This window comes from Prionailurus viverrinus, chromosome E1, assembly GCF_022837055.1.
Source record: "Prionailurus viverrinus isolate Anna chromosome E1, UM_Priviv_1.0, whole genome shotgun sequence".
Classification (NCBI taxonomy): domain Eukaryota; kingdom Metazoa; phylum Chordata; class Mammalia; order Carnivora; family Felidae; genus Prionailurus; species Prionailurus viverrinus.
Window position 1 is genome coordinate 48,418,497 of NC_062574.1, and position 140,465 is coordinate 48,558,961.

At 55.1% G+C, this 140,465-nt stretch overlaps 1 protein-coding gene and 1 long non-coding RNA gene across 3 annotated transcripts; one reads left to right on the forward strand and one right to left on the reverse strand.

The window, feature by feature from the left end:
* Positions 1-41,472: 41,472 nt before the first annotated feature.
* MGAT5B (alpha-1,6-mannosylglycoprotein 6-beta-N-acetylglucosaminyltransferase B) lies at positions 41,473-112,528 on the forward strand. 2 transcript variants are annotated; one of them, XM_047833675.1, is made up of 18 exons: positions 41,473-41,540; positions 45,491-45,603; positions 53,431-53,578; positions 67,422-67,537; positions 68,063-68,136; positions 68,993-69,163; positions 69,884-70,048; positions 71,299-71,468; positions 87,175-87,306; positions 88,729-88,862; positions 93,205-93,335; positions 93,774-93,779; positions 103,044-103,199; positions 103,996-104,142; positions 104,307-104,423; positions 109,158-109,232; positions 110,378-110,634; positions 111,017-112,528. In XM_047833675.1, exons 1-18 carry the CDS (start codon positions 41,473-41,475, stop codon positions 111,213-111,215), a joined length of 2,379 nt encoding a protein of 792 aa, XP_047689631.1. In that variant the 3' UTR covers positions 111,216-112,528. The 2 variants fall into 2 exon arrangements, with proteins under 2 accessions (XP_047689631.1, XP_047689633.1); XM_047833677.1 differs by lacking the exon at positions 93,774-93,779.
* LOC125152042 (uncharacterized) lies at positions 105,503-108,013 on the reverse strand. The gene is made up of 3 exons (XR_007147035.1): positions 106,454-108,013; positions 105,726-106,052; positions 105,503-105,541 (listed from the first exon to the last, which is right to left on the reverse strand). It is a non-coding gene; the product is annotated as an uncharacterized LOC125152042 (long non-coding RNA).
* Positions 112,529-140,465: the final 27,937 nt, after the last annotated feature.

Consider the following 140,465-nt stretch of genomic DNA (forward strand, 5'->3'; position numbering starts at 1 on the left):
ACTGTCTTCCAAAGTGGCTGCACCATTTTGCATTCCCCCCCAGCAATGAAGGAAAGTTCCTGTTGCTCTAACATCCTCACCAGCATTGGATGTTGTCGGTGTTGTGGGTTTTGGCCGTTTTATTAGGCGTGTACCAATATCTCATTGCTTTAACTTACATTTCCCCGATGACATGGTATGTGGAGCACCCATCTGTCCCCTTCTTTGGTGAAGTGTCTGTTAAGGTCTTTGTTTTTTGTATATTTCGAATACCGTCCTTTATCAGATGTATCTTTTGCAAATATTTTCTCCCAATGTCTGTGGCTTATCTTATGATTCTCTTGAGTGTGATTTCTTGTTGATTCATGATATATTAAAAAAAAAATTTTATTACATTTATTTTTGAGAGAGAGAGAGAGAGAGAGAGAGAGAGAGCACAAGTGGGGGAGGGGCAGAGAGAGAAGGAGACACAGAATCCGAACCAGGCTCCAGGCTCCGAGCTGTCAGCACAGAGGCCAATGCAGGGCTCGAACTCACAAACTGGGAGATCATGACCTGAGGCAAAATCAGACGTTCAACCGACTGAGCCACCCAGGCGCCTCTGATATATTACCTTTTAATACCAGGAAGTATGTTTCTGTTAATTTGGTAGGCCAAGAAACTATGATGTTTCACAGTCCTTTCAAACTTTGATTTTCAATTTTGTATACAAATAGTCTGAATCATCTGTGAGCATTGGTGCTCATCTGGTTGGGGCTGCTGATTTCTGAGCTGCTGTTAAATCTGGAAGGTTTGATGTTTTTATCAGGAGTAGTTCTGCCCTAATCCTGTGTGAACTGAGATGGATAATTTAAAGAAAAAAACTGATTGCCGTTTTAGAGACATCAAATCCAAAAGAGACTCATTTGGGATTTTTTTTTTTTAACTGTATTTCAATTCATAGGTCCTTTTATTTTCTTCCTTAAAATGTTGTCAGATATTCTCAATTCTTCTATCTTCTTTGTTTATATTCTAAGCTTGTTTGACTTTTTTTTTTCTTTCTATTTTACATTTTAAAAGGGATCTTTTGGGATAATTGTCACATGAACTGAAAGCAAAGTCTTTTGATGACTCATCTTGTAGACGCTGTGAGAGCATATTGAGAAAAAAGCAGATGATTTTTTCTCTACTTCTTTTATGTTGTTACAACCATTCAAATAACAGAAGACTACAGCAAATGTTGTCAGCTGGCATGTTGGGTAAGTAGTCTGTCGAACTGATGTGACTCTCGGAGGGAGCCATCCGAGGGCATCTGGGCTCACTCTCCTCCTGAAGGTGGCTGGACCCAAAGCTACACTCTGTGTGTTCTTTTTTTTTTTTTTTTTTTTTTTTTTTAAGTATTTAATGTTTGTTTATTTTTGAGAGAGAGACAAAGTGCAAGCGGGGGAGGGGCACAGAGAGAGAGGGAGACACAGAATCCGAAGCAGGCCCCAGGCTCTGAGCTGTCAGCACAGAACCCGACACAGGGCTCAAACCCACCAACCGTGAGATCATGACCTGAGCTGAGTCGGACCTCCAACCGACTGAGCCACCCAGGCGCCCCTACACGGTGTGTGTTCTGTTCTGTGGGTAATGATTTGCTTTGCATCCAGAACTTGCTTTAGACTTAAGGTCATCGTGGGGCATCCCAGTTGGCATTTGCCAGTGGCGAAAGAATTCCCCCAAGGCAGAACAAAAGAGATAGAAGTTTATTGAATACACTGCAAGGGAGTGGCAGGGCAGGACAGCAGAGACTGTCTGCTATGAGGTGGTGGTGAGGGGCTATAGTTGCAGGGCAGAGTGAGGGAGTAAGGTAGGGGGCAGGGTGGGGGGAAATGTATGGAATTTCCCCTTTTTTGGTGATCTTAGGCACTGTGCCTGCTTGTAAATAGCCCAGTGGTCAGTTACAGCCTATGGCTTGATAGCCCATTGGTCAGTTACAGCCTATGGCTTAATGAGCCTTTTTGCATCAGCTCCGTTGTGACTGTGGGGCCTTTTGCCTCACTCAGGTTTTCAGTGCTCAAGCGTGTTGCCTAAAAGTGGCCTCTACAGTCATCACCTTAGCACCAACAAACCCTCTGACATAGGCCCCATTTTGGCCTGTCTTGTTACTTTGCAGGATAGGGTGCACTGTGTTTGGTATGCAGTCTGTTTCCTTTCCAGAGAGCTCAGCCTTGTCATTTAATCTCTTTCTGGATCAGCGTAATCATTAAAAGTGGAAGTGTGAATAGTGACAGGTAAATAGGCCAACGCAGGGCATGATTATTTGCGTCTATTCATGTCAAATCCTGATATGCATACAAGGCTGGATTTCCCAAGACTAATTTTGTTTACAGACTTCGCTATTATATACTGAGCCCTTAACAATACCGGGCACAGGTGTCAGAACTTGGCCCCATCCTGAGGCTATCTAGGGGTCCCATCTCACTGATCCTCACCACCATAAACTCAGGGGTGCTCACAGGGGCTCCTATGAATAACAAAAGACACTCCTACCACTCAGGAAATCCCAGGATGGTTTTTAGGAGCTCTGTGCCACAACCAGGGACAAAGGCCAAATATATTTCTTATTATATTGCAACTAGTATAGATCTGAGCTATAAGGTGACTCTTGGTAAGTAATTAGCAATCGAATAGCTATTTCTCTAGTATGATTTTTTTTTTTTTAATTTATTTTTCAATGGTAATTTATTTTTGGGACAGAGAGAGACAGAGCATGAACGGGGGAGGGGCAGAGAGAGAGGGAGACACAGAATCGGAAACAGGCTCCAGGCTCTGAGCCATCAGCCCAGAGCCCGACGCGGGGCTCAAACTCACGGACCGCGAGATCGTGACCCGGGCTGAAGTCGGACGCTTAACCGACTGCGCCACCCAGGCGCCCCTCCCTAGTATGATTTTGAAAATCCGGAAATGTAATGCATTCAGGGGGCAGCCCTGGAATCATAAGGTGCAGACATGGAAGGAACCTCAGAGAACATTTAAAACTTAGGACACAGCTATGGGAAAGTCTTCATAATTCCCAGTGATAGCACAGAACCACACCTCTGTGTCCTAAATCTTGGTGCAAACTGATCCCCATCACAACCCTGCCCACAGCTTAAAAGTCACCTAAATCTGTTGGGGTGCAGGACTCCAGTCCATTTTCTTGTTCTGATCAGATGCATCCTTTCACATTGCCTGGCCCGTGATTTCTCTTGCCTGCCTTCCTGCTCCGGCCACTCCTCAGCCTTAAGTTTTATTGTTCTCTCTTTTTTGCCAAATTTCTGGCTAAAAGGGTTTTCTTGGAGTTAAAGGACTGAAGCCGGGTCCTTAAAGGAGGCAAAAAGTCCAAAAGCTTGCTTAGGTGTCCAAGGAGAAACTGCTAATCCTGCAACAGAGAAGGAAGAATTAATTACCTTGATAATGGTCACCTATGAAATCCTCTCTAAACAGCCTCCTCCTCCATATTGCGGTCTCTGGGTGGCTGGGCCATTCATCTGCGCGTAGTGGCTGGCTCACAAAGGATTGTTGCTGCTATCGTTAACCTTGAAAATAAATAAAATCGGTCATTTTACCAGCAAAAGAGGGATTTATTTGGGAAGAGCAAAGAACTGCCCTCTAAGACACCCAAGCTATGGCAGAACCACAGGCAAGTGCACAGAACAAAGCAGAGGAGACTCTTTTATAGAGGAAAGGGGCATGCTGGGAGGGCTGTTGTAAACAGAAAGTCCATTGGAGTAAACTGGGAGTTGGAAGTATGGTGGCTTCTCATTGGCTGGACTGTGTCTATCTCTCATTGGCTGGGTTGTTGCTGGGACGCGAGGAAAGCTTCCTTCCAAGTAGTAGCTAACATTAGTGCAGACTTGCACGGTCCTTCTCTTCCCCTTCGTCTGCCATGGACAACCCAACTCTGTTTTAGTGAGGTTTTCCTTTGTAAATTTTCACACTATTAGTGTGTGTGTGTGTGTGTCTGTGTGTGTGTGAGCTCTATATCCAACGTGGGGCTTGAACTCACAACCCCAAGAGCAAGAGTGGCATGCTTTACTGACTGAGCCATCAGGCACCCAATCTTTTTTTTTTTTTTTTTAAGAAAGAAAATTACACACATAGTAACCTGTTTGAAAAAGCCCCTTAGTTGTACATCATTATTTGTTTCCTGGCTGCAGAACAAGTGCAGCGTATAGCCGTCTATAAAGTTTTCTTGTTGCCACAGAGCTGATCAGCTGCAGTGAAGTAACCTGAAATATGTTCTATGTTCCAGTGGAGCAGGTATGCATGCTTGGAATTTTCTGTATTTGTACCTTTATAGATACCATACCCGTCCCAGGTGTATGATAGGGTGATGGATGGAGTGGCCAAGGGCAAGACTCCCCAAGATGGGCACTTTGGCACGAAGATTATTTTGAGTTAAAAGCAATCAAAACCCAGCAGATTCAGGAAAAGCTCTCTACCTCCCCCTCAGCTGCCTAAATTCACATTGGGAAGGAGAGGCTGTATCAGAAAGAGAGCTATTAATAGAGATTCCTCTTTACCTAAGAAATTTGTCTGTATAACAGGGCAATCTTTGTTTTCCAAATACCTCTATAGTATAACCCCCCTTTGTATCCCCAGGCCTTATCCCTCTCCTTAGCTCGTAGAAGCCTCATGTTGCCTGACTGCCTTTGGAATCTCCTGTCTGTGTGGATTCCCCACGTGTACCAAACTAGATTTGATTTTCTCCGGTTAATCTGTCTTGTGTCAATTTGATTTTCAGTCTAGCCAGAAGGACCTTGAAGGGCAGACAAATTTCCTCCTCCCCAACATGGGCATGGTCAGGTTCTGCAGAGATAATTGTGGGTTTACATTTAGTAGTAAGCAAGAGTAAATGAGTAAATATGGCACCTTCCAACATGAAATGCATTGCATATTAATGAAAGTTAACCTTAGAAGGAGAAGGAGAATTTGACCCCTCAGGTGAAATGGACAGACTCCTAGAAAGACACCGTAACTGACTGAAGAAGAACTAGGAAATCTGAAAAGACCTATAACAAATAAAGAAACTTAATTAATAATTAAAAATCTTCCCACAAAGAAATCCCCAGGCCCAGGTGGCCTCATTTGTGAATTTTATCAGATATTTAAAGAATAAATAATGCCTCTCCTTCACTGATTATTTCAGAAAATAGGGGGGGGGGGGGGGAGCGGAATCCTACTGGTTCCATGAGGCCAGTATGTCCCTGACACCAAAGCCAAAGACATCACAAGAAAAACTACCGTCAAATATTCCTCATGAACATAGAGGCCAAAATATTAACGAACTGAATCCAGATAAAACAAATCTATAAGAAAGATAAATCCCACTGGGATTTATCCCAGGAATGCCAACACTAGTTTAACATCCAAAAATCAAAATAATGGTGTCATTTTCCAGCACCGATGATTTTCCAACATCAGCTGGGTGTCGCGGACGAGTCATTTCCGTTCTGACATGAGCTACCCAGAGTGAGTACAGACCCCATAACTTGGATGGCTCAGCCCCAGGCAGCCCCCACTTCAGATCCCAGCCGCCAGTCTTGGCTGTCCCCAAGGCTCCCACCCTTCTGCCTGGCTGAGCACAAATTCAGGGATTCCTACGACCCTTCCCTCAGAGTTGAGAATTCATAAAATCAGGGAAGCATATACTTAATATCACAGTTTTATTTTATAGGCTCCAACTCGGCAACAAATGGAAGAAATGAACAAGGGTGAGGTGGGGTGGGAGGCATGGGGCTTCACGTGTTCGCCGACCTGGAAGCTCCCTGAACTTTGTTCAAGAGTTTTTGGCAAGATGTTATTAGGTAGGCACGACTGATTAAGTCTGGGGCGTTCGGGATTAATGCGGCCTCCAGCTCCTCTCCCCACGCCTTGTAGGTGGAGGAGGCAGAACTGAAGTTTCAATCGTCTAATCGTGTAGTTGGTTCTTCTGGCAAGGAGCCCCCTGTCCTGAGGCTGGGAGGACCCCCCGCTCCAGTCACCTCATTAGCATAAACTCAGGCTTGATCCCAAGAGGACCATTACGATAAAGAAAGACATTCCTAGCACTCAGGAAATCCCAAGGGTTTTAGGAGCTCTGTGTCAGGAATGAGGGACAAAAACCAAATATAGATATATTTGTATAAATATGCATATTAAATATAAATATGTATTTGTATAAATATATACTTGTATAAATATATATTCATATAAATATATTTGCATGAATCTATATTTGTATTAATATATGTTTATATATTTGTATTAATATATATTAATGTATATATTAAAGATGTCATTTTTTTTTAAAGATGTCATTTTTAAAGTAATCCCTAAACCCAATGTGGGGCTCGAACTCACAACCCCAAGATCAAAAGTCATAAGCTTCATTGAGCCAGCGAGGCACCTCCCCCAAGTATATATTTTTTATTCCACCACAGTAATACACCATATAAATAAAATAAAGGACAGAAACCGCATGATCATTCACATTGCAGAAAAAGCACTTGACAAATTCCAACGCCATGATCAAAAACAAAAACTAAGCAGCTTTCATTAAAGTAGGAATAGAGAGTTTCTTCAGCCTAATAGAGGCATCTGTGCAAAAACCCACAGCTAACATCATGCTTAACGTTCTTTTTCTAAGATCAGGATCAGGGTAAAATGTACATTTTTGCCATTTGTGCAATAAGGCCAAAAAAAAAAAAAAGACATCCAGATTATCAGAGAAAACTGTCAATCACAGGTAACATAATCTTAAATTTTTTTTTAATGTTTCATTTATTCTTAGAGCACGAGTGGGGGAGGGGCAGAGCGAGAGAGGGACACAATCCGAAGCAGGCTCCAGGCTCTGAGCTGTCAGCACAGAGCCCGACGTGGGGCTCGAACTCACAAGCCTTGAGATCGTGACCTGAGCCGAAGTCGGACGCTTTACCGACTGAGCCACCCAGGCACCCCAGGTAACATAATCTTATATGTAAATAATCCCAAGAACACACGCAGACACACATAAACCTACTAGCTACTAGAACTAATGAATTTAGCAAGGTCAGGATACAAGATCACTACAGAAACCAATTGTACTTCTGCATACTAATACTGGGCAATCTACAAGTGAAGCTAATACAATTTCATTCACCATAGCATCGGAAGGAATAAAATTCTTAGTAATGAATGTGACAAAAAGTAGAATTCTTATTTGCTAAAAACTACAAAGCATTGTTGAGAGAAATTAAAAATATAGGGGCGCCTGGGTGGCTCAGTCGGTTAAGCGTCCGACTTCGGCTCAGGTCATGATCTCACGGTCCGTGGGTTCGAGCCCCGAGTCGGGCTCTGTGCTGACAGCTCAGAGCCTGGAGCCTGTTTCAGATTCTGTGTCTCCTTCTCTCTGTGACCCTCCCCCATTCATGCTCTGTCTCTCTCTGTCTCAAAAACAAATAAATGTTTAAAAAAAAATAAAAAATATATATATAAATAAACGGAGCAAATTTCCATATTCATGGGTTGGAAAACAGTATTGTCAAGAAGGCAGTTGTTGCCACATCGATCTGTAAATTCAATGCAATCACTCTTAAAATCCCAGCTGGGTATTTTTTTTTTTTTTGAGGAAATCAACAAGTTGACTTTAAGATTTGTAGGGGAATACAAAGAGCCATTGGCAAAACAATTTTAAAAAAGAAGAACAAATTTGAAAGTGCTTTTGCTTTTTTATTTCAGACTTACTGTGAAGAAACTATTATCTAGACAATACAGTGCTGGATTAAGGATAGATCAATGGGAGATAATCGAGAGTCCAGAAATCCTTAACGTTTACGGTCAATTGACAAAGGTACCAAGACAATTCAAGTGGGAAAAGATAGCCTTTCGCACAAGGGGTGATGAGACGGTTGGATAGCCGCATGCAAAGGAGATGAACTTAGGGGGCACCTGCGTGGCTCAGTCAGTTGAGGGTCTGACACTTGATTTCAGCTCAGGTCCTGATGCCAGAGTCATGGGATTGAGCCCTGGTTGGGCTCCGTGCTGAGCATGGACCCTGCTCAAGACTCTCTCTCTCTCCTTCTGCCTCCTCTCCCCTGTTTGTGCTTTCTCTCTCTCTCAAAAATAAAAAATGAAAAAAAAAAAAAAAGAGATGAACTTAGATATTTGAGATACTTTCATGATGGCCTCTGGTAGATCATTTTACACAAATACTCATGTGTCTTTTTTGTTAGCATATGTATGGAAAATGGAATTCGGGACACCAAGGAAAGATCTATTCCCTAGAGCACGGTGAGGGGTGGATGAACACCGCATTTATTGATGCGTGCTGGGCCATTAAGTATTTATCTATGAACACACAGGTGACTTGCTTTCAAGATATTGGGCCTCTCCAGCCTTTGTTCATATCTTCGGGTTAGTTTTCTTTTCTTTGTAAATGTTTATAGATATTTTTTCGGGGGGTGTAGGGGCAGAGAGAGAGGGAGAGACAGAATCCCAAGCAGGCTACATGCTCACTGCGGAGCCCAGCATGGGGCTGGATCCCATGAACCGTGAGATCGTGACCTGAGCCGAAATCAAGAGTCAGACGCTTAACTGACTGAGCCCCTCAGGAGCCCCCGTTTTCTTTCCTTTGGCCCGTCTAAACCCAGATCTGTCAACATGCATCGATTCCTGACCCAAACCAAAAGTAGCCTGGGGAAAATTCGGACATCGGCTCTGCCTCGTGCAGATATTGGTGATGAAGGGACAGTGAGGCATCGTTCCCTTTATAGCGTGGGCACCTTTATAGCTAACAAAAAAGACAGATGAGTATTTGTGTAGAATGATCTACCAGAGGCCATCATGAAGGCCTACACCCGCAGGGTAGGGTAGCAGGACTTTGGTTCTGACTCGGCTGTGAGGGACATTCCTGCTTGCGTCAGCATCGTGCTTTATCCTGGCTAAAACCCACGTGCCTTCCAAGGAGCAAATCTTAACTCCTTTTATCCCCAAAGATGCAAACGGCCGGATGGAATTGTACACCGAGTCAAGAGCAAGTCACAGAATTGCAGTTAGGACTTGTCACGTTCAGGTTTGGACTGCATTTTCTCCTTAGAATTCGGGGGGGGGGGGGGGTGCAGGCCCCGAGGCCCTCTCCGGTGCCTTCTCTATGGAACGAGACGTCACATCTACACCTGACTTTGCAGAGCCCTTTCAGGTCCATTCCCACGTGAGCCTCCCCAGAACCCGGCACAGAAGTTCGGAGAGAGGGATCGGCATTCCCATCTTATGGCTCGGAACTGAGCGCCGAGCGGGTTTGCCTAGGAGGGCAGGGGGTTGGGTGTACCCCTAGCTCAGCACAGGCTTGTCTCCGCTAGGCCCGACCGGTTGCTTCTAGACGCAACCTTTGCCTGGGTGTCCACTCAGCTGTGGGACTACTAGACGTCGAGTCCGGAGCATATGACATTTCTCTTCTTTGATCCAGTCCAAGGGAATTTAGTTACTCAGCCCCTCGGAGAAGCTGGTGGAAACATTGCCTTACCAGGATGTGGGGAGTCTGGGCCTGGTTTTATGGAAGGTCCGGTAGAGCTGGGGATTGATACTAATCACCACACGAGGAGAGTGGGTCGGGAAGACTTCCGAAGCAATTTAGGAAGGAGTCAATTGGGTCACCTTCCCAGGTGCCTCTGAAATGAAGCTTGGGGCTGAGGCGCTGAGCAGGTGCAGGGGTTCTGCGGGCTCGCCGTTTGCTGACTCAGTCTCCGCTTCGTCTCCCAAATTATGCGCTTCTGTGCAGATTCCTTTTTTTTTTTTTTTTTTTTTTTTTACCACTTGTCTCTCTGTGTTATTGGAAACTGCAAGCTATCCACAGTAAAGCCAATTTAAACCCAGTCAAGCCTGCAAGTGTTAACACTCGGTCTCGAAAATAGGAAAAATGGCAAAGGCTGCTGAAGAAAGCTCTCATTGTGTTCTTTGCCAGTGTCGCCGGTGGGGGGTGGGGGTGGGTGGGTGAAGGATGACAAATGACCTGGGGGGTGGCGGGGGTGGGTGTGTGTGTGGTGGTGGTGGGGGGGGGGGGTGCTGCAGAGGAGATTTCATTTCCGGCAAAGAAAAAAAAAAAAACCCGAGATTAAAAAGATTTCAAGGTAACAAAGTACCTTCCCGTGTCCGCCCCGGGGAAGTAAAGCAGCAGTGACAGGTGTCGGGAGGAAAATGAGAGGGCGCAGCAGGGTCTGTGCAGCCTGGGGGGGCCTCAGGGCCCCGGGGCGTTTGTGAGGTGCCAGTCACAGAAATGGCAGTGTGCCTTCCGGGTCAGGGAGTGCTGCGAGCCGGCCCGGGCTGTCCTTGTCCCCGTGTCTTCAGCCTACTGGCGGATCTGAGTTCACACGTCTCCCATCCCACTCACCCAGAGCAGTGTGAAGCACCTTTCCCTCTTGTGGCCCAGAGACCTGCTCTCGAACGTGTCCTTTTCTGGATTTCTAGAACACGGTTCCTCAGCCCTGGCCCCTTTGACATCTGGGCTGGATCGTTCTGGGTTCTGGGGTCATTCGGTACAGGACGTGGGACATCCCTGGCCTCCACCCGCTGGGTGCCAGCAGCACCGCCACCCCCTCCCCAAAGTGTGACATCCCAGAATACGTCCAGACATTGCCAAATGTCCCCTGTGTGGCAAAGTGGTCCCTTCCCCTTTGCACTAACACCTCTGTTCTACGAGGTGGCAAAAATTGGCCGAGGCTGAATGCATTTTGGTGTTGAAAGGGGCTGCCTTGCTGAGAAGGGGCCAAGTTAATCTCGTTGAGTAAAATCCTCTCCATGTAATCTGTCACTTAAGGGTTTGGTGGCTGTGGCACACAGAATAACGGCCATCCAAAGACGTCCACGGGCTGAAGCCCCAGAATCTGTGAAGACGTCAGTCCACGCTGCAAAAGAGATCCCGCAGCTGGGGTGAAGTTAAGGATCTTGAGATCGGAAGATTGTCCTGGGGGATGCAGATGGGCCCCGTGTAATCCCAGGGTCCTTGTAAGAGGGAGGCAGGAGGCTCAGAGACAGGAAAGGAGAAGGGTGTCAGAAACAGAGGTGAGGGAGGGGGAGAGAAGGGGGGGAGAAGGGGAGAGGGGTAAGATTCTGCACTGCTCATCCTAAACATTCAAGAAGGGGGCCGTGAGCCACGAAACAGCTCTAGAAGCTGGAAAAGGCAAGGAAACAGACCCTCTCTGCAGAGCCTCCGGAAGGAACCACAGCCCGGCGCACACCTTGATGTTAGCCTAGTGAGACCCATTTCGGACCTCTGACCACCAGAGCTCTAAGAGAATAGATTCGTGTCCTTTGAAGCCACTGTGTTCGTGGCGATTTGATACAGCGGCCCTAGAAATGAATGCAGTGGGTGTCCCTCCCCTGTGGTCCTGCTGGGCCATAGCTTCTGAGGGCGGAAGCACACCCTGGCTTTCTGCACCGGTGTTTGATTGCTGGTGGGCTTACTTCCACCCTGACAGCAGCAGCTTTCCAGAAACTCTTTCCCGGCGGGGCCCGCCTAAAGCTGTGGCCTGGCTTTTGACGTAAATGCTTCCCCCTTGGCTGGCACGATTGCGGTGTGGAAGTCAGGCTGCCGAATTCTGCAAGCCTCGCCTGGGTCCTACGACTCCGCCCTGTGCCCTCGTCCCCTCCCCGGTGCCTTGGCCACAAGTATCCAGCAGCCAGAATCTCTCCTGGAGCCCCTTGGACTTTGCTTCCGAAGAATCAGCACTCCAGGATCTCAAACGCAGGTTGGGTGGGTGTAATTGTGGGGTCCTTCCCCTCTCTAGCGTGGGGGTCAGACTGTGCGAAGACTTACCGATGTCATAAATTCATTAAGTTTTACTTTGAAATTAAAAAAAAAAATAGTTTGATAGACTTAAACTTTTAGAGCAATTTTAGGTTGACAGCAAACTGGAGTGGAAATACTAGAGAGTTCTTTTATATCCCTTGCCCCCCTCCCCCACCTTCCTCACTATCGACATTCCCACCAGAGGGTGCATTTGTTACAGTCGATGAGCCTGCACTGACCCATCATCACTGCCCGAAGCCCACAGTTGACATCAGGGCTCGCTCGGCGCTGCAGAATCCGTGGGTCCGGACAAACGCCCAACGGCGCGTATCTATCACTGGGTATCACCCAGTTCCTTCTTGGGGCAGACCGTAGACCTGACCTGTTACACGTCAGGATCGGTTTGCTCAGTAGATATTTGGTGTCATGGAGCCTCCCCGGCACCTGCAACTTGGGGCGTTAGCTATTAAATGTATATTTTTTGTTATAAGGAGGAACAGGAGAGAGAGAGCAACCAGGTCAGTGGAAAATCCAACTTTACGAAAATATGTTTAAGGCATGTTCACTTATTGGGATGAATTCAGCAAATACCAAGCAGCTGCCATACATTTTTCTTCCTTCCTTCCTTCCCTCCTTCCTTCCTTCCCTCCTTCTTTTTTCTCTTTCTTTCTTTCTTTCTTTTTCTTTCTTTTTTCTTTCTTTCTTTCTTTCGTTTATTTATTTGGGGGGGGTGCAGAGAGAGAGGGAGAGAGAGAATCCCAAGCGGGCTCCACATTATCAGCGCAGAGCCTAACGAGGGACTTGATCTCATGAACTGTGACATCACGACCTGAGCCAAAAGCAAGAGTCAGTCGGCCACTCAACCAACTGAGCCACCCAGGTGCCCCGCAGCTGCCATAAGTTAGGGAGGAAAGGTCTCAGAGCTCTGCCGTCCCAGAGCTTTAGGGAGCTTGGCGAATGTCAGACACAAATGAGGTCTGCTCAACTGGAGTAAGGCGGCATGTGCCTGCATAGCCCGCCAGGGCTCAAGAGAGGATAGAGGTGGGGTGCAGGTCCTACCTAGCACAAGGCCAGGCGAAGCTCCAGATGCCGGAGCGTGGGCCAGGTGCTCCCTCCCCATGTCCCTTCTTTCCTCCTGGGATTGTTGCTTAGTCTTATGGGCCCATGAGAAACCTGGGCTCTGGTCCGGCCCGGGGACCTGGAAGCAGGTCACGGGGCTCTCTGAGACCAAATTGCCTCATCTGAAAACGTGGTGTGAACGCGAAGGCGTGGAGGGCTTCTGTGAGCCAGGACGGACTCTGGACACCAGTGGAGGGCCCTCTGGCCCAGGTCCGCCTCTGTTTCCATGGCCCTGGTTACCTAATACCACCGGCTCTTAGGAGGTAGCTTCAGATTAATTCCCAAGGTTGGGGCAAAGTTTCAGCCAAGGCCCCCTGCCCTCAAATCCCACACCACGTCCAAAACGAGCAAGTGTGGTTGGCCCTGCTCTCTTTCCAGCCAGGGGGTCCGTAGGGATGACTGTGCCGGTTTGCAGGCTTGCAGGAAAGAAATCTGCGGGTGCAGACATGGGGCGCCTGCCCTTTGCTGCCCCGGGCCGGACATCTCGCTCTTGGCGTGGGCTTCTGCGTGCCCGGAGGTCGGTGCCTCCTTCCGTGTGGCTAACGCTGGGGGCCGGGGTGGAAGGGGAGGGGAGCAGACACAGGAGGTGCCCATGCACTGGCAACTTCCGCTCGGCCCTCCCCTCCGTGAAGCCTCCCCTGTGTGGTTCTGTCTCCCTCTGCACCGTCTCCCCTGGGTCGGTGGCGGGGCATCCGTCGTTAGCCTGTGACTCGTGGCCGCTTTCTGACCTTCCTGTTTAAATCCCCGAGTTCCCAGATTGTGCCCAGCTTTCATCCCCTCCTCGAAAGGCACAGATAACTCAATTTGGGGGAATCGGAAAAGCTTAACAGGTGTCACTCTTTCGAAAGCGGTCTTGCCTGAGAACATAGTTAATGCGCCAGCGCCGGGCAGGGTGACTCATTTCACTCTTGTTGCCCTTGGCCTAAGAAGAAAACCCGAACAGAAAAGCTGGACAGTAACGTTTGAAGCCAATATACAAACTCATTTTAAACCAAGGGCCTGTTTTAGTCCCCCAGCTCTAGAGATCCTAGAAAGTACAGAACAAGAATGTGTATATTTTGCTTCGGAATGTTTACCATTGCTTCTCACTGCCACGGTGGGGGCTAGAGCGCTAAATGTGGGCTCAAGGAGAGGCCCTATCACACTGTCACTTTCTTTATGGCAGAGCACTCACACCCAAGGAGAAATTCAGTGTCTTTTTCTAGCCCCCTGTGCTCTCTGAGGTGCTCTGGGCTTTCTTATGTGAACACAGCATGGGGAGCCCTTAGGCTGGCCCCAGGGGTCGTTTGTCCCTCCCGACATCGTGGTGGCATCAACCCTCAACACTTGCCCCAAGAAAGACTCGGCTGCTGTCCACCTTGAGCTGCCCTTACTGGGAATTAGGTGATTTCCCGGGCCTTTTTTTCAGAATGAGCCAGTTATCCTTTTTTGTTTTAGCTAAAAAATATTTTTTGTTTGAGGTTTATTCATTTTTCAGAGACAGAGCGTGGGTGGGGGAGGGGCAGAGAGAGAGGGAGACCCAGAATCCGAAGCAGGCTCCAGGTTCCTAGCTGTCAGCACAAAGTCCCACGCGGGGGTCGAACCCACGGACCGTGAGATCGTGACCTGAGCCGAAGTCGGACGCCCAATGGATTGAGCCGCCGGGCGCCCCAAGCCAGTTACCCTTCTGTAGTGGGTTGAATAGTGTCCCCCACCCAAGATATTCTGTATCTTAGCCCCTGATAGCTGTGAATGTGACCTTACATGGACCGTCCTGGTAGATGTAACTGAGGGTCTCAGGATGAAGTCCCCTTGGATTTAGAGCCCAAAATCCAATGGCTGGTTCCTTCTAAGAGAAAGGAAGGGGAGTCTGAGACCCAGAGACCCAGAGGGGAAGGCATGTGAAGACAGAGGCAGGACCAGGAGTGATGTATCTACAAGCCACAGGACGCCAAGGATGGCCCACATTCCCCAGGATCCAGCAGAGAGGCCTGGAACAGGTTCTTCCTCGGAGCTTGCAAAGAGACCGGGCCTGGTGACACTTTGATCTCAGACTTCTGGCCTCCAGAACCATGTGAGAACACATTTCTGTTTTAAGCCCCCTGGTATAAGGCATTTTGTTACCATAAATGTAACATAAATGGCGAGATTATTACACCTCCCCCTCCCCAACCCCAAACCCTTATAGTGGGTTTGCTGCCCACGGGCTTTGCTCCGGTGTCTGCTCCGGGGCCCAGGGGGTGCCTTTCTCCCCTTCACTGGGGTGGGTCCATGTTGTTTCCTCCTACCTGGTCCTCGGTTCTCTGAGATTTGTTTATTTATTTGGAAAGAGAGAGAGAGAGAGAGAGAGCAAGCCAGAGGGGGAGGGGTAGAGAGAGAGGGAGAGAGAAAGAATCCCAAGCAGGCTCTGTGCTGTCAGCCCGATGTGGGGCTCAAACTCACAAACCATGAGCTCATGACCTGAGCCGAAACCAAGAGTCAGGACGCTTAACCCACTGAGCCGCCCAGGCGCCGGGAGACTTGACTCTATCTTTTGATAACTTCTCAGCTTTCGCTAATTGCTTGGTCCTGGACTGTTAGGGAGAGAGGCTGGGAGCTCCTAATCCCCCCGTGGGAGAAGATGGCCAGTGCAGTTTCATCGCAAGAGGGTGCTGCCCGGGGTCCTGTGGCAGCACCCCAGAGGGTGAGCCCCGCTCGGGAGGAGACACTTCCCTGCCTCTTCTGCTCTGACCTGGGGCTGATCTCTGAGCCAACCGGAATCCCGTCTTCTCTGAGATGCCTCCTCCGGGTGGAAAATGACAGGCCTCCATGGAGGGGATTGAAAAGGCCCAGGTGCGGGTCTTGGGAGGCTTACCACCCTCCCCCTGGTCTCCCAAGTTTCCCCGGGGAGCTCCCCGTGGGAAGGGTGAAGGGGTCTGGAAGTATCTTTCTTCCCCGTCACTCCCTGAACAAAATCAAGTGTCGGTGCTTGTGGGGGAGGGGCACAAGGGGCCCTGACCTGGCACTGACCTTTGTTACCCAAGATTCTAAGATTCACCCTCCCTGTGGATATGGTCTCTCTCTAACTTCTCGCTTTGTAGGACTGGGATTGGTTTTATTAAGGGGGAGGGCAGGTTGCGGACCTGCAGGCCACCGTGGGGCATCCGGAAGGAAGGAAGGTCAAATCGATCACTGTCTGGGAGTCAGTCCTCGGGAGGGTCTTGCTGGCTCAGGCTAGTCCTTATGCTTGGGGTGGGTAGTTGTTTTTGCTTTTTTTTTTAAGTTTATTTATTTTGAGAGCGGGAGAGAGAGAATCCCAAGCAGGCTCTGTGCCATCAGCACAGAGCCCGATGTAGAGGCTCGAACTCACGAACCTCGAGATCATGACCTGAGCTGAAACCAAGAGTCCTAACCGACGGAGCCACCCAGGCGCCCCTCGGGGTGGGTAGTTTCTGTTCCCACGTGGGATGCTTTGCCGGCAGGGTCTTTTGCCTGAGTAAGAAATTTTGCCTGAGCTAGAAAGGAGGACTTAATGAAAAAGTACAGACTGTGGTCAGAACGGAGGGTTTGAAGCCCCTGTTCACCACCACGCGGTTGAGGGGACTTGGACAGGCAAACCTGGCTTCAAACTCTTAAGGGAGCATAAGGCAGGCTGACACCCCACAAACTACCCCCTCCCCTGAGGTGGCATGTGTGTGACAGTCCTCAGGCACTCCTGGTGCCCAAGCACAAAGGAGAGGGAAAGACGACCAGTGGGTAGCTGGTAGAGGTCACAGTCCTGCGGGGCCAGGAGTCTCTGTCAGTTTACAAATAAGTTCCTAGTAAATTACAAGAAAAAAGATAATCGTATCAATAGCCTAATCTCCAGGAACTCCCTGTGGTTTTAATGACAATGCTTTGCCAGAGGGAAAAACTTGACCTTAGTTGGGCCTCTGGTACTCCGTGAACCTTCTTTAGCATATGGAAATCCCTTTAAGAAACTTCCTCTTGACTGTACCTCCCCCAACTCCGCAGCCTATAAGCAGTCACTCTGCCCAAGGCCTGTGCAGCTCTCCCTGCCCCCGGGGTGGCTGTCCCCGTGCTTTAATAAAATCAGCTTTTTTTTGCACCAAAGATATCTCAAGAATTCTTTCTTGGCCCTCAGCTCCGCACCCCCCCCCCCCCACCAAAGACCTCAACAAAATCATACTCTGCCACTTGCTAGATGTCATCCTGGGCAAGCGGGTTAACGTCTTGGGGCCTCAGTTTTATCTGCAACACTGGAGAATGGTCCCTCCACGATGGCATTGTGCCCCATTGCTCGGTGAGGCTGAAATGAGGCGTGAGGCCACCTTGCGTGAAATGTCACGTTCACCTTGCTCTCCCAGGTGAGGGAGCACGTTGACAAATACACACCGAGGCTGAAATGCGGCTGATCTTTCCTGACGGTGGGTTTTGCCACTGGATCCCGAGATGGGTCAGGATGGGAAAGGTGGGGGGGGGGGGGTCACCCTTGGCCGTGGCCCCCAAGCTCTGGATCCAGCAGATGAAGACAGGGGGTTTCTGTCCCTATTCTGCTTCATTTTCTGATGCTGGGGACAGCTGACCTCTCACCCAGCGTCCTTTAGAGGGATATTCAAACCCTGTGGCCTTCATGAGCTGTCAGCACAGAGCCCGACAGCCATGAACCTGGGGCTCGAACCCATGAACCTGCAAGATCATGACCTGAGCTGAAACCAAGGGTCAGACGCTTAACTGACTGAGCCACTCAGGTGCCCTCGGACATTTATATATTTCTTGTCTTTTCTTTATTTATTAAAAACATTGTTTCTGGGGCGCCTGGGTGGCGCAGTCGGTGAAGCGTCCGACTTCAGCCAGGTCACGATCTCGCGGTCCGTGAGTTCGAGCCCCTCGTCGGGCTCTGGGCTGACGGCTCAGAGCCTGGAGCCTGCTTCCGATTCTGTGTCTCCCTCTCTCTCTGCCCCTCCCCCATTCATGCTCTGTCTCTCTCTGTCCCAAAAATAAATAAAACGTTAAAAAATTTTAAAAAAAACCCCAAAACATTGTTTTAATGTTTATTTATTTTTGAGAGAGAGAGACAGAGCATGAGTGTGGGAGGGGACAGAGAGAGAAAGGGAGACACAGAATCTGAAACAGGCTCCGGGCTCTGAGCTGTCAGCACAGAGTGTGATGCGGGGCTGGAACCCACGAACTGCAGGATCATGACCTGAGCTGAAGTCAGATGCTCAACCGACTGAGCCACCCAGGCCCCCCAGGGACGTGTATATTTTAAGTGAGTTGTTTGATGAATTCTTCCACCGTATTTTCACCCAGTAGCATTCAGAGAAAGGGACAGGTTGGGGAGTTTTCTGGAGAGGAAGTTGGAAGGATCTAGGGTACAATGCTGTCTACGCTCTGGGGCTGGGCTTCTCTGGGGGGAAGGGAAGCCCCCCTGAAGGGGCTGCTGGTCTGAGTCGATTTCAGGGCAGATACTCTGCCCTTGATACTGTTTGAATATATTGTATCTTTATTTGAGCATTTGGTACTTTGAGGATAAAAAAAAAAACCCTCGATTAAAAAATTTTTATTTAAAAAATCAAATTATTGCACAACATTGAGAGCGTACTAAATGTCTCTGGATGGAACACTTTAAAACTGTTAATGCTGTGTGAACTTCATCTCAACGAAAACATTTTTTTTTTTTTTTTTAAACATGCGGGGATGTTATTATCGACTAAAGAAGATTAATGAGTAATCCAGTGAAACTCATAAGCCTACAATAGACACCGGTTTGAAACAAAGTAGTTATAACAGACGTTCTTGGGAAATTTTGAACATGCAGCTACGGACTAGGTATTAGCTGAGTAGGTAGGACGTTAGAATTACTGTTAACTTTCTAATGTAGGATTATGGTTTTTGTATTGTATACAAAATTCCTTATAATTGATTATATACATGAAATGAGTGTACGGTATATGAGATTGTCCTTACGCTTTGAAGAGTTGTGCTGACATAGTTAGGGGCGAACCGTCCTAACGTTCACCATAGACCCCGAAACTGCGCAGCAAAAACACATGAGAAAAATAAAGCACATGGGGCAAAGTGCCAGAAAAAAGTCAAATCATTCTTTTGGTGACTTCCCCCGACCATCCTTGATGTCCTGTAGCCTGCCCTCCCTGCGTGTGCGCACGTGACACGCGCGCGGACACACGCGAAGACGCATGGACGAGGGCACGTGCGCAAACGTACGCACGGGAACGCATGCACGTGAGCGCACGCACGCGCACACGCACGGGGCACACACTAGCGCGTGGATGCGGATACACGCACGCACGCACGCATACCCCTGCCAGTTTCTGCAGTTCCCTCGCTAGGGCCCCTGGATGGTCGAGCGTGGCTACAGCTCGTCCCGCAATAGAGCTGTTTGGCACACGCCCCATCTGAATCGTACGCAGCCTCTCCGGCCTTCCGCTGCCGTGTCTCCAGCTGGGTTCCCGTCGGTACCCCGCAGCATTGTCTCCGACCTCCTGGCATCCCCTCCAAGGGGGTCCCCCTCTCCTCTTGGTTCCCGAGCTCAGGGCCAGCCTGCCTTCCCTTCGTGGGCAACTTTGCCTCCGTGCTGGCCAGCCGAGGCGGGGCCCTTCTCCAGGCCTTGGGATGGCCATCTGTCCATCCGTTCCTGGCCTCTCACACGGCTGAGCCTGGGGGGCGGGGGGCGCATTAGTGTCCTGGGGCTACAGTAAACTGCGTGGCCTAAAGCAACGGGAGTTTATTCTCTCACAGTTCTGGAAGGCAGACATCAAAATAAGCATGCCAGACCCTCCACCCCAAGACTCCGGGGGAAGATCTTTCCTGTCTCTTCCAGCCTCTGGGGGCTCTAGGCGGTCCTTGGCTTCCCGCCGAGCCCCTCCAGGCTGTTTCCATCTTCACGGGGCCTCTCCTCCTTCCCAAATCTCCCTCTGCCTTTCTCTTACGAGGACACTTTTTGGATGCAAGCCCAATTGGATGGTTTAGGATTAGCTCTGGACCCTTGCTTAATGATATCTGCGAAGAATCTTTAGCCAAATAAGGACACACGCACGCACAGGTTCCGGGGGGGGGTGGACATATTTGGGGGAGGTGACCATTGGGAGAGTGGGCGTGCACTGGCGAACAGCCTCTGCCGTTTCTGAGCCGTCCTTCCCTCTGTTGATCTGAAACCCTGTCACAGAGCTTTCTGGGTGTCATCTGCAGCCGGCTGGATGTGGAGGGCAGCAAGAGGCCAAGGAAGGAGGCGGGCCACTCCAGGTTGGCAGGTGGCAGTGTTAATAAGCAAAGGGAACTTTGTAAGAGGTTGTCTTGGGCGGCAAGATGGATGGGTCCCTGTACCCACCTGCCACATGTTAAAAGTTTATAAAGAGGGAACGCCCCGGTGGCTCAGTCGGTTGAGCGTCTCACTTCGGCTCAGGTCATGATCTCACGGTTTATGAGTTCGAGCCCCGCATCTGGTTCCGTGCTGTCGGCTCAGGGCCTGCTCCAGATCCTCTGTCTCCCTCTCTCTGCCCCTCCTCTGCTCTCTTCTCTCTCTCTCTCTCACAAAAATCAACGTTAACACAATTTACCCCCCAAAAAAGTTTATAAGGAGGCCTTAACTGGGTTCAGTCATAGGTGGTCTGCAGGTGTTCCCAACACCACATCATGATGTCAAGACTGTCCTTGGAGCGGCCCCCGGGAGCCGGCAAGGCGAGCGGAACCCACATTTTGAGGACGGGAGTCGGGGTGAGGAGCCTCTGAGTGCCTGGGTTCAGCTCCAGGGTTAATCGGCAGTCACATTTCTTTGATGACCTTCCCCGGCTCCTTCCCGGGCCTCCCTAAAAGGTGGCCCATCCTTCCAACTGCCTGGCATCCTCTCTCGTATCTGCAGTGGCAAACAGACCTGCATGGGTCTCGGCTGTTACCCCTCACTGGCTGCCTAACGACACTGAGCGAGACATCTCTGGGCTTTGCAGGTTTAGCTGCCGCATGATCACGGACGGGGGGGTGGGGGGGGGAGTGGGCGGCGGCGAGGGATGAGGCCCAGTGTTCCCGAAGCCCCCGGATCCGCAGCTCAGGGCGGCCTCGGCCGTTCGGTGTGGCTGAGGGTTTCTTCCTGTGAAGTCTCTATTTGCAACCCCGGCATGGAGCGCTGGGTAATGAGCCTCGGCACCTGCTGTTTCCTGGCCGGGGAGAATGTGCATGTCTGCTGATGAAATTCTGTGTGGATTAATTAAAATGGGAGAAAGCGTTTCTCCTGAATTATTTACCCGCTTCCAGGGGAGCAAACCTTCACTGCGGCATCTTATTATTGACGTGCTGGAACCTCTCTTTTGGGGGTGCTGCTCCAAGCCTGGGGTTTGGGGTCGGGCAGTGGGGGGAGGGGGGGAAGGAGCTGGTCTCTTCCGCGGCTTTGAACGGCTTCGTCTCAGGAGGCCTCAGGATAGTCGTTTGTAGCATCAGAGGGGTGCTTAATCCTTAACGCTGGAAGGGAGATGCCCCCCATGAGGCGGGTGGCAGAGGAACTCTGTAGAAAGTCCCTCCCACAGAGCCTCGTCTCCCTTTCTCTCCTCCCCCCGCCCTCCAGCACCGCCCCTGAGAGGGCCCACCTTTTCCAGGGAGGCCCCGGGAGGGTCAGCTGTCACCCCAGCCCTGCCCCGGGACGGAAGCGACTCACCCGTGCCCAGCACAGGTCTGGGTGCAAGTGTGGGTCCCCAGGGGCTTCTGGGCAGCGAGTGCTGGGTGCTCTGGGGGGTGTGGTGTGCTTCTTAGCTGTCTGGCTATATGGAGGATCAGCACGAGGTTCCTGACTGTCATCTGTGTGCACGTTTGCAAAGCGCTTCTGTGCTGTGGATGTGGGAACAGTGGCACCAGGCCACACGAGCCCCTTGCCGGCGATGCCATCTATCTTCAGTCACCCTCGGCGCTGAGAAGGGCCAAGGACGCTGCTGTGGATCTTTAGGTTGGCCCTTCAGTCCCGAAACGGATTCTTTTTTTTTTTTTTTAATGTTCATTTATTTTGAGAGAGACAGACAGAGACAGAGACAGAGCGTGAGCAGGGGAGGGGCAGAGAGAGCGAGAGACCCAGAATCCGAAGCCGGCTCCAGGCTCCGAGCTGTCAGCACAGAGCCCTCCGACACGGGGCTCGAACCCACGAACGGCGAGCTCAGGACCTGAGCTGAAGGCAAGAGTCGCACGCTTTACCGCCTGAGCCACCCAGGTGCCCCTGGAAAGTTTTAACGTTGCGACCACAACAATACAACCATTAACCCTGAAGATTTGATGTAGACGTCTGTACTCATGTGTGGGGGTGTTTTTTTTGGGGGGGGAGGTGTATGTTTTCCTTGCGACTTGGTACTTATCCGTATATCACGTGCGTATGTCTGTGTATTAGTTAGCTGTTGCTGTGTCACAGCTTATTCCAAAACGTGGAGGTGTTAAACAACGAACACCAGCTCGCAGCTTCTTTGGGTCAGGAGCCTGGCTGGGCACAGCGTAGCTGCGTGCCTCTGTCTCAACGCTTCTCCTGAAGCCCGCGGTCAAGGGTGTTGGCCGGGGCTGGATTCCCACCAGACAGTAGACTGGGGGAGGATCCACTTCCAAGCTCACTCACAAGGTTGTCTGTAAGATTCAGCTCCTCCCCGGAACCGGTCGGAAGCTGCCCTCCGTTTTCTGACCCATGGGCCTTTGCATAGAGCAGCTCACCACATGGCAGCTGGCTTCCCTCAGAGAGCAAGAAAGGATCAGTCAAGACAGAAGCCGCAGATTTTTTTGTAGCCTGATCTTGGAAGGGATGTCCTACCACTTGTCTATTCCATTGGCCTACGCTGAAGCAAAGGAGATTCCACAGGGGTCCAGATGTGAGGGTCGTTTTGGGGGGGGGGGTGCATCCTGGAACCTTCCCACCAGTCTTCAGCGTCCATGGGAGTGTAACATGCGTTGGGGGGGAGTGTGATCTTGGTTTTGCAGGAGCTATTAACACGCACACACTTACAGATCAGGAAATTCTCTTTCTGGCTATTTGGCAGGGATAGGCCTCTGCAGTTCATTCATGTATCTGACTTTATCAAAGTTTCCGCTTTGCAAGCAACTTGCCTCTGATAGAGCATCCAGCTTAAATCCACAAATTACAGCTATACATAACAGCAGGTAACGGCAGATATATGAAAATGCCAGCTATAAAATATCGGCACGGAAAGATGCCTTGCCAGTGGCTGTGGTTTGCAGATGGGGGTTCTGCCGGAGAGGTAAGCTGAGTGAGACCAGCCTCCAGGGCAGGGGCCAGCCCTGCCTCAATGCAGCCTCACGAACACGCTTACCCCCGCGGAATCAAGGTCCTCAGACATAGCGTGCTGTCCACTTCCGCTGCGGGTGACAATGACGTGGCTGAGGGGGACATTCTCACTGAACGGGCCACGCCGGTTCCTTGGGCCACTGGGCAGAGTACTGAGGGAGAGTGAGCAGGAATCGGGCCACTCTCTTCCCTTTCCTGAACAAGTACATGTTTTAAAGCAACTCGGAATCCAGGGAATCCACAGGGCATGCTAAATTCAGCTTAACTAAAGGGGACCCCCAAGAACGACCACTGCTGGTCAGGACCATTGGCCAGACTCTACTTCTGGAATAATCTATTGCTCCTTGGGGGAGCCCCACTCAACCAGAGGAAGTCTCTGGTTCTTCTGGGAGGGTGATGTGGTGGAAAGTACCTGGCTTCGGGATAGGACAGACCCTTTAGGATCCCGGCTTCATGGCTTCCAAGCCGCGAGATCTCAGTTTTCCTGGCAGTTAAAATGGGAATAATACCACTTACTAGTCAGGTTGTGTCATGATTAAGCAATTCATGCAGAGAGAGGAATTACAGACATACCATGGTCACGTGAAATATCAGATCTCTCCTCTCTTTTCTCTGTCCCCCAGTCCCTCTGCTTAGCAATTTATTCCAGGAGCGTCTCTCTGCGAGGGGTGATGCTCCTGTGCAGGGGGCCTGCTACCTTGATGGAACCCCTTCCCAGCGACAGCCCCAGTCCATTCCTCTGCGGCGAGTTTTACAGTCAAGCAGCCTCCCTGGTCCCTTGTGGGGGGGAGAGTGGAGAAGGAGCCTTATGGTATTTAGAGATGGGGCTTTGGGAGGTAATTAGGTTAGATGAGGTCACGATGATGGAACCCCCATGATGGGATTAATGTCCTTGTGAAAGACATACCAGAGAGCTCGTTTTCTCTCCGTGAGAAGACATCCAGAGGCCAGGGAGACGACTCCCATCAGAACCCGACCACCCTGGTACCCTGATCTCAGACTTCCAGCCTCCATGACTGTGAGAAAATAAACTTCTGTTGTTTAAGCCACTCAGTCTATGGTATTTTGTTACGGCAGTGGAGCAGACAGCCTTCCAAACTGTTCCTCTGGACGCTTCTGCCTTGCACGGCGGGAGCTACCCTCCAGTGTAGTTACAGGACTTCCCTTCCTGCTGGAGGCTGGGGCCCAGAACCCTTGGATAGAGGAGAAGCACCCTTCTTAGGAAGAAGTTGCTTGTCATTCAGCAGAGGTTGGGGATGGTGGAGGGACGGGAACTGACTGGGTCACAGCCCTTGACAGGTGGTGGCCTCTTAGGATTGAGAGCAAGGCCCTAGGTCCCTTCTGAGCCAGGGCGAGTCTAAGTGTCTTTGGGCAGTGATTGGGTTTTGTTCTTCCAAGAGCCAGTTGCAAATTCTGTTCCTGCTGAGACCCTGAGGGCCTCTCAGAGGCTTAGGGAGGACAGCCACCTACCCTGACCCAACAGGGGTCTTCTCCAGCCCGGGGGGCTTCACTGATCCCTGCAGCTTTCACAAGGACCCCCAGAGAGTGGTTGGATTCCAGTTGGTTGCCTTCAGCTCCCCCCTCCCCCTCCCCCAGGCCCTGTCGTCCCCTGGCCTCTGTGGACTCAGGGCTGGGGGCTGGGGGTGTGGGCAGGCTGTACCCCGGCACACTGTGTCCTGGGGGAGGTTGTTCCCCACCCGGACGTGGCCGAATCAGCTCTGTCCCTCCCCGAAAAGATGCTCTCTTGGTTGTTAAACTTACTTTTGTCTTGTCTGAGCTGATTTATGCTTATTTGCTTCTCTGGCTGGCCTCTGAGCAGGGACAGGGAAGGGGAACAAAACAAGGGGAAAGGATTTGTTCCCATTGTGTCCACACAGTGCCCATTTTCTTTGTGTGTTCGAAATGTCTGGGAGTCTGAGCTTTGAAAGCTTGTCTTAAATGGTCTAATTGCGCGATCTCAATCCTGGCGTGGCGCCTCGAATTTGGCTTTTTGTGGATTTGACTTGGGAGGGGCAATTGGGGGGGGGGTGGGGACACTGTGGGCTGCCTCACTGGTGGCTATTTTCAGCAAATCAAAGTTTGTTTTTCTGGGGCGATTCTGTTCTCCCTCATCGACTTCCTGACCTGTTGTCTCTGATCTTGTCACTTTCCTTGGTCTCTAGGACCTAGCATAAGGCCACCGCTGTGCTGCTGAATTATCGACAGGGCCAGCACAGTCCTGCCAGGGTTCCCCGGGGACCCAAACCAGGAACACCTGCCCAGCCCTCTTCACAGCTCCTGTCTGTGCTGGACATTGGGTGCCATGTATCAGCAGTTCCCAACCCGGGGTCCCCATGACGCTCCAAAAGTTTTTCTTTACACGCTTCAGTCGAAATTGGCCAAATGCAGAAACAGACACCAGAATCCAGCTGGCTTCGATTAAGCCAGACACTAAAAAGATTTGTGCTAATGTAAAACAATACCTTTCTGGGGCGCCTGGGTGGCTCGGTAGGTTAAGCCTTCAACTTCAGGTCATGATCTCGCGGTTCATGGGTTCAAGCCCCGTGTTGGGCTCTGTGTTGACAGCTCAGAGCCTGGAGCCTGCTTCAGACTCTGTGTCTCCCTCTCTCTCTCTGCCCGTCTCCTGCTCACACTCTGTCTCTCTCTCTCTCAAAAATAAACATTAAAACAAATTTAAAACAATACCTTTATTTTCGCTAAAATTGTGTTGTTTTGGAAACTAGAGTTTTTTCCACTACAAAATGTTACTTAACGGTAATGTGCAATAGTTTATTGCATTGACTATTTTTAAAGAGTTAAACAAAAATTCACATTTCTCAGTTTTAGTTTCTCACAGAGTAACTATTGCTCAATATCATGCATGGAAACACAGTTCTCTGGGATCTTCAATAATTTTTAAGAAGGTAAAGGGATTCTGGGGCAAAACGTTTGAGAACCGCGGACATAATTAATATCATATAATTATCCAGCCACTTATCTGGGAAGCAGTATTATCCCCATTTCACAGATGGAAAAGTGAAGCCCCTGGCAAATGGCCGGCTCATGGTTTCCCAGTAAGTGGTTGAATTGGGATTTGAAAAAAATTCGGACTTAAAAACAACAGTTCATATATACGAACTGTAAACCAAAATTGGAAAATAAAAAAAGTGTAACCCACTTATAAGTCAGCCATTCAATATTTTGGAACATTCCCTTCGTCTCCAAACTTAATTTATATAGTTTGGATCATCACGGTCGGCAGAGGATTTGAACCCAGAGCTGGGTCAGGGTGACAGGCTGAGATTGTGTCTCCTGGCCGAGGCGGAGGGCAGCTCCCTGTGAGGCAGGGGGTCCTGCCCGTGCACCCTCCTGTCTCGAGAACGTCCAGGAACAGGACCCATAGATTATGTGTTACAGGCTGAGCTGTGTCCCTCCAAAGTTGGTGTGTGGGAGCCCTGAGCCCCAGTGCCTCGGACTGTGCGTCTGGAGACAGGGCCTAGAGGAGGTCAATGAGCTAAGACGAGGTTGGGTGGGGGGCCTCCTGCTCTCTGTCTGGTGTCCTTAAAGGAGGTGAGTCTGGGAAACACTAGAGGTGCGTGTGGTCCCGGGAGAGGCCCCGTGAGGACGTGGTGAGAAGGTGGCCCCTGCAAACCGGGGAGAGAGGCCTCGGGAGAGACCCACCCTGCCCCCGCCTGGATCTCAGACACGCAGCCTCCAGGATGTGAGAGTATAACTGTCAGGCTAGCGACCCCCTGCCCCTGCCCGGTCTGTCCTGCTTTGTGCGGCCGCCCCAGCAAACACACTGAGTCTGATCCCCTCCATGGGTGGGGCCTTCGGACGAGCCGGGCTCTTTCCCTGTGGGGGATCTGTGGGGTGATGGCCACGATGTCACCAGAAGCCGGAGGGGCCCGATCTTAGAACCCCTGCCCAGTGGGTTCCGCCTGCTTGGGGCCGGGGTCACCCCCTTTGCCCTGGGCTCAAGGTGCCAGGAAGCAGCTCAGAGCCTTCCAGGGGGCCTGGGAGCGGGTCCGCCCCCGTGAGAAAGTTCTGACCCAGTGGAAATGGCTCTTCTGGCCTAGACCCCTGTTACCCAGTTACCACCGAAGCGCTCAGCCCGGCTTTGCAAGTGGGCCTGTGGCACTAACACCTGGATCTGGAAAGCAGAGCGCCAGTCCAGGCCAGCCCCCTCCCCTTGCTGACTCCCAGCCTCTCAAGGACACGCGGAGACAGGCGCGGTCGGGCATCATCCCTGGCTCCCGGTCCTGCCTCCTAAATGGCCTCATTGACCTGAGCGTCCTTCCCGCCCGCTGGTTATCGCATTGAGCTAACGTTCACTGCTTCCCTCTTATGTCCACACTTCCACGCCCCCGTGCTCCTGACAACCCACTCCCATCGGCTTTGACCTTGGGTGGTTGGCCCTGTCAGTGCCGTCTCACACACGTGGGCTCTTGCTTCTTAAAGCCCCCAAGTTTCCTGGGTTTCCCTACTGGCCATGCCCTCCTCCCTCCCGCCCCCCAGCCTTGCTCTGTAGGACTTTCTGCGATGGGGGGGGGGGGGTTGCCCCCCGTGCGCAGGGCAGTGAGGGAGCCCGGAGCCCGCGCCCGCTTACTGGGGTTTCCTTTCTCTTTCATTTTAATTAATTTAACTGCAAATAGCCACAGCGGCTGTTGGCCACTCCGGTTATGGACAGCGCTGCCCAAGGGGTCTTCAGACATCTGCTGCCGTCTTCCAGATCTCCACTCCCTGCTCTGACACCTGCCCTGGCCTCCAGAACCACCTCAGGCTGCCTTCCAGACAGCCCGGCAGGGTCCCTGGCAGGTGGATGGGCTTTGCCAGGCCCAAACTCTGGCTCTCGCTGCCCCTTCTCAGCTACAGCACCCCACGCACCACCCGGCTCACCTGAACCTGAGCTCTGTCCGGCTCAGCTTTGGGCTCCCAGTCAATATACTTGACTGGCTCTGGGCTGGGTCAAGTTCATACTCTCTCTCCCTCTCTGCACCCCTGCTGGCTTGGCTCTGCTCTCACTGCCTCAGGACACTCCCCCTTCTCTCTCCTGTTCCCCTCTTTTGGGCAGAGGGCAGAAGGAAGGAGGGAGGAGCTCCTGAGTGAGAGAGGTGGACATCACATCATCCGTGTCCCAAGCTGACGTGGGGACTTGCTGCTCGTGCCGCGTCCTGCAAGGGGGTCCCTCTCTGCTCCGTCGCTTGGCCTGGCCCCACCCCGACCGGAAGCGTTCTTGGGAATATTTCCTGTTAGACCCAGTGGGGCCAGGGTGCTTAGATTAGTCCTCTGGTGTCTGTAGGTTTTGGACACCCCCTCCCGTAGCTCAGGGAGCAAATCCAGCTGTTCTCGGGGAACGTGGCTGATCTGCCCTTACCGGGTTGGAGCAGGTGGCCAGCTGTCCTCTCTTGGAGGGAGGAAGGGGTGTGCTTTGAGCGGGGGCCATCCAGAGGCTTCAGGACAGGATCACCTTGATCCAGATCTGTCCGGAGCCAAAAGTGAGGACTGGGCTGGAGTCCGCCGTCCCCTCCCTCCCCTTATGACAGAGCCCCATAGCGGCAAACCCAAACTTCTCTGTGAGCACAGTCCCACCCTAATTATAAGGCAGGAGAGCGCCTGCTCTCGTCAGCCCTGACATTAATTTCTCTAATTACAGCTGAGCTTCCGAGCAGTATTTCCCCCCTTAATCTGCTTAATGCAGACACACACTCCCCCTCCTCCCAATCCCCCCTTCCTTGGCTTCTAACTTTAACCCCTTTGCTGCTGGGGGGCAGTTTTCTGAGCGGGCACCTGTCGTGGGCTGAATTGTGCCCCCCTCCCTGGATTCACATGTTGCAGCCTTCACCCCCCGGCACCTCGGGATGTGACTGTATTGGGGGATGGGTCGTTGAAGAGGTGACTGAGTGAAAATGAGGTCGGTGGGGCTAACCCAGTATGACGGGTGTCCTTATACGAAGCGAAGTTGGGACAAAGACACGGAGGGAAGACTGCAAAGGTCCTAGGAACCAAGGAGAGAGGCCTCTGAAGGAATCCAACCCTGCCCACACCTTGACTTCAGACTTCCGGCCTCCGGAACGGAGTGAAACTAGATTTCTGTCATTTAAGCCGCCTCATCTGCAGCACTTTGTTATGACAGCCCTGGGAGACGGGTCCAGCCCCAGAGGCCACTGCCTGAGAAGGTTCCCTATGAGGCAGGTGACCCAGGAGGGGTCAGGCTTCAGGACCCACCTGTGGCCAGTGGTCCAGTTGGAGCTGCCTTTTCTCCTCTGGCCTGGTCTCGAAGTGTTGGAACATCTGGGAACATCTGGAAGAGAGGGCCGGTGATGCCTCCCCGCCGGTCCATGTTGCACAGCATGTCTGTTCCTTTGCATGTCTCATGTTGGCACGTATACGAACAGGAAAGACCCATCAGCCTTCCTGATTCCCCCTTCCACCCTATGGAAGACTCAGTGTGCCCTTGCTTGCTTTATTTAAAGAAAAAGAATCAGGGGCGCCTGGGTGGCTCCGTCGGTGAAGCGTCCGACTTCGGCCCAGGTCATGATCTCTCGGTCCGTGAGTTCGAGCCCCGCGTCGGGCTCGGTGCTGACGGCTCAGAGCCTGGAGCTGCTTCTGCTTCTGTGTCGCCCTCTCTCTCTGCCCCTCCCCTGCTCACGCTCTGTCTCTCTCTGTCAAAAATAAACATTAAAAAAAAGTTAAAAAATAAATAAGCTTTACTGAAGTATAGCTTTCAAAGTGACACATAAGTGCGTCAACCATTATACTCACCTCGTCACCAGCACCATAATCAAGATATACCGTATTTTTTCCAGCCTTATTGAGGTATAACTGACAAATAAAATTGCAATATTTTTAGAGCGTATAGTGTAGTGATTTGATACAGTGTACACACCGCGAAAGACTTCCCACCATCGAGTTAATTAACAAATCCATCACCCTTTTTATGTCAGAAGACTTAAGGGCTTCTCTCTTAGCAAATCTCAACCCTACAATACAGTATTACCAACTGTACTCACCATTTGATGCATTAGCTACGCAGACTTCACAACTTACTCGTGTTATAACTGGAAGTTTGTACGTTTTACCAACCTCTCCGTTTCCCCCACCCCCCAGGCCCAGAATCCGAAGCAGGCTCCAGGCTCCGAGCTGTCAGCACAGAGCCCGACGCGGGGCTCGAACTCACGAACTGCGAGATCATGACCTGAGCTGAAGTCGGATGCTTAACTGACTGAGCCACCCAGCCACCCCAAATTGTCTCTTTTAAAATTACATTTAAAAAATCTCTTCCTTGGGGCGCCTGGGTGGCGCAGTCGGTTAGGCGTCCGACTTCAGCCAGGTCATGATCTCGCGGTCCGTGAGTTCGAGCCCCGCGTCAGGCTCTGGGCTGATGGCTCAGAGCCTGGAGCCTGTTTCCGATTCTGTGTCTCCCTCTGCCTCTGCCCCTCCCCCGTTCATGCTCTGTCTCTCTCTGTCCCAAAAATAAATAAACATTGAAAAAAAATTTTTTAAAAATCTCTTCCTTGCTACTGAGTTGTATGAACTCCTTGTATATTTTGGATATTAACCCCTTACTGGGTAGGTGGCTTGCAAATATTTCCTCCGATTCCATAGGCTGTCGTTCCCCCCTTGTTGACAGTTTCCTTCGCTGTGCGGAAGCTGTTTAATTTTTTTTTTTAATGTTTATTTATTTTTGACAGAAAGCGACAGAGCATGAGCAGGAGAGGGGCAGAGAGAGAGAGGGGACACAGAACCCAAAGGAGCTGTCAACACAGAGCCCGACGTGGGGCTCGAACCCACAGACCGCGAGATCATGGCCCGAGTTGAGGCCGGACGCTCAACCGACTGAGCCACCCAGGCGCCCCTGTGCCGAAGCTGTTTAAATTGCCGGGTCACCCTTGCTTGTTTTTACTTTTGCTGCCTTTCCTTTCACAGCATGTCATTCTACGAGGATGTCAGAAAATCAATCGGTGTCTGGTCAGGGCAGGAGCGGCCAAGCTGGGCTTGCGTCCCCTTGAACGTGACTGTCCCAGACGATCTGTTCTGTGATGAGACAATGGGGGACAGAGATCGTATGGAGCTGATGGCTGAGCTCCAGCTCCCAGCAGGCCAGGTGCTTTCTGGGACTCTGAGTCATTCTGTTGCCGTCATCCCCCACGGTCACAGCCGTGCCTGCCCGGGACTCTCGTTGTTGGAGATCTTCTGAAGGTCACTGCCCAGTTGTGATGGGCCCAGTTGTGATGCACGCCTGACATGCACTGGGGGTCAAAAGGAGAGGAGGTGAGTCTCGCCCTTGACAGTGACCCTCAAGAGAAGTCACAGGCGATGAAAGGTATTACAGAGAGGAGGGAAGGGGGTCCCGTGGAGAGGGTGGGGACAGGAGCCGGGAAAGCCTAAAGAGAATGGGCGTGATCAGGTCCCAAGGCCTGGAGCTGCCCACAGTTACCCCGAGTGGGGAGCAAGATTTCTGCCCTGGGGCGCTCCTATCCTAACAGGGGAGAATGGCTGGGTGGCCCACAAAGAATAGACTGTCCACCCCATGCCTGACTCCTCACCGGGACGCTGAGCAGTTCTGTGAGGCCTGGATTCCCCGCAGCGTCCCTCTGAGATTCTATTCTACGTTCAGGTTCAGCCGCCGCGCCTCCCACCGGGGCAGCCCCTCCCCGTCTTCCATGACTGTTGTGCAGAAGGGGTTCTAAGTTTTCAGACCATTTATAGCCAAGGCAACCCATAAATACAGCACAAACGGATTTCTGTTTTGGATCCAGACAGTTTATATAAATATAAAAACATAAATACAAATATAAGTATAAATATATAAATGTTTATTTTTTATTTTTATTAAACAATTTTTTAACGTTTTTTTTCTTTTTGAGAGACAGAGAGAGACAGAGCATGAGCAGGGGAGGGGCAGAGAGAGAGAGGGAGACAGAGTCTGAAGCAGGCTCCAGGCTCTGAGCTGTCAGCACAGAGGCAAATGCAGGGCTTGAACTCATGAACTATGAGATCATGCCTGAGCTGAGGTCGGGCACTTAACCGACTGAGCCATCCAGGCATCCCACATACATATCTATTTAAGTTTATTTATGTTGAGAGAGAGAGAGCGTGCGCGCGCACGCGAGGAAGGGCGCAAGTGGGCGAGGGGCAGAGAGAGGGAGAGAGAGAGAATCCGAAGCAGGCTCCTTGCTCTCAGCACAGAGCCCGACTTGGGGTTTGAACCCACATACCCGTGAGATCATGACCTGAGCTGAAGTGGGATGCTCAACCGACTGAGCCCCCCAGGGCCCTCCCCAGACCGTTCTTACTGGCTTCCCATTTAGTCTCATTCTCTCTCCTTGGTTCCCCTGGGTTTTGGGGTCCCTCAGACCGCCCCCAGGTCTGGGGATTTGCTGGAAGCTCTCGCGGGTAGTTGTGCCCACGGCTAAGGTTTATTACAGCAAAAGGACGCACAACAGTATTGGCGAGGAGAAAGGTGTAGGCAGAGTCCGAAGACGTGTGCGTGCAGATGTCTGATGCTCTTTGCTCCCGTGAGGGGGCACCCAGAACAAACAAAGACGCAGTAATAGATGTGCCGTGCGTGTCCAGGGATACCCATCAGAGACTCAGCTCCCAAGGTTTCTCCTGGGGGCTGGTCACCTAGGCATCTATGCTGAGCACCTGCCAAATTCCAGACTCCCCCAAGCAAAGCCAGTGTTCATCACAAACCACACCGTTTGGACAAACAGTGTAGGCGCAGTGAACCTTCCTTATCGGTTAGGGAAGGGAGGGATCGTTCAAGTGCTAGGTGCCCAGATGCCAGCTCCGAACCAATTCGCCAGCAGGACCTTATTTTTTTTTTTAAATCTTTTTAATATCTATTTTTTTTTAATTTTTTTTTCAACGTTTATTTATTTTTGGGACAGAGAGAGACAGAGCATGAACGGGGGAGGGGCAGAGAGAGAGGGAGACACAGAATCGGAAACAGGCTCCAGGCTCCGAGCCATCAGCCCAGAGCCCGACGCGGGGCTCGAACTCACGGACCGCGAGATCGTGACCTGGCTGAAGTCGGACGCTTAACCGACTGCGCCACCCAGGTGCCCCAATATCTATTTATTTTTGAGGGCAAGAGAGAGACAAAGTGGGAGCAGGGGAGGGGCAGAGAGAGAGGGAGACGCAATCCACGGCAGGCTCCAGGCTCCGAGCTGTCAGCGCAGAGCCCGTCACGGGGCTCGAACCCACAGGCCCTGAGGTCATGACCTGAGCGGAAGTCGGACGCTTCGCCGATGGAGCCACCCAGGCGCCCTGCCGGCAGGACCTTCTAAAGATAGCAGTCGGGACCGAGTCAGGCCTCTCCGATGGCTAATCTCTCCTGCCCGCGTCTTCTTTCCCTAACAACTGGCCGAACCTCAGCTCCCTCTCTTCTTCCACCAGCTGTGACCCTGGCTTCCCTGCTCTTTGCCATGGAAACTTCTATTGTACCTCAGACACCGCTATTGCACGGGGACTGCAGAATCTGCCTCGAGAAGCTCCCTGTCTATCAGCCACTCTTCTCTTCCTTCCTGCCGTTAACCTGTAGCTGTATTCATAACATACCTAGCACACTGGATACATTTCCCCGACGAATACCCCTCCATAGGCTCTTGGCTTGAGAGGCTTGGAGTCTTTCTGGAGGGAGGTTCTAGCTTGTGGGAGAAGGACTCCTTTCTGGCTGCAGACCTCTTCCGGTGCCTTCCACGAACTTCAGCTGACAGAGCCGCGGGCTCCTGTGGTCGTTATCTATTGCTGCGTTGCAAACGGTGTGCAGAAGGGAAGGAGAGACAAGAAACTGGTACCGTAAGTTGTCTCCATGGAAGGCACTAGATGGCCGGGGGGGCGGGGAGCAGGGGTGGAAGGGACACAAGGCGCTGATCACCCTTTGAGAGCCTCTTAAGTGTTGTACTGTATGCACATTTTGCCTTTTCAAACAACATTTTAACTGCCACAAAGGAGAGGGAGACGAGGAGGGCACACGGAGGAGGAGGAGAAGGGAACGGGGAAGAAGAACCCACAGCAGCTGAAAGGTGGGAGCGACCCGTGTCCACGGGCGAATGGGTGGATAAGCGAAATGTCGTCTGTCCCCACAGTGCAACATTATTTGGCCATGAAGGAGAACAGAATTCGATACACGCTGCGATATGGATTGAACCTTGAAAACGTACTGCTAAGCGTAAGGAAACCAGTCACAAAAGACCACATATGGTGTGATGATCCTACCTGTATAAAATGTCCACATCAGGCAAATCCGCGGAGACAGAAAGCAAATTAGGAACTCCCAAAGGCTGGGGGGGAGGAGAGAACGGAAAGTGACTGCTTAGTGGGTGCGAGCTCTCCTTTCGGGGTGATGAAGTGTTTTGGGGACTAGAGGGAGATGGGGGTTGCGTAACCAGGTGAATGTCCTAAATGCCCCCGGACTGTATGTTTGATACAAGTATAAAAGGCTAACTTTATATGATGTGAATTTCACTCTGATTTCAAAAAGAAAAAAAAAAAAACAACAAAAAAACCCATAAGCCAGAAAGAGCCAGCTCAGCAGGAAGGGCTCTCTGTCCACATACCGTGGATTCTAGAGGGACAGGAGTCCTGGGCGTCCTGGCCACGCGCACCCTGCTGTCCCGTGTCTCGGCTCATTGCCCGTTCCGCGTCTGGCTTTCCGGGGTTCCAGAAGCAAAGCGGGGGTATGTCAAGGGTACACTTCTACAGTGCAAGTTAAATGGAGTGGTACAGGGGCGCCTGGGTGGCTCGGTCGGTTGAGCGGCCGACTTCGGCTCACGATCCGTGAGTTCGAGCCCCGCGTCGGGCTCTGTGCTGACAGCTCAGAGCCTGGAGCCTGTTTCAGATTCTGTGTCTTTCTCTCTCTCGCTGCCCCTCCTCCACTCACACTCTCTCTCTGTCTCTCAAAAAGAAATAAATGTAAAAAAAAATGTCTTTTTTCATGTAGCAGTTACACCACAGTGACCAAAATAGCACTCAGGGGCCGACTCCCAACAATGCCCCACAAACAACTATTTTCAAAATGCGTCAGGATATGGCCAGCTCTGCCGTCAACCTCAGGCCCGCGGGCACTTCAGGCTCGGTGGCTTGCAGCTGGGTTGTGCTGAGGGGGGGCGGGGTGCCAGCATTGCTCAGGGGGCCAACGGCAAGTCTGATACTCCCTCAGGTTCCTCTGCTCGTGCCTGCTTTCTCCGAGAGACCGGAAGAAAGAACGTGTTCATCTTCATGGGTTAGGCTTTTGGATTTCGCTGGACCTGGTGGATAAACCGATCATATTAGGAGAACAGAGGCATCAACACCCAGCGGACAGACCCTACAAGCTGCAGGAAGCTTTCCTGCCATCAGGGTTAAGGTTCAAGCTGTTTAGGAAGACAGACGGACGGCACTAGAGCCCTGGGGTCCCCAAGGATCGTATTGACTCCTCCCCTGGCCGGGGACAGAGTTACATTCAGGACACCCTGGGACAGGGCTGCATTTTATGGGCAGGCTCTGGGAGAATCCATCGTCTTGCTTTGTTCAGCTTCTAGAAGCCACCTGCATTCCCTGCCTTGTGGTCTCTCCCTCCATCTCATCTTCAAAAGCAGCAAGGGCCAGTCCGGTCTCCCTCACGTCTCATCGCTCTGACACTGACTCCCGCTGCCTCCCTCTTCTATATTCAGGACTCTTTCGATTACATTAGGTCCAGCCAGACAATCCAGGACGATCTCCCTATTTTATGCTCAGTGGATTAACCTTAATTCCATCTGGAACCTTAATCCCCTTTGGCCGTGTTATGTGACATAATCACAGATTTCAGGGATCAGGACGTGACCGTCTTTGGGAGACCACGATTCTGCTAACCCCACGTGCCTGCACTGACCTGTGGGCCAGTGGTGTGCAGGGGGAACTGTCCAGAAAGAAAGGGGGGGGGGGTGGTTTAAGTTGCCCAGGTTGAACAAATTTAACTAAAATAGCGGTGTCAACGTGCTAACGTATTTAAAATCCCTGAGTCATTTCCTGGCACATAGTAGGTGTTCAATAAACGGGATCTCATGACGATGTTGAATGAAGAGCTCACCCGTGTCTCCGGTTGCCGGGAGGAGGCCCACTTGGGAGGGTCCCCTGTCTCGTCTCCCCGCCGGCTCCCCTGCCGCCCAACCCCGACGCACACGCCCGCGTGCACACGTATGCACACGCATGCAGACCCAGACGCGGGCACAGACAAGGCAGCTAACTTCCTTGCAGAGCAGGCAAAGTGCTATAGCTGTGTTCTTTCAGCTCCCACAAGCTGTGTGGCAGAATGGCCTTCTGGCATAAATAAAAATAAACCCCAGACGCTGCTTTTCAATCAGAGGATTAGCCTAAATGTTGTGAAACAGAAAGCATGAAATCTGCATCGCAGAAGCAGCTCTGCCAGCTCCTCGGCCTCCTTGCACGGTGCAGGGCGGCTGGCGTCCGCGTGGGGCGGCTTGTTCCCGCCCGGGGAGGCCGCTGATGATTTGTGCACAGTGTCAGTAAATGCTGTTATGACATTATTAATGCTCCGCACTCCGGCAAAGGACAATGGCCTATTGCCTCTTAATGTGCCGTCTGCTGCTGTAGTCGGAGCACATTAAATGAGGATTTCAAACCCCGTGAACTGTTTGTTTCTTTTCTTCCTCTTTCCACCCGGGCCTGTCTGTGAGCTCCAGAAGCAACCTTGAAGCCTTGAACAGGTGGGGGCGGCAGTCAAGGCTCCCATATGCCCAGGAGGCTTCGAGGGGGCGGGGGGGGGGAGCAGCGAGGGGGCAGGGGAACTTCGGGGAACCCCTGAGTGCGCGTAGGAGCGCTGACCTTCCTCCAGGGGTGTTTGCAGTGGAGGCAGGCCCCGGAGAAGTGGGGCTCGCCAGGCGGGCAGGGCTGGCGGGCTTTGCCCTCTGGTGACACCCCAGGGGACCCGGATGGCAGGCCTCCGGTGGATTTTATTGGTCTCGAATAATGTTCTAAAAATACTGAGTTCACGTGTTACAATTATGCCACTGCTCGTGGGAAGTCCAGATTTCTGACTCTTGAAATAACCGGGTCCCTATTCACACAAGGCAACGGTGCCTGTCCCCCGGGGGGACCTCGGGTCCTTGGCAAGGACCCCTCCGGCCCCTTCCCACTAGGTCCCCGTAGTAGGTTGAACAGATGTGCCCCCCCCCCTCCCCATTCATGTCCGCCTGGAACCTCAGAACACAATCTTGTTTGGAAATAGGATCTGTGCAGATGTAATTCATTAGGATGAGCTCATACTGTGGTAGGGGGGGCCCTAATCCAATGACTAGTGTCCTTATAAGAAGAGGAGAGGACACAGAGGGACACACACGGGGAAGGCCACGTGACGGTGGGGGAGAGATTGGGCAATGCAGCTGCCAGCCAAGGGTCGCTGGTCCCCACCGGACGCCATGGGCCAGGTCCCCACTCAGGGCCTCTAGGAGGAACCGACTCTGCCAAACCTTGATTTAGAACTTCTGGCCTCCAGAACTGTGAGAGAATCACTTGCTCATGTTTTAAGCCCCTCATCTGGGGTAGTTTGTCATAGGAACCCTGGAGACTACTAGAGCCCCTTTCCTTCTTCGCCTGGCCCACCCCCTCAGTACTTTGAGCACGCACCCCTGCGTGCAGGTGCATCACCCGCTTCCCCCAAATCCCTTCCCCAGAGTTCTGCCCGGCCCTGCCGCCCCCGCCCTTTTTCAGACAGAGGCCCTCCAGCCGGGCCAGGGCCTCCTGATGCCCTGGGCTTCTGACCCTCCGGCCAGGCCGCAGGCCCGCGTGGAGGGCAGTGGAGGGTAGAGCCAGGAAGTGCCGTATTCAGAGCCTGCACGCTGACACCCGTGTCGGGCCAACTAGTGGTTCTGTTTGTAGCCTCGGGAGAGAAAAAGAGTGGAAAGGGGGACGCCTTTAGAATCTGGTATGACCTGCTGTGTCAGTCCTTGGATGTGCCACCCCCGCCCCCCGCCAGCAAATGTGCCCCAATTCCTGCTCCCCTAATCTCTTCTAGCTTGCTCGGGGCGACTCTGCTTCCTTCTCCGAAGGCCATGGCTCTCCCCGCCTGGCCAGTTACGTTAACATAACCTAAAGTATTAAAAAAAAAAAAAAACAACCAGAAGGTGCCCAGGCCCCCGTCTGCGGTACCGAACCGAGGCAGGGAGTTTCTGTTTCATTACGTTCTGCAGGTGATTCTGCTGAGTCAGGGCTGAGAACCACTGGCCCGTAGGGCAGGATCTTGGCTCGGGTTCCCTGGAAGTAAATCCTCGGACCGGGACGCAGGTGCCAGGAGTGTATTTCGGAGGTGACCCCAGGAACATGGACAGAAGAGTAGGGGGTGAGGCCAGGAAGGGAAGGAGGCCGGTATGGGGTGTGCTACAGAGCCGGCCACGGCTGTGGTCAGCGGGGGGCTCAGTTTCCCTGGGGAGCTCTGGGAGCATTCCCGCCCGAGGGAGAGGGAAATGGGTATCGGTCCATTGCTCGAGGGCTGCTTCGGGGCATCGATTCGCTGGCGTTTCTGTGTTGGTCTCGTAGGTTTGAGCAGAAATAAAGCCGCGTGTATTGTCAGGAACCTGCCTTTCGGCCTCTAGAGGGGGATGCCCGGGGAATAGGGTGGGGGCCCCGACAGCACCCACCCCAGGTAGGCAGTAACAAGAAAAATCACAACCGCTAAGCTGTGAGGGTTCATGGGCACCAGGCGGTGGGCCCTTTACAGGCATCCAGGGGTGACTTCTCAGGTCCCCCTAAAGAGCCCGACTGAGGGACGCCTGGGTGGCTCAGTCGGTTAAGCGCCTGCCTTCGGCTCAGGTCATGATCTCACATTTGGGTTTGAGCCCCACGTCGGGCTTTCTGCTATCCGTGCAGAGCCCGCTTCAGAGCCTCTGTCCCGCCCCCCCCCCCTGCCCTTTCCCCACTTGTGCTCTCTCTCTCTCTCTCAAAAAAAAAAAAAAAAAAGAGCCTGATTGACAACTGAGGAAACTGAGGCACTAAGAGGGTATAGCTGAGGTCGCGTGACCAGGAATCCGCAAACTTCCTCCTAAAGTCTACGACAGGCAGCAAGCAGGACCTTTCACACGGGTCTGTGCTGTAGGCAAGAGGCTGGCAGAAGGGGGACAGTCTGACAGGAGGCGGCCGGGTGGTGGGGCTCAGAGAGTATCTTTGACTGCCCCCCGCCTCCCTGCCTGGCCACAGCATGCTGTCAGACGGCAGCGAGCACTCTCCCCTGCCCGTCTCAAAGGCCACATGCGTGAGGGCAAGGCCCGGAGCCGGTGGGGAAGACCCTCTCCCACCTTGTGAGCCAAACCAGACATGGCTGTGCCCCTCCTCCCCTTCGGCCTGAAGTCCGAAAAGCGCGACCCCCAAACTTACATAAGGGCCCCTTCATTACTGAGCGTGGATATGGCTTTCACCTTGCCTTCCAGGGGTTAAATTCGTGCCTGGGTGTGTGGCAGGTGTGGGCCTGGCAGCGACCCGTGCCTTCAGATCGCTCTTGGGCCAGCCTGCCACGATGCCCGAGTTTTCCCCGCCCCCCGTCACTCCCCTGCAGGGAGGCACGGTCAGCATGTCCTTGTTCAATGCAAATTTGTTACCTAGCTGAAGTCACACATTAATCCGCCAACATCAATTCATCATTGGCTTTCACATTAGCAGAGAGCAAGGCGATGAGATAATGGAACACGGGGCAGGTGAATTTTGATGAAGAAGGAGCAGGAAAGCAGGAGCATGAGTCACTGCTGGTGAGAAATGGCTCAGAAGCGCGGCCGGGAGGTGCGCTGGCAAAGGGGATGGGGCCCCAGTTGGAGGGGACCGAGGCCGGGTGCGTGAGAATAAAGGTTTTTCTCCTCTTCTAAACCAGGCTGCAGAATCACGGCCAGGGATGGAAAGATTCAGGGTCATCCAGATCCTTCTAACGTGGCCCGAGGCCTTGGGCTCCTCCTGGCAGGTGCTTCCTTGTCTGTGCTGGGTCAAGGTCTGGTCTGGCAAGTGCTGTTTCTGCCTGAGTGCTTTGTCCGTTGCGGGCCTGGCTCTCGCGTCGCTGCACTGGCCTCCTGGGCCCGTAGAAGCCGCTGACCCACGCCTGTAGTGGCAAACACATCTCCAAAGTCGAGAAGTGGAGGGGGACGGGGTCGAGGGCACGTAAATGCTTTATCGAGTAGGAAAGCGCCTTGGCCAACCTCAGGTCACTCTCATTTCATAGTGGAGAAGCCGAGGCTCTGAAGCGTCCCTGATCTGCCGGCCTCGGCCACTTGTTAACGGAGCGTCTGAGACAAGAGCCCAGGTCAACACCGCGCGCCCTGGCTTCTGGGCTCAGTGGATAAGCCGAAGCGCCAGAGGCGGAGTTTGAACTTAGCAAGCAAAGGGGAGCCGCTGCAGTTTCCGACCAGAGAGGGCCAGAGGATGGGTGAGGGCTGCAAAGCGACATCAGAGGTGGTGTGAAGGGGCCAGGACAGAAGGCCACCGGGGGAGATAGGGGCAGGGGCGGCGACGCGAGGAAGGGCCCAGGCGCCGGAGGAAGTGGGGAGGCGGAGGGGGTCTTCTCCCAGCGCCGACCTTTTCTGTGCTCCGCAGGAGCCGAAGCGGGGCTGGTGGCTCGCGGGATGCTCCCGAAGGCCGGGCCGGGGAGGTGGCACAGCTGGTGGGGGGAGGCGCAGGGACCCCCGCCTCTCCCCCCACACCCGGCCCGGAGGGCGCGCTTCCGGGCCGCAGCCACGAGGTGGCGCCGGCGCGCCGAGGAAGCGCGGCGGCCGCTCCAGGGCCGCCCCAGCAGCGGCTCCTCCGCCTCCTCCGAGGAAACAATGCGGCGCCTCCCCGCGTAGCGCGGCGCGGGGCCGGACGCCGGACACCCGAGCGCGGGCAGCCGAGCGAGCGGGCGGCAGGGCGGGCGCGGGGCGCCCTCGCCGAGAGCCATGGGCGCGGCGCGGCGCGGGGCCGGGGAGCGGCGCGGCCCGGAGGCGCGGGGGGCCGGGACGCGGGCCCGGGGCCGCCTCTAGCCGGCACCGAGGGCGCGGGTCCGGGGATGAGGGCGCCCGCGGCGGGGAGCCCGTCTGCGCGCCGCGGCGCCGTCCCGCCCAGCGAGCGAGCCCCAGCAGGCAGACGCGCGGCCGGCGGTCGGGGAGCGCGCCGCCTCCCGGCCCTAAAAATGTGAAGCGGGGAGGGCGGAGACGCAGAGACGGCCCGGCTGGGCGCCCTCGCCGCCCTCCGGCAGCCGCGCCGCTCCCCTTCCCCGCCCGCCCAGGCCGCGCCGACCCCGAGCAGCGAAGCCGCCGAGCCCCCGCCCCCCCCCCTCCCTCCCGGCCTCGCTCAGACCCGGCTTCGGCCCGCCGCGGGTTCGCGGCCCGGACGCGGCGGGAGCAGGGCCCGGGACGGTGCGTCCGGCCTTGCCCGCGGCTCCTCGCCCAGACAAGTTTGAACAATGATCACAGTCAACCCGGATGGGAAGATAATGGTCAGAAGATGCCTGGTCACCCTGAGACCCTTTCGGTAAAGTTCTCTCCCGGCTGGCGCGGGGAGGTCTTTTTGTCCGAGGGGGCGCGGGGTAGGGGTGGGCGAGGTCGTTCCCCGCGAGGGTGCCCGTCCCAGGGGCAGAGGGCGGCGGTTCGTGTTTGTGATGGCCGGCGGGGCTGTAGAAGGGATGGGGCCGAGGTTCGGGTTCGGGTGGGGAGGGGCGTGTAATTCTGAGACGTGTCCCGGGGTGGCGAGGACTCGGGGTGCGAGGGTGGGAACGGGGGCAGAGCGCACCCGGGTTGTGGCCCTGGGCCCGGGAAGTCGCCTCTGCCAGGGTGCCCCTTCCTCGCCCCTCAGGGTCCTGCCCACTTCTCAGACGGCCCCACCCCGGCGGCGAAGTTCTTGCGCGGTGCTGGGAGGCTTCCCCGCCCCGCGTGCGAGTCGAGCCCTGGGTTGAGTCGTCCACCTGTCCCACCGCTTTGCCCTCGTCTTCTGCTCGCGCTCCCGTTCTCGCGGCGGCGTGCGGGCCTGTCTCTAACGGGAGGTTCCCCGAGATGGAGCAAGGACGCCCTCCCACCCCCCTTTCTGCTGGGATTTCGACCCTCCTTAGCGTCCGTGGAGAGTTGGTGGCAGGGGCGGCGCTGTGGAGCGCCAGGGCAGCGGGAGCCGGGACCTCTGGGAACGTGGAGGCAGGGTAGAGGCGAAGACGGATCCTTTCACCCCAACCTCGGGGGGCCAAGTCTAGCTGGGCTCTGTCGAACCCCTCCAGGCCCCTCCCCCCTCCCAGACCCCGGGCTCCTCTCCCTAGAGCCCGTGGAGCCCGCCTGCTGCTGGGGGTGGGGAGGAGACGCTAAGCGATGGGTGCCCAGCGGGGTCGGAGAGCCACCTTGCCCAGCGGGGCTGGGTGGCAGAGGGCGCCGAGGGAGCGGCGAGGGCGGGGCGGTGGTCGCACTCCGGATGCGGCCACAGGTTCCGTGTGGACGCGGCTCCTTTCCGCTGGGGCAGGAGCTGGGCAGGAAGAGGCGCAGGAGGGCTGTGGGAGGGTCGGGTTTTGAGCCCCTCCCCTCCAGGCCTTTGGCCGGCGTCCCCGCCCCTTCCAGCTGGTCTCCCTCCAGCCCCCAGACGGGAATACCTTGGCTCAGGTGTCTCCGGCCTCCCCAGCACCTCCAGCCTCTGGATGGGCTGGGCCTGTAGTGTGGAGCTAGGCAGCCTGCCTTCCCGACAGCACGGCTCATGATGGACCGCCGATGTCTGGAGGATGCGGGAGGGGAGGATCGTAGAGTTGGCGGTGCCAAGTGTAGGGCCTTGGGCAGGAGGCAGGGGGATGGCTTGACGCAAGGTTCGCATGGGAAGCAGGGCGGGAAGTGGGCGTCCCTGGAAAGGACCTTACTCCTCCAGCGAAATCCTCGAAGGCCTGGCTGACACTGACCGTTGAGAGGGTCCTCTCCCGGTCTCTGCCACCCCATGTCGTCCCGCCCTCCAGGTCATGGGAAGGCCCGCCAACCGACCCGAGCTTTGGCTGGACGTTTTCTGGTGCAATTGGAGGCGGCTGCTGGAGCCAGCACCATGGACAGCGCCCACTCCCCAGCGCGCCTTCCCTCTGGGGTCCTGGCTTTTTCAGGCTTTTATCTGAAGCCAGGATTCAGAGGTGGTATTGCATAGACTCCCCTCCCTTCAAGTTCTGTTTATTCACCTAGGGTCTTCCTAGGCTACCCAGAGAGTCACAGCCAGCAGTGGAATCTTCGTGTCCCCTTCAGATGGAGGGGGGCTGGCCTCTAACCACATCACCTCTACCTGTTAATTTTTTTTTTAATGTTTTTATTTATTTTTGAGACAGAGAGAGACAGAGCATGAGCAGGGGAGGGGCAGAGAGAGAGGGAGACACAGAATCTGAAACGGGCTCCAGGCTCTGAGCTGTCAGCACAGAGCCCGACGCGGGGCTCGAACTCACGGACCGCGAGATCATGACCTGAGCCAAAGTCGGCCGCTTAACCGACTGAGCCACCCAGGCGCCCCTTTACCCGTTAATTTTTAAGGCCAGGCTGGGAGCCCTGCTCCCTTTAGTTTCCCCAGAGCCTCATTCTGTATTTGCTCCTGGAATATCGTTTGAATGGATACACAGACGGACGAAACCATTTTTACTGGAATCCACCATCAATGGCCCTAGGATTGGGGTCTGGCAGAGAGAGATTCAGATGAGGTGTGTTTGGGGCGTCAGATTCTAGGCTAAAAGTTTAGATCCCTTTCTCATAGCAGGTTTGTTTGAGCCCTGGCTCTAAATACAACCCCATAGCTGGGGAGGGGGTTTGAGGGAGCAGGAGACAATAAACTTGAGGAATCCGTCCTTGTCCTCAGGCCGGGAGACAATAGCTGATTCTTTCAGAATCTTCCTGGGTGCACAACCACCCGCCTCCTACACTGTTTCTCTGGCTGCTGTCCTGAGACCAGCCTGGCTTCATCTTGGGATCCCAGGGACCCATCCTCAAGCTTGGTGGAATGCAGTGAGGGTCCCTCAGAGGTGAGGGAGCAGTGTCTCGTGCTGGGTCGCCTGTCCTCCTGTCACCTCCTGGGGCAAGCCAGGAGCTTTCTCTGCTTTGGGGTTGTGCCCCCTCTCCAATTTAATCTCTAACAGCTTCATTTAAATATGGGGTGGGAATTTTGTTGTGCTTTTATTTTCTTCTGCAATTGTGTGTTTTCTTTAATGGGCCAAGTTTTAATTAAATACTGCTCTGCCAGCTTCAAATAATGAAGATTAAAATGCATAAAGCAAGTCTTGCATGGGGACGCACACAAATGTGGAGTGGAGGGTGGCGGGTGGAGGTGAGAGGGCTGGAGGTCTCTAGCATGACTTGTGGGGCTCCCTGTGGTGAGCCTGGCCTCATATAGGATGGGGTTCCTCGCCCTGACCAGAGCGGCGGGGGTCTCCGTTTTTAGCTCTGCCAGTTCTGCAAGTCCTCTGATACATTCAAGGTCCCCGAGAAGCTGCTACCTCTGGCCTCCCTGGGACTGTGCTGGTTAGCTCAGTTCTCCTGTTTGAGGCCCGGCACCTAGTACGGAAACAGCAGGAACATGGGGCTCCCTGCTGTCCCCCTGGGGCTACCCCAGGGCCTGGCACCTGGGAACTAGTCAACTATGTGTTGAAGGGACGAACAAGGGTCCTGTTTTGACCAGCTCTCCTGATCCGTGCAATAACGCGCTCCCCAGATGACACCCCGTGCTCAGGCATCCGCCTCCCTGATCGGTCAGTCCGGAAGCTGACGACTGCTATGTGCCTGCCCGGTGAAGATGTGGGTTGGGAGTAATCTGGGCCTGGAAGGTGGCCACATGGCCCTGGCCTTGTAGATCGTACCCTCTGGTAAGAATGGAGGCACACGCCACCCGCCTCCAACATGATAAGGAGGTGTTCAAGCCAGCTCATGACTGATTGCCTTGGCAAGACCTGTGTGCACAGTGCTGAGCTGAGCCCAGGTGATTGATGGGATCCAGGTGGGTTTTGTCTGGACCAATTACTTGCCCTCTGGCTGGCATCGGGTCCTGCTGTTTCCATCTATGCCCGTGCTTCTCAGACTTCAGCGCGTAGCAGGATTGCCTGGAGAGCTTGTTAAAACGTGTTGCTTGCACCACCCCCAGAGTGATTCAGTAAGCCTAGGATTGGAGCCCAAGACTTTGCATTTCTACCAATTCCAAGGTGATGCTGTTGCTGGCCTGGGGATCACACATTGAGCCTGCTTAGTGAGCCAGGCTCTGTCTGGAGTCTAGAACTTGCCGGATCTGTGCCTGGATCACTGTCCCCCGGGGTTTTGCGTGAGGCTCGTGGCCAGCCCCTTGTAGTCCACTTCTCTTTATTCTGCTGTGACAAGAGACCTGGCCAGGAGCTCAGCCCCGTTTCATCCTCACACCCTCACCCATTCATTTGTACAGAGCCCTTGCTGGGTAGGGGTGCACTCCGCTGACCTGTCTCTGACCCGCCCTGTCGCTCCCTGCAGGCTCTTTGTCCTGGGTATCGGCTTCTTCTCACTGTGCTTCCTGATGACGTCTTTGGGAGGCCAGCTCTCTGCCCGGCGCCCGGGGGACTCCCCCTTCACCATCCGCACAGAAGGTACCTCGGTGGGAAAAGTGACTCAGAAACGGGTGCAGGTGTTTGTGGGTTTGGGAGAAGGAGGCCTTTGAACCTAGCGAACTCAAGGGACCTCCTGGGTCTCCGTCCCAGGGATCCTGGCCACCTCGTCTATGGATGTGTGCTTGGAAAGGGACCGTGGCTTGGGCCGCGTGACCTTGCACGCTGCTCTGTGCTCATCAGAGCTGTGATCATTAGGCTTCTTCCGGTGCAGACTCTCGGGCCAGGGAAGGGCCTTTGAGTCGGGGTCTCCCAGGCATCCGAAGGGGCTGCTTGAGTTGTTTCCTCAGTGTGTGTGTTGGGGGAGAGTGTTTCCGAATATGACGCTTGTCCCTTTGAGACACACATACTTTGTGCTTTTGACCCAGGCTGTGGCCACGGCTGAGGGGGTGGGAGGTGGGGGCCGGAGTCAGAGGGAAGACCCAGTCATGGCTCATGTGTCTTATCCCTGAACCCTTGGGACCCAGTCCAGACCTTCGTGGCTCCTTGCCCACGTAATACATGTGAGGGAGTGGAACAGAGGTTCAGAGCATGGGCTTTGGGGACCAGATGGACCTGGTTTGTACCCTGGCTCGTTATCCCCCAGCTGCATACGATTGGCCATGGCACTTAGCACGCCTACAGAGAAGGAAAGTCATGACCGTCTTCGGGGGCTGGATTGAATGAGCTCACAGCGTTGGGGGCATGACGGGGTCATGACCAGGAAGAACCCCCAAGGATGGCCCTCCTCCCCTCTCTTCCTACTCCAGGAAGAGCGGTGAACAGTGCAGAGTCTTGCTCAGTGTTTCTTAGAGGCTCTTTTGGTGACAGTGGGCGGGAGACACGCAGGTTAGCGGGGCAGCTGAGACACAAGAGGCTTCTGGAACTATTCATCGGGCTGGCTGGGTAGGCGACTCTGCGGAGATGTCTGTCTGAAGTCCACTTTCTCGCCCCGCCTCCCCCCTCCCCGCCCCGGGGCTCGGCGATGTGGCTCCCCTGTTCCCACTGGCAAATATACCCTAAGTAGAATGGGCTGTCATCCAGCGTGGATGCTCTCAGGGGCCCTGGTTAGGCCATCTGGTGTCTCCTCATTAGATTTCTTCCTTTGGTTTCACGTGTACTTCTTTATATCTGCAAAGCTCCTGGCAGGAATTTCACATTTATTAGTCATTCAAACCTGGATGTACACTAACGTGTCCCAGCTCTGACTTGCAGAGACTTGCTTCAGTCTCCCCGAGCTCCTGTTGTCTCCTCTGATAAACGGGGATCATGCCTGCGCCCCCCAGGATGGCCACCAAGAGCATTAAGATAACACGTATGGAGGGGCTCTCGCAGCGTCTGGCACACGGCGCATGTTCCATCCGTGTTTACTGGACGTGTTCAGTCTGAGACAGTGCGGAAAAGGTTGTCTAGGGCAGAGGGCCGAGGAGATGCTGGGATGTCTACACAGGAGATACACGTGTGAATAGGGGCTGGAAGACGGAAGGCGGGGCGGTTGTGAAGGCGCACTTGAGGGGAAGCTGGGGGGGGGGGGCTATGGGGTCACTGGTGGGGAGGGGGGCGGATGAGTGTGAGGAGGTAGGTTGCACAGATCGCCGGTCAAGCTCCCTGGCTGCCACTCCTGGAGAGGGGGCGTGTCTGTCTGGGTGGCTGCGATAAGGGGCTTGAGGAAGTTGGGTCTCCAGAAAGGTCAGGGATCCAAGAAGGTGGCAGTTGGGGCTGGGGGAGGGGAGGAGGGGCGTATGCCTGGGCTCTGGTCCCCCTGCTCATCTCCCTGGCAGGGGATGGGTCCAGTGGCCCAGAGCACAAGGGGCTTGCGGGAGCCCTGCGGTGCCGTGCCTGCGCAGTTTTGCCTGCAGAGACGGTAGGAGTCCAGGGCCAGCCAGATCTGTGTCTTGGGGGTGGGCGGAGCCCTAGAGGGGAGAGGACTCGCCCAAGGTCACGCAGTTAGGTTGGAGGCCTGTGTGTGTCTGCATGTGTTGTGTGTGCGCGCATTCAACTTTCTGCTGGACTGTAGTGCCCCCAGACCGAATGCATCCGTGCACCCAGCAGCCTAGATCAAGGAACAGAACGTGATCAGCCCCCAGAAGTGCCCTCCTGCCCCCTCCCGCGGATGACTGCCCCAGGGGTGTCAGGACCCTGACTTCTCCTAGCGCAGACGAGTTGTTCCTCTTCTTCGGACTGTCGGAGGGTGGAATTGCGTGGGGGTGGGGGTGGGGGGCGGATTCTGTGTGTGCCTTTTCCTCTCACGACTCTGTTTGTGAGAGCCGCCCGTCTCCTGGTGTGTGGCTGTCGGCATTTGTCTTCACGGCTGTCGTGCAAATTCCATTGTGTGGATGCATCATATTATGCTTATCCAAAAAAAAAAAAAAAAAAAATCCTTGCATCGGTCAACAGAACCACCTGAGCCCAACTGGGAAAAGTCTGTCCTCTCCCGGCTTGTCAAGCCTGTGAGGGCAGCGGGTCACCCCAGGACGAGGCTGGGGAGAGGTGGATGGAAGAAGGGTGTTCTCCACAAGGCGGGGGCCGACGGTAGCCTCGGTCGACGGTGGTCTCCCTGGGGAGGCTCCAGATACCCCTCTGGGCCAGTTTATATTTTGTGGTAAAGTTTGCTATTTGGGGGATAAAAATCTCCTTCTATATGCTATGCACTCGTCTTAAGATCCGGGGGAAGGAAGCTGGCGGGGAGCATGACTGGGAGAAATGTAACCTAATTCCCTCTTGCTGCAAGGGGCTTGGGCCTTGGCGGGGGGGGGGGGGGGGAGGCTTTTGGGCATGCGCCTCACCAAACCCCAGTCCCTCTTCCCTGCTTCCTGGCTCCACTTCCCCTGTCTTGTCCTCGGGAGGAACTTGCTCAAGGGGCCCCGATAGGAAGTTGTGTCCGAGGCCTCCCTCCCAGTGTTGCTGCAGATTCCCTTCCTGCTCCCCGCACCCCCAGCCAGGATTTGAACCTGGGGAACATCAGAGATATATTTCCTTGTTCTGTGGCTGTCTCTGGCCTCCGACCACAGTGCTAGGGGGCTGTTTCTCTCAGAGGCTGGTAATAGATGGGGGGCCGGGGAGGTCTCTTCTACCTGACACGACGGGGGGGGGGGGGGGCTCCTCCCATTTCCAGGAACCAGCTAGAAAGGGTAGGGGTGGGGACAAGAAAGGACAAGGCTGGGGGGTGGGGACAAGGGAGGATGGGAGACAGACACAGAGAGTGTGGAGGAGGGAGCAGAGGGGGCCTGGTGGGAAATCGAGCACCTCTGTCTGTATCTCCTGGCTTCCCAGCTTTCCTTATTTATATGGAAATATGGAGACAACGCTGGGGCCTCACATTAAATACATTTCAATTTAGCCGACACCAAGAGCAGTGAGGTGACTCAGGGCAAGCCGTGGCAGGGGCTGCTCTGCTGACAGTCCCTGGGTGGGTGGTGGCAGTCAGGGGACTAGCTCCGTGCCCCGGAGATCCTCCACAAGTGGTGGGGAGCTGGCTGCCCAGGTCTCTGGAGCTTCTAGTCTGTGCCATTTGCACACAAGAAGGGCCACCCTGAGTCCCCCAGGGGCTGGGGACGGTCTTGCAGTCTTGGTCTGGTCCGATGGAGGTAGCCTTACAGACCCATCGGAAAGGGGCCGTCTGTGTCCTTAGCCACGTCCCTCAGCCTTCGGGTCTTCTGGGGTTACCCTTTCTGTTGACATTTAAAAAGAAATTTTTTTAATGTTTATTTCTGAGACAGAGAGAGACAGAGCATGAGTGGGGGAGGGGCAGAGAGAGAGGGGGACACAGAATCTGAAGCGGGCTCCAGGCTCCGAGCTGCCAGCACAGAGCCCGACGCGGGGCTCGAACTCACGGACCGCGAGATCATGACCTGAGCCGAAGCCGGATGCTCAACCGACTGAGCCACCTAGGCGCCCCATCTGTTGACATTTCTTAAGAATTGGCTTAATCCTTCCTATGAAGGGCCATCCCGAACCCCACATATCTCCGAGGACTCTCTGGGGGGCTTACGTTTCCCTGGCCACCTCTTGCTCTGATCTCCTGCTTCTCCCCTCCTACGTCCTCCGTGTCCCCGGCATTGACCTAGAGGGAAGGGCGTGCTTTCCCGGAAGCCCCTGCACAGAGGTGGGGGTAACGGCATGGGGGCTGTGACCACTGGTCAGCAGAGCAAGCAGATGGCAGTTTCCTCCTGCATCCCTGCAGCTGGCACTCCCCCCCCCCCCCCCGCCCCGCACAGGCGCTGCCCTGCCCCCCCTGCCCCCTGCCTCGTTCTCCCTCCTCCTCTCCCAGGCTGAGCCAGGAATCTCCAGTCTCCCTACTTGAATACGCAGGGTCATTTAGCTCTTTGTCCCTCTGCCCTGGGCATCTAGCCTCTGCTCTGGCCCTGAGCTCTCGCCCCAAGGGGATTCTGACACCTTTGGGAGGAACGGTTCTTTCTTCTCCTATCACCCTCATCTCCAGAGGCAATTAGGGGATGAGCCACCACGGCAGTCCCAGCCCATAGAACCTCAGGGTCCAGTAAGTCCAATGCCCTCATTTTAGAGGAGGAGAAACTGAGGCCCAGAGAGGGAAAGTGGCGCACCTATCGGTCCCGCACCCCTGCGGCTGGCGGCCGAGCGGGTGGAGTCCAGGCTTCGCGACTGCCACTCCGGCTTGCCCGAGGCCGCTGTCCTGCTCTGACTCTGCTTGGCTTTTGGGGTCGCCGCGTCTCTTGGTTATTGGCCCCAGCAGCTGTTTTGCAGCCTGCCCAGTGGGGCTAAGGATGTGTCTGTGGGGAGGCTGTGTCCCTGCGGTTCCAGGGAGGGGCTCAGGCAGTGAGGAAGAGTGGAGGAAGCCTGGGATGGGCTCAGAGAGAGGGGCGGCAGTGTGACAGGGCCCGGGTGCCAGGCCCGAGGCCTTCCAGGGAGCACAGCACTGCTCCAGAAGCAGTGATATGGGCTCAGCATCGCCGGGGTGCCGCGCCTGCAGGAGCGAGCTGTTGCCCAGACTCTGTGGTTGGTCCAGTTGGGCCTGAGTGCTCTGGCCAGGTCATGGCTGGGGGAGAGGGGCTTGGTTAATGGGCTCTGACTGAGGGTGTCCCCAGCCGTGGTCTCCTTCTCCTTTTTTCATCCCGCACCTTTGGGGAAGAGGCCACCTGAGCCTGAGCTGTGAGCATCGGCTCATCAGGGCTGCCCCGGGAGGCCGTGCAGGTGGCGCACTGCACAACTCCAAGAGTGGTACTAAGCCGCGGCCAGATCAGATCATCTGATGTTCCCCTATTTTTCTAGCTGAGATGATGGGAACCCCCCCCCCCCCTCTTGTTTTACTCTGTGCTCCGGGCATCACGTGAAAGCCAGGTGTTACATTTGGATGATGGACTTGGGTGGGGGTCTCAGGGATGAGAGCGATTTGAAAGACTAACCGTTGGCCCCGATTCTGCGGAGTTGAAAGAGAGAGGAAGCTATTTATATCTTCTTGGATTGATTGACTGGTTGAGTACTGAGTGAGTGGGGCGGGGCGGAGTGGTGGGAGAAACTGGCTTCACCTCACGCGATGGCGAAATCTCCTAATCCCGACTGGTTTGTTAAAAATCTACCCAGTCTTTCCAAGGGGGGGAAATGTGGGAAGACTTCTAGCTACTTCAGCTGCTGGTGCGGGAATGGAGACAGGGTGGAGACAGTGCGTCTTTACTTTCTTCCTCTAGATGTGCATTTTCTCCAACACCGTCCGCCGCTGTTGTTCTTGGGTAACTGTGTGTGTGTGTGTGTGTGTGTGTGTGTGCGCGCGCACGCGTGTGCGTGCTTTGGAGCCCGGGACCCTGGCTTCTTTAAGGAAACTGCCACTCTGCCTTGCTGGGGACTTGGTGGCCAGCTGGCACTTCCTTCCATAGCGCGTGAATGAGCCCTCCCCGGCTCCTGGTGGCCTCCCTTCTGACCTCAGGTGGGCTCAGCTTCCAGGGGACCCCAGCCAGGAGTGAGAGAAAGTGGTAGCAGCCACTGGGCCAGGCCAGGCCCCAGAGCCAGGGGACACGGGGGACAATCCAAGCAGAAACGTCACAGGCAGCCTTGGTGACACGAAGCCTTCCTTGCCGCCCCCCCCCCCCCCCCAGCTTGGTCCTATGCCTGGAACAGAGGAGAACAGCCCCCTCCTGTCTCCCCTCTTCTCCCCACCTCTGCCCCCCACTTCCTAGTGGCCTGCCATGCTCTCTGCTGCCCCCTCTTGGCACTGTGACATCGGATTATTGTTCCTTGGGTTGGGGACACAGAGGCCAGTAGTGTTGCCATGACTCGCCCTTGGCCACATGGCCACATCGGGGATTGGTGGCAGAGGTGGGCGAGAGCCCCTCTGAGCTCACTGGGCCCCAGTGCCGCTGGTCCCCCGCCCCCCGGCCCTCACGATGCCCATGCACACGGGCAGCCTGGCAGCGTCCGGTGACCGTGGTTCTTTGCCGGGGGCTTCCTACAGTCGTTGGAGCTGGCTGTGCCACCCACGGCAGGTGGAGAGTAGCAGAGCCGGGCTGTCCCTGGGAGCAGCCCTCAACAGTGACTGCAGGAGATGTTGAGCGCATACCCTGGCTCCCTCACGGCCCCCCCACCCCAGAGGACAACTCTGGGGACAGGCTCTGCACCTGCTGGTTCCCCCAGTTTGGTGGCTTGCCCTCTCTGGGCTGCCTCCCCTTCCCTGTGTCACCTCCTCGCTCCCTGACCGGGGTTTCCTTCACCTCTCAAATAAAAGCCTCGCCCTCAAACTCTGGTCTTGGGCTTTGCTTCCGGAGAACCCGACCTAAGTCCCTCCCATCCCCACCCCTGGAAACCCCGGGAAGCATTCAGGTCTCCATAACAGGGCTCATTTGCTGTGAGAGGCTCAGAGCCTGGCCCCGGGGAATCTCACCGAGCCAAGCTGGGGATTGTGGCGCCTGGGACCGAGTACCTGTGGACTGTTGGGAGGGGTCGTTAACACCTCCACGTGATTTGGTGGAAAAGGGAGGCAGGGACCTCTCTCCCACCCGGGCACGTGTGACACGATGATCGGGAATAATTAGGAAATCGTGGAGAATCTGGGCTGGTTAATGAATGGCATCTCGGTTGAAGCCCCTTGCTTCTAGTTAATTTTGCTCTTCACGAGGTCTCTCTTGCCCCTCAGTCCAGGAGTTGATCTTTGGGAATCCAACGGCCAACTGAGAGTCAGGACGAGTTCGCGATGGTTTTCTATGCTGGGGTCCGGGGGAGTGGGGTGGGGAAGGGGTCCGGCCGGGCCCAGAGGCTGGCAGGAGAACAACAGCACCCCGAGTTCCTTGAACGGGGGTTCACAACCTCTCCTGTGTATGCACACCACGTGGGTGGCCAGCAGCCTGCAGACCCCTGGGCCCCACACCCTACAGATGTGAATCGGCAGACGGTGACTAGGGCCTGAGAATCCGGATTTTAACAAACTGGCCAGGAGAGTCAGGTGCGGAGTGGGTGATTGACCACATTTTTGGAAGCCCTGATCCAGAAATCCTGTCTGGACCTTAGTGCTGGGGGACCCTGGGGTTCCTGCTCCCCCAACCGGCCCTTTCCCGTCTCCGCACAGACCTGAGATTATGTCTAAAGCTCCATTTTGCAGGCGACAAAATGGAGGCCCAGAGAGGTTAAGATGATCTCAATGTCACCCAGGTTGTAGAGAGCAGGTTGGCCCCAGGCTCTGTACCCCAACACAGCAAAGTGGGGGGGGGGATCTCCTGTCCTGCAGGGGTGAGGGGTGGGGTGGGCTCACTCTCCTGACCCCTCCTTGGCCTGGGAGAGTGGGAGCGGGGCTGGAGTCTGAGCCTCCAGGTTCAGGGGGCCCCTGGGCTGCGGCTGAGCCTGACTGTGCCCGTGGGCCGTCTGCAGTGTTGGGCGGGCCGGAGTCCCGCGGCGTCCTGCGCAAGATGAGCGATTTGTTGGAGCTGATGGCGAAGCGAATGGACGCGCTGGCCAGACTGGAGAACAGCAGTGAGCTGCACCGGGCTTCTGGCGACGGGCACTTTGCTGCGGACAGGTAAGGGGTCCCCGCAGGGAGAGTGGCACTTGGAGTGGGGGAGGGGTGGATCACACCATGCGGGACAGGGGTGCGGGCGAGGAGGGAGGGGAGGGACAGCAGGGGACGACTGCCATGCAGCCTCCAAATGCTCTCCCAGAGCTGGGGGGGGGGGGTGCTACCGGTCAGCCCCCTTTCTGCTAATGGAGAAAACTTAAGAAATACGGAAGCCGCACAAGAATACCACCCCAGAGCGCGTTTCCACCACCAGATTCAGCGGCTGTTAACGTCTTGCCGTGTTGGTGGCCTGACTCCCTCTTGTCCCTTCTTAATAAGGACCAGAGATGAAGGCCGGGCGGCACTTTAACCTGCTTCCCCGTGGAGACAGGTGCCTTCCCGAGTTAGGCGTCAATGGCGCCCGGCACATGCGTGTTGTATAAGCACATGCTGGGAACGCGCGGTGCGTGGGGTTCACGGGCATCCCACAGGTGCATTTCCTGCACCTGCTTTTTTCACTCGACATGGCACTTTTGAGCTCCGTCCACGCTGACGGTCATGCGGGGGTGGGATGGCCCCGGTGGTTACCCGTCCTCCACCGATGGGCCCGGGTCATTTTTTGCCAAAAAGGATTTCTTGGTTTATTCGTTCTAACTATTTCCCTCCCGAGTCCAGAATATCCAAACATCTCCAAGAGTCTGGGCCACAGTCCCATGGGCCTCAGCAGCGGGCCCACACCAAATGGTGTCTTGGGTGTTTAAGTGCCCGGAACCCCAGAGAATGAGGAAGTGTGGAGTCAGGACCCTCAGACTGGGCTGTGGAGGGAGGGGCTTGCAGCGCCCCCCCCCCCCCCATCCCAGGGAGACGGGCTCCGCCTGATCTCGGATTTCCAACACTGGGGTTCCTTGTGACGTGGATTTGCGCAACGTGTTCTAACTGCTAAAAAGTAAGTTTGAACCCGGCACTCAACACGATTTAGGAAAAGCTATGCCTTGGCCGGTGTGATTTGCTAAGAATGTTCTAAGGCTGAAAAAGCCAGCGGAAATCCACACTTCTAGACAACGTGTAGGAAAGACGTACCTCAGCCAGCACGTGGGAGGTAAAGGCCGAGGCTCCGGGCACCTGCTGTTTGGAGTTTCGCAGAGTCAAAGTTCAAGTGTTGGCGGCCGGTCCTGGTCATTGTGGGGCCCCGGCCAGCCGGGGGAGGGGGCATGTGGCACGGACCCCTCCTCTGGAGCCGCGTGGGGTCCGCTGACATAGCCTGTGCGGGCCGGGCTGCTGGTCACGGGACACACCTCACACGGGCCCCGCTGACTGAGCGTCCTGACAGCCGGTCGGGTCCAACCCCAACGGTGTCGTCAGCTCTACCCCCGCTTCGTGGGTGCTTTAATCTCTGCCGCGTCGAGGAGGGAACTGAGGTGCAGAGAAGTTCCGGAACTCACCCGAAGTTGCAGGCAGCTGAGGGGCCGGGCCCGGCTCTGGACCGAGGCCAGCTAACTCCGGAGCTCACGTTTCTGACCCCTGTGCCCTTGGTGGCCGCTTATTGAACGTGTGGCTGCGTGTGGGTTAGTTTTTATTCCTTTGCAAGACTTTGCATCAATTAATTTACAGCTCGGGGGGAGAATATCCTTCACTAGATCTTTGCCTTGATTTTTTTTTTTGGGGGGGGGTTGGGAAATGTAGACACCAAAAGGACCATCCTGGAACCTGGTAGTGTGAGGAACCGGCCACAGTGCCTGGCTCCTGAGTCGGCTGCCTGGCTGGGTGCTGGGCGCCTGGTTAGACGCTCTCTCACCATCCCGGGATGAGCGCCTGACAGAACAAACTAGACAGATCCTCTCAGGAAATATATTTTGGACCCACTAAGCGCCAGGCTACTGGTGCTGGCGACGCAGTGATGAGCTTGTCCTCACTCCTGTAGAGGAGACAGGCAGTAACTGAGAAAAAGAGGTTAATGAGATAATGTCTGATACCGATACGTGCTCTGAAGGGTTTGGGGTGGGTGTCCTGTTCACACAGGGCAGTCTGGGAGGGCCTTTCTGAGTTGGTGATTCTTCAGCTTGATTCTGAACAATGGGAAGGAGCCAGCCGCTTAAGGAGCTGGGAGTGGGGGATTTGAAGAAGCGAAAGGAACAAGTGCAAAGGCCCTGGGGTAGGATAAGCTTTAGTGTGTTGGAGGAAAAGAACCAATGGGAAAGGCAACATGGCGGAGGGTGGTGAGGGATAGGACAGGCTGACAGGGCAGGTGGCGTAGGGCTTTGTCAGCTGTGGTGAGTATTGAGGACACTATTCTAAGAGGCGTGGGAGTTTGCTAAGGGCTCACAAAGAGGGGGTGATAGGAGCTGGCTTTGTTGGGTTTTTTTTAAGGATAGCTCTAACTGCTGTGTGGAAAAGGGAAGCGGGGGAGCTGGTGGCAGAAATGGGGGGAGGGAGGCAAAGGTGTTGGGCTCCCATGGCGTTTCTTCCCTCTGGGGCATGAGATCATTTTCTTCTGCATGTACATGGCGTCCATCGTCCGTCCATCGTCCCTCTAATCCAACCCCTCACCCCCCGCTGTCTCCTCCTTGCTCCTCTCCTGCCTGCCCCCAGCTCTGCAGCCACCCCTCCAGGCTGTCTGTCGGTCTGTCCACAGGTCACCAGGGCGAGGGCAGAGGACGCTGTCGCCTCTCCACTGAGCACCCAGCTGTGGGCGACAGAGCAGAGGGGCAGCTGGCCTGCCTTTTTGGACGCTGGGGGGTGGGGTGAGCTATTGTGAGCAGCTCTACGCCTCTCTGGTTTCTTCCCGTCCTGGCCTCTCCCTCCCTCCCTCCCTCCCTCCCCTGCCCTGCTTCGGGGAGGAGGGGGAGTCCGCGCCACCTCCTAGCTCCCTCCCGACCCGGGGAAGTAGCAACAATCCATCAAGACCAGCAGAGCCCATCAAACCCCATAGGCAGAGCCGTAAATTTCAGGGACATTGTTGTTTCTTGTTTCAGGGAGAGAAATGGGCGTGTCCAGGGCACGCAGTGTGTCTGTGTGTGTGTGGGGGGGGGTTGCTGGCTCACACCTCCCCCGTGCACAGACACTCCAGCCCCCCGCCCACCTTGACCCACCCGGGGCTGACCTGGCTGCCGCCGGGCAGATGAGAATCCTATGATCGTGCTGCTGTGCTTCCAGCGGACTCTGTTCCCCTGCGCTTGGATTCCCCCGCCTCAAAATGATCTGTGGCCTTCACTACCTCCTCTGTCCTCCTCCTGCCCTGCCCTGCCCGAAGCTTCTGGACTGTTGCCTCCCCCCCCCCCCCCGCCGTGGTTGGCATGTCCTCTGGGAAAGCAAATTTGCTTTTTTAGCCTAGGAAAACCTAATTAGGGGTTATTTGCAGATTTGCTGCAAATGGCATCGTATTATGTACCCTAAAGCCAAACAGTAATGATCTCTGAATTTCCCATAAGGCTTCTCTGCAGCAGCAAAGACGGCCAACGTTTCAGGCCGTCTTCTTCGTTCGAGTCAAGCATGAGTCCGTATCTGCCAGGCGCTTACTGTGTGTGGAGTCTCGGCCCGGGGTTTCCAGAATGGGTGGAGAGGACACAGGGGGACCGGGGGTGGAGCCCTGTTCTCCAAGAGCAGCACGGGGACCCTGCTGGGGAGGGGGATCCCGCACCTGGCCCCGGGCACAGCTGGAGAGTCACGACAGCAGGTCTCTGTTGGAAGTTCCAGCGGCTCACGCCCCGCAGGGAGGGTCTGAATCCTGGCTGCTGACTGGGGCGGTGGCCCGGCAGCATGTCATGTGACTCCTCCGAGCCCCCACTGTCCTCATCTGGCGGGGAGAGATAACAGCAGAGGGTTAACGTCTAGAGGACCTGGTGAGTGAGGGGAGCAAACCCCAAACTTGATGGCTGTGGAAACGGTCTACAGACTCTAGATGCCCCAGTTTATGTCTTCAGTCTCAAGTACCCACCTGCCCACCTACCTGGGGGTCCCAGGAATGACTCAAATGCGGTGTCTCCTGGGTACACCCGAGCCCCCCATCTCCCCAGCCCTCCCGACCCAGGCCATGCCAGCCCCACTGTTTCCATTGCCTGGACCCCCAACCTTGGCGTCGGCCTCGACCCTTCTCCCTCTCGCTTGTATCCAGTCCGTGAGCAAATTGTCTCCACCTTCAGAAGGTGCCCAGAATCCCACCTCTCCCCACGGCCGCCACCCGTGTCCCCGTCCCCCCACTGATTCCCAGCTCAGCAACCAGAGAGATTATTTTAAAATACCAATTCAGGGGTGCCTGGCTGGGTCATTCGGTAAAGCATGCGACTCTTTGATCTCAAGGTCTTGAATTCAAGCTCCGTATTGGGCATGGAGCTAACCTAAAAAAAAAAAATACCAGGGCGCCTGGGTGGCTCAGTCAGTTGAGCGTCCAACTTCGGATCAGGTCGTGATCTCACGGCTCGCGAGTTCGAGCCCTGCGTCGGGCTCTGTGCTGACAGCTCGGAGCCTGGAGCCTGTTTCGGATTCTGTGTCTCCCTCTCTCTCTGCCCCTCCCCTGCTCATGCTCTGTCTCTCTCTCTCTCTCTCAAAACTAAATAAACATAAAAAAAATTTTTTTTAAATACCAATTTGGTCAGGTGCCTCCTCCTGCATGGCTCCCTATCATACCCAGTGGCCTGTGACCCCCGTGTACCCAGCCCTGCTGTGTGTCTGGCTCACCTCCCCTGCTATCTTCCGTTTCACTCTCTGGGCTTTAGCCCACCAGCCTCTCCGCTGTTCCTGTAGCACAGTGGTCGCCCTCTGGCCACAGGACCTTTGCACAGGCCGTGCCCTCTGCCTGGAATGATCCTCTTTCCTCAGATCCAGCCAAGTGAGTCAGTTTTCTTACTCTCACGGTTTCCTCTGGTTTTTGCTTAAATGTCACCAGTGAGTCTTTCCCCGAGGACCTATGTCAAGCTGCACCCACTCTCCTGGACTCCCCATCCCACTTCACTTACCACCCCCTCGCCCTGTGTATTTCCATGATTTGTTTGTGTATGTCTGTCTCCCGAGCTGGAATGTATGCTCTGTGAGGGCAGGGGTTTTGCCTGTTTGACTTCTGGATCCCAGAGTTCAGTAAGTGCCTGCTGAAGAAAGGAAGGATGGGTCGCCTGGGTGGCTCGGTCGGTTGGGCGTCCGCTTCAGCTCGGGTCATGATCTCAGGGGTCGTGAGTTCGAGCCCCGCGTCGGGCTCCGTGCTGACAGCTCAGAGCCTGGAGCCTGTTTCCGATTCTGTGTCTCCCTCTCTCTCTGCCCCTCCCCCGCTCAAGCTCTGTCTCTGTCTCTCTCAAAAATAAATAAACATTAAAAAAAAAAAAAAAGAAAGGAAACAAGGAAGGGAGGAAGGAGGAAGGGAAGACAGGTAGTTTGGGTGCCCTTGGGAGCTCTGTTAAATGTGAACCTGGCACGTGTAGCGTCACAGGGAGACAGAAGCCACGTGCTCTGCGGCCATCCCCGTCCCAGACGGCTTCCCGTTCTGTACACGGAGGAGGCTGGCCCACGTGGGGGTGCCTAGTTGCTGTCCTGTGGCGTCTGGGAGCAGGAGCCGCTTGAACCCCGGGGGCCACCGGCCACCGTGTGAGTGTAGAACCCTAAACGTGGTCACGGCCCTGGACCTGGTGGTTTCGTGCTGGGAATCCGTCTTGGGAGAAGCATCTTAACTTAGAAACGCGTTTGTGAACACGTTGGTCGCGGACGCCTTTTTTATAGCGTCAAAAAGTGTGAGCAACGGGGCGCCTGGCTGGCCCGGGCAGTGGGGTATCCGACGCTTGATGTGGGGGTCGTGCGTTCAAGCCCCGTGTTGGGTGTGGAGAGATTACTTAAAATAAAATAAAGTCTAAAAAAAAAAAAAAGAGAGAGATGTTTGAGCAATGCTTGAAATGTCTACCAGCAAGGAAACGGAGCCCTGACTGTGGTGACTCGGTGGGGCTCATGCCGTCCTCAAATAGGACGTGGACGGGGACCTGCGGGGATTTTAGTGACAAGGGACACTGTGAAAAGAGCAGGTTCTGTAATTATAAACAGAGTTGGATTACAAGTTAAACAGTGCAGCAGAGATGACCGAAAGGAGGTGTGTCGAGATTCTTGTCTGGGTAAGGAGAGGAGGGTTTTTCCATTTAAAAAAAAAAAAGAGAGAGGGGCGCCTGGGGGGGCTCAGTCGGCTCAGCGTCCGACTTCGGCTCAGGTCGTGATCTCACAGTTCGTGGGTTCGAGCGCTGCATCGGGCTCTGTGCTGATGGCTCAGAGCCCGGAGCCTGCTTCGGATTCTGTGTCTCCCTCTCTCTCTGCCCCTCCCCCGTTCATGCTCGGTCTCAAAAATAAATAAACATTAAAAAAAAAAAATTAAAAAAAAAAAAAGAGAAACTCGAAAATGCTCCTAGATGCTGTTGGCCACCTGCGTGCCAGCAAAGCCTGTGGCCTGAGCCAAGAGGCCTACGTGGGAGGGTGGGGAACGGGGCAGGGGGCACGTAACCTGGGAAGACCACTTTGGGGGGCTGCTTTTACTTATTTTTTATTTTTTAATTTTTTTGCGGGGGTGGCTGCTTTTAAAGGCGTGCCTCAATTATGTCCCACCCTGTGCGGGGCCCCTCCCTAACAGGACAGCCTCCCTGTGGAGATCGGGGTGGGGGTGGGGGCGCTTGTCTGACCCCAGGGCTGGAGAGAGGCCGGGCTGGTGGGGAGGGACCGGCAGCTGGGTGACAAGGGCAGTCAGGCTTCCAGGGCGGAAACCTAGCAAATATGAGGATAAGTGTGAACAGTCAACTATCCTAACAAAGACAGAGATTCTCAACATCCCACTGTGTGCTGTTTGTAAGACAGGCAAGATACACCTGTACAGTGGGGTCTCCATGTGTCTTCAACAAAATATACAGGTGAGCTATTAAAAAAAAAAAAAATCCCCCGGGGGAAAGCCAGGCCTGGGGTGTGGGGGTGGGAGCTGGAGTCTGGCTCCTGTGTCCCCGAGGCCAGCTTTGCCACCCCGCTTTGCCCCGCTCATGGGCACTGACCCCTTCCCCACGTGCTGAAACCACACGAAGCCCGACTCCGGCTCTGTTCCCGTCAATAGTGGGGACATCATCTGTCTGTCTGTCTGTCTATTGCTCTAATAATATAAATCTATGTGGATGGATGTGTATGTATATTTCTTGGTGCAAGAGAGAATGCTCTCTGCTCTTGCTTAGGACGGGGCTAGAAGATCCTGGGTCAAGTTCAGAGCCCCCCCCCCCCCCCACAGCATCAGGGGCTCTGGATGGGGGTGAAGGGGGCCAAAGACGTGGAGGAGGAGAGCGGTAAAGTTGCAGGGAAGGCTGGACACTTTCCGTCCCGTGTGGTATGTGTGAGAGGGGGACAGACAGGGAGGGAGCCAGCCGCAGAGAGAACGCGTCTCCCCGTCCACGACGCTCGTGTTTCTGGCCGAACGTGTCTGTCTCTCTCGGCCAGCGTGGCTGTGGGCACCTGTGGGCTGAGTCTCGGTGTTTTAAAAGGAAAGCGACCGGTTTCGTAATAAAATAACAACTCCCAGCAAGCACGCTGGCCAGCTGTGCGGGAATCGATACCCTGTTAATTGAATGCAACCCTCATAAATCATGGGAGGAACACGAAATTCAACCTCCTTCCCTAGGCGTCCAGGAGAGCTCGTTCAAGGGGCCAGGGAATGAGGGTGGCTCAGGGGCCGAGAGGAGGGGCTGGGGCCTCAAGGGGGCCTCTCTGGGGGTGTGGCCTGAAGCCAGCAGATGACTGGAGCCCAGCCAGCCTGGCCGGCCGAAGGGACACATACGTGGCATCTGTGTCCTGCCCCTGTGGTGGCAGGCTGCCTCTCTGGAGGGGGGGGGGGCACTGGGGCAGTGGCCGGGGGCTGGCCTGTCCAGGAGGCCACCTGTGCTCTGGTGGAGGGGTTGGCGGTCCGCCTGTGGGTGCGAGGTGAGGGGTGCTCAGGCAGGAGAGCCGGAATACCGGGGATACTGGAGTATTGTCCCAGTGGCTCCCCGGGGCTGGGGAGTAGGGTGACCAGGGGCCCGGCTTGGCCTTCTTTCCCTCTGCAGGTAAGAAACGGTCGGCCGCATGCCTGTCGCTTCCTGGTTGTGCAGAAATCACACGGGCCCGTGTCCTGAGCTCCGGGCCTGCTTTCGCGTTTTGCAGACGCAGTGGGAAGGAGCAAGGGCTGGCAGAGAGGGCCACGGACTGAGTCCCTGCCCTGTCCCCAGCCTGCATGCCACCTCAAGGACGTCGCCGTTGTGATTTTGTCTTTTCCCGGTCAGTTTCCCCTCCATAAAGTAAGGGGCGAGGCCGGCAGGGCTCTGGGGTCCTCTCCGGCTAATTTGGGAATGCCGATTCCCAGACCCGGGCAGGCCCTCAGGGCCCTCGTGTGCCCACGAAGGCAGTGTGATGGGTTTGGGCACCCCGAGGGGGTGGCTCCACCAGGCAGGGCAGGTAAGAGCTCCTAGAGTGGGTGGGGGGGGCACTCTTCCGTGGGGTAGGGGTGGCGGTGGCCTCCTCGGAAGCTTGCCCGCGGATCCTGAGACATGCTTTCCCCTTCCCACCTCTGCCCTGCCTGCTGTCTGCAGACTTTGTGTCTCAGGCTGGCTCAGGCCCCCTTGGGCCCCTTTGCTGGGAGAGGGAGGTCGGGGGCCTCTCCTAGCCAACACCAGCCTGGGGTGGCCCTCCGCCCTGAGGGCTGAGTTCTGGTGTCCAGTGGACTTTGATGGAGAGCTGGCTGAAGCAACAGTAATAATAGTTAATGAAGATAATAAATAATACTAGCAGCCTTTCTCTGTTGGGTACTTATTATGTACTTTGACTTGACCAGTGGCCCAGTGAGGAAGGTTCTATCCAGGTCTGTGATTCCCCCAGATGAGGGCCCCGGGCTCAGGCAAGGAAGGGCCTGGCCCAGATTGTAGACCTGGAGGGGGCGGTGCCCGGCCTGCGTTGTCTGCCCAGCCCTGTGGTCCTGAGACTACCATGTGACTGCCACATTTGGAGACAGGGGGCGGGATGTGAAAAGGTCCTGTGGTTCTTCGTGGAGCGTCTGCCCAGCTGGGAGGGATGGTAGGCCCCAGCTGACCTGAGGGCCTGCTGGCCCTAAGAGCTTCCCTCTTTTCTGCCCCTGCCCGGCACCCACAGCTTACAGGTTGGGGCCGGAGAACCTCACCTGTCGTGGGGAGCCGCGGGGTCGGGCTCGGGAATAACGCGCTGCTACAGGGTTAAGTGCAAAGGGGGGTCAGGGGCATTGGGCAGAAACGGTCCTGAGGGTTCCACCCCGGGGATGTCACTCCCTAGATCGCGGCCTTGGTCCTGACAGCCTGCCCCACCCCCACCCCCTGTGCCCACCCTTGAGCACAGACCCCTTGCCGGTGAACTGGTACCTGATCTTTCCACTTAATAGCTCCGTGGCCCTGAGCAAGTCACTCAGCCTTGCTGTGCCTTGGTTTCCTCCTCTGTACGATGGGACCATTAGAAGGGATCCTGATGCCGTGGAGAGAATTGCCTGGGGCCCCCTCAGCAGGAAGCCCCTGCTCGGACGTCCTGGTCCATCCCCCGCTTTTTCTTTTCCACTTGGGAGCTTCCGAGGCCGTGGCTGTGGTCTGCGGTCTCGTGGCATCTACTTTCACTGTCGTTCTTTAAGAGAGCTTCCCAGGGAGAGAAAACTAATCATATATATATGTGTATATATATATATATATATATATACATATATATATATATATATTAATGTTTTTTAAATTTGTTTTTGAGAGAGAGAGACAGAGCGTGAGCAGGGGAGGGGCAGAGAGAGACGGAAACAGAATCCGAGGCAGGCTCCAGGCCGTCAGCACAGAGCCCAACGCGGGGCTCGAACTCACAGACCGCGAGATCATGACCTGAGCCGAAGTCGGACGCTCAGCCGACAGAGCCACCCAGGCGCCCCAAGACTAGTCACATATTATTTGAAAATAAAAGTGCTGGGGCGCCTGGGTGGCTCCGTCGGTCCGAACGTCCGACTCTCGATTGCATCTCAGGTCATGATTCCAGGGTCACGGGATCGAGCCCCGCGTTGGGGCTCTGCGCTGAGGGTGGGGTCTGCTTGAGCTTCTCTCTCCCTCTGCCCCTCTCCCCTGCTCAGTCTCTCTCTTCTCCCTTAAATAAAATTAAACAAAGAAAATGAAAGTGCTTCCCACATGCGAAGTCCAGGATAATGGCGGTGGCGTCACGTCTGAATTGTTAAGTCGGACGGATGTCACCTGTGCAGGTTAGAGCCCCTGCCAGTGATGCTGCTTGAGAAACGCTTCCCGTGTGAAAATCCTCCAAAAAGTGAAGTGCTTTGTTCTTCGGTCAGACTTGCGATGCTTCCTTTTGGGGCCTGGGCAATCGCTGCGGATAGGGAATAAAGGCGTCTCAGGCATTTATTGTGTCCGAGCGTCGCTGAGCACCTGATATCCTGGGCATCACCCTGTGAGGTAGTCGAGATTCTCCAGCTGTGGTAGGAGCTGGCCCCTGAGCTCAGAGAGGTTAGTGGAGAGAAAGTCTGACAGCAGGGGCCCAGGAGAACCTGAACTCTCCTTTTGCGATGGACTAAAAACCATTTGCCCTCAGCTCTGTATTAGTGTCCTCGGGCTGCCACCAAAAAAATGACCACGAGCCGGATGGCTTAACACGACAAAAATTTTCCGTCTTGATTCTGGGGGCTGAAGTCTGAAATCTACATATGAGCAGGGCCCCGTTCCTTCCTAAGCCTCCAGGGGAGGATCCTTCCCCGCCTTTTCTAGTGCCTGGTGGCTCCTGGCAGTCCCTGGCTTGTGGCCGCGTCCCTCCGGCCTCTGCCTCCGCTGTCCCGTGGCGGCCTTCCCCTGAGTGTCTCCACATGGCTCTCTTATAAGGACACCAGGAGCGGAACTGAGGGCCAACCTGATTCCGCATGACCTCGTCGTAACGAATGACGTCTGCAAAGACCCTATTTCCAAATAAGGTCACGTTCTGTGGTTCTGGGTGGATGTGAACTTGGTGGGGGGCGGGGGGGGGTGGGGACACGACTCAGCCCAGCACAGTGCTGGAGCCCTGGGCACATGACCCATGCTGGACAGTGCCCAGTCTCCATCCAGAAGCACGTTCCTGTCCTTGAGAACTCGGGACTCCGCTGGGGGTTTCTTGTTCCTCTATCTCCTTCTCCTCCCTTTTTTTTTTTTTTTTTAACATTTTTTTAAGTTTATTTATTTTGAGAGAGAAAGAGTAAATGAAGGAGGAGCAGAGAGAGAGAGAGAGAGAGAGAGAGAGAGAGAGAATCCCAAGCAGGCTCCACACCCTCAGTGCGGAGTCTGATGTGGGGCTCGAACTCACAAACCGTGAGATCACGACCTGAGCCAAAGTCGGACGTTCAACCGACGGAGCCACCCAGGTGTCCCCTCTTCTTTTTTTTTAATTAAAAACAACTTTTGGAAGTAATCTCTGCATCCACTGTGGGGCTCAAACCTACAACCGCCAAGTCAAGGGTCAGACGCGCTACCGACTGAGACAGCCAGGCGCCCCAGGACTCCGCCGGGGGTCCAGCTGGTCACAACCACACCCCAGCATGTGAGGGGCTCAGAGGACAGATCTGGCTCCCAAAACCAGATCTCTGGATGGATAGAGCGGAGCCTTGAGGGAGAGGATCCTTCAGGAAGGCTTGAAGTGGGGTGAGGGCCCTTCCAAAGTCTCTGGGGACCTAGCAGGACCCCCGCTGGTCCCCTGACAGGAGTTGTTTGTGTTCTGGGGTCTCAGTTAGAAGTTGGGAGGGGTGCCCGGGAGCACCCCGCCTTGTGCTTGGCCGCCCACGCTGGGCACCGACCCTCGCCCAGCAGCTGCGAGCTCCGGGCCCTCCTCCCGGTGGCTGCCTCCTGCGGTCAGCTGAGTGTTCCTTCCAGGCGGAGGAATGTCCGTGCTGTCCCCACATGTCAGCGAGGAAAGCAGTCCCAGCGTGCTCACTCAGGGCTGATGCAGAGCCCAACGGACGTCAGGGTCATGGAGTTCTTCCTCTGGCTTAAAGCAGGCATCCTCCGTGGGTGCGTATCACCCCCAAGGGTGAAGCCTGCTTCTTGAGGGGGAAATTACCTTAGCCGTCCCAATGACCTGTGGCCCTCCCCTGGCCACCGTGTGTAAACGGAGCGGCAGCATGTCTGTGGTTTTCACTTTTCATGGAGGAGGGCGAGTAGGGGAAAATGTCTCCCAGGGCTCCCTCGGGAGTGATGATGAGACAAGACAGACAAGCGCTGGTCTGGCCCAAACCCCTTTGGCTGCAGCTTCGGCCACACCGCGGCCTGGGCAGGAACGGGTACACGTGCAGGGCGGATCTCCGGCAGACGCAGACGTCCTTACTGCCCCGTATCCTCATTCCGGCCTCACGAGACTCCACCAGGGAGTGCCTTTGTCTTCTCCGTTAAAAAAAGAAAAAAAAAATTTTAATGTATATTTATTTTTGAGAGAGAGAGAGAGAGAGATAGAGAGACAGAGCTCAAGCGGGGGAGGGGCAGAGAGAGAGGGAGACACAGAATCCGAGGCAGGCTCCAGGCTCCGAGCCGTCAGCCCAGAGCCCGACGCGGGGCTCGAACACCTTGATGCCGGACTTCTGGCCTCCAGAGCTGCAAGAATACATTTGTGGTCATTTGTTTCAATGGCTGCAGGAATCCGGTACAAATTCCGTTAGTGTTTTTGTTTGTTTTTGAGGGAGTTGGCGGGATTGTGTATGTATGTGTATGCACACACACATGTGCGTGTGCACGTGTGTGTGTGTGTGTGTGTGTTGAGGGCTCGTCTGCCCCTTCCTGCCACCTTCTTCCTTTTGTTGCCACCCTACCTCCGTGTCCGCCTGGCCCCCACCGGCCTCCCACGCCCTCCGTGGATGGGGCCACTGCTGTCCTCTCCTCTAGGAAGGCGGCCCCCGGGGGCGGGCAGCTGTCACCGCTGTGCCTCCCCGGGCGGACAGATCCCCCGAGAGGAGCCCAGGTTGGAAAAGTCCTCCTTCCTATAATTCCCATTTTGTGCGGCACTCAAGCCCCCGTCCTTGTAAAGGGATAAATGGAGCTCGAGCGGGGCCCTCAGAGCCAGAGGACGAGGTGCGAATCAGAGATCGGAATTAACGTGCTCGCGAAGGGCAGGCGACTTCTGGGGAAGGCCCACGCGCCGGCCGGCAGAGCGGGGCCACCTCGGCACGGGTCTTTGCAAGGAGACGCATCCTGCAGGTGATGCCTCATAAACTGCTCCAAGAGCCGAGCAGTAATCAACACCAGGAAATAAATTCTCCAAAAATAAAGGCGACGCGACTATGGGTGGGGGGTGGAGGGCCGTGATGTTTGTGGCAGGCAATGTGTTTGAGATCCTGGGAACAATTCGTGCCCAGGAGCCCAGCGATAATGTACTCGAGGCTTAATAGTCGGCAAGTCCCCAGGCGTCTTTGGGTGGAATTTATTTTGGCACGACGTAGCCCCTCTGGGAGGAAATGGAGAAGCAGACCCGGGGCAGCCGGCCATGCCCGGGAAAGGGCTCCTGTCGCCTGGGGGTCCCGGGCCAGATCCTGTCCAGGCTCTGGAATAGAATTCCTCTGTCTGCTTCGGCCTCAGGCACTGCCCTCCAACACGCAGGGCACACGCATGTGGGGATGACCGGCCGGCGGGCCTGACACACCAAGTGGGGGCTTTCCCGTGTGGCGTGTGCGGTGGGTGGTTAGAGAGCCCCGGGGGCGGGGGAGGGCACACGCCTCCGTCTGCTGGGCCAGCGTCGTCCGTCTCCCTGTTTCGGTTCCTTGCAGGGCAGCGTCTGGGTCCCCAGGAGCACGGCAGGCCCGCTGCCCCTGCTCACGTGCTGAGTCCCTCCCGGGAGGGCCACCGCGGCGAGCTGTGCCCGCTCACCCCTGGCTTCTCCCACCTAGGTTTCCCCCGGGGGCCGGCCTCATGGAGCGGATCCAGGCCATCGCCCAGAACGTCTCAGACATCGCCGTGAAGGTGGACCAGATCCTGCGTCACAGCCTGATTCTCCACAGCAAGGGTGGGGGCCAGGGCACCCCTCTGCCTCCAGGGGGCCGGGGTACCGCGCGGCCCTGACAGCTCCCCGCGGCATCTGTCCTGGCTCCTGCCTCAGGCTCTAAGTGGGGTGATTTGGGGTTCATCCTGCTGTGACCTGGCGTGAGGACAGAGGTCTTGGAGGCCCTCTGTGGCCCCTGCATTTCTCCTGATGTGGGGCGCAGCAGGCTGGGGGTTCCCCTCAAAGAGTTTTGACTACATTTGGGTGGGTACGTGAGGTCTGCCTATCCAGACACGGGTCTATAGACATTCAAGCCAGCTCCTTACTGGTTCTGAAGCCGCTTTGGAGGGGGAGGGCTAGCGGCAGAGGGGGGAACCCGGGCTCGGGGGCCCTCTGTCAGGTGGCCTTTCAGGTGAGAAAACTCAGCAGAGGGAGGGCGGTGTGGGCTCCTCAGTGACCCCTTCCCACCGCAGACCGGGCTTCTCCAACACTTCACGGGGCCCCTCTGTACACCCGGGGCCTCAGCAAGCTGACCTTCCCTCCCTGCAGTGTCTGAAGGCCGGCGGGACCAGTGTGAGGCACCCAGTGACCCCAAGTTCCCCGACTGCTCAGGGAAGGTGGAGGTAAGGCATGGGGCTGAGGGCGGGGGTAGAGGTCACCGGGGTGGGGGGCGGGGCGGGCTCCTCCTCAGGGGCTCTGCCCCAGACTAGCCCTGACGTTCTGCTAGTGGGGGCTTCTCTGCCCAGCCCCCTGACCCTGGCCCCGGCTGGCAGAGACCAGCCTCAGGGGGATGGCCTCTCCTCTTGGGCCGCCTGCCTGGCCCACCAACCCAGGTTGCTCCCCACCCTGGCAACCAGCTGGGCTGAGAAAGCCCTCTACCCCACCAGCCCCACCTCTGGGGGCTCACCCCCGGGGGCTCGTGGCTGCATGAAGTCTGTCCATCTGGGGGGTGCAGTCCCTGGCGTAAAAGCCAGCTCGTCACTGGTTCTGAACTCCCTGAGAGGGTAGAGCAGAGGCACTGCAGACCCCCTCCTCGGTGACATGTGGGGATCACTGTGGGTGGGGCCTGCTCTGACTCCTGGCCCTGTGCCCTTGGAGTCTGCTCCTGACCTTGGCCTCAGCTGAATCCTGCTCCCCATGACCAGCCAAGCCCTGAGCTGCTGTGTCTCCCACTGTTTGGCCTGGAGCTGTCCCCGAATGTGTCGTGACCTGGCCTTGTTCTCCCAGGGTCCTCCTCTTTCCAGGCCCGGGGGACGGTGGTCCTGCTCGGCCTTCCCTGAGGTTCTCAGCAGCCAGGACACAGGGCTGGGTCGTGGGGCCCTGGTCTAGTTGTCTTCTCTGCTTCTGGCCCTTGCTGCTTCTTTAAGTGTGACAGAGGTCCCGCCCTGAGGGTCCCCGAGGACATGCATGCCGAGAGCCTGCCGAGGGTGTGGGTGGGGCTGGTGCCAGCACCCTGGCCTGGGCTGGCCCTCTCCACAGTGGATGCGCGCCCGCTGGACCTCTGACCCTTGCTACGCCTTCTTCGGGGTGGACGGCACCGAGTGTTCCTTCCTCATCTACCTAAGCGAGGTCGAGTGGTTCTGCCCCCCGCTGCCTTGGAGGAATCAGACAGCCACCCAGATGGCCCCCAAGCCCCTCCCCAAAGTCCAGGTAGGCGTGGGAAGTGGGTAGACCCATGAGGGGCTGGTAGACAGGCCAGCTGGTCTCCTCAGATGGGGCGTCCCTAAGGGTCATCAGGTGGAACCCTGAGTGAGGCCGGCCAGCCGTGCCTGTCCTACCTTCTGGGGATGCTGCAAGGCGTGGCCTCCTTGAGGGGCAAGCTGGGGCCCCGGAGGCACCCCCTAGATGGAAAAGAATAATAGTAACAATAGCTGTCGCTTCTGGAAGGCTTCCAGATGCTTTATATGTACTTAAACCTCCCAGCAGCCTTTATGCGACCGCATTGAACAGATGGTGATTCTGAGTTTAGGGAGTGGCGTTAACTTGTTCAAGGCACCTCGTTACTCCAGCTCCACTGAAAGGTGGCCCGGACTTCCTGCCATCTGAGTACTAGCTCTGACCACTACCCTCGCTACCTCTGTGTCGCAGCTGAGACCCCTGGGAACTGTCACAGCTGCCCACCCCCAATGGGCTTGGGACGGAAGGCTGGGCTGACACAGAAGGTTGGGCTGGGGGGTTAGTGTTGGTGGGTGAGACCAGGGCTCCCCGACTGTGGGGGCTCCTCGGCCTCTACAAAGGGCAGGAGAAGCTAGAGCAGGCCCCAGCCTCCCAGGGAGGGTGCGGGCCCCTGTCCCCAGGGGCAGCAGGTGACAGTGGTGGTGCAGCTGGGGGCTGAGGGCTGGAGGACCCAGGTCTGGGCCCCCCCTCCAGGCAGTTTTCCGGAGCAACCTGTCCCACCTCCTGGAGCTGATGGGCAGTGGGAAGGAGTCTCTAATCTTCATGAAGAAACGGACCAAGCGGCTCACGGCCCAGTGGGCACTGGCCGCCCAGCGGCTGGCACAGAAGCTGGGAAGCGTCTGGAGGGACCAGAAGCAGGTACTGCTTCCCTGTGCATTCAGGGAGCTGAGCTCACAGAGCTTAGAAAATGAGCTTAGGGCCCCAGGTTTACAAGTAGGCACTGAGTCTGTCCTTGAAAAGGTTTTATTGAATTTATTTAAATTTTAGCTGGGACAGGAGAGGCAGAGTCAGGATAGATGCATATGGTGGCCCCGGCTCTTTTCACATTTGGGGTAGAATGACAAGCCTTCTCCCACACTGCTTAGGGGTTCTGCCTTCTGTAGACATCTTGTGCTTTTCAGGCAGAAAAGTCATGGCATTTGCCTAGAATATTGAGAATAACGTAGCCTGTTTTGGGGAGATTTGTAGGTTCGTCCATCCATCCATCCATCCATCCATCCATCCATCCGTCTATCTGTCCATCCGTCCATCCATCCTTCCATCTATCCAACCATCCATCCATCCATCCATCCATCCAACCACCCATCCATCATATATCTATCCATTCATCCATTTGTTCACCTGTCCGTCCATCCATCCATCCATCCATCCATCCATCCACCATTCTATCCATCCATCTGTCCATCTGTCCATCCATCTGTCCATCTGTCTACTCATTTACCCATCCAACCGTCCATCTGTCCGTCCATCCTTCCATCGATCCAACCATCCATGCATCCATTCGTCCATCTATCTGTCCAACCACCCATCCATCATATATCCATCCATTCATCCATTTGTTCACCTGTCTGTCCATCCATCCATCCATCCATCCACCCACATATCCATCCAACCATCCAGCCAGCCAGCCACCCATCTGTCCATCCATCCATCATCTATCTGTCCATCCATCCATCCATCCATCCAACCACCTATCCATCATCTATTCATCTGTGCACCCACCCACTGTCCCATCCACCCATCTATCTATCCATCCATCAATACATATTTACCTGACTCTCACATCACCCTGTTTATTTCTTTCAGAGTCCCTATCATTTCATGAAATTATCTCTTGTCTGTGTTTACTGTTGTCTACCTCTTCCATCTGGAACGTAAGCGCCTTGAGAGCCGGATGTGAACATCTTGTTCACCTTTATCCCCAGTGCCCAGTGCAGTCACTCTGCCTCTTGGTCCCCCTTCTGGTGCCAGAAAACACCTGCCCATGCACAGCCTGGAGACAGCATCTGCTGCTGGCCAGGTCTCCCTGGGGGTGGCAGGGCAAGAGCTGCTGCTCCTCTGTGCTGACCCTGTGTCCTCCCTCCATGCTGACCCTGTGTCCTCCCTAGATCCTCGTTCACATTGGCTTCCTGACAGAGGAGTCTGGTGACGTGTTCAGCCCAAGGGTGCTGAAGGGCGGGCCTCTGGGGGAGATGGTGCAGTGGGCAGACATCTTGGCCACTCTCTATGTCCTGGGCCATGGCCTGCGGATCACAGTGTCCCTGAAGGAGCTGCAGAGGTGAGTGCTGGGGAGGGGAGGGGAGGACAGGGCAGGGCAGGGAAGGAAGGGGAACCTGTTCCCCGGGGGCCACTGCTCTGCCTGCAGTTCCCTGGGAAGTTCTTGGTATACTGTGGATAGTGACATTACTAATTTCCTGCTCCTCCATGTTGGTTCCTGGTCATGTTTGGGATGCACCAAGGAAGTATATTTGCATAGTGCTGTTCAAAGGATCCTTTTCTCCATCTTGGGCCAACAGGTGCCCTGGTGTTTGTACTCAGGGGCTGACAAATACCAGTTTGTGGAATTGAGCCATGTCATGTAGCTGGGGTCCTCTTTGCCTGCCGTCTTGGTGGGCTTGGTGGAGTCTTGGAGTTTTTCTTCTGGAATTGGGCTCCTTCCTGGGCCTATTCTGGGGTTGGGGGGCTGGCAAGACCTGGGGGGTGGTAAGGTGGGCTGCTGATGCCTCTCCTTCCCCAACGCTTGCCTTTCCAGGGTCCCCCTGAGGCTCTTAGAGGTGGGAGATGGTGACGAGAGGGGGAAGGATTGTGTGTATGTGTGTGTGCATGCCTGTGTGCAAGTGTGATTAAGCTTAACTACTGCACCTGTGAGATATAGAAATACAGTTTTTCTTCATTTATTTATTAATGTTTATCATATACTATTTGACACATACAAAAATGTATGTAACAGATGTTAGGAAGTGCAAATATAGGGTGTCCTCCCGTGATTCTGCCAGAATTCCCCCAATATTCCCGGGGCACCTGGGTGACTCAGTCGGTTAAGGAACTGACTTTGGCTCAGGTCATGATCTCACGGTTCATGGGTTTGAGCCCCGCATTGTGGTCTGTGCTGACAGCTTGGAGCCTGGAGCCTGCTTTGGATTCTGGGTCTCCCTCTCTCTTTCTGCCCCTCCCCCACTCATGTTTTCTCTCTCTCTCTCTCTCTCTCTCTCTCTCTCAAAATATAATAAAATAAAATATTAAAAAATTTTAAGTATTAATTTAAAAGAAAGAAAGAAAGAAAGAAAGAAAGAAAGAAAGAAAGAAAGAAAGAGAGAAAGAGAGATAAAGGAAGGAAGGAAGGAAGGAATATTCCCAGGACTCCTATATCCACCTGGTGCCCCTTCTCTCCCTGATCCCTCTGCTTCCCCCCCAGAGGAAACTTGCAACTTGGACTCTGTGTTTATCATTTCTTTGCTTTTAAAAAACAAATTGATTTTTTACATGGTCATGTATCCATAAACAGCATACGGTTTACTTTTCTTTTGCTTTGAGCTCTGTGCAAATGGCATCTACTGTATGTAGCGTTTGAGACTTGCTTTCTTCACCCATTACTATGTTTCGATGATTCACCCATGTTGTATGAAGTAGCTCTATTTTTTTAATTTTCACTGCTATATTTCATTATGTGGATGGTCCTTAATTATTTATCAGTTTTTGCTGACTGTGGACATCTTTTTCCTGCTTTTGTAACTTATCTTGAATGATGCTATGGTAGACACTCTTATACATGTCACCTGGGGAACCTGTGTCATGGTATAGACTGAGTTTCTCTTTGGGATGGACTAAGGTATACAATCATTGGGACTAATGGTGTGAAATAATGCCAGCTGTTTTCCAAAGTGATGGCACCGATTTCACCCCATCAACTGGAGGTTCCCAGTGTCTGTGTTCTCACCCACACCTAGTGTAATCAGACTTCCTAACTGAGGGTGGTGTTGAGTGGTATCATAATATTTTGTTATGTTCTTAACTTGCATTTCCGTGACAACTAATGAGGCCGAGCATTCTGTCATAAGTTGGTCCTTCTTTCTCCTTGATGAAATGCCCACACACGTTATTTGCTCACCTTTCTGCTGGGTTGTTTATCTTTTCCTTATTGAGTTGTCGGAGTTCTTTGTATATTGTGGGTATAAATCCTGTGTGAGTTATATCTGTTTAAAAATCTTCTCCAAATTTGTGGCTTGTCTCTGTCATTTTTTCTTTTTTCCCCCCCAAGGAACAGAAAGCCTTAATTTAATGTAATCAAAAGCATCGATCTTTTTCTCTTTATGGTTAGGGATTTATGGTTGGATTTTTTCTTCCTCTTTCTCATTGGTATTTGGATGAGACTGTTCTAACTTGGCCCCAGGGCATGACTAAGGAAGGCCTCAGAGTTGTTGCTACACGTCGGCTTTCCTTCATCAGCCCATTAACTTACTCTGAGGTGGTTTTCAAGCTAACGTGTGATTCCTGTCCAGAACTTGCCCGCCATCTTGATGGTCTGTTGGTTCTGGATGTCTCTGATCAGCACTTTGTCCTGGCCACAAATGCTGATGCTCTATAGCACAGGAGCATTGGAGAGCGGAGGATACTGGCGGGGACAAAGCCATAGACAATCTTAGGTCAGCGTGGTTTGGGCAGCTACTCATCCTCTCAGTTTTCCCCTGAACTTGGAGTCTGCCAGTAACTCGAGGAGGGCTCCGTGTGACCTTGATCGGAGGGTGGTACTAGGACCAGCTCTATGGATGGAGGATTACGGGGAGAAGGAGGCTGATACCAGGTTGTGCTGGGAGGCCACTAAATGACCTAGTGGCTTGAAGGTTTTTATTCCTGTGGCTTGTGATTCACTGCTGGAGTCACTGTTTTAGACCGATGCACTTGTCTGCAGTAGGCCTAGGGAAGGTGAAGTGTCTTCAGAGAGGAACAATACCTATAAGGGTTCACTTTGAAGGGGGAAGAAAGAAGATGATAGGGACTAATGAAGGGGCTGTATGGTGTGGCAGCACTGGGAAACACAATCCCAGGTTGGGGGCAGTAGGTTCTGGGGGAGGAGTTGTCACCTGGGAGTAGCACATCCCCTACCCCTCAACCCCGCTACCCCCAGCCCCTGCCAAAATCTGGCAGGAGGTCGGTCACCAGAGTGGGAAGGAACTGGTCAGGGAGCTGTCCCTGAGTGCTGGTGCTGAACCTGCAGACTAGCTCCTCAGCACTGGGAGAGGGAACCAGCATGTCCCTCACTCTGACTCTCACCCTGGTGGCACTTTGTTGTCAGACCAAGCTGTTCACATTGTGCAGGGCTCTTCAGAGCTGAGTGTGCCCACTCACCACCCGCCAGCACACACTGCTGCTCACCTCCAGCTCCCTCTGAACAGAGGACTCAGATGCATCAACACTGTGGAGCAAAATGCTGCTAATGTTTTTGCAAATGATGAAAAGAGGCATCTTTGGCCTGGAAGCTTCCTGCAGGAAAGCCAGATAGGGTGGGGGTGAGGTGAAGAAAAGAGAAAAGGGAGCCTGTGTCTGCAAAGTCAAAGAAGTCTTGGGCAGTTTGTGGATGGCACAAGCAGGGGTTGTGGTTAGCCACAAGCCAGACCTGCCTTGGGCAGAACAGCAAGCAAGGGTCTAGGGGCCCTCATCCCCTCGGTTATCAGAGACCCTAAGATACAGTGGGAAGAATCCAGGGGGTGAGGGCTGTCCGGACCCCTCATCCCAGGCTCTGCCACACACAAAGTCCCCTGTGAGTGTGAAGCATCCTATCAGCATTACTGACACCTTGACCTGCCTCAAGGTTAGATGAATTCATGTTTATCAGATGGGGTTCAGCTTGATTCCTCCCTGCCTCTTCTGGGGCCAGAGACATGAGAACTTCCTTCCTTTACTGCTCCCTGAGGGAATGGGCAGGCCTCTCCCAGGCATTTGTGACAGCCTATCAACCACCCTGAGCGAATCATCCCCCCAGGGGAGAGAAGGTATTTGACAAGTCTGCGTAAGAGATAGGAATTTACCTCAGTTACTCTGCTTCTCAACCTGGGCTGAGGTGTCTTCTCTCTCAACCTTCACCCTGAGTCCTTACCTGCCCAGAGCACTTCCTCCTCTGGCCACTTCTCAGGCCTGGCACTGAGCCTGTAGTTATTGGCATTGCTTATCCCAGGGCCAGCGCGGTGCAGGTGGGGTTCACTGCACTCAGGAGGCCTTGAAAGTGAGGCGCTTGTGTAAGGTACCAAGGTCTGAAATACCTCCTACTGCCAGCTCGTTCACTACATGCGTGCGCCCACATGATGCCCACGTGTGCCCATGCATGCGTGCCCCAGCGCATAACCGTATATGCATGCCCATGTGCGTGTGTGTGCACATGCGTGAGGCCCCTGTGCATACCTCATGCATGGACACGTACATGTCTATCCCTACACATACCCACACACAGGCAAACACATGTGCAAGCACACACACACACACACTCACACACACTCACACGCCCCACAGGCGCTCCATATCTTTCTGCCAACACATCCCCTCCTGCCAGGCTCCTGTGGATCTGAAATTCCCAGGAACAGGGGCTCCAGGGAAAGGTTGCTCCATTCCTGATTTGCAGTTTGTTAAATGGGCAGGCCCGAGGCTGTGCCCAGATAGCTCTGTCCTCGGTCGCCCGTGGGAGGTAGGTGTGAGCAGAAGCTCTTGCTCAGGGCAGAGTTGTGTCAACAGCCCAGACACCTCAGGGAACAGTCTCATGAAGGGGTTTTCTAAATCTGTTATCAGAAACAATTCCAAAACAGCTAAAGGAATAAAAAAAAACAACAACAACTATCATCTCCAGGAGACATAATCCGGTTATGTCTACAAAATTAACAGCATCAGCTGTGGTCGGAATACATCTCAGGTGGGGATTCTTACCCTCCACCCGCCCCCCCGGCCCTGTCACCGGCTGCAAACATACTAACATTTGGGCCCCACTCTTGGTGTCTCTATTTAATCGGTCTGGGGTGGGTGTCATTATTATATTTCCCAAGCTCCCCAGATGATCTAATGAGGAGTGAAGGTCGAGAAATGGAAACATTGAGGCTGTGGTTTTTGTAAGCCCCCCCTGGAGCCCCCCACCCCCGCAGTCTGGGCTGCTGTGGGATTGGGACTTTGTAGAATGTGCGAGCCGGCCTTCATGACTTGTTCACGAGAACTGCCCTCTGTGTCTCCAGTGTAGGTCCCGAGGGCCTGGATTCCTCCCCAGAGCACCCACGCTATGCTTGGTGGCAGGGGTGGGCCAAGGAGGCATCCCTTGGAAGTGGCCCAGACAGTGGGGCCTGTCACGCCTCCAGGTGGGAGCCTGCTGACCTGGCAGGTACTGTGCCCCATGCCCTCTCTTGGATATAGTTTTCTCCCGTGACAGATGCGGGCCAGGGCTGTGAGCTCCCGAGGCTCATTCTGCCAAGACCACCCAACGCTACCTAAATGCAGGCCTTTCCTTCCGGCGGGGATGTAGACACAGCTGCGTATTTGCCGTGACAGAGCCCCACAGACTGAGTGGCTTCGACAACGGCAAGCTGTTGTTTCTCAGTTCTGGAGAGGTCCTAGATCAAGATGTGAACAGGGCTGTTCCTTCTGAGGCTGTGAGGGAGAATCTGTCACAGACCTCTCCCGGGGCCACTGGCGGTTTGCTGGGGATCTCTGGCGCTCATTGGCTGGTGAAGCGTCACCCCGAGCTCTGCTTTCATTTTCATGTGGCCTTTTCTCTGTATGTCTGTGTCCAAATCTCTCCCTCTTACACGGACACCTTTCCTATTGGATTAGGACCCATCCTAATGGCCTTATTTCAACTTGACTACCTCTTCAAAGGCCCTGTCTCCAAAGAAAGGCACATTCCGAGTTAGTAGGGGTTAGAAGGCCAGCATGAATTTTGGGGGGACACGGTGCAACTCATAACAAGACGGTGAGCACTTGGGCCTGGCAAGGGGTCGGGGGCAGAGATCCCATTGAATGCACTCACGGCGTTGCTGTGCGTCCTGAGAATCATCCGGGAGGGAGCCGTTCCCTGCAGGCAGCACCAGGTTGACTTGAAAATAGGTCAGTGAGATGTGAAGGCAATCCGGATCCTGAGCCACAGCTCGGCTCCTGTGGCAGAAACGTCTCCCCGGTCTGGCTAAAGGGCCGGTGCGGGGAGGGCAGTGGGACGAAGATGCCGTGGTTCGCTCACAGATGTTCGTGGCAGATGTCTTGGCCACTGACTGAACCGCAAGGCTGGACGGATGAGCCGCCTTCCTCTGCTTCTCGCGTTTTGGTGTTTTAATTAACCAGCTCACTGGAGTGATGTTTGGGGGCAATGCACAGAGTCCACATCTGGCTTTGCTGCTGGTGGCGGGGCGAGAACAGTGAGCCCAGTGGCGCGCGCATGAACGGCCCTGGCCACGCCCACCGCGCACCAGGGAAGGAGAGGCGGGCCCAGAGCCTCCAGTTGGCCACGCCCCGACTCATCCCGGGGTGAATGCCCCGTGCACAGTGCGCATTTTATTTATTTATTTATTTATTTATTTATTTATTTATTTGTTTTCGAGAGAGACAGAGAGAGAGAGAGTGTGTGCAAACAAGCAGGGGAGGGGCCGAGAGAGAGAAAGAGGAGACACAGAATCCAGAGCAGGCTCCAGGCCGGAGCCCGACACAGGCCTGGAACCCACCAACCGTGAGCTCATGACCTGAGCCCAAGTTGGCCGCTTAACCGACGGAGCCACCCAGGCGCCCCATATTTTATTTCTTTCCTTATTTAAGTTTATTTATTTACTTTGAGAGTGAGAGCGAGGGAGCAGGGGAGGGGCAGAGAGAGGGGAAGAGAGGATCCCAAGCAGGCTCTGCACCGAAAGTGCAGAGCCCCACGCAGGGATCCACGCCGGGCTCGAACCCACCAACCGTGAGATCATGACTTGAGCCTAGATCAGGAGTCCCACGCTCAACCGACGGAGCCACCCAGGCGCCCCCACAGTGGGCATTTTAAATTAAGCCTTTCCCTGCCTGCCTGCCCAGCATCGGCGGTGCTCATTAATTTTATTTGCATAATTTCAAGCACCATTAATAGTACATGGCATGGGGGAAAATTGCTGAGCTCTTCCTCCATCCATGAGTGAAATTGGGTTTAGTAGAAAATTAGTTGACTTAACTGGCAAATGATGAAAGCTTGAGAGGAGAATGTTTAAATAAGGAGGAGAAGAAGGGAAAACTCTCGGCCGTCAAGCACGGGGACCCCGTGGAAATCAGTCTCCTGGCCTTTTTGTTGGAGCAGCGTTGGTCCAGGGAAATACCGGGGAGGATCCCCAGAGAAGGAGGGAGGCGGGGGCCACATCTCGGCCCCCCTCGCGCGGCCCAACGCTCTGGGAGCCAGGTGAGGCAGGCCTCAGGGCGTGACTGGCCGTGACTGGCTCAGACTGGCCTGAACTAGGCCGAACTAGCAGCCACCGGGCTCAAAGCAGCCACCGGGTGGAGGGTTCTACCGTCCCCTGCCAAGTGATGGGAGGAAAGGCCTGAGCACAAAGCCTTAAGGAACAGTAACAGCGAAAGTCCTCTTGGAGAAGGACGTGCTGCCAGAGGAGATTGAGGAGTGGCCGGGAGGGTCTGGAGCCATGGGCACCAATAGAGAAAGAAGATGTTTCTAGAAGGAGGGTGTGGCCAGTGATGTGAGATGCTCACCGAAAGTGAGAAGGAGACTGAATTTGGCCGCGTGGACGTCCTTGTTGACCCTACAAAGACCCAGTTGGTTGAGTTGTGGGGATGAACGGCAGACGTGGGTGGGTTGGAGGAGGAGGGGGCTGGTGAGGAAGCAGACATGAAGCCTCTTGGAGGAGCCTCGCTGCAAGGGGAGGAGAGGCCAGGAGGCAGGCGACAGCAGAATCGCAGCTTCCCCGGGGGCTCCCAAAACAAAGCGTTGCGAAACTGGGTGACTCACTGTCTCACGGTGGTGGAGGCCACAGCTCCCCGGTTGTGGAAGTCCCGGGGCCAGTGGGCCAGCTCCTTCCGAGGCTGTGAGAACCTGCGTCGGGACTCGGCCACCTTCTGGTGGCCTCGGGTGTGCCTCAGCTCGCAGGTGACCGTCTCCTCCTGTGCCTTCACGCCGCCTTCCCCGCCGTGTGTGTCTGTCTCTGTGTCCAAATTCTCATGTCGAATTAGGGCCCAACCCTAACGTCCCTCCCTCAATCATCCGCAAAGACCCTGTTTGCAAATGAGGTCACATTCCTGGGTACCGGTGGGGGGGGGTTAGGACTTCAACACCTTTTGGGGGAACATGATTCACCCCGTAACGGGAGGTCTGCTCGCTTACCTCTCGAGGTGGGAGAGCATAGGCACGTTTAAGTGCTCGTGCGACGGAGCCCGAAAAGGGAGCAGTTGAAGACACAGGATAGGGATAGTGTGGTGCCTGGTGGCCCCCGGGGATGGCCCCCCGAGGAAGGGGGAGAGAGCAGGAGGTGGCAGGGGGTGAGGTGGAGGGCAGGATATGTGAGGACAGTGGACAAGACAGACACACCCCCGGGCTCCACACGGATTTGCGGCGTGTGATCCCCTGGGCGGGGGGTGGGGGGGGTGGGGACAGATTTGAACCAAAGGTGGCAAAATGTGACGACTTGACAAGGCTGGGAAGTGGGAATAGAAGGATTTGTCGTATCGTTATATTATTTTCTAGAATCTTCCAGATGCTTGAGACATTTTATAATGTATAAAGTACGTAAATTAGAAACGGGAAGGGCGAGCCCATTTGGCATCTGTTTGGCACTTATCGGACTCCTGTAAACAGTGGCTGTTTCTCTTTGCTGCCCGTTCCTCGCGGAGGCTTGAGAGGCAGACGATTAATCTCTGCTAAAGAAACTCCATCCGCTCTCCCCTCTCCTGTTTCCTTCCCTTTCCTTGGATTCCAACGAGGCATTTTAATCTCCGGTGCGGTGGGACGGGGTCAGTGCCGCTGAGCGCCATGCAAGGTGGGGGACCTCTGCCGCGGAGCCCTGAGCCGCGCTGGCCTCCGCCCTGCATCCTTCCTCAGGGTCCAGGAGAGACGGTTGCTTACAAGGGCCGCCCGCGCCTCCTGCTCTGTGCTGCATTGAGCCACAGGGAGTGGGAGTCTGTTTCTTACGAATCTGACCAACTCTCGACACGGGCTGATAAACCTGACCGCACGCATGCAGCGGCTGAGTCACCTTTCCCAGCTCCGGCCTGGTCCCCGCTGGGCCAGAGGGCCGCAAAGGAGGAGACCTTGAAAGGAAATTGCAGGCTCTCAGGCAAGGTCCGTGCAACCCCGGTGGCGTGGGCAGGGCCACGGGGAGTGAGGTGAGAAATGAGGCAGAGGCTGCCTCCTGAGGCTCGTGAACAAGGCGAGATTTGTTCCTGGGAGGAAGCCTAGCCTGGGGGCCCCGGGTTCTCGTAAAGGGAGGTGGGGTCCAGTGTCCTCTCCATACCAAGTACAGAGACAGAGGAGATCTTGTCATGTGGCGGCTGGAGAGCGAGTAGGTGGGCAGTGGAGGCTGAAGCCCCCACCGAATGGAGGAAACCCCGCTGCTCCGGCCTCAGAACCGGGGCTCGGCCGGCCTGGGACTCGTTTATTCCCGCAGAAGCCGGCAGAAGTGTAGTGTGGTACAAATGACCCCCTGTGGTCCTTCCGGCTTTCTCTGAGCTCCTAAAGGAGCTTAGGTGAAAGGGAGGCCTTTTCCTGGGAGCCGGACTCGTCTTTCCCAAGCTATTCCCCAATGACCCAGGGCCCCTGGCCGTGCATGTGCAGCGCCCCGGGACCTCGTCTCTCCTTCAACCCACGTCTCCCACGGGGTTTGTGCTAACCGTGTTGAGAACAGCGGCTTACCCATCTTGTGCCCTCAAGGCCCCCGAAAAAGCTTTGTGGAACCGGATAGGATCGCGAGAGCCCCTGGCGCACGAGAATCCCCCGGGGACCAGGAACCCAACATCCCAAAGCCCGGCCCCACCCCGGAGTGATGAGGCAGCCCCTCTGGGCCTGGGCATCCGGGAATCTCAGTGGTTATAACCTGCGCCGGGCCTAGGAACCACCGTCCTGCTACCTTTAAGGCACAGCTTAGACGAGAGACGCTTGCTTTGTGCATTTACAGACAGACATTCGTTATATAAACTGGGGCCTGTCTGCAAGGAAGGAGGCAGGGAACAGCCAGAGGGACGTGTGACGTGTTCCTGTTCTGACCCCCCGGGAACTGGAGGAAGGAATCCGTGGTTTCATCCCGCTCTCCTGGGAGCGGTGGCACTATTCTTAGCTGTTCGCTTAAATAGGAAGTCGTGCCGGGGACGAAAGCATCAGCTCTGGACAGTGGTCCTAATGCCCAGGGCGGGGAGCGGGGCGGGGGTTGCTGCTTCCTGTGTTTCTCTTTTAGAACCTTCTGGCCCTTGCTCCTTTTCTGCCTTTAGTTCTAGCTGCTCTTGAGCCGGTCCTGGGCCAGAGAAGAAAACGCCGCAGAACAATAGAATTCTTTCTCTTTGGTGGTCCTGACCTCCCTTCTAAAGCAGTTCATTCGATGTCCTGTTAACTCTCCGGGGTCCTTTCTCTCTGCCTCCTTTGCTCTTGGGAAGAGGCAGGGGCCTGCCCTAGAAACAGGCCGTGGACCTAGACCTAGAGAGACAGGGGGGCAACACCATAGTGCCCAGGAGGCAGGTACTGGATGGGGTAGGAGGGATCGCAGGTCCCCTGGGAGGCGGAACAGTCCTGGGCGGCCCCGGCCGGTGTGCTCCCAGCAATGAGATGGGTCTGGAAGAGCAGAAGTTACCTGCGTGCGCCTAGCACCGGGAGCCAAAGATCTCTGAGCACTTGGTGAGAATTCTTTTTAATTAGGTCCTTCCCACACAGAGAAGAGAGGGAGGGAGGATAGTCTGTTCCAGAATGTAAGCACTACCTGGAGAGATTATTTCCAGCCACAGACCAAAGGCACAGGGAGAAATAAAACCAGAGAATTTTTAGCCCAGAAGGGATCGTGGAGATCAGTCCGAGCACCACGTTCTGGGACCGGGGCGGACGCCAGGACGATCTGAGGTCTGTGCAAGGTCACCGGGCACGTTGGTGCTGGAGCTCACACCCAGGAGCGCTTTCCACGGAGCCAGAGCTCAGCATTTCGATTCCCAGCTGAGGATTTTTTTTTTTTTTCAATTGGGCATAGATTGTTTCCACCCCCACCCCCACCCCGGCCCCTCTGTTTCGCCTACTGAGTCTCCCCTCCTGCGAATATGTGCTGCACCCCTGCCTTACAGCCAGCTGGGAGTCCGGGGGAGCTGGGAAGGTGGGGACACGGGCACCTCTGGGAGGCAGAGGGCCCGGCACGTCCTTGTGGGGCTGGGCACGCGTGGTCCCTTGAGTGTGAACGGTTTAATTATAGTAGAATACACATAACAAAATTTGCTCTCCTAACCATTTTGAAGTATATGGTTCAGTATTACGTGCGTTCACAAGGTTATACGGCCATTACTGCCATCCCTCCCCAGGACTTTTTCGTTTCCCCAAACTGAAATTCTGTCCCCATTAAACCCTGACCCCTCCACCGCCCTCCCCCCTGCAGGGTGGATTAATTCGGCTTGGGTGTGGGGGCCCCAGGATCACCAGGCGAGCCGTGGAAAAGCTCCATTCCTTGATCCCTGTGCCCCTTTCATCCGGTATCCAGGCTCCCGGCTCAGGTGGCCCGGGGCCATTTAGAAATATAATCCAGGCACCCAGTTGGGCAATTCTGTGTAGACTCCCCCATCCTCCCGAAGCACTGTGGACGGTAGTGTGCGGACCAGAGGTGCTGAGTGGATGGTGTCGTGTCCCTCCATGGAGAGGTGCTGCCTCCCCTAATAGACTGACCCGGGTCGGGGGGGACCCCACGGGTGCACTGGGGGTGGGGAGGCTCCTCGACCTCCCCTCAGCCACCCCACCCCCGACACAGCCCCGGGCTAAAAGTCCGAAGAGGAATCGGGAACTTGCATTGGAAACGAGGAAACATCTGGGCAGGCGCCTTTTGAGGAGCCCGCATGGAAGGTGGCGTTGCCCGGCCGAGCCTCCGTGGGCACCTTTGGCTGAAAGGCTGTGAGGGGGCAGCGGTTTTCAATTCCTCGCCGCTCAGTGTCCCTCCAGTCTTGTCTCTATTCTAGAGAGATCTTTCTACACTGTAAACCCGGTTCCAGTCCCTCCCAGAAGACTTCTCGCTTCCCGGCCCTTGCGTCCTCCTCCTCCAGGAAGTCTTCCTTGGATGCCCCGCCCCTGTGCTCCCCCAACCGACCAACCCTTGCTCCGACCAACCACGTAGCATAAAATTGCCCATAAAGGCGAACTTAACTGACAAGTGATGAAACCACAGTCCTCCCCCAACCCCCAGGCGGGGCTGACCCTCTCCGCTGTCCTCCGGGCGGGCTCTGAGTCCCTGTGACCAGAGCAATGAGCAGCCACACTTATCTCCAGTGAAGTCTCTTTAAATCGAAAACTCTTGTTTTCTAGAAAGGGCCGGGGAGACGGAGCGGCCCCGCGTTAACTCCTCCTGGGAGGCGGTCTGCAGTCTCTGGGCCAGCTTGTCTCTCTTCCTCTCCTTCCTGCGGGATGGCTTGCGCACTTGCAGGGCACACAGGTCCACTAGTGTGGGTCCCGGGGTGTCCCAGGACACTTGCTCACTCCTCAGAAGAGCAGGGTGTTTCTTACCCCTCTGAGACACCTGTCTCCCCTCACCCGGCACCTCTCTCCAGACAGACTTTCCTTGGCCAAATTTTCAGCCTAAGGGTTCACCGGATTCAATGGCTTGTTTATTCGTTCCTGAACACAGCAGGGGCTTATCGGGCCAGATGCTGTCCCAGCTCTGGTCTTTCAAAGATGCCTGGGCCTATCCTCACGGGCCCGGTTGGAAGGAGGTGACTCAGGACAGTGCAGAGTGGCGGGGGTTGAAGCAAGGGGTGGGGGAGCACAGGGGCGCGGCATCCAAGGAAGACTTCCTGGAGGAGGAGGACGCAAGGGCTGAGAAGCGAGAAGTCTTCTGGGAGGGATTGGAGCCAGGTTTACAGTGTGGAAAGACAAGACTGGAGGGACACTGAGCAGAGAGGAGATGACCTCAAGATGCGAGGTGAGAAACGACGGGCCTTGAGCGAGGGGGTTGTGTGTGGTTCAGGAAGGAGTTGCCGGACCCACAAGTGCAGAAGGCGGATGCTGACAAGAAGAAACGGTCCGTAGCAGAACGCTCACTCACCGCGCCTCGGTTGATCCTACCAGGAACCCTGGGAGGGAGGCATTTTTATTTGTCTTTTCCCGAGGAGAAAAACGAAATTCCTAGAGGCTTATGACTCCCCCGAGGTTAGCAACAGAACTGGGACTGGAGCCCAATCTCTGCTGGCAGCCGGGGCTCGGGTTTCGGGGATGTCGTTGTGGTCCAACCATCCGCCACCGTGCTGGAGACGCAGGAGAGCTTAGCGGGTGGGAGTGTGTGGGGGGTGGGGAGGGCTCTGGAGCCCCACTGCCTGGGTCCCAGTCCCAGCTTCACAGCCTCCTGGCTGTGCAACCCTGGCTAAATTACTAAACCTCTCTGTTTTCCTAGCCTAGAAAGAGGGGAGCAGGAGAAGAATGAGTCTGATCTCCCAGATGAAAGGATTTAAATGAATTAATAAGCTGCGACGGTGCAGAATGGTTCCTTGTTCAAAATGTCAGCCCCGTCAAGGGACAAAGATGATGAGGGCTCGTGCCTTAGAACGTCAGCGCGGAGCCATTCCCCCCGGGGAGAGCTGTGTGCGGCTCAGCTGGCCTCTCGGCGGCCGTGGTGTTTGGGGCAGGGGCCACCGCTGTGGTCGGGGTTCGGGCAACCAAAGGAAGCCCCCGTGACTTTGTTGGCACCACGCGTGGCCACAGAGGGACACGTTGCCTAGAAACCAACCACAAATGTAACGTGGGGAAGTAATCCTCTTACGGTGCCCGTAGCAGCGACCGGACCCACCTACAGTTTGTACTTTAGGGTTGTTAATTGACTTTCCCAGGCCCCGATTCCCGGCAGAGGAGAAGCCACCCCCTTCCTGGTTTCTGCAAGGAAGGGAGAGGGGGTTCGTCGTCGTCTTGTCCTTCTGTCCGTGGCTCCCCATTGAGCGCAGGGAATCGGGGGAGGGAGGTGGTGTCTCTCTCTAGGTAGCTGCTGCAGCCCGGCACAAAAATGATGCTTCTTTCTGGGGCATCAGTTTTACTGGAGGAGTTTTTTTGGGGGGAAGCAGAGGGCGAGAGAAAGCCCGTGCTTGAAAGGAAAGGACAGAGGTATCCTGGGGAGTAGAAGGCGAAAATCTGCTCCCCACGTAAAAATACCACCAAATATTTCATGAAGTCTCCAGGCTGTGGGAGCCGTTTCCTGTGATGGCTCCAGACCCCTGCGGTCTGTGCTCATTCCGGGTTATTTCAACAACCACGGCAAAAGCTGACGAAGGCTGCCCTGCCTTAGAAGTCCTGGGTTTGAGAGTCCCGTGTGGTGGTCCAGGTGGAGAGGGGAGTCACACGGGAGCCGGTCGAGTCGGGGAGGGGACCCTCGGCCACTGTTACGTATATAGATAAGAAATGAGACAGACACTGGGTGTTCGATTTTTGCATTCTCCTCTCGACGCTTCGCAGGGGAAGCTGGGTGAGGCTGGGGTGCACCGGCTGGTGGGGAGCAGGCACAGGGAAAGACCCCCCCCCCCACCCCGCCTCCTGCTGCCCTTTTCTGCAGGGCACAGCCGACCCCTGATGTCCCCAATCCCCGTCACACACAGCCTCCCCTGACACCTTTCCATCACGGCCTTGTCATCAGTTACCATAAACGGCATTGAAAAGGCGCAGCTTCTGTCAGTGTGCGCAGGGGACAACGTACGCTGGGGACAATGTACGCAGCGCCCCGCTCCCCAGCTTCTGATGGTGGCCGGCAGAGCATGAGCAAAGAGAACGCAAAGACGTCCAGGCTGGTATTTTTCCACCTGGCTTGAATTGGCTCTAGGAGCCCGAGATGTGCCCAGAGAGCTCATCAGTCGTGGCCTTTTGCCATCGATGAGCCGTGACCTTGTCAAAGCTCCTCCCCTACCCTGCCTGAGTCTGCTCTTCATGTGGATCCCTGAAGGGGCTCACTGGGAGGTCTCCTGGACCACGCATCCAAGGGAGGTGGGACTCCAGGGGAGGTGGGTGGCTGCTGTGGGGTCCCCACAGAAAAGGGGGCTTTTCCACGCCAGGCTTGGCTCAGGGGCTCAGTACAGACTTACTGAATGAGCGATCTAAATGCCTCCTTGTCCCCTGCAGGGGGGTGGGTTTTCAGGCTGAGCCGGGGCTCCCGCGTGGTGGGCAGGGAAGTCCAATGCCAAGATTTTACACGGGCGGCTGTGGCTGTGTCCTCCGGGCTCCAGTGACATGACCCAAAGGCTCTGGCACTGGGTCACCAGAGGAAAGCTTCTGTGTAAATGATCTAGCAGGCTGGGTGACCCTGGGGGGGCAGGCCTGGGCATCTCTGTGGGCCAGGAGCCAGTCAGCAGAGCTGAATTCTATCTTCTGAGGCAGGGCCTTGTGCTCCAAACACGGAAGACACCTTGAGGACCATAGTGGGCATTGATGGCGATTTGTGAACGCTAGATAAAGGTGCCCCCTCTGGGCGGGCGCAGGCCTGCGGGGAGCACATTTGTGCAAATCAACAAAAGGTGCCCCTTCCGAGTGGCAAGCGGCCCAGGTGAGGGGCACAGCCTGGCAAGCTAGCCCGGGGTTGGATCTCAGTCCTGTTTCCTCTCGTTGAGGTCTCTTGGGCAGTGGAAAACTTACACGACTGGACATGGCCACCCCATTCACTTCCTTTCCAAGTCTGCCAGCGCTCATGTGCCAGCCTCGCTTTCCTTTACGGTGCCCCCCCCCCCCGTTTATCCTGGGCTGTAAGAACTGGGGGGGGGGGTCCAGGTGCCCCAGACTCGAGGCTGGTTGGGAAGGTGGGGGTCTGCTGCCTGTGGGCCCCTCTTGGGGCTCAGGCTCTGAGGGGCTCTTCTCTCAGTAACTTAGGGGTGCCGCCAGGCCGGGGGAACTGCCCGCTCACCATGCCCCTGCCTTTTGACCTCATCTACACCGACTACCACGGCCTACAGCAGATGAAGCAGCATATGGGATTATCCTTCAGGAAGTACAGGTGGGCGAGCTCCGGCGGGTGGTGCCGACACTGGCCCCAGGGTGGGGGGACTGCCTTGTCCCTGGACCACGCGGTCGGTCGCTGTCGGTCGGGGGAAGCCCCGCCCTGCCTCTGTCTCCCCTCCCCCAACCACTGGCCTTCTTGGAGGAGCTCTGCCCCACCCCCCTGCTTCCTCAATTAATACTCGGAGTGGGGGGCTCCCTTCACTGCCCCTCTGCTGCAGGGCAGCCTGGGGGCGGGGCTCAGAGGTGACCTGGATGGGGTGGGCAGGGGAATCGAATCGCGGGGAGGAGTAGATGGAGTGGCACACTCCAGGGGGGCCACGACCTCGGCTTGTGGGAGCTCAGCACCCCCTCCTCCGCCCTCCCTCCACCCCACTCCCCTGGGTTTGGGGCGAAGGCCAACGCCGTCGCTCCGGCTACCGGCTCCCGTCTCTGCAGCCAGCGGGATACTGGGTTTAATTTAGCACCGAGAGCCCTGCTATTTATTACATTTGCTCCAGTCCCATTGACTGTCCCGCATGATTTTATTAGGGAAAAAAAAAGTGACAGGCACTGTTATTGCTTTTATTATTAATGCGTGTTCTTCATGCGCTCGGTGCCGCTGCCTCCCACCCCCGGCCCCTCCTCTGGGGGAATAGTGCCGACCTCAGCAGTTTGTGGACAATTCTGGGTCACCGGGAAGGAAGCGGGGTGAGGGAGCTTCCTGGAGGGGTGTCTGAGTCTCAGCAGTTTCCTTCCGGTGCCCACGCCCAGGGGTGGGACGGACAGAGGGGGAGGTTTTGGGGCCGAGACAGAGCCTCCGCCCGGCTGGGAGGTGTACCTGAAGTGGCCAAGCTGGCATTGCCTTCCCCAGATGTGGAAAGAACTGGACGGTTCTGGAAGGTTCCAGTAGGCTCCAATATTCGGGATAATGGTAGTGGCTGGTCCCCCCGGGCCCTGCCCTCTGCATCGCAGCCCAGGCAGGCCAGGCGCATCCTGGGGGTGTCAGGCTCCTGAGCAGGGGGGCTGTGTACTCGAATGACTGCTGCTCCCTGCTCAGGAAAGTGCAAATCCTACAGGTGACCCCCCCCCAACCAGGCAGGACCCCCCGCCCCCCCCCCGCCACTAGGCTCCCTTGGGGTAGCCGAAATAACGAACAGTTCCTGACTGAGTGGTCTATGGTTCACACAACCCTGGGACAGGTGGGCTTTTGTTATCCTCACTTGACCAATGGTGGAGCTCACCCAGAGAGGTTAAGGCGCTTGCCTGGGGTCACACAGCTAGGTAGTGTCTGAGCCCAAGCTCTGACCACAGTTGCAGTAGCACCCGGCCACTGGCTGGTTACAGTGCCCCTGCTGGGGCAATCCAGCCCAGGGAGACACAGGAGGTGGCTGACCCTGGTTCCTGGTACCCACCCCCCCACCCCCGGGGCGGGGAGCAGATGCCGAATCCGGGTCATTGACACCTTCGGGACAGAACCCGCATACAACCATGAGGAATACGCCACGTTGCACGGATACCGGACCAACTGGGGCTACTGGAACCTCAACCCCAAGCAGTTCATGACCATGTTCCGTGAGTGTCCCGGGCACAGGCTGTGGTGGTGGGAGCGGGGGGCGGTCAGGGGCAGTTGGGGCCTCCTCGTGGCTCTCAGGGATGCATGGGAGGAGCAGGGTCCCCTATTCCTCCCTGGCTTTCCTCCCCTGGGCCAGTGTGGGAGCAGGGCAGGCCCAGGCACCTGCCTGCCCCAGGAAAGCCTTGTTCCCCCTTCAGCAAATGTGTGACCCAGACAGGAAGTGTCTTGTGGTGTCTGGGGAGCAGGCAGCGCGGAGGGAGCAGCCTGGAGGGAAGGGCGGGGGTGGGGGCTTCCAGCCTGGCTTGGGAGAAACGTGGTGACCTTTCCAACACGGAGGAAGTGGCCTTTGCCTCCAGAATCACAGGCTGCTCTCAGAGAGATGCTGAGCACACGTTCCAGAACAACGAGGATTCAGTGACCTTGTAGAAAGAGAGGCCAGGGGCGCCTGGGTGGCGCAGTCGGTTAAGCGTCCGACTTCAGCCAGGTCACAATCTCGCGGTCCGTGAGTTCGAGCCCCGCGTCGGGCTCTGGGCTGATGGCTCAGAGCCTGGAGCCTGTTTCCGATTCTGTGTCTCCCTCTCTCTCTGCCCCTCCCCCGTTCATGCTCTGTCTCTCTCTGTCCCCAAAATAAATAAACGTTGAAAGAGAGGCCAAAAGTGCACTGGGGAGCTCTAGGGGGTGGCGAAGGGGCAGGACAGGCAGGCTCTTCTAAGTGGAGGGACCAGATGAAGTGAAGGCAGATGTGGAAAGAAGTGGAAGGTTCTGGAAGGTTCTGGAAGGTTCCAGTAGTCTCCAGCATTGGGGATAATGGGAAGTAACCCTGGGGGCTGGGGTCCCTGTGGAAACCCTCTGACAGTGGGTGCCAGGCAAGGAGTGCGGTTAGAGCTCAGCCTTAGAGCTATTTTTAATGAGACTCTAAAATATATACACACGCTGACCTGCCCTCTTACCTGCAGCGTGGCGAAGATAATTTAATCTTTTCTTGACAACGAAGGGTCAATTCTCTCTGGCTCTGGCGCGCACGAGCCTGCCAACCTTCGGGGTTGGCAGAGGCGTGCGGAGCTGGGTCCCCTTGCTAAGTGGCCCCTTCTGCTGTCACTGTTTGATGTGGTGCTTTTTCTCCTCATTGGGCAGCTATCAGCTGTCACGTTTAATTGTTGTCAGTGTAGCTGCCTCCAGCAGCGTCTTGCACAGCTAATTTGTGGCTCTTTGAAGGCTCTGGGTTGGAAAGCCAGATAAGCACCTTTGTTAGGCTGTGTCTAAATTCAGAGCAAACTAGGTTCCGAGCAGGGTCCCAGGAACTTGCGTAGAAGTAAAGTATCCGCTATTTATTTCGTCTGTCAAATTAATGCGCCTCTTTGGGGCGCTTAGGGTCCTTTTTTGTCTTCATCTCCAGGTTCTAGGACACATTAGTGGCAGATGCAATTTCTCGGCACATAGGTGATGGCTTGATTGGATCCCAGAAGGTTGGGAAGGTGGGATGGTTCCTTGGAGCCCAGAGGAGGAAACTGAGGCCCGGAGGTCTGAGGCCACATGGCTCTGTGGGGACCAGACTCCGGAGGGAAAGGAGGTGGGGATAGTGGTAAGGGGCAGTGGTAGAGGAGAGGGGGAAGCAGGATATGGGTTAAGAGGCTTCTGCAATAATCTACACTGAAAAAATGGAGGATTTATGTGGGGTGGGGCCCGCTGGATATGGAGTTCCAAACCTGGAGAACTCCTACTCATCCTCTAAAACCCCAACTCAAATGCCTCCTTTATTTATTATCACTTCCACTGATTTCTTTCATCTTATGTGGGTGCAATATATTCACCTGTTTTTATAACTTATTTTATTAATTAAAAAAAATTTTGTAACGTTTTACTATGTATTTTCGAGAGACAGAGACAGAGCACGAGCAGGGGAGGATTAGAGAGAGAGGGAGACACAGAATCCGAAGCAGGCTCCAGGCTCCGCGCTGTCAGCACAGAGCCCGACACGGGGCTTGAACTCAAACTGTGAGGTCGTGACCTGAGCCAAAGTCGGACACCTGACTGACCGAGCCACCCAGGCGCCCCTGTTTTTATAACTTTTAAACCCATTTCTACAAAAGCGTTTATTGAAGTATATTAGAGTTACTTGCTCATACACTGATCTCTCCCTGATAGATTATGAACCGCTCAGAAGGGGGGCCACGGACTGATTTATCTCCCTGGAGCCTATCAGGGTCCTCGGAAAATGTTAATTGAGTGAATACATTAAAGAAACAGAACAAAAAAGGAAGAGAGAGTTGGCGGGTCCAGGGCAGGATTCATGAGCAGACTCATTTCCGCATCTAGCCAGGCGGTGTCCCCAGGGTGGCTGCCTCTCTGGGCTCACCCTTGCCCCTGCCCCCACGAGCTCTTGGCTCTTGGTCTCTGTTGCTCTAATTGATTGGACACTTCCCTGTCCCACTAGTTTGCCAACTGGGCAGGGTTGGTAGAATGGGGGATTCTTCGGCTGGGTGAGTGGGGAGGAAATGGCAATCAGGAGGGAGGCCTGGGGTGTCGGTGGGGGGAAGCAGGTGGGGCCAGAGGGAGGGAGATGGGGCTGGGCGGGCCAACTGGGGAGAGAGGGTCTGGTCTGTCCTCCTGGGCCCCCCCCCCACCCCCCCGCTTTCCAATCTGGGTGGAGCCTCCTCAAACAGGATTGCTGCCCGCATCCTGACCATCACAGAAATAACTCCAGGCTTCCGGGGCCCCTCCTTATGCTCCGGAAGCTCTAGAAGAAAGATCATTTTGTCCTGGGGTCAGCAAAGGCCCTTCCTTACAGCTGGAGTTTCAGACCCAAGAATCCACGAGCTTTCTGGGGGCACTTAGGCAGGAAACCTTTCCCTCTACGGTGCTCCAGACATTGATTGTGACGGTTTGTGGGTAGAAATAGGACGTGAAATCGATACATTGGATCGAAGTATACAGCTCCGTGTCAGAAATGCTAAAATGTGAAAACACGCTCGCGGGATGAAGAAATGGCATCTTTGGGCCAGGGCTGTTCTGGGAAATCGAGGACGCGCGGTCTCTGCCAACCTGCTCGCCGCAGCCCCTCCCACCCCGGAAGGCGGAGTGGATGTCACTGGGCTCAACAAATGTTCTGTCCAAGGTCCTGAACACGATGGGAGGGACCCTGTGCCTTGCGAATCCGTGGCACGGGTGCTGAGGCAGACAGAGCTAAGTAGCACTACCGTGGAACAGCGAGAGAGGCTGAAGTGCATTCCCTGCCCCCCCGGTGCGCTGGGTTCTGGGGACAAGGGAGTAGGTCAGAGTGTGGGCTGTACCGTAGCAGAGGCAGAACCACGGGGGCGGGGCCGCAAAGAGAGGGGCACCGGAGCCCAGAGGAGGAGGTGGCATATGAGTGGGGCCCTGAGGCCGGAGAGCATTTTCTCATCCACGTCAGGAGAAGAAGGCGCTCCAGGCAGAGGAAACGGCTGGAGGTGGGGGAAGTCAGGATGTGCCCACGCGCTCATGAGCCAGCGCGCCAGGCTCCCCCTCCCAGGTGCCGGGGACAGCGAGGTGAGCCGAGCAGAGCCCCTGCCCTCACGGGGCTTACATTCTGACACCGATAAACGATCCATTTGATGTATAATGTCATGTTTGGGTCAGCAAGTGCAGGGTAAGGGACAGAGAGTGACCAGGGCCAGGAGGGACCTGTCGGCAGGGTCTTGTAGGCAAAGCATGCACGGAGAGAGGGAGCACACCGGGCAGGGTCCCAGGAGGTAGTGAGAGATCCTGCCGAGGAGGGCACGGGGGCAGACCCTGGAGACTGTCGTAGAGACTTTGGCTGTTGGGGCCACCGCAGGGTTTTGTGCAGACGGACCTGGTCTGACCTAAATTTGAAAGGATTGCTCAGGACCTAAAATTGAAAGGCAGTGCCGAGAATGGCGGAAATGGGGGTAGGCAGCCGTCACAGTGGCCCAGGACAGAGAATGGTACCCGGGCCAGGGCGGCAGTGATGGAGGCCGTGTGGGGCGTCCCACCAGGTACCGGCTCTGCTGATGGGTGTCGCCAATGAGAGAAAAGGGGAGGAGCCAAAGCCCCGGTTCCTGAGCGAACCTGGGAGGGAGGACTCTGACCAGGACAGGGTCCTGGCTGTGCCTGTCTGCAAATGAGCAAGGGGACCTCCCAGGGTTCCCTCTGCTCACGGCTCCGCTCTGGGGAGGGAGAGGCCCGGGGCCAGGACACTGATGGGTGCTCTGCCCCTCCTCCACCCGCCCCCTGCCCCCGTCCCTGTCTAACGGGGCCCCCTCTGATGGGGCCCGTGCAGGTAGACCCGGGGCGCGTCCGTGGCTGTGTGGCAAGCCCCTTCCTGACCCCGTGGTCTGGCCGCAGCTCACACGCCGGACAACTCCTTCATGGGCTTCGTGTCCGAGGAGCTCAACGAGACGGAGAAGCAGCTCATCCGAGGCGGCAAGGCCAGCAACATGGCTGTGGTATACGGCAAGGAGGCGAGTATCTGGAAGGTGAGAACGGCCCCCCCCCCCCAGAACTCCCACCCCCCAGCTCTGGATGTAGAACTGTCCCCCACTGATGGGTCAGAAAAGAGAGGTCCCTAACTGCCACTGAAAATACCCAGCCTGGGGGCTGCTAACCTGCCCCCCTCGGCCCCTGCTGTGCAACGCTCTCAGATGTCCTTTATCAAGGACTGTGCCTTGACCCGCCACCCTCCCTAGGAACAGATCCATAAACACTGTGAGCCCGGCAAGGGGGCTTAGGCTTGACTTGGGGGCGCTGCGGGGTGGGAGGCAGGAGTGCAGAAGGCAGGAGAGGCTAAGGATTAGAGCCCCATCTTCAGGACGGGGTCCCCGGGGAAGCGGTACCTGTGCGGGAGGTCATGTGCTCACTGCTCACTGACCTGTTCTCTCTCCTCTTTTCTCTGTGCCCTCCTGGCAACGAGGCAGCTCCAGGTACGGTGACCGCTTGCCATAGTCTCTCCTCCTGTTCCTCTCTGTTCTCAGTAGGGCATCCCCTGGCGGGGGGGGGTGCTCTCGAGTTCCCCCCGACCCCACAGGGTGTAGGGGGAGGGATGGAGGTCATTCTCATGTGATGCCAAATGAGCAAGCTGCCACGGGGCGCTCGGGGTAGCACCGGCCGCATCTGCTTCTGCCAGAACAACACTGCCAAAGAGCTGCCCCAAGAGATGAGAGGTTATGAAGTCTGGGAAGAGAAAGGCTTTATCTGTAGCTCAGGCGTCTCTGTGATAGCCGGGAGCGACACTGTTCTGCAAGGGACCTCAAAGAAGCTGCCTCCCAAAAAAGACATCTTTGCTCTGGTCTCTGTGGCTGGGGGAAGCCGGAGGTGGCTTGATGACCAGCATGAAAGGAGCATCCCGGGACAGTCGCCACCCAGGGTTCAGGAGGACAGGTGGCACAGGAGTGCGGGACGGGGGAGACTGAGGCCCTCACCTCCTCACGGGAGCAGCAGCCGGGATCAGGGCGAGGCCTTGGGTGAATTTTGTACCAGGGGCCCGTCTTATGTGGGTGCCCAGAAAACAGGGCTTGTGGCTCAGACCCGGGTGCTATTTTGTGAGAGCGTGTAGCCCAGGGAGCAGGAGTAGGGCAGGGGTGGGTGGAAGAGGGGCAGAAGCTAGGCCTGCCCTTGCCGCTGGAGGAAACAGGCCAGTTATCAGAAGGCCCGTCTGGGGGGCCTTTTCAGACGGCAGGTTGGGACCCATGGATAAATCGCGAAGTTAACCCAGAGCTCTGGAGATTTTTTGCTCGGCTTTCCTGAGGAATAATTGACAAGGGAAAAGTGTATGGTTCTTAGGTTGTACAACACGATGGCTTGACATACACGTGTATTGCGAAAGGAACGCCACGATCAGGCTGATTAACACACCTTCACCCCACATAGTCATCTGTGTGTGTGTGTGTGCGCGTGCGTGTGGGAGGAGCACTTAAGATCCGTTCTCGCAGCAAATGGCAAGTGCACCCTACAGTATTATTAACCACAGTCGCCACGCTGTTCATTAGGTCCCCGAACTCGCGCGTCCTCCAGCTGAAAGCTTGTTCCTTTGACCAGCCTCTCCCCGCTTTTGCACCCCCAGCCCCCAGCAGCCACCATTTCTATGAGCTCCCTTCTTTTAGATTCCACATATAAGGGAGGTCATGCCGTATCTGTCTTTTTCTAACTTAGAGAGTCTCAAATAGCCTTTTAAAATGAAATAGGATCACAGAAACTGTAGAATAAAGGAATATCAGAGGACCTTCATGTATTAAGAGGAAATGTAGTTTTAGGATTTTTTTTTTTTATTTTATTTGCTTAGAATTTTTTATGTTTTTTTTTTTTTTGAGAGGGAGAGAGACAGAGACAGAGAGTGTGAGTGGGGGAGGGGCAGAGAGAGTGGGAGACACAGCATTCGAAGCAGGCTTCAGGCTCTGAGCTGTCAGTGCAGAGCTGGACACGGGGCTTGAACCCATGAACCGTGAGATCATGACCTGAGCCTGCGTCGGATGCTAAACTGACTGAGCCACCCAGGTGCCCCTTAAGATTTTATTTTTAAAATTTTTTTTTCAACGTTTTTTATTTATTTTTGGGACAGAGAGAGACAGAGCATGAACGGGGGAGGGGCAGAGAGAGAGGGAGACACAGAATCGGAAACAGGCTCCAGGCTCCGAGCCATCAGCCCAGAGCCTGACGCGGGGCTCGAACTCACGGACCGCGAGATCGTGACCTGGCTGAAGTCGGACGCTTCACCGACTGCGCCACCCAGGCGCCCCAAGATTTTATTTTTTAAATAATCTCCACATTCTGGCACAAAAACAGACACTCAGATCAATGGAACAGAATAGGGAAACCAGAAATGGACCCACAAATGTATGGCCAACTGATCTTTGAAAAAACAGGAAAGAATATTCAATGGAATAAAGACAGTCTCTTCAGCAAGTGGTGCTGGGAAGACTGGACAGCGACATGCAGAAAAATGAACCTGGACCACTTTCTTAGACCACACACAAAAATAAACTCAAAACGGATGAAAGCCCTAACGTAAGACAGGAAGCCATCAAAATCCTCGAGGACAAAGCAGGCAAAAACCTCTTTGACCTCGGCTGCAGCAGCTTCTCAGTCAACACATCTCCAGAGGCAAGGGAAACAAAAGCAAAAATGAACTATTGGGACCTCGTCTAAATAAAAAGCTACTGCACAGTGAAGGAAATCATCAGCAAAACTAAAAGGCAACCGACGGAATGGGAGAAGATAGTTGCAAACGACATATCAGATAAAGGGTTGGTATCCAAAATCTCTAAAGAGCTTATCAAATTCAACACCAAAAACACAAAGAATCCAGTGAAGAAATGGGCAAAAGACGTGAACAGACACTTCTGCAAAGAAGACATCCGGATGGCCAACCGACACATGAGAAGATGCTCAACATCACTCATCATCAGGGAAATACAAATCAAAACCACAATGAGATACCACCTCACACCTGTCAGAATGGCTCACATTAACAATTCAGGCAACAACAGATGTTGGCGAGGATGCAGAGAGAGAGGATCTCTTTCGCACCGCTGATGGGAATGCAAGCTGGTGCAGCCACTCTGGAAAACAGTATGGAGGTTCCTCAAAAAACTAAAAATTGAACTACCCTATGACCCAGCAATTGCACTACTAGGCATTTATCCACGGGATACAGGTGTGCTGTTTTGAAGGGGCACATGCACCCCCATGTTTATAGCAGTGCTATCGACAATAGCCAAAGTATGGCAAGAGCCCAAATGTCCACCGATGGATGAATGGATAAAGATGTGGTGTATATATATATGCAATGGAGTATTACTCGGCAATCAAAAAGAATGAAATCTTGCCATTTGCAACTATGTGGATGGAACTAGAGGGTATTATGTTAAGCGAAATTAGTCAGAGAAGGGCAAATATCATATGACTTCACTCATATGAGGACTTTAAGAGACAAAACAGGGGTGCCTGGGTGGCTTAGTCGGTTAAGTGTCCAACTTTGGCTCAGGTCATGATCTCGCGGTTCGTGGGTTCGAGCTCCGCGTCGGGTTCTGTGCTGACAGCTCAGAGCCTAGAGCCTGTTTCGGATTCTGTGTCTCCCTCTCTCTCTCTGCCCCTCCCCTGCTCACCCTCTCTGTCTCTCTCTCTCTCAAAAATAAATATTTAAAATTTTTTAAAAATAAAGTTTACATGCATGCGTGCACACGCACATGCATAACACACACACGCATTATACACACATACATAATGCACATTCACGACACATACATGCGTATACACGTGCATACATACATAAATACGTGTGTGTACGGGTGAAAAAAGGCTGCTGAACAATATATATAACGTGAACCGTTTGTGCATGTGTTTTAAGGAAAATGTAACTATGCTTTGAGTGCATCAAAGATCTGAAAAGGTACACAAGAAACCGTTCTAACAGCTGCCTCCTGCGACAGAATGAGGAAATTGATGGGGGTGTAGAGACATTCTCTCTACACTTTACATTCATGGTTTGCTTCTCCTTCTGTGAGCATATTTAGTTTTACGAGACGTAGTCCTTTTATATTTAGTGTGATTTCTGATATATTTGGCTTTGGAGCTACCATTTCACTAACTGACTTCTATTTCTTTTTCTTTCCTGTTCCACGTTCTTTCCCCTCTCATTTCTTGTCTTCTTTTACACCGATCTGTGTTTTGAAACTCACGCCCTCTTAGCTGACTCATACTCTCTCCTAGTCTCGTAGTGCCTGCTGTAAAGATGATAACATGCATCCTTGACTTATCACAGTCTAGTATAAGTCAGTACCTTTACCTTTTATTAGATAATAAAAGAACATTGAAGTGTTTAATTACATCCCCCCAATGTAGGTGCTCTGATTTTAATTCCCTGAAAATGCCTTTACTTCACCCTTATTCCTAGAGGATATGTTCGCTGTGTACAGAATTCTAGCTTGGTGGTTATTTTCTTTCAGCATTACGAAAATACTGTCTTCTGGCTTCTGTCCTTTCTGTGAGCCTTGCCATTCCTTTATTGGTAATCTGTCATGGGCGCCTGGGTGACTCATTCGGTTAAGCATCTGACTTGGCTCAGGTCATGATCTCGCGGTTCGTAGGTTCGAGCCCCGCGTCGGGTTCTGTGCTGACAGCTCAGAGCCTGGAGCCTGCTTCAGATTCTGCGTCTCCCTCTCTCTCTGCCCCTCCCCTGTTCACACTCTGTCTCTGTCTCAAAACTAAATAAACATTTAAAATATATATAATTTATTTAAAAATTAAAAAAAAAAAAGAAAGGGGGTGCCTGGGTGGCTCAGTCGGTTGAGCATCCAACTTCGGTTCAGGTCGTGATCTCACAGCTCTTGAGTTCAGGCCCCACGTTGGGCTCTGTGCTGACAGCTCGGAGACTGGAGCCTGTTTCAGATTCTGTGTCTCTGTCTCTCTCTGCCCCTCCCCTGCTCGCACTCTCTCTCTCTCTCTTTCTCAAAAATAAATAAACATTAAAAAAGAATAAAGGTAAACTGTTGTCCTCCTTTGGTCACTTTTACGACCTCTGTGTGTTTGGTTTCCAGTAGACTTACTATGGTGTGCCTCGTTGTGGCTTTCTCTTGATTTATCCTACATGGTGTTTATAGAGCTCTTGAATTTGTGGTTTGATCTGTCGTTCGTCTTAGAAGATTTTCAGTTAGTTATCTCTCTAAGTATTGCTTCTGCCTCTCTCTCTCTCTCTCTCTCTCCTTTGCTTCTGGGTCTCTATTTCCACATACATAGCCTCTTTGTCTCTTACATTCCTTTCTGTAATCTCCACCCTTGCGGTGTGTTTCCTTCTGGATGTTTCCTTCTGTTCTTTCACTAAACGAATTCTCTCTTCAGCTGGGTCCAATCTGCGGTGAAATCCATCCATTCAGTTCCTAATTTCAGCTGCTATATTTCTCACTTCTAATATTTCCATTTGGTTTCAAACCTTGTCTTCTATTGCCTTGACTACATTCAGCAGACTTATCTTGAGGTCTGTATCTGGTAACTCCAGCTTCTAGAGCTTCTATGGGTCTCTTTTTATTGTCTCTTTCTCTTGGGTTTTGATCATATTGTCATGCACCCGATTCTTCTAAAAATCAAGGTGTTTAAATTTTTTCTTTAAAAATCTATTTTTGGGATGCCTGGGTGGCTCAGTTGGTGAAGTGTCTGATTTCGGCTCAGGTCATGATGTCAGTCTATGAGTTCGAGCCCTGCATCGGGCTTTGTGCTGACAGCTCGGAGCCTGGAGCCTGCTTCCGATTCTGTGTCTCCCTCCTCTCTCTGCCCCCGCCCCATTTGCACTGTTTCTCTCTCTCTCTCAAAAATAAATAAACAGTAAAAAAAATTTTTTGAATCTATCTTTAACAGGCTTTACTGAGCCTGGACGTGCAGTCCACCACACGTTTCAAATGGATAGTCTCGACATACGTGTATATACGTGTGAAACCATCGCCACAATCAGGATAGTGCCTCTGTCACCCAGGTTCCCTTCCTCCTGCCTGTCCCCTCCTCCCTGCCAGACAGCCCGTGAGTTGCTTTCTGTCACCACAGGTTAGTGGTGATCTCACTTTCTATGATTTTATATAAATGGGCTCCTCTGGTATATGCTCAGTTTTTCGTCTGGGTTTTCTCACCAAGTATAATTATGTCAAGATTCACCCGTGTTATCGCATGTATCAATAATTGTTTCCTCTTTATGGCTGAATAGTGTTCCATTGTATGGAGGTACCCAGCCCATATTCTGTGTGTGTTCACCTGTTAGTGGACGTTGGGGTCGTTTTCAGTATTTGGCCGTTACAAGCAGAGCTGTTATGAACATCCACGTACAAACGTCTGTACGGACATATCCTTTCATTTCCCTTGGGTAGATCCCTAGGCGTGAATTGGCTGAATCGTAACAGTAGAACTACGTTGAACGTTTTCGGAGCCGTGGGGAGCAGTGGTCGTACTATTTTACGATTCTACCGGCAACGTGTGAGAGTTCGGTTCCTTTGCAAATTCGTCAATACTTCCATGGCCGGTCTTTTCCATTTGAGCCATTCTGACAGATGTGCAATGATATCGTACAGTTTCCGCTTGTAGTCCCCTACATCTGATGATGGCGAAGATATTTTTGCGGCCCTATTTGTCCTCCCTGTATCCTTTTGGGGGTCTTTTCAAAGTCTGTCCATTTAAAGAATTGGGTTGTTTGTTTTATCATTGAGTTGTTAAAGTTCTTTACACGTTCTGAATAGAGGTCCCATATCAAATACATGCTTGGCAAATATTTTCTGTCTGAGGCTTGTCTTCCTTCTCCAGAGAGCAAAGTTCTTTATTTTTTTATTTATTATTTTTTTAACGTTTATTTATTTTTGAGACAGAGAGAGAGCATGAACGGGGGAGGGGCAGAGAGAGAGGGAGACACAGAATCGGAAGCAGGCTCCAGGCTCTGAGCCATCAGCACAGAGCCCGACGCGGGGCTCGAACTCACGGACCGTGAGATCGTGACCTGAGCTGAAGTCGGACGCTCAACCGACTGAGCCACCCAGGCGCCCCACAAAGTTCTTTATTTTAACGAAGTCCAGCGTTTTATGGCTTGTGCTTCTGGTGTCGTATCTAAGAAATCTTTGCCTAACCCAAGGTCACAAGGGGTCTTCCCCAGTGTTTGATAGTTTTAGGTTTTACATTTAAGTCTATGACCCGTCGTGAATTAACTTTTGTGTATGATGCGAAGGGCAGATTAAACTTCTAATTCGTTTTCTTCTTTCGCACGTGGACGCGCAACGTTCCGTGACCATTGGCTGAAGACACGATCCTTCCTCCCCTGAAATGTCTTTGTGCCTTTGCCAAAAATCAATTGGCCATGCGCGTGCGGGTCTATTTCTGTACTCTCTGTTCTATCCCATTGATCTGTCTTGACGCCAACAGCACACGGCCTTAACTAGCGTACTTTTACAATAAGTCTTGAAATCAGGTGATGTAAGTCTGCCTGCTTTCTTCTCTTGTCAAGTTGTTTCTTCTAAGCCTGCTGGGGGTTTTTTTTTTTTTTTAATTTTTTTTTTTCAACGTTTATTTATTTTTGGGACAGAGAGAGACAGAGCATGAACGGGGAAGGGGCAGAGAGAGAGGGAGACACAGAATCGGAAACAGGCTCCAGGCTCTGAGCCATCAGCCCAGAGCCTGACGCGGGGCTCGAACTCACGGACCGCGAGATCGTGACCTGGCTGAAGTCGGACGCTCAACCGACTGCGCCACCCAGGCGCCCCTTAAGCCTGCTGGGGTTTTGACTGGGATTTCATTGGTGGTGGTAGTGCTGTGGTGGTCCTCCTCCTCCTCCTCCTCCTTCCCCCTCCTCCTCCTCCTTCTTCATTCCGGAAAATGAATATAAAAAAATTGTAGAAATAACTCGAGGTCAAGGACGATGCCGTCTTCTTCCAGACACTCTTGGCTTGTGGCTGGGGCCCCAGCAATCTCAGATCAGTGAGAGTGCTCGAGACTATTTAAGACAGATTCAGCTCCTGTAGGGGCTGCTCTAGTTCCGGCCCACCCTTTCTACCAGCGTGTAATTCCTCAGAATTCCAATCCGAAGGGAGGAGTTTCCATCAGCCCCCCCCCCCGCCCCACCGCCACCCAACTCGGCAGACCCCGAACTCTGACTTGTCCCCCAGCTCTGCAAGGTGACCAGAAGCTCTGCTCAAGCCTCCTTGCTGCTGACTCTGGAATCAGCAGGTGCCCCTGTGGGGGAAGCCTGGTCTCAGCAGCGACCTCAACAGTCTCCTGCCCTTCTCTCAAATCTTGGCCTTGTAATTCTTCACGCTTTGTTAGATTTTCACCACCTTCGCACAAGGTTTTGTACGTCCACATCTTTCCTGGTCGTTCTCAGAGGCAGGGCTGATATGCTTCACCTACTATACCATTACCCGGAGAGGAAGGCTTTTTTTTTTTTTTTTAATTTTTTTTTTTCAAGGTTTATTTATTTTTGGGACAGAGAGAGACAGAGCATGAACGGGGGAGGGGCAGAGAGAGAGGGAGACGCAGAATCGGAAACAGGCTCCAGGCTCCGAGCCATCAGCCCAGAGCCCGACGCGGGGCTCGAACTCCTGGACCGCGAGATCGTGACCTGAGCTGAAGTCGGACGCTTCACCGACTGCGCCACCCAGGCGCCCCGAGGAAGGCTTTTTTACGAAAAACGTGTGCAGTTTGGAGTCTCAAAACGTGAACTGTTCATTATCTTGATGTCCACTGATAACTTTCTTCAAGAGCCGCGGTTTACAAGACAAAACCTGGGCTGAAGCTCCTTGCTGTCTGGCCTCATGGCTAGCCAGCGGGACAGAGAGAACCTGCCTTCTCTTTTCCGGCCTGTTGGCCTGCTGAGGACCTGCCCTCCCTGAACAAAACCCCTCCCTGGCCCCGCCGTCTCTATGATCGCGAAGTTCCTCTGTTCTCAGCTTCTCCTTTCCTCTCTTCTGTGAGTCTCAGAAGCCCCCAAGAAGTACAACCCAGGGGCAGATCCCAATCTTAACTCCTGATGAGATCCTACGTTGCCCATACCTCCCGGCTCAGGGCCCCGGCCATGGGGTCCGACGGGTGCCTGGTGGCTGAGCTGTTATCTCCTCCTCTGTGCCCTGCTTCCTGCTGTCCCCCTCCCCCCAGGCTGGGCCTGTTTCCACATCGAAAGCAGAGCCTGGAGCTGGGACTCGCGTCTGGAGGGGCTGAGCCTTTGCTAGTTTGCGGGCGTTCACTCACGGGTGTCCTCCTTGGGGACGAAGGCCCTGCCTGAGCTCAGTGCCAACACATAGCAAGTGCTCCATAAAAATGTGCTCCGTGGATGGATGGACGATGGGTGGAGGATGGAGGGAGACAGAGAAGGAGGGATGAGATGACCTTGGCCCCGCAGCTCCTCAGATGTTCTTAGAGGTCATCAGGGGTTTCCGGGGAGGCGAAGCGGCCTCATTTGGGTGTATTTAAATGTGAGTCCCTATACGGTTTCCTTGCAGAGGAAACACTTCCGTGGCTAAAAATAGTCCCGCAGCCTCTCTGGTCTAGTGCAAGTTCTGCAGCTCACACATGAAGAAAATGGGGACCAGAGAGGGGAGGGGCCTTGCCCGAGGTCACGCAGCTGGCTGACGGCTCCGCAGTTGCTGGCTTCCAGACCAGGGGTGTCTCTTTGGACGGCTCTGCCTTCCGCATTTGGGGAGAGGTTCCCACGTCCAACCCTCCTCTTCCAGGGGAAGGACAAGTTTCTGGGCATCCTGAACAAGTACATGGAGATCCACGGCACGGTGTACTATGAGAGCCAGCGGCCCCCCGAGGTCCCGGCCTTCGTGAAGAACCACGGTCTCTTGCCACAGCCTGAGTTCCAGCAGCTGCTGCGCAAGGCCAAGGTGAGCCCCGCCCCCCGCCGTCCTCACCCCCTCGGTACCGGTGCAGCCCGGTGGACTTCTGGGCCAGGACTTGCTGTTAGAGCCGCTGAACGCATGGCAGGCTGGGGGCATGCCCTGGCTGGAGTTCCACGGACTGACTGCTTCTGGAAGTTCCGCACCGTGTTCCTGGAGCAGCAGCGGGTACAATGGGCATAGACTCTGGTGCTGGGCCCTGAGGGATCGGGGTCAGCTGAGGCTGGAGGGCCTCCAGCGAGCATTCGGGTCCTCTCCTGCTCTAACCATAGCTCCTGCTCTAACCATAGCTCTTCCCGCAGGCCCCCTGGATATGTGTGTCTGTGGGTGGGCTGGGCGAGGAGGAGCGGCTTTGTGCAGCCAGCAACCTGAACAACCTTACACTGCAGCCCGGGGTTCAGAATCATTTATCGATCGCCTTCCAGCGGGGCCAGCCCCGTGAACACTCCTGGCGCAAGTTAGGTGCTGAGTGAATCGTTTTTAGGGTGTGTGGGTAAAGGTCCTTTAAGCTCAGCTGTAGGTGTGGGTCTGAAACCTCCTAAGCTTGAGACCCTCACCCTTGTCTTTCCCCCTCCAGAATCCTAGCCCGCCGCAGCAGGAACGGGCCATTGATATAACCGAATCACACCTCCTCTTCCCGAATGGGGAAACTGAGGCCTAGAGAGGGGGAAGTGTGTGCCGTGGCACACGGCCGCCTCCTGTGGATGTCCCCGCCCTGGCTCCCTGGGGCCCTGGGCTGCGGTGCCCAGGCTTCCCTGACCGTTGTGCCACCTGGCTTCCTCAGCTCTTCATAGGGTTCGGCTTCCCCTACGAGGGCCCTGCCCCGCTGGAGGCCATCGCCAACGGCTGCGTCTTCCTACAGGCCCGCTTTAGCCCGCCCCACAGCTCCCTCAACCACGAGTTTTTCCGAGGCAAGCCCACCTCCAGAGAGGTGAGTGGGGAGGGTCTGACGCGGGGCCCCCCGCATCACCCGGAAGAGGGAGACAGGCCTGGGGTGAAAGGACACGTGGGACAAGTTGGGGGGGGGGGCGTCCCCTTAGCCCAGCCCGGCCAGGCAGGCACAGGGGGAGATGGCTGCTCCCTCTGCCCCGCCAGCTGTTCTCCCAGCACCCCTACGCAGAGAACTTCATTGGCAAACCCCACGTGTGGACCGTCGACTACAACAACTCGGAGGAGTTTGAAGCGGCCATCAAGGCCATCATGAGAACCCAGGTGAGGCTCAGATCCAATCAGGGCTGCCATCAGCCACCACTGCGGGTCTTAGCCGTAATTAGAAAAAGGTGCCCCTCTTGGTGAATCCAGACTCGTAAGCTTGGGCTGGGAAATTTGATGAGGGGTGGGGTGGTCCCCACTTACCAACTCGAGTTGGCGGGGGAGGAAAAAAAAACAAATGCCTTTGTGCTGTGAGCAACTTGCACAACCGTACACGGCAGCCCTGGATCCGGAATCATTTATTAAGCACCTTCGGAGACTGAGCCCTGTGAGCACTGCCTGCACGTGTCAGGCGCTGAGTGAATGTTTCTCAGGAGTAGCGCTTGGAGGGTCTTTGAACTCTGCTGTTGGCGTGGCTCTGTGGCCTTTTGACCGCGTGCCTCAAACTATAAACGTGCCGGCAGGTCATCTGGGGGTCTTGTTAAAATGCGGGTTGGGATTCAGCAGGTCTGGGGTGGTGCCGGGCCCAGGGCCACCCTTCGCGTAGCAAGGGGGAGAACTTTCCGGGTTTCCTTCGGCAGGTGTGTGGGCATTGCCATGTGTGGGGGCACGTGTGTGGGAGTGGTGACTGCTGACGGCCCCCTGTGCTCTTCTGGTTCCCTCATTTCGGAAAGGGGTCCGACTCTGCTCACCATGATCCCTCCTTGCCCAGCACCATGTTAATTGAGCGTGCCCTCCCCCGGGAGGGGAGGGGACACACTGCTCAGGGTCAACTTCTGGGTCTGGGGCAAACCCGGAAACCTGGCGAGCCTTCGTCTTGGTGAGGCCACCACAAATGAGTGACAGGAAACACCGGTTCCTTCTGCAAGGACAGCCACGTCCCAGGAGGACACTGCTGCCCCAGGGGAGCTGGGGACACTGCCAGACTCAAGGGCATAGACCGGCAGGGAGAGACCCTCCACCCCAGCCCCGGGGGACTTACGGGCTTAGCTTTGGACCCAGAGCCCCGCCTGGTTGTTCTGACCGTGAGGCAGGCTTGCGTTTTCTTTAAGTTTATTTTTTTTTGAGAGAGAGAGAGAGAGAGAGAGAGAGAGGGAGAGAGAGAATCCCAAGCAGGCTCCAGCTGTCAGCGCAGAGCCCGATGCGGGGCTTGATCTCACGAACCGTGCGATCATGACCTGAGCAGAAACCAAGCGTTGGACGTTCAACCGACCGAGCCCCCCAGGCGCCCGTGGCTTGTTTTTAATCACCCTCCTTTCACCACCAGTCACTCCCACGCGGAAACCCCAGCCTCTGTCCCCCCTCGTCAGAGGCCCCCCAGAAAATCCCCGCCTCCCTGGCCTGCTCCGTTCTTCCACTGACCACACCCTCGTCCTTCCCTCCTCCTGTCTGGTGGCGATGTTTGTCTAGTAGAACATAGCTGCCCGGAAGAACACAGCTGTGTCACAGCCTGCGCCCGTCGGTAGTCGTCAGGGACACGGGCAGGTCGACCTGCCAGGTGGCTGAGCCCCTGGAACCTCCCTGAGCAGTGAGGGGGTGACGCCCTCCACTCCGTTCTTCAGCGTCAGCTTGAGGCAGTCTCTGCCGTGAGTCCCTCCAGGCCACGGGCCGTCTTCGATCGGGTTCCTCCAGGAGGTGACCCGGGGGCACAAGTCGGTAATTTGGAAAGTGATCCCAGGAGGGAGCGTCCTGGAGTGACAGAATGAGACAGCGTCTAACAGAGTAGGTCACCCCAGCTGGCCCCTGGCCGTCAGTGCTGGCGGGGACCTATGGGGTAGGTCACATCCCAGCGTGACCTCCATCGCTGGGTGGATGAGGGCTGCACCTGGGGACCCTCGCAGGGCGGAGCCAGCCAGAGACAGTCGTAGTGGGTGAGGGGCTCCCCAGGCGGCCTCAACGCAGGAGAAAAGCCGGAAACTGACCGACCCCAGCCCCCAGCGGTGACACACGGCCCATTCTGCGTTCCAGGTGGGCACGGCATGGGAAGGGCCCCCCACCCCCCATCCTCCTCCCGCTCCTCCCCTCCCCTTGAAAAGCAGTCCTCCAAGGCTTCTAACCCAGGGGACAAGGTCAGGGGGTAGACGACATACCAGCAAGCCCACCCCCAGGGCTCAGGTCCGGCCCAGCCTGCAGGAGACATTGCTAAGCTCAGCGAGCACGTGGAAATATGTTCCGTCCGCAGAACAGAGCCGGGCTGTTGGGGGGGCCTGTCAGTGAACGTGCTCTTCGGTTCGTGGGTTCTTTCCGGTCGGACACACAAGAAATCGGTAACGGACGCTGCCCTGGGGAAGGGCCTGGGTGTCCGGGATGGGAGGAAAACTTACCTTTCACTGTTTTTTATTTTGACCTTTTTGATTTGTTTTGCTCCAACGTCTGTTTAATTCTGGGAATGAGTTAATTTAAAAAAATCACAATAACAAAAGGGTCAAGGAACCAAGGTTTTGCCGATCTGCCAAGCGGAGACTGACAGGTGGTCCCCGAACCTGCCCGCCTGCTGCCTTCAGCCCCTCCGGGGGTCCCGCCACCCCCGCCTGCCTCCCGGGCGGTTCACACCCCCTTACTCAAGAATCGCCCGGGCAGGCGTTTAAAATGCAGGTTCCTGGGCCTGGCATCTGATATTAAAGGACCGGGTGTGGCCCTGGCAGCTGCCTTTTCACCAAGCAGCCTGGGTATGTGTCCCAATGGTATTTTGGAGAACTGATTTGGGGACAGCTGGCAGGAGCCGAGAGGACCAATGAGGGCCACCCTCAGGGGACACAGCTTGTGCGGCAAGTCCCGGGGCCTTTCACAGGGAGAGGGGGGAGGAAAGGTGAGGAACGGGGAGGAGGTGAGAGAGACCCCTGTCACCCCCCCCCACCCCCCGCCTCCCGCTCTCCTTACAGCGCAGGACCAGCACCTGCCAGCCTGTCGAGACGGATTACACCGTGAGCACCTGTAATTAGGCCTAATGGGGGTAATTTCCAGGCAGGCTGGCTCCTCTGGTGGAGATTCATGGCAGGCGGGACGCGGCTGGCTGATGCGAATTACGTGTGATGTGGGCTTCAAAGCGCAGCGGGAGTGACTCGGGGTGGGGGGGCTGCTGCTGTGGAGCAGGCCGAGTGGCATTTGGAGGGGAACTCTCTCCTCCGGGCCCCGATCTCTAGCCGGGGCTTGAGGTCTGGTACCCTGGAGGTGTCCAGGGAACCTCTGGGCAGGAGCCGGCTGCCGGGGCCATCGTGGCCATCAGCCCCAGGGCTGAGGGCAGGTCGGGGCCGGGCCGTGCACCACTTGGGGCCGCAAAGGCTGCCGGTGGCTGGGGTATAGGACCTGGATTCTCTCGGGTTCTGGAACCGCCCGTGGATGAAGAATAGTGCTCTCAGCTGCAGGGAGAACTGGGGACAAGACCAGATGGGTGGGCTCTCGTCCCGAGAATCTTCTGGAGGCCTGCACTCGTTTCAAGGGGAGCAGCTGCTGTTTCCCTGGGCACCCCCCTCAGCCTGAGTGTCGGGGATGCCCCCCAGGCAGAGGGCCCAGGATGGGCCTCCAGCCCTTCGAGGTGGGGTCTACGGGAAGCAGGACCCCCCCCCCCCCCGGTGCACCTGAGTGGGCTTCCGTGCTGCCCGTCTGTGACGGGGGAGGGAGGCCGCTCCCACTGGGGCAGAGCTGTCAGATCACAGCACCCGGAGCTGCAGGCAGGGAAAGGGCGTAAGTTGGAATCGGGCTGGGCCGGGTGTGGCGCCCACGCCCCCACGTACACACAACACACACACACACACACACACACACACGTATGAGATGCGCTTTGCATCTTATACACACACGTGCACACACACTGGGGAGAAGCGAGGTCGGAGGCCCAAACAGGCTGCTCTCTGAGTCTGGGATGGGCTATCCCCACGGCCCCGTCCAGCCAAGGTGGCTGTGTGCCGGGGTCACCAGAGAGGGCTGGGTCAGGAAAGGTAACTGGCAAGGAAGTGGGGTGCCCACTCACGGGCGGTGGACACCCCCTTTATCACCGTGTCTCCCTATTCCCCTTGCTCCTCTGGCCCCAGCTACTCGGCTCATCTGCTCATCCCCGGTGCAGGCTGCTCTGTAACCGTCAGGTACTCGGACAGATGGTCTGTGGCCTCTCCGTCTGGGGGCTCGTGTCTTACGTAGCTCCCAGGTGCCTGGCCTGGGCAGGAAGCCTTACAAATTCTCCTCGCTCCACCTGACCGGGAGATGCCCCTGTGTTCCTTTTCGTGAACGTTCTACCTTCTGGGCAGAATACGGGCAGAGCTGGAGGTGCTACTTGCTGAGCACCTACTGTATACCGGGCACTGTGCCGGGCAGGTCCCGGTTCTCCAGGGGGCCTGTAACCTGGGAGACACGAGGGACAGATCGGAAATGATGACACAGGTGCCAGTTCCACCCTGGAGGAACTCTAGGGTGCCACCCAGGAGAGTGGTCCTGGACAGGAGTGGGGCTGGGGCTCAGGGACGGCTTCCTGGAGGAGGTGTCACCTAAGAGGGGAGGGTGAACCCATCTGGGCTGGCTGTGGGAAGGGCAGGCATCACAGCCCGGGAGGGGATGGGGGCTGAGCTTTAGGACAAAGGGAGGGCAGCCGGGAAGGGGGCAGGCAGGGGGTGGGATGGCCCCCAGGGCCACAGGCAGGTGTTCCAGCTGATCCAGAGGGGCCAGGGAGATGGTGTGGGGGGAGGGGCTTCCGGACGCACCAGATTTTGCCCCCAGTGCTGAGCAGGGCTGGCCCCCAGCAGCCGGGTCGGGGAGGAGCCCGGCGCTCCTCTCCCATGTGTCCTCCGGTCTCTCCCACAGGTAGACCCCTACCTGCCCTACGAGTACAGCTGTGAGGGAATGCTGGAGCGAATCCACGCCTACATCCAGCACCAAGTAGGTGGGCCCCCCCACCAGCTCTCCGCCCTCAGGGGTGGGCCCTCCCCTAACCCCATCAGCCCCGAGGAGGGGGCCTAGCCCGCTCCTTAGTCCGAGGACGCTGTCTCCACCCAGGGCTCTGTGTCCGTCAAACCCCCGCCCCTTCTTCACCTGTCCGTCCGGGTACTTTCCCCGGAGATGATGCAGGGGAGCGGTCCTGCACTGCTCAGGCCAGGAGGCCAGGCCTGGGGGTGAGGTGGGGCGGCCCTGGGCGTCCAGCTCGAGAGCCCAGCCCCATGCCACAACACAGAAACAGACTGTTATTTTTACTTTGATAAAGAAGTCGTGGACAAGTCTGGTAACTGATTGGCTGGGGAGTATGGAGGACCCCCACCCCCACCCCCAGGGATGAGACTGGGCTGGGGACCAGGTCCTCCGCCCTGAGAACCCAGGGGATCTGAGCCTCCTGAGGGCCCACGGGTGGTCCTTCCAAGCTCTAGGGCCCAGCCGGGCAGCGGAACTACAGGTAGATGGCTTTATAACTACTTGGTATTCAGACCGATAGCGTGTGGCCTCTGGCTGCACCTTGCCCCCAAGCCCTGAGGGCTGGAGAGTGCTTGACACACAGGAGCACTGAGGCCTGCAGCAGAGAGGGCTTGGTGGGGTCAGGGCCAGAAGCTAGAACCTGGGACTCTCAGCTCCCAGCCGCCCTTTGGGATGTCATCAGGAAACTCACAGGAAAGCATTTGCTGGGCCCTACGGGTGGTCCCTGAAACTGATCCCTGCCGGGAGAGCCCTTCCCCTCCCCCGTCCACACCGCAGGTGGGGCACATGGGCCTCAGGGTAGAAACCCTGAGTCTAGCCAAAGCATGAGGTAGCACAGGGTGGATCAAACCCTGCCATCCAGCTGTGACGCCCTGGGCAGATTCCTTGACCTCTCTGAGCCTCCGTTCCCCGCCCCCCAACTGCCGAACTAGCTGGAGGCATAGTGATACCCTTTTGATGGGGTTGTCACGAGGGGGAAAAAAATGGCATAACGCGTGGCGGTTGGCCTGGTATTCGGGAAGCTCCCGATGTGGTAGGATTGTTGTCGTGGCGAGGCCACACCCCCCGGTGTCAGCGTCCCATTTCCCCTTCTAACGCCCGCCGCTTTCCTCCTGCAGGACTTCTGTGCAGCCCCAGGCGCTGTCCCGCCAGGGGCCCGAGCCCCACAGAGCCCCTTCGTCCTGGCCCCCAATGCCACCCACCTGGAGTGGGCCCAAAACGCCAGCTCGGCGCCCGGGGCCTGGCCCCCAGCGCACTCCCTCCGAGCCTGGCTGGCCACCGCTGGGAGGGCCTGCACGGACGCCTGCCTGGACCATGGGCTGATTTGCGAGCCCTCCTTCTTCCCCTTCCTCAACAGCCGGGACGCCTTCCAGAAGTGAGTGAGCCCCCGCCCCCGCCCCCACCTGCCTTCCGTGGGCGGCCCAGTGCAGCACGCCTGTTGGTCCTGGTGCCATCCCTGCCCCGCCCTCTGCCAGATCCCTGCCCCGCCCCCTGCCAGCCCCTGCCCTCCACCCCTCCCTGAGCCTCTTCTAGGTCCAGGCCAGCAAGGCTGCCCCGGGGTCCTCCTGGTGGCTCAGCCTGCAGCCCCACCTGCCCAGCCGTCCTCCTGTCCTTTCTCATAGCGGGCAGAGGGGGGCGGCAGCCCGGCGTCTGTCCCCGGGCCTCCTGGAAACGGGGTCCCTGTTGAGGACAGAACGGGGAGGGGAGCGGGCGGCGCGAGGCTGGGGCAGTGAGCTCCGCCCGCCGTGCCTGTCCAGGCTGCAGGTGCCCTGTGACAGCACCGAGTCGGAGATGAACCACCTGTACCCGGCCTTCGCCCAGCCCGGCCGCGAGTGCTTCCTGCAGAAGGAGCCGCTGCTGTTCAGCTGCGCCGGCTCCAGCACCAAGTACCACCGGCTCTGTCCCTGCCGAGACTTCCGCAAGGGCCAGGTGGCCCTGTGCCAGGACTGTCTGTGAGGGCACCCGCCCGTCTGGCCCTCCCTGCCGCAGGAGAAAGCACCAGCAGATTCCGAGCTCCAGCGACCCGCCCGCCCCTCGACGCCCCCAGACTGGAGCTTCCTTCCTTGGCCAGGAAGTGTACGCGGGGAGGGGGCGGGGCAGCTTGTCCAGGTGCCGGGTGCCCGCCCCAGGCAGGCTCCTCGTCCTCATCCGGGGGCTCGTGACAGCGTGGTGGCCAAGCAGAGGGCCCCGCTGGCAGGAGCAGGTGGTCGGGGCCCCTGGCTTTGTGCGAGGACCAGATGGAGAGAGGGCCCTGGTTCTTCTCGGGCCCACGATGGGGCCTTAGGATGTATGGGGAGGGAGCAGGGGCTGTACTTGCCCGATGACCCACTGAAGGGTCCAGAGAGTGATGTGTGAGGGGTCGGTCTTGTCCCTTTGTGGTCAAGAGGGACAAGGGACGGGGGAAGGCCAGGCTGGGGGACCCTGCTCATGCCTCCTCTCAGCCCCATCCCGCCTGCCTTTGCAACAACCCCCCCATTGTATACTTGGGGGGCACAGTGGGAGTGCGGGGGCCGCCTAGACCCTGGGTTGAACCGTCTCTCTCTCCCGCTTGCTCGAGCTCTCTCCCCCGCTTGCTCGAGCTCTCTCCACTTCGGGCTTCTGCCCAAACTCATCTTGGCATGACTGTGACTCCAGGCCATGGACTTGTCCCCAGAGCCTCAGTTCCCGGCCCAGCAGGCTCTGGGACCCCCACCCCTTAGCATCACTTGTAGGCAAAGGCTGGGGACGGAGCTGTAGCCCATGGTACGTCCAGTCTAGTCCCTGGCTTCCCAGGCCCGCTAGCCCCCAGGTAGGCCCCCCCCCACCCCCTCCCCAGTGCTGCGTGTCCCTATCTCCAGCCTCCTCTAGCCTCCAACCGCCTCTGGACCCAAGCATCATCTCTGTGTGGCATGCCTGCCCCGGCCCCAGGACACCCCCTCCTCCTCCTCCCCAGGCCCGGAGCCCTGCCCGAATAAATAGGTCAGGCCTCCAGAGACACTGCCACCCCAGCCCCTTTTATAATCCCACCCCCCCCCTCCCCCAGCCAGGCCTGACCCTCCACCCTGCCAGGGAGGCAGCCCAGGGCCCTGAGAGCCGGGAGAGGGGAGCGAGCCGGCGTGGGACCGAGGTGGGGTGCCTCCCAATGCCAGACCCCTCTCTGGGCCTGGGTGGCCCCTGCAGCCGCAGAAACTCAGTGGTCGCCAAGGACCTGGCCCGTCGGGGGAAAGCAATAGAGACACTCTTTTCTCTCTCTCTCTTTTTTAAAGATTTATTTCTTGAAATAATAAATATTTTATTGGGATGTGAGGTGCAGACAGCAGTGTGCTGTTTCTTATCTTTTCCTGGGACAGCCAGGGCGTGGCCGTGGGGAGAGGTGGCTCGGATATCCTGGAGCCCTGGGGCCCTGCTGCACGTGTCTCTTGGAGCACACAGGGTGCTTGGGGCTAGAGAGTCGGTGCTCCCCGGGTCAGGCTGCCCAAGGGAAGTCCCTGCGGGTGCCCCACACCATGACTCCAGGGACCCTGCTCAACAAGCAGGGCTGTACCCGGTTCCGTTCACCTCGGGCTGGCCCCCGCGAGGTCAGAGAGCACAAATAAATTTTGATAAAAGCCTGAGTCAGATCGTGACAAATACTGGCTAATACTGGCCATACTGTACTTCAGACACAGGGCTGACGGTCGGACACACAACTTGTCATTTTTTTTAATTTTTAATTAATTTATTTTTTAAGTTTTTTTAATGTTTATTTTTGAGAGAGAGAAAGAGACAGAGTGCGAGCAGGGGAGGGGCAGAGAGAGGGGGAGACACAGAATCCAAAGCAGGCTCCAGGCTCCGAGCTGTCAGCACAGAGCCCGACGTGGGGCTCGAACTTACGAACCGCGAGATCATGACCTGAGCCGAAGCCGGACGCTTAACCGACTGAGCCCCCGAGGGACCCCTCTACTTACTTTTAATTGATTTTTAATTTGCAATTTCCTGATGGCCTAGGATGTGGGGGCATCTTTTCGTATGCTTACTCCCCATCTGTGATCTTCTCTGTGAGGGGTCTCTTCAGGTCTCCTGCCCAGTTTGCAATCAGTTCTTTGTTTCTTACTGTTGGGTTTTAAGAATTCTTTGTACAGGAGCCTACTTCTGAATGCTCTCAAGCTTTGAACTCAGGCGGGGTGGGGCGGGCAGAAGGTGTGGGGCGCTGGCCAGCCGGAAGGGGAGAAGGGGACCCTGGGAAGAGCCTGCAGGCCAGATGTAGGACCAGATGCCGGGGTGGGGGAGGCTGTGAGTTCTACGGCCCTTCCCCCCTGGACCGGTGCCCGGCCCCCCTCCTCAGCGCCCACTGGACAGGGGAGGAAGTAATGGGCCCAGGCCGGCCTCTCCACCACCCCCGTAAGGTGACGTCATCCTCCCGCTGACAGGTGAGGAAACCAGTCTCCGATGACGCCCCTCCCCAGCCTTTGGAATCACCGGGGGGAGCGCCCGCCACCCCCACATCCGGGCTGCATCCAGACCAGTAAAACCCAGTCTCTGAGCAGGGCCTGGCATCCGAAGTTTGAAAAAGCTCCCCTCCGGGAGTTTGTACCGAGCATCTGATGTGAACCCCTGGGCTGACATCCAAACGGGGTAGCTCCTCTCTGCAGCCCCATCTCCCGGCTCTGCTCCCAGAGGGTCGATGGGGTCGAGGACCTACTCACTTGCCCTGCCCCTCCCTCCCGTCTCCACAGCCCAGGGCCCGAGGGGGTGCGGCCAATGAACCTGGGAAGGAAGAAGGAGGAGGCTGGGGCCAGCCTAGAGCAAAGAAGGCACACGGGCCCCAGCTGACTCCAAGACTTGAGTCCCAAGTTCGAGGGCAGGAGAGAACCCTGGGAGGCTGTTGACAAGCACCCCTCCCCAGGACTGGGGAGGCTGGAGGGCAGCGGAAGGGGCAGGGTGCCCTGCGGTCTCTGCAGAGGCCTGGGAGGCATTGCCAGTTCGGTTTCCTGCAGCCGGAACCTGGTGGGCTCAGCTTCTCTGCGTCCCGGCACCGCAGCTGACCGCTTTCCCTTTGCGATGCCAGGGGCCCCTCAGAACGCCAACCTGTGGCTGTGGGACCCCCCCCTAACTCTGTGCTTCTGGCTCCTCCTGCACGAAGTACGGGAAATAGGACACCCAGGGGGGTTGAGGAGGAAACAAGGTCGGGCAGGTCCGGGCCCGGGTACGAGAAGGGAGGTGAAACAGGAATGGGCAGTAGGGGGTAGGGGGGCTTCTGGGCTTGAGGCTCAGGACTGCCTCCAGGTGCTCCAGGATCAAGGGGCTCATCGCCCCTTCCTGGCAGCTGAGGGCCCTGAGGCTCCCGACCGCCACTGCTGCCCAGAACCGATGCCACATATTCTGACCTCAAGCCTGGAGGGTCTTCTCCAGGCCACAGCTGCTGGGGGGGGGGGGGGGGCTGTGCTTGGGTAGAATGAGATGGAGAGTATTGTGGGTTGAATTGTGTCCCCCAGAAGGTATGTCAAAGTCCTAACCTCCAGCACCTGCCAATGTGATCTCATTTGGAGAGAGAGCCTTTGCACGCGTGATAAAGTTGGAGCCCTACTGGATGGGGGTGGGCCCAGAGTCCAACGACTGGGGTCCTGAAACAGGAGGGACAAGGGGCACCGGGGGGGGGGGGGAGGGCTCAGTCGGTTCAGTGGCCGACTTCAGCTCAGGTCGTGATCTCGCGGTTCGTGGGTTCGAGTCCCTCCTCGGGCTCTGTGCTGACAGCTCGGAGCCTGGAGCCCGCTTTGGATCCTGTGTCTCCCTCTCTCTCTGCCCCTCCCCCACTCGCACTCTGTGTGTGTCTCTCTCTCTCTCTCTGAAAAATAAATCAACATTAAACCGTGAAAATAAAAATAACAACAGGGACACTTGGACCCAGACACACACGGGGAAAAAGCCATGTGCAGACAGAGGCAGCCACAAAGCCATGCCGAAGATTGTCGCCAGCCCCCGAGGCTGTAAGAGGCCAGAAAGTCTCCTCTCCTCCAGCCCCCTGGGGGAGCACGAGCTGCCGACTCGGGTCTCAGACCTCAGGCCTCAGACCTTGGGCCTCCATAATGGAGAGAATAAATTTCTGGCTTTTTCTTTTTTTTACTTGTTTTTCCTTTTCCTTTTTCTTTCCTTTCTGTTTTTGTTTTTAGTTTTTTTTAAGTTTATTTTGAGAAAGAGCGTTTGAGAGTGCGCAAGCAGGGGAGGGGCAGAGAGAGAGAGAGGGAGAGAGAGATCTCAAGCAGGCTCCATACTGTCAGCGCAGAGCCTGATGGGGGGCTCGAACTCACAAACCGCGAGATCATGGCTTGAGTCGAAGTCGGACACTGAACCTAAGACTGAGCCGCCCAGGAGCCCCAAATTTCTGTTTCAAGCCACCCAGTTTGTGGGTCATTTTTTTTTTTTTTTTTACAGTGGTCACAGGAACCCATACAGAACAGGTCAGATTTCTGCTGCTTTTAAGGATGGATAATCACAGAAGAGGGAGGTCACCACCAGCCCAGAGGCTTGCGCTGAGTGTCCCCAGGGTCATGAGCCAAATGGCCCCTGGCCAGACGGTTGGCCCCAGCACACAGCCCAACCCGTCTTTTCTCTGGAGGACAGGACGGTGGTTGCTCTGTAAAAGTTCCAAAGGAAAAAGAAGGTTGGCCCCAGGGATGTTGGCCGACTGTGGTCCACACCGCTGTCCCCTCCAGACACACACAAACACCCAAAACTGGGGGTCCGGGGCCTCTGGGGGCAGCACCCAGGTACTTGGAGCAGGAGGGGGACGTGCCTGGAGCCCGACTTCCCAGCTTGAGTCTAGGACCGCAACCCTCCAGCTGATTGAGCCTTAGATGGCCTCCCTCTGACTCTCTGCTAAAAATAGCCCAGCCCTGGCTTCTGCACATATTTGGATATCGGGCTCCAGAGACTCATGATGCCGGAGGGATAGCGAGGCAGATTCTTCCCATGTTGGGTGTGAAGCCAGAACAGAGGCCATTTGCTTTCCTGGTCAACTCCCAGCTACCCGCGCCGGCCCTGGCCACCCAGGCCTGACCCTTTCCTTGCGGACTCTTTGTCGGGGGGACCCCAGGGCTGGCGGGGGCTTGGGCCTTTGGCTTTTGGAGTTTCGGGCTGGGGCAAAGCTGCGAGGGCTCTGTGGGAAAACACGAGACACCCCCGGAGGCTCCGTACCCTCGCCCTAGTTCCCCCTTGTCCCTTAGAACCTTCACCTGGACACATGGGTTGTGGTGTTTCTTTTACTTCCTGGTGTTTTATAAAGCAAAGCTCTCCATGGGGCGCCTGGCTGGCTCAGTCGGTAGAGTGTGCGACTCTTGATCTCAGGGTTGTGAGTTCGAGCCCCACATTGGGTGTAGAGATTACTTAAAAATAAAATTGTTTTTTTTTTTTTCAACGTTTATTTATTTTTGGGACAGAGAGAGACAGAGCATGAACGGGGGAGGGTCAGAGAGAGAGGGAGACACAGAATCGGAAGCAGGCTCCAGGTTCTGAGCCATCAGCCCAGAGCCTGACGCGGGGCTCGAACTCACGGACCGCGAGATCGTGACCTGGCTGAAGTCGGACGCTTAACCGACTGCGCCACCCAGGCGCCCCAAAATTGTTTTTTTTTTTTAAAGAAGAAAAGCTTTCCAGTTATCTAGGGTGATATGGGGTTAAGTTGGCGACCTTCCAAAGGGGGGTTTACATTTAAAGAGTGACTTCTCTCATGGAGTAAACATGTGCTCGTGCACACACACACACACACACACACTAACTTGGGCCTTGGAATCAGCCGGCCCTGGTCTCAAAGTCTGTCTTTGACACTTGTCAGTGGCTGCAACCTTCAGCAGTCAACTTCTCTGAGCTTTAGCCCAACGTTTAGGTAAGTTTGGATGCAAATTTTTTTTTTTTTTTAGTTTATTTATTTTTTGAGAGAGAGAGAGAGAGTGGGGGAGAGGCAGAGGGAGAGGGAGAGAGAGAATCTCAAGCAGGCTCCGCACTGTCAGCATAGAGCCTGATGCGGGGCTCGAACCCACAAACCGCGAGATCATAAACCGAGCTGAAATCAAGAGTCAGATGCTTAACCGACTGAGCGCCCCCCGGGGGGCCGCTGGGTAAGTGCAGATAATACGTATTAGTATTGATTCTTATTACTGCCGTAATGAGTGGCCGCAAACTTAGTGGCATAAAACAACACTAATTTATTATGTTACTATTACATATTATTTTTCAGTCAAAGTCCAAAATGGGTCTCATGGCTAAAATGAGGTGCCTGCAGGGTCACGCTCCTTCCGGAGACTCTAGAGGAGAATCTGTGTCCCCTGCCTTTTCCACCTGCTGGGGGCCACCTGTGTCCCTTGCCTTGTGGCCCCTTCCTTCATTTTCAGAGCTGGCGATGGCTGGCCGAGTCCTTCTCACATCTTATCACTCTGGCACTAGCTCTCGTGTCTCCTCCTTCTGCAAATAAGACCCCTGTGATCACACGGTACCCCCCAGATAATCCAGCACAATCTCCCTATTTTAAGGTCAGCTGATTAACAATTCAAATTCTGCAACTTGATTCTTCCTTACCACGTGTGCGAGTCAGGGCTCTCCAGAGAAACAGGAGTGTAGACATATATAGACATCTACATAAGTATAAAGAGACAGAGATTTATTTCAAGAAGCTGGCGTACGTGATTATGGAGAGTGACTAGCACGAAAATCTGAAGAGTGGGCTATCAGGCTGGAGACGCGGGGAAGAGCTGACCGTGTAGCTCAAGTCTGAAGAACATCTTCTGGCAGAATGTTCTCTGTCTCAGGGGAGATCAGTCTTTTGTTCTACTCAGGCCTTCAACTGATAGGACGAGGCCCACCCACACCCTGGAGGGCAATCTGCTTTATTCAAAGTCTACCTATTTAAATGTTAATCTCATCCAATCTCATCTCATCTATGTTAATTCTCTCATAGAATCATCCAGAATCATGTTTGACCACATATCTGGGCACTGTGGCCCAGCAAACTTGACACACAAAATGAACCATCACATAATCTAATCTAACATATTCATAGGTTCCGGGGATTGGGACACGGACATCTTTGGGGAACCATTATTCTGGTGACCACAACCACCTCTGTATTAGGGTTTTCTAAAGAAACAGAACCAATAAAATGGAATATATATGTATATGATTTATTATTAGGAAGTGGCTGATGTGAGTAAGGAGACTGCCAGGTTGGGCCAATGGTTTTAAGCGTTTATGAGTCCAAAGTCCTAAGAACCAGGTGAGTGTAAGTTTCAGTCCCAAAGCCAGCAGACTTGAGACCCAAGAAGAGGCAATGTTTCAGTTCAGGTCTGAAGATGGAAGAAGACCCATGTCCCAGCTCAAGGCAGTCAGGAGGGAGGAGACACCCCCCCCCCCCTTACTCATAACAGGGTCAACCTTTTTGTTCTTTTCCGGTCTTCAACTGATTGGACACGGCCCACCTACACTGGGCAGGGTAGGGGGGGGGCATTTGCTTTACTCAGTTTACCTCATCCAAAAACACCCTCGCAGGCATACTCGGAATAATGTTTGACCAAAAACCTGGGCACCCCGTGGCCCCATCAACTTGACATATAAAATTAACCATCATACCTCCTGCAGGGAAGTTTTGAATCCTATCACATACCAGGGTCCTGGGGCTGGCTAGCTCCCACTGGCCTGCAGAGGTGCTTGTTAAATTTTCAGGAATTTTACAAGCCAGTTGCTAAATTGTTGGTATCTCGAAACTGGCCGTGGTGGGAGTATTTATACTGTGCAAATTGGCACGCGTTACAAATCAGGGCTTTTATGTGTCATTCGCATTTTCTTTTCCAGAGAGCGGGTCTATCCCCCATGCAAGGTGGCCCAGCCACTGTTCCATAAGTAGTGATTCTCTTCCCTTTCCCCCTTCGGCCAAAGCCACAAACCATCCCTGCCCGATGAAGCAGCTTCTTTGTAGGCGAAGTCTCACCCTGGCGGAGGGCCCCCCCAAGCCCTCTCCGCTTTCTTTCCCACTGTGGTCTGGAGGTCCTGGCGGCATGGCCTGCTCTCTCTCCCACCCCAGGCCTAGACGAGCCTGGTCAGGGCTGACCCAGGCCACTCCTCAGAGCCCCACGCATCCAAGGGTTCGATGGGCAACGTGACGCTGTGGGCCCAGTGGGGCCCTGCTTCCCCCTAGCCACGCTCAAGAAAATAACTAATAATAATCAATGAATAAACTGTGTTTATGGAGAGCGGTTTACCACAAAAAGCCTCAGGGTACATTGCACTGAAACATAATTAAAAGTGGCGTCTTTTAAACATTGATTTGAAACAAACAAACAAACAAACAAAGTTGGCTCTATTGCCCAGTGCGGGTACCCCCACACCTCCCTCTGATCCTGGCTTTGCGGATGGGCCTGGAAAGGTGGGAGCGAGGGTCCTCATCATGGGGACAAGGGTGCAGCAGGGAAGCCTGGGAAAGGTCCAGGGGAGTGGGGCCCCCGTGATCAGAGTTGGTCTTCAGTTCTGAGAGGGCTGGTGCCCTGTGGCCACCAGTGGGGATGCCCTAGAAACCAGATGCCCTAGAAACAGGTGCCCACCCTCCACGAAGGGGCGGGACAAAGCCCCAGGGGCCAAGCTCAGACCACTTGTGCCAGTTGATTACAAAGGGAGGTTTCCCTATTTCCTTTTCTCAGTGAGCTGGGCTCCTTCCCTAGCCCGTGGTGGTCGGGATTCACTCCTTCATTCAGCAAGTGTTTACGGAGAAGTTACTATGTGTCCAGCACTGTTCAGGGAATACAGCTATACACAAACGAAGGCGCCCCCTGTCATGGAACTTATATCGTGTCTGGTAGAACACAGACAACAAACTAATACTGAACACCTGCTATAGAGAAAATCTCTAGCAAGGAGGAGAGGGAGAATGGGCGATGGGAAGGTGGTTAGAGGTTTATAAGAAGACCTCTCACTGAGACGACATTTGGGCAGGAAGCTCGAGGAAGTGAGCCAAAAGGAAGAGCATCCCGGGTGGAAGGATCAGCCCGTGCAAAGGCCCTGAGGCAGTTGCGAGGCGGAGGAAAGAGACTTGCATAGGTGCAGCAGAGCCAGAGAGAAGGAGAGTAGTGATCAGAGTCCATTCTCTCTACAAAGAATCCTAAACTCTAGCCCTGTGCTGGCCTTGGACTAGACCTTTGAGTGGTTGATCCCCAAACGGAGAGGCATTTAAATGGCAGGGAGAAATGCTTTAATGGAACCCTGACCTGCCAGGGCTTCTGATGATCAGTCAGGTTGGGGACTGCACCCTAAGAGCCTGGGCATCCCAGGCTTGAACAAGGACAGGTGGAGCCTGGAGAACCCGTCCCTCTACATCCCCCAACCTCTCAAGAGGCCCCCAAGGTCGGTCTGGGAGGCAGCTTCCCCCAGGGACTGCCTCCCACTCAGCTTTCCATCTCTCTCCAACCCGGTCTTCTGCTCGCTTCCTGGTGACATCAGCCTTATTCTTTTCCTGTTGAGACCCCCTTGGGAAAACCCGCCACATGAGGCTATGAGTCACTCTCGATAATGATTTCATCCTTGCCCTTCTCTTGGGGAAAAGGATGGAATTAACAGGAGACATCAGGGTACCAGGGCCCCTCCCAGAGTTCAGCCTGAGAACGTGGACCGTCGGCAGCTGCCCTGCTCACTTTTTCTCTATATTTCTCTAAAGTCAGGAGACGCTTATCCCTCTGAGTCCCAAATAAAGCTCATGAAAGCTGTGTTGGGACGACAGAGGACCCCAGATTTCTGCCAGGAGTGGGAGAAATAGGAAGAAGGATTAGAAGGGTGTCCAAGCCTGTTAGAGTGGTCACTTGGCTGTCCCCAAAGGGTGCTGTGCTGAGAGCTGTGGCCCCACCTCTCTGCTTCCCCCTCATCAGTAAGCTGTCGTTTTAAGAATCCTACCTCCGGGAGAAGGCGGGAAGCAGGGCAGGTAACATCTCATTGGGAGGTCATGTGGCACTGGACAGGAAATAAAGGAAAAGCAAAATCTTTTTGTCCAGGTTCTTAGCCTCGTGGTGTCCTGAAATTTCAATTACCTTTTGATAAAAGAAACAAAGTTTGCTCTGACCCAGAAAGTAGCAAGGGTCATACCTAATTTTGGAAGCTTCCAAACAGCTGGCTTGGCCTTATTTCCATTCATCCTACCACCCATCCATCCATCCATCCTTCCATCCAACCAGCCATCCATCCTTCCATCCATCCTTCTATCCAACCATCCATCCATTCTTCCATCCATCCATCCATCCTTCCATCCAACCAGCCTTCCATCCTTCCATCCATCCATCCATCCATCCATCCATCCATCCATCCTTCCATCCAACCAGCCATCCATCCTTCCATCCAACCAGCCATCCATCCTTCCATCCATCCATCCATCCATCCTTCCATCCATCCTTCTATCCAACCATCCATCCATTCTTCCATCCATCCATCCATCCATCCATCCTTCCATCCAACCAGCCTTCCATCCTTCCATCCTTCCATCCATCCATCCATCCATCTATCCATCCTTCCATCCAACCAGCCTTCCATCCTTCCATCCATCCATCCTTCCATCCAACCAGCCATCCATCCTTCCTTCCATCCATCCATCCATCCATCCATCCATCCATTCATCCATCCATCCATCCTTCCATCCAACCAGCCTTCCATCCTTCCATCCAACCAGCCAGCCATCCTTCCATCCATCCATCCTTCCATCCATCCGTCCTTCCATCCAACCAGCCAGCCATCCTTCCATCCAACCAGCCTTCCATCCTTCCATCCAACCAGCCAGCCATCCTTCCATCCATCCATCCTTCCATCCATCCGTCCTTCCATCCAACCAGCCAGCCATCCTTCCATCCATCCATCCTTCCATCCATCCATCCTTCCATCCAACCAGCCAGCCATCCATCCTTCCATCCAACCAGCCATCCATCCTTCCATCCATCCATCCATCCATCCAACCAGCCATCCATCCTTCCATCCTTCCTTCCTTCCTTACACCCATCCTTTCTTCTGTCCTTCCATCTATCCTTCCATTAATTAAAAAGCAATGTCTGCGTGCACAACCAGAGCCAAGCACAGTGAGTTAAGCCCTCAAGACGTAGCTTTGTCCCCTCTGTCTCTGGAGAAGGAAGGCTACTTGAATGTTTAATGCTCCAGCAGAATTACAATTATGAAAAGCACACACTGCAATTCAGGTTTAGGCTGAAAGTATTAATTTCCTGGTTTTAATTATTCAATAGAAATTAATGAAAATGCGAGAGGAACCTCAAAGGAGCCTCTAACCAGCGGGGGTGGGCGTAGGCAGAGGAAAGTTGCCAAAGTGGAGTCTGGGGAAGCGGGGCCAACTCAAAGGCCGAGGGTCCCAGCACCTATCCCCAGTCCAGCCAGGCTATGAGCTTCCCAAGGGCGATGACCCTCCAGCACCAACCCAAGACTTGGAGTTTGCACTTTCACCTGGGGGTGGGGGGGGGGGTGGAGAATGCACTGTCTCCACCTGTGCCCGTCACTGTGCCAGATCCAGATGCTGGGGAGATGAAGAGGACCCAGTCCTGCCCTCAGGGAGCTCACAGACCATGGCAGAGACAGATGAGTGGCTTTCTCACCCCACCATAAGAGCTGCAGCCCCGGTGTGATGGGAGCACAGGGCAGGGTGGCTCAGCTGGCCAGGGGCAGTGCTGGGAGTGGGGAAAGGAAAGTCTTCCCCCAGGGGGAGACTCCTGGCAGAATTCCAGGATCTCTCCCTCTTGGGCGAACTCAGAAAAACCCCCTTTGAACAAAGGCACCACTCTTGGGTCAGGCAGCATGTGTCATCTGTCTTCCCTGGAAAAGAATTCGAACTCGGAGTCCACACCAAAGGGCAAGGGGAATATTTTTTGAGTCCAGAAGACCGAATTATTGGGGCGCCTGGGTGGCGCCGTCGGTGAAGCGTCCGACTTCAGCTCAGGTCACGATCTCGCGGTCCGTGAGTTCGAGCCCCGCGTCAGGCTCTGGGCTGATGGCTCGGAGCCTGGAGCCTGCTTCCGATTCTGTGTCTCCCTCTCTCTCTGCCCCTCCCCCGTTCATGCTCTGTCTCTCTCTGTCCCAAAAATAAATAAACGTTGAAAAAAAAATTTAAAAAAAAAATAAATAAACGTTAAAAAAAAATTAAAAAAAAAAAAAAAAGAAGACCGAATTATTGAGGGGTGGGCAGCTCTGGGGCTGGGGGCACGCAGAGAGTAGCTTCTCGGGAAGGATGTGCAGATGGGTCCCCAGAGCTCTGGCCTTGGGAGCCCTGGCAAAGGAGTACCCACACCCAAGCTTAGCTCCAGGCATACAGCTGCCAGTCTTTGAATGGGCCACGAGAACCTTGGATGATGAGCATCTCCATGGGGACCACGTGGGGATAAAGATGGGGGCTTCGCCATTCTTGTGTGACCTCTGAGAAGGCAGAGGGCACAAAAAGTGACCAACTCCAAACTTCTTGCCACGCTCAGATGCAGGGTTTGGAGTAAGCTTTAATTTGATTTAGCAAAACGTTATCTTTGTCAAGAGAATGAGAAGACAAGTCATAGACTAGGAGAAAATATTTGCAAATGGCACATCTGATACAGGACTGTGACCCACAGGGCGCCTGAGTGGCTCAGTCGGTTGAGCGTCTGACTTCGGTTCAGGTCATGATCTTGGGGTTCATGGGTTCAAGCCCCGCACCGGGCTCCGTGCTGACAGCTCGGAGCCTGGAACCTGCTTCGGATTCTGTGTCTCCCTGTCTCCCTGCCCCTCCCCCCACTCACACTCTGTCTCTTTCTCTCTCAAAAATAAATAACCATTAAAATTTTTTTTAAAAAAGGACTGTGATCCAAAATATGCAAAGAACCCTTAAAACTCAACAACAAGAATATGAACAACCCTACCAACTGGCTCCCACAGATCTTCCTCGTTGTCCTTTGTGATCATTCTGCTGTGATCGTAAGTAGCAGTTCCTTGATCACAGGCCATTAGATTTCAAGATCTCCTTTTAAAATTTTGGTGTTTGTTTGTTTGTTTGAACCAGGGTTTTTGGTTGCAAATAACAGATGTTGCCCTGGAATTAACCACTACAGCTGCCCATCACTGGTCTTGCTTCTTCCAGAGAAGGAGATCCCTTCTCTGATTGGTGGAGGTGAAGGGGAGTCTCTTCCCTGATTGGTGGAGCCGCAGGGGCGTCTCTTCTCTGATTGGTGGAACTGCATCAGGTGTGTGAGTTCCAGCTGCAAGGGTGTCTGAGAAATCGACCAGGGCATTGCCCATGCCTGCCAAGCTAGGATGTTCCCAGACTAAGGAAGGGCTCAGATGCTGGGCAGAGGGACACAATGACAGATGTCTACAACACTTGGCATAGAACTTTGGAAAATCTAGACCTGTACAGACAAGCAAGTAAAAAACCACCTACTCTACTGTTCCCTCTACTTTAGCATATTTTCTCCCGCGTATTCTGTGCAGATAGGGATATGTTTCCACAGCCGATATCATCCCATCTCTGTGGTTTTGTTTCTTGTCCTTTTTCCCGAAGGGTAGCACTGTATGCTACCCCAAAATATGCCACTTTGGCGTCAGGATTATTTTGAGCTGAAGGCGACTGAGAAGAAGCAGGCACAAGAAAAATTCTCTGCTCTCTCCCTATTTGCCTAAACGCAGGATAAGCATTTGTAAAGGTGTTGCCCCCGCCCGGCTACCAGAAAGGAAGACACACGGACCCTTCCCAGCCCAGAGAGGCACCAGAGGAGTCCGGCTAACAAACCCTGTGGAAGGCAGCCCCTTATGTCTTCCATCGGCTTCCGCATATATTTGCTTCCCCACAATTTACTGCCCTTAGAAGCTCAAAGCCCTTGGTCTTGTCACTTCTCTACAGCTTTGTTGTTGTTTTGTTAAAATGCTGTAGAAGCCAGAGTTCCAACCCCTTTGAGTTACTCCTCGCTGGGCGCTCCCGCATGTTAACCAGCTCTGGGTTGTTCTCCTCTTGTGAATCGCATAGACCCCAGCTGGAGACCCTAGGAAGCTTTTCCTCCCTGCGTTCCTTAACAGCCTACCACAAGCATTTTACTTTGTCCTTAGAAAGCCTTGGTTAATGTTATTTTCACTAGCGGCATCATGTTCCATCCTCCGGGGAAGTAAATGAGCAAATTCCACCTACGGAGCACAGGCTGCAGCCCCAGTGAGCCATCTCCAGCCCCACCTTGTGGCAGGAGGGGAGGGTCTAAAGCCAGCCCTTCAGTTGGGAGATGACTTCCAAGAGCTAGTCCTGGCTCGAGAAGGAGGCCACGCACAAGGCAATGAGTGATGCAGACGGGTCAAGGGTGCTGGAGCAGAGAAACCTGAGCCCAGAGGGAGGAGAGAGCTCTGTGGGCCATGCTGGGCAGAGCAGGTGGGATTTCAGCCGTGCCCGAATGTTAGGGGCCACCAGGTTCCCTGCAGGCCAAGGCTAAGGGACATGGGGGGAAGAAGCCGGGCTCTGAACAAGGGCAGACCTGAGCTTGAATCCTACCTTCTGTGAGTCTCTGTGTCCCAGTTGGAAACGTAGGCATTTCCACAGCACTCGTGTCCTGGGGCTGTTGAGTGGACACCAGTGTCTTCCTGGTGACCCAGTATCTTAGCCTTGTTTCTATGGTAACAGCATCCCTATTTTCCTCGGGAAGTCACCTGTCTCCCTTGCTGGGCCTTTTTGGGGACATATGACCCAAAGCAAATCAAAAGCTCCTGCCTCTCCCCTCCCAGGACACCAACCATGATCTGCAGTCACCGGCCCAGGAAGCTGGCCTTCCCTAATTTTTGGGCCCTCTTCCAACCTCACATCAACCACAGAGAGCCCAGGATGCACCTCTAACCCATCTCCTAGGACCCCCTGCGCCTGGCTAGGCAGCCGCTGTCGGGTGCCCCCGAGTGAGTCTTTTCCTTCCGTTTCACCAGGAAGTTTCCTGCCTGGGTTTCTGCCAAAACGAAAGTGATGGGCCTGAAGCAAACTGAATCCATAGTACTTGCCTGTTCGCGTGCGGTTCGTCTTCATTTCTTTCCACGTTATCTTCTACAAGAACGTATATAGCACTTATTAGATATACCACTCTGTAGACGAACTCATTGACGCAGAGAAAGACCTTGGGATGAGTGGCAAAGGCAACCGACCCAAAGCCCCAACCCTACCACTCTGTGTCCTGTCTAGCACGGCTCTGGGGTTATCTCTGCTTTTTGTCATCTTTGCGCTCACTGACAGCTCTGTAACTTGTAGGAAACTGGTAATGATGCAAATAACCCTTGTTCACAAAAATGCATGTGCGCTGAGTTTGGCACAATGCAATGGCTTATTGCCCGTGGGCAGTTTGTACATTCATTTCAGTATTCCTGACTGTCTGCGTACCTACCCTACGTTCCTTTTTTATTTTTTTAAATTCAAGTTAGTTAACATACAGTGTGGTCTTGGTTTCAGGCGTAGAACCCAGGGATTCATCCCTTAACATCCGAGACCCAGAGCTCATCCCAACAAGTGCCCTCCTGAATGCCCATCCCCCATTTAGCCCATCCCCCCACCCAACACCCTGCCAGCGGCCCTCAGGTTGTTCTCTGCATTTAAGATGTTCTTCTTTATTTTTTAAATGTGTATTTATTTATTTTGAGAGTGGGGGAGGGCCAGAGAAAGGAGGAGAGAGAATCCCAAGCAGGCTCCACGCTGTCAGAGCGGAAGCCTGACACAGGGCTCCATCCCATGAAGCCGCGAGATCACGACCTGAGCCGAAATCGAGTCTGACACTTAATCAACTGAGCCAAACTGAGCCGCAGTTTGGAGGTGGGCACTGTTATCATCTGTCGTGTTATAGGGGAAGAAACTGAGGCACAGAGAGGCTAAGAGGCTTGCAGAAGGACACACAGCAGGGTGTCTGGATTTGGACGTAGGAATCTGGTTCTGGATTGTGCCTCTAAGAACTTGAGCTCTGTTACTGATTAGCTTAACCCCACAAAATAGGCCTGGTATTTACAGATGAGAAGCACAGAGTGGTTCTGTAACTTATCCCGGCACACGAGGCTGCTAACTGGATGATTCTACAACAGGATGGACAGCTGTCCCCAGTAGTGCTGGTGAGTGAGGGCACCGGTCGAATATTAATACAGATCATGGCTAACGTTTATGGGGTGCTTTCTAAGTGCCAGGTCCTGAGCCAAGTGCTATACCCAGATCAAGTCACTTACCCCTCCAAAAGGCCCTACAAGGCAGATAATTAAGAATATATTTTTAAAATTAATTTAATTTAATTTAATTTTATTTTATTTTATTTCAAGTAATCTCTGTACCCCACGTGGGACTCAAACCCACGACCCCCAGATCAAGAGTCGCAAAGGCAGAGAATTTCATTATCCCATTGCACAGACAGCGAGACTTGGAGGCACCCTGGGAGTAAATTGGTTCTCTCTTCATCTCTGGACTTATTTGGGGCTGAGCTTTGCAAGCTGGGGTGCCTCCCCCAGGGCCCCCATCGGGGTCTGCCTTCAGATCTGCTGTGCGTGCCCCCGGGCTCCCCCGAACCCCCAGCCCGGGCCTCTCCACCCCCACCACAAAGACTCAGTCCCTGCACTTCCGAGAGGCTGGACACCGGACACAGACTGACCTCCACGGCCGATCTCTCCAGCTGGGCTGGGCTTTGGGGCCCCCCTGGCCTTGAAAATCTGCTAATTATCGCGGGGTGGGGGCGGGAGCCCAGTGTCCGGGGCCTCAGTGAGGGGAGGTGGCGGGTCAGGGATCGGAGGTGCCGCCAGCTCAATCTGTTTCCTGGGGACTCGTCAGGCTCGAGGGAAACGAGCCGAGTAGCTGCGGGGGCGGGGGACCCGGGGGCAAGCGGGGCAGCCGAGCTCCTGGGTCGACTGCCTTGTGATGAGGTATTAACGAGGAGGAAACGCCGGAGCAGTCGCTTCGTTTGCAAGGGAAATGACTTGACGGGGGCCCTTCATTTGCAATCTCTGGGCTCAGAGTTTTTGATTAGCTGTTGGGAAAAAGGTCCCTCCTGTTTTATGCATGAGGGGCTGTGTGCCGGAGGGAGGGGGGAGGCGCCAGGGGACCGCACCCGCCCCGGGCCTACTCCCCACCCTGTGTCCTCTCCCTCCCAGGTCGGGCCGGAGCCTCCCCCTTGGTGGTGGGAATGGAAAGTTCCCAAAGCGAGGCTTCCTCCTGCTTTGCCTGCAAAGTGTCAAATAGACCTCCATGCGGGGACTGGGTGGGGGGGTGGAATTTAATGAACTCGGCGCGTGGGAAGGAGCCCGGCTGGGGGCAGGCGCTCCTCTCTGGTGCCAGCCACCCACCCGGTGACTTTGTGGAAGCCCCTCCCCCCACCCGCTCCTCCCTCCAGCCCCTCCCCTTCCCACAGCCCCTCCTGGTGCTACCTCTGACCCAGACCGCCACCCCCCCCCCCCGCCCCCCTCTGTGGACACTGGGGACACACGTCTGCTGGGAAAGCCAGGGGGCGGGAGACTAAGCTTAGGTGTTTTTCAGAAATGCTCTCTGCAGCGCCTGGGTGGCTCGGTCGGTGGGTTGTGTACCTGCCTCTTGATTGTTGGCTAAAGTCATGATCTCTCCCGGTTGATGAGTTCAAGCCCCCAGCGGGGCTCTGTGCTGGCCTGCTTCTGATCCTCTGTCTCCCTCTCTCTCTCTCTCTCTCTCAAAAATAAATAAACATTAAAGAAATAATAATAGGGGCACCTGGGTGGCTCAGGTCATGATCTCCCAGTTCAAGCCCTGCATTGGGCTCTGTGCTCACAGCTCGGAGCCTGGAGCCTGCTTCCGATTCCGTGTGTGTGTGTGTGTGTGTGCCCCTCCCCTGCTTGCACTGTGTATCTCTCTCAAAAATAAATAAACATTAAAGACTTTCAAAAATAATAATAATAACATTTTTAAAAGTGTTCTCTCCAACATTGTCGGAACACTCCTTTAAAAGTTGGACATTCCTGGGGCGCCTGGGTGGCTCAGTCCATGAAGCGTCCGACTTCGGCTCAGGTCATGATCTCGCACTCTGTGAGTTCGAGCCCCACGATGGGCTCTGTGCTGGCAGCTGGGAGCCCGGAGCCTGCTTCGGATTCTGTGTCTCCTTCTCTCTGCCCCTCCCCCGTGTGTGCTCTCTCTCTGTCTCTCAAAAATGAGTAAATATAAAAAAAAAATTTTTTTTAAGTTGGACATTACTTTCTGGTCCTTTCCTTTCACATTACACTCTTTCCCCCTTCCTTGGGTTTTGCCCACCTTCTGTAACGCTGTATGTGCTGGCCCCCCTGCCCTGCAAATGTGATTAAATGCTGCACGAATCCCTGCTCGGTGCTGTGAGGGCTGGAGGCCGCACTCCTGGCTGGGGCAGCCACACAGGGTTAGGTGGCCCACCGGGCCCGGCAGGTGAGGCAGGACTGAGCCAGGATCCTGACCAACAAGAATGTGGCTGTGTCTCCAGACAATGGGTGTGGGGAGTGGCGCCCAGGATTCACCCTCCAACATTGCGGAGGGTCACAACCGTGGCCTTGGGAGTGCCCAGGCGGAGGGTCACGTGAGTTCAGGGGGCTTGGCTGCCCCTCAGGGCCATTGCCAAATGGCAGGGGGTGGGAATCCTGTCATTGTGTGTAGGGCACCCTGCCGTGTGTGCCTTTCAGACCCTGCTTAAGTCCAACTCTGCCACTTACCAGCTGGTGGCTTATCCTCTGAGCCTCAGTTTCCTCACCAGATGATCGGAGAGGATTGTCCTTACCTGAAACGGTTATTGAAAAAGTAGAGATGATGTGCGAATGCATGCGACCGCCATGGGCCTTCGATAGACAGCAGCTACTGCTCTGAAACTCATCAGATGGTGTTTCCTCCGGACCAGGTGGGGGATGGTGGGGAACAGCTCTGCCTTAGCCTCAGGATCCCTGCCCTGCCAGGCACCCACCCCTGCGGGGGAGCTCTTCTTCCTCCTCCAACCCTGAGGGAGGCTCTAATCGAGGTGAATTAATAACCTGGAAGAGAGGAAGGAGCCAGGTGCAGCCCCACAGCTGTCCCAGGATTGGTCAGAGGGATCCCCAGGGACCCCTTTCAAGGGCACCGAGACCCCTGGAGGGAGCCCGGTCTTCATGATTTTCCTGGAACATAAACGTGGGTGGGGATTGAGGCTGCACGGCCTGGGTGTTCAGGAACATCTCCCCTGCTGCCTGGCGTGGACTTGACTGGTTTCTGAAGGCTGGGCTGTATCGCCCAGTGGATGAGGGTCCCGCAGGGACCTGGCGGGGGGGGGGGGGGGGGCGGCAGCCCCATTAGCATCTGGACCTTGGAGTCAAAAGGGTGGAAAGTGGGAATTCCGATCCCACCTTTCTCTAGCCACATGGATTGGAGCAAGTTACTTAATTTTTTAGTTTTATCTTTTACTTTTTTATTTTATTTTTTATTTTAGAAAGGGAGAGAGTGTGTGCAAGTGGGGGGGGAGAGAATCCTTTTTTCTTTTTAATTTTTTTTTTAGTTTATTTTTTATTTATTTTGAGAGAGAGAGAGAGAGAGAGAGAGCAAGTGAGAGAGGGCCAGAGAGAGAGAGGCAAGCACAGAATCCGAAGCAGGCTCCAGGCTCCGAGCCGTCAGCACAGAGCCCTGTGCGGGGCTCGAACTCACAGACTGTGAGATCCTGACCTGAGCCGAAGTCAGATGCTTAACCGACTGAGCCGCCCAGGCCTTCTTGTACCCAAATGAGCTCGTCTCATACTCCTTGTCCTGCAACCTTGGTATTTTTTACTTTACCGTTAAATCTCAGAGAGCGCCCCATGTAAATACACCCGCAGTGTTTCCATCCTTCGTAAGAGCTGCGTATCCTGCCACGGTGTCCACGCACCATAATTGACTTCACCATTTGCTCACCGATCTACATTAGCTCCCGATACTTCTCTCTCACAAGCAACAACGCCACAAATGCCGTTGTGAATCCACGTGCCGGAGGTCAACGTTTAACTTTCAAAAAGTGAAAAGCGTGGTTCTTCCACCAGTAGAAAGTGATTATGTATCTAAGGCTTCTTGAACTCATTAACGAAGGAACCAGCGGGCGGATTCAAAGAGAATCCAAGAGCCTGGATACATACAGGCTCCGGGAGAAATCTGGAGCAAGACAGGGGTGTTAAGTACAAAGCCGGTGAATGTCCTCCAGGGTAATGAAACTGTAACCTTTGGGACTAGCTTTTCTACGGGAAAATCATTTGCATCTCTCCCAGACAAAATTCATTTGAATGGTTATTAGACAAGAATCATTTGCATAGTTAACAGGTTTTTGCAAGTTGCTATCTGCCCTTCAGAGCCGCCAGATACCCTAATTAATGGTAAAAAAAAGTAGGTCACAGCAAGGTGCAAATGTCTATATAATCAGATGACCCTCGTGTGCAGGTGGCAGGCACATCATGTCCCAGCAGGAACGGAAGGCCTGTTTCCCGGTTTCGGATTAGGTCTCATAGCGTAGGACAGCTGTGGGACACGCGGCCAGCAGACTGGCTGGGTCCAAGGGTGCACGCGTTTGTAGTTTCCATAGAGAGGGCCCGGAGGCCCCCGCGGAGCTCATACCAGTCAGGCTCCTCTGTGATCTCTCTGCTCCCTGAGATCATTGCACCCATCGGGATGCTGAGGGTTAAGTACGGCCGCGTGGCCTCTGTTGTTTTGGGGAGGGGGGAGGAGGGGAGCAGAGGAGGGGGGTCCTCTGCCCCACCCCACCGCTGTCAGTCACTCCAGTGGGCCAATGGCGCCTCCCACCACTGACTAGTGACACCGGTGGCCTCTTACCCACGCCTCCCGCTCTGGGAAACCTCTTCCAGGCCACCCCTGGGGATCGTGCTCACCTGGCAGTTTTCCGTCCTTACTCGGTGTACCTCCTGGAACACCCCCGTGTCTGGCCTTTGGATGCCTCCTTCCCTGGGCCGCATGGAATTGTGGCGGTTCTCGCTCAGTGACACGGGCGTCGCCCTCCTGTGCTTCCAGGACGGTCCCAATAGTGTAGGCATCATCCCCTGGGCTCCTCGCCGGTGGGGGAGGTGATTCCCCACGTCCCGGAAGATTGCTCCCTCCCCGGCTGCGTGTTCCGTGCCTGCGATCACACACCTTCCACACCGAGTTCCCTGTGCTCTCTTCTGGCTCCTGCAGGCACAGGCTGGCTGGCTTCCCCAGTTCCTCTGGGGCGGGATCCTTCTCCTCTGTGTCCTCAGCTGAGCTGAACTGCAGCTTGACCCTACTTCTCGGGGGCCAGGAGGGGCGGTGGGGGCGGCTTCTGCAAGGGATGTGTGTTTCCGCAAGGGAAACTGTCAAGTCTGGAGGGTGGCGGTGCGGGCCCTTAGCAGCGAGGTGTGGGCCTCTCTACCTTTTCCCAGAGCGCCACTGTCCCTGTCTGGTAAGTGTCTCCTCCATTTTATCAACTGCCAGACGATCACACCAGCGGGAGCGCTCTCTTCCCCCCCGCCACGCCAGTTCACCACGGGTAAAATTCTAACAAATGTTCTTCCCTGTGCCAAGATCTATCTGTGCTCCATCCATTACCACGACCCCAAATTCCAACCTAGCGTGGGTGTTTGGGGACCATTTCTGGCACCCACTGTCACAGGTTGGGTTCTCCAGGAGGCAGACTTCTGAGTCAGGGGTGAGCATCGGAAGAGTAATCTGAGGTGCTCCTGGGAAGTCCCTGAGGTGATGTTCTTTGGAGGCGGGGCCTTCGGGAAGTAATTGGGTCATGCTCTCAAGCAGGGGATTGGCGCCCTCAGAAGAGGCCAGAGAGCTCACTCGCTTTCCGCGTCCGTCGTGAGGGCCCAAGAAAGAGGCCTTTTGCAACCTGCCCCGCTCTCGGTCCTCACCAGAACCCAGCCCAGCTGGTACCCTCGTCTCCAACGTCCAGCCTCCAGAACTTTGAGAGTCAATTCTGTGGATAAGCCACCCAGTCGATGGAAGTTTGTTGTAGGAGCCGGAACGGACCAACAGACAGAGTCAGCCGGGAGGAACCAGCCTGGGGGCCTCTCAGGAGGAAGGACAGTGCAAGGAAACCAGGCTCCGGGGAGGAGGATCGGACCTTCATCATCTGCAAAAGAATCCCAGTGGATGGCACCCCCAGGGGCTGCCTGATGACACACAGCAGATGGGGCTCCCCGCAAAGCGTCCCAGGCCCCAGAACGCTAGTCACATCGCACGCACTGGTGTGTGTGTGCACAGCGGGGCCTGTGTGAGCAGGGAGAGCGCGTGCCCACCGGCTGGGCCGGGTGCACATCCACTCCGGAGACCCCAGCCCAAGCTTGGAGAGAAACCACTACTCTACCCTCAGCACTTCAGGCCCAGCGGTCACGGAGGGTTGGCTGGGAGACCCGGACACCCTTCAGAGACTGTTCTCAACCTGGGTGGGGCGGGGTAGGAAGGGACGCCCTTTGTGCGGGCTAAGCTTTGACGTGTGTTCGCAACCAAGTGGTCAGAAAAGGCATCTTCTCGACCCGCCTTTGTTCGAGACGCACCAGGCAGGCTTTTGCAAACAGCCTTCCTGAGAAAGCGGGGAAAGAGACCCACCGGCCACCTTGCTGTGCAGGGACATGGGGCCCCACAGTGACCAGGTAACTAAGGGACACTCAGAGCCCTCAGGGACAAGAGCAAAGCTCGGATCCTAGATGTGCGGGACCAGTTTGACCCCCGCTGTGAAGAGAAGTCAAGACGGGGAAGGCAGAGAACAGGCAGGAAAAAACAAAACAAAACCAAACCCACATCCCTGTATTTTCTGAACCAAAAGTTAAGGCTCCGGATTCCCCCCTTCAACTTGAGAATGCATTTAAATGAGAAAGGTGATAAGAGCCTGGACCACGTGGTCTGCCCCTGCCAGCTCTCCCCGGACTGGGGGTGCCCGCTATGCCGGGGTCCTCGGCACGGGGTGCCTGCTACTAACCACGCCCCCTCGCCAACCCCGTGACTTGACGCCAGCACAGCGCGTCTCTGGAGCCCCGCCAAGTCAGCTATAAATGTGAAGTCACATTCTGTTATGCATTTGACAGCCCTCCTTTACCGAAAAGAATGAAAGCTCACGAGCAGAAATAGAAAATGCTACAAAAATATATATCCGTTAATATAATAGTCGAAATTGCAAGGGTTGCAGACCACCCAGGAGGAACGAGGTCTGCATCTTGGGGATCCTGCCTCAGGGCCGCTGTCTGATGGGTCAGACGCAAACAGCTTCCACCTCCGCCCCCTTCTCTTTCCCCCCCAAATCCTTTCGAGCCCAGGTGGAGTCCACCAGTGCAGTAGGGAAGGGGTCCCTGAAACCTGGGAGCGAGTCACGATTTTGTGAATTGCATTCTATTTCCGATGCCCCCTCCCCAGGGGCGGGTGCTTCCTGTTTAACTGGGAACATTTAGGCAAGGTAAAAAGAAATGATTATAATGCAAATAAGCCCTCTCCATTCTATCCTTTTTTGGGGTGAATCTGATTTTCGCTTTTCTCTGTGTTCAGAGCTGGGGGTAGCATCGTCGTCACGAGGGAAAACTTAGGTGGGTCGCGATCCAGCCGAACGCTCCCCAGGCAACAGGCAGTACCCTGCGTGCACTTCTGTGGCGGAAGATGATGCTGGGCTTTGAGACCCAGCCAGCCCTCAGGTCAAGGGCGTGGCCTTTGCCCCGAGACACCTGGTTAGCCTGAGAGATGGTTTAGCGGAGCCACGATGCTGCCTTTGTTAGCATCCTTGTCGTCTATCCTGCCTGTCCTTGCCCAGAGCCCTTCTGGCCACCCGGACCAGCTTGCCCCCTTCCAGTCCCATCCATGTGCTGTCTCACCGTGAGTCACCCCAACTATCCACCCCTTACGACTCAGGACCACCCTTAGACCCAGGCAAGAGGGACCCCTTCCCTGGGCCCCAACCTTAGAAGGCCCCCACTCTCATCCTCCCCTGGGGAAACCCTCCCCAGGGGCAGGGAGTCTATCCAGAGTTGCGCCGGATGTCACAGGTTTCTGCAGGACTGCCCTTGCTTCGGACACCGGCTGCAGGTTTGGGGGTCCTTAGGCCACCCTCACTTCTGATTAGCTGGCTGCAAATTGGGGGGTTCCAATACCCCCTAATTTTTAATAAATCACTAGAATGGCTTACAGAACTCTGGAGAGCACTGAACTTCTGTTTATAGTTTAATTACAGCAGAAGGATGCAAATCAGAACCAGGTACAGGGAGAGACACCTGGGGCGAAGTCTGTGAGGTCCCAAATGTGAAGCTTCTGCCACCCTCCAGAACAGGACACCCTCCAGACATATCAGTAAGTGACAGAGCTCATGCTGAACACCGGCAGCGGGGCAGCTTATTTGTGCCTCAGTGTCCAAAACTTTTTTTTAAGTTTATTTATTTTAAGAGAGAGAGAGAGAGAGAGAGAGCAAGCAGGGGAGGGACAGAGAGAGACAGGGAGAGGGAGGATCCCAAGTAGGCTCCACGCTGTCAGCATGGGACCAAGAGGACATACCCACTGCCCCCTGTCTAAACCATGCTCTGGAGCTTGGGGTTCCAGAAGCTCCGCCCACCCTGAGGTGCTACAGGTGGTCGGCACCCAGGTGGATGCAGCCCGTCTCACAAGCGGCACGGACGGAGCTGGGATGTGGGGCTGGGGGTGGGAAGGAAAAGGGGGAAGGCCCAGCCGTCTCTCCTGGTGCCACCACGTTCCGGCACAGCTGTCTGAAACTTCTGAACTTGAATCTGCCCTTCGAGGTGTGATAAAGGCCTATCATTGAGGTAGGAAAATAGACTAGATCATATTTTATTGAAAGGTTTGTGAGCTCGAGTTAGAGTCCGTAAATGTTCAGACCTGACGTGTGCGCACGTCCCTCGTCCTCTCGTCCAAACGTCAGGCCGGGCGCGGGGAACCCTTCGGTGGGTTCGCTTTGCCCCAGGATTGAGTCTCAGCTCCGAGGGAGGCACCAGGCACCCGGTTGTTATTTCCTGCCTCATCTCTGGCCACCCCCGCCACCCCCAGCTCCTGCCCGAGGTCCAGCCTCCCTCGTTGTCTGACAGTCCCTCCCAAAGTACCAAGATGCCAAGGCTCCCAGTTTGCTCCCGTCGTCCCCTGCCTAGGAAGCCCTCCTGCCACCCCCTGGGCACACACAGAAGCAGGGGAAGGCTCCGGCAACCCCCACGGGGCTCTGGCTGGCTGTCACCGCTCCTCTGTCTGACCGGATCCCGGACCGGCGATCCCGGGGAACAGGAGTCGCCTCCTTCACCTGTGTGGGCAGTCGGGAGGGGTTCCGGGCCTTTGGCTCCGTGGACGGCTCCGTGGAAGGGAAAAGCTGGTAGAAGTCAACGTGGACGTCTTTGGGGGGGCTGTTATCCTACCGACGACACCCTGAGACTGGCTCTTGGGTTTCCTGGATCAGGACCGAGTTTGGTTCAAGTTTTGTGGGCTGTGGGGATGCAGGGCCCTGTGCCCCAGACAGGCTGGAAGACCGAAGCTCGAGTCCCAGGTCCTGGGGTGGGCGTGCCGGAGACCGTGACGTGGGAGGTGGAGGGGTTCTTGGAATCGGTGACCACAGTCCCGCCTCAGGATCCGCAGACGTGGGCTTCTTCCAGCCTTTCCTTTGCGGCCTGGCTTTGCTTTTCCACTTGGCCTCTTCCTCAGACACCAGGAAAATCACCATCGGTTTTGCATAACTGTGAAGGCAGCCGCAGATGCCAGGAAATCCCTCTGAGGCCTCCCATCCACCCTCCTCCCAGCCTCAGGGACCTGGCTCCTCCCTGTCTGTTCTTGGGAAGTTGGTGGATGTTTATTTGTTTAAATGCACAGCTCCACACGTGCTCCGCCTCCCAGGAGAGCTGGAAACGGGAGGCAGCACGCAAGCACACTTGGAAAGAACCGGGAGCCGGGAACAGCACCAATCCGGGGCCCCCCAGAGGTCTTGGGCGATTTTCTCATCCTGTGCCTGGGCCGGCCGGGCATCCATGTGTCCCCCTCACCTGGAAATGGCGGGAGGAGACTGGGAGAGACAATGGTCACTTGAGCCTCAGTCTTCCTGCTGAGGACCAGCGACGTCCATCATTGTTCCCTACAAATTAATAGTGTGGCCCATCCCTGTCGCTGTAGCAACCCCACCCCCAGTGCTCTTGCGATCATGGAATGGAATTTATGGCATGCCATTCAGTGAACTCTTCTCCAGACAAATAGATCTGGGAAAGAAATTACCGGAAGCCCGGCACCTCCGAGCGAGTCTGTGTTTCCAGGAGAACCGTTCGATTGGCTGATGAGGGAGGGACCCAGAAACCACCGCTGAAAAGGACAGATATTAATTAAGGAGTGTTCCAGAAGTTGACCCGGCCACCGCGGAGGAGTGGGCTTTGTAGATCCCACACAGGGTTCCTGGCACCGCAATTAACCCAGAGCCATCCAGAAATTTCCGAGACAATGAGGTTTTATTTTTCTCCTACTCTCCCACTGTCCTGGGCTTGATTACAATATTTCCCACCTCAAATTGCCTTCCTGGGCTCCTGTCCCTGGGAGGGATGCCACGTGCAGAGCAAATGTAGCTCCAAGGAGAAAACCTAGGAGCCGCAGGCTGGAGGCTGCTTGACGGGTCCACGGAGGCTCCTCTAAGCAGGCAGGATGATAGCGACTCTCCAGGACTGGGCCCCCACAGAGAAAAGACCCCCCCATCCTGCGTGCATACTTTTCACGCAATTAAAAAACGAAAAGGTATTTTTTTCCAATTATGTAAGTGATTCAGATCCCCAGTAGAAAAAGTGCAAAATAGGGAAAAACACACGGAATAAAGCATAGCCAATTCTCATGCCTACCCCCCGCCCCCAATAACCACCATTCGTGTTTTGGTGAATATCCCCAATCCTGCTTCGAGGTGTAATGTCCATGTTGACTCTTGTCAAATGAAGCACTTCCTTATCTGTGTCTCCCTTAGCCCCTTAATCACCTTCCCTCCCCCAGGGATGGAAAGGCTAGCAAATGCCATGGCTTCTGGGCAACTTCTCTTAGGTGACCGCACCATGGTCTCTTCGGGTCACAGAGACAGTCTTAGAATACTCAGCCCATGACATCAGTCACATCTCCCAACTGGCCTTGGTTGTCTTTCCCCTCCCCCAGCTCAGACTTCTCCAGGCCAGAGGCCTGTGATGGGGAGGGGAGGAGGTGGGGTTGTGTCCCATGCGATGGAAGGTTCCAGGGACCTTTCTGGGGTCTCTTCTGTTAAAGGCATGAGTCCCATTCACAAGGAGTTCAACCTTCATGACCTACTCAGCTCCCAAAGGCCACACCTTCAACCACCACTGGGGTTTCAACAGATGAGTTTTGGAGAGACACAGTCAGTCTATAGCATACTTATGCAGCATTCTTCCTACATATAAAATTGGGACATAATGGTAGCTACATTTACGGAGCGCTCACTATGTGTCGGGCACCATGGTGAACGCTACGGGATTAGCTCATTGAATCCTCACGACCCAGGAATTAGGTACCGTGTAGAGAAGAATCAACCTCACCCGGCGAAGGGTCTGGGCTCTGCCCTCAGCTACCCGGAGGTGATCTCTAGGCCCCTGCGACGTCCTGCCCGTTGGGCCTCTTTTTTTTCTAAACTTGGCCATGGCACTATTTTGGGTTCCCAGTGCTCTTTCTAGAACCCTGCCACTCCCGATCAGGAGGCGAGATCTATTTCCCCTCCCCTCGAACCTGGGCGGGCTTGTGAGCACAATGAGTTGCAAAGGATGCTGTTTGACTTCTGAGACTCGACCAGTAAAGGCCGCGTGCCTTCCCCGTGGCGTGGTTGCCACCAGCTGCGTGTAGCCGTTGAAAACGTGAAACGTGGCTAGCGTGGCTCGGCCGCTGAACTTCAAATTTTATTCAGTTGTAACTGAATTGCATCGAAATAGCCACAGGTGGCGCTGTCTCGCACGCACGCTCTCTCCATCGGCCTGCGGAGCCCTGAACCGCTACGTAAGGGGTGCCGTGTTGTGGAAACCAGGTGGAGAGACACACAGAAAAGTTAAATAGCCCGGGAGCCCCCGGCTACATGCAGTCACGAGTGAGCTTTCTGTTTGCAGCTCCAGCCACTGACTGACAGCAACCATACGAGAGATCCCAGTAAGAGCCCCCTAGATGGACCCAGTCAACCCCCAGGACTGTGAGAGACAACGTTAAGTATGGTGGTTGTTCCAAGCGGCTGAGTTTCGGGGTGATTTGTTGTGCAGCGATAGATAACCGGAGAGGGGGTGAAAAACACAACGAAAGGTCTGCTAGGCTGTCCCGTGGCCCAGCAGTATCCACTGCCCCTTCCTTCAGCAGAATGTGGCCCCCTGCCTGGTGTGATGAATAAAGTTTTATTGGAACACGCATTCATTTACGTTGGTCTGTGCCTGCTTTCTCATTAAGTGGGAGAGCTGAGGGGCTGGAACAGAGACCATGCAGCCCACGGCACAAAACGCTTGCCGTGTGGCCAACTTCTGGGGTAGGGGATTACATTTCTCTGCTTTTTGAAGCCACGGGTATGCGGGTGACCCGTTCCAGCCAGCAGAATGACGGGGTCGCTTTTGTGTGCAACTCTGAGAACCAGCTCATACTTGGTGCCTTGTTTTCTTTCCCTTTGATGAAAACCCCAGTGGTCTTTCATCCCTCAGCCTGGGTCCTAGAGCAAGGAAAAAAAATCTGTGTTGGGTTCCCGTGGTTGCCCCAACAAAGTATCACAAACTTAAAGTGACAGAATGTATGTTCTCACAGTTCTGGAGACCGGAAGTCAGAAATCAGGGTGTCACAGGGCTGTGCCCCCTCTGAGGGCTCTAGGGAAGACCTCTTCTGGCTCCTGGCGTCCCCTGCCGCCAGTCTCTGCCTCCACCGTCTCCTGGGGCCCGGCTGTAGCCGATCTGTGACGGGCTTTCAGCACGAGCTAAAAACAAACCTTGTTCTCAGCGAGCCACTGAGAGGGGAGGGTCGCACGGCCTTGCTGAGTCGTGCTGAATGTAAAACGACATCAAGGACGGAGGCAGGCCGCACTGGGAGTGGCCAGTGACCCAGTGACTTACATAGTGACGCACGACCAAAATGCACGGCGGAGGAATTGCCTCAGCTGTGGAAATAGTTGCTTTGCGTTACCCGAAAAGAGTTTTCTTTTCTTGTCTTTTAAACGTTTATTTTTGAGAGTGAGAGACAGAGAGAGAGTGGAGGAGGGGCAGAGAGAGAGCGAGAGAGAGACTCCCACGCAGGCTCCGTACCATCAGCACGGAGCCTGTCGCGGGGCTCGATCCCATGAACTGTGAGATCACGGCCTGAGCCGA

Excerpts from the sequence above, each read along its gene's own strand:
- MGAT5B (XM_047833675.1), top strand. The coding sequence starts at position 41,473 with ATGATCACAGTCAACCCGGATGGGAAGATAATGGTCAGAAGATGCCTG. Across the intron at positions 71,469-87,174 it reads TCCCTGAAGGAGCTGCAGAG|TAACTTAGGGGTGCCGCCAG; the intron begins GTGAGTGCTGGG and ends CTCTTCTCTCAG. Across the intron at positions 103,200-103,995 it reads AGCTGCTGCGCAAGGCCAAG|CTCTTCATAGGGTTCGGCTT; the intron begins GTGAGCCCCGCC and ends TGGCTTCCTCAG.